This window comes from Xiphophorus couchianus, chromosome 3, assembly GCF_001444195.1.
Source record: "Xiphophorus couchianus chromosome 3, X_couchianus-1.0, whole genome shotgun sequence".
Lineage (NCBI taxonomy): Eukaryota > Metazoa > Chordata > Actinopteri > Cyprinodontiformes > Poeciliidae > Xiphophorus > Xiphophorus couchianus.
Window position 1 is genome coordinate 14,165,905 of NC_040230.1, and position 120,381 is coordinate 14,286,285.

The window sequence follows — 120,381 nt, forward strand, 5'->3', positions numbered from 1 at the left end:
AGAAGAGGCTCCCACTCTAGACATACACAAAAAAGATTCCCCTCTGGTAAATTCAATCCCCCCTCATCTGTTTTTCGTCTTTTCTGCACCAACTCCTTTGGTACAAAGATGACAGTTCAGATGGTCACAGTGGGATTTAAAGACGCACAACTTTGCATCTTGCCTTAACTTGGAAAAGTATTCACACCTCTTAAACTTTTTTTGTTGCATTTTATTGGAATATTTTATGACCAACACATGGCCCATGGCCACTCGTGACTAGGTGGAAGGGAAATAATACAAGGATTTCTTTTCTTCTTCTTTTTTTTACAAATAAAATAAATTTTAATCTGACCCCCTATACCTGCAAGTAAAATCAGGTGTAACCAATTGGATTGCATTGTCAGAGGTCACATATTTAGTAACAATGAACTATTTAAACTCATTATAAATCCAGCTGTTCTGTGAAGTTTGTTAGAGAACATTTAATGAACAAGCAGCATCATGGGCAACAAGCAACGCAGCAAACAGGTCAGGGAGAAAGATGTGGAAAAGTTTAAAGTAATTTCATAAGCTTTGAACAATCTTTGTAAACATAAGACAAGTTTTAAAAGTGCCTACAATATAAAACGTGTTACTTAAAGAACCTCTATTTTACTTCTTACTTTGTTTTATGAAAAACATCAAACTGCTACAAGGATTCAATATAGTACATTATCCCAAACAGAAATTAAACATTTCTGAAGCAAAAAATAACATACTTTAAAGCCAAATGACAAAACAACTTACCATATTTTATTTACCCAGTGTTAATTTATATAATTGCTGCATCTTATTTCAATTGAAAGTCCCTTGCTGATCCAGTTAGGGCAAGAAAATTGTGCTAGTTCCTCTCTACTGTCAACAATTAAAGTGGCTTTAGGTCAAAAACAAACATTTGTAGGCAAAATCTGAAGTTGTTCTGTTTGCAAATTGCAAACAGATTAAATAAAAGTGATTTGCTCGCTAGCAGACATTTGACCTTAAATAAATCTCAAACAATATGGACCTTTAAACATGAAGTCTGAGAAGCCAGACCAAAAAAGTTCAGATCTAAATCCAATTGCAAATCTGTGTCAAGACAAGAATTGCTACCAATGTTCTCCATGTGACTGAGCTTGATGTATTTTACAAAGAAAATTTGACAAAAATGTCAATCTCTAGATGTGCAAAGCTGGAAAATATATCCAACACACCACACTTTTCAGATTTTCACGCATCAATAAAATTGAAAACCATTTATTTTTCTTCAACTTCACAATTATTCACCATTGTGTTGGTCTATATGACATAAAATTCCAGTAAAGTACATTGGCATTGTTGTGTAATGCGACAAAATGAGGAAAGGAGGAAGAGGCAAGAATAATTTTTCACAGTCCTGTAAATCAGTTCCAGGAAAACCAGCCGGCCTCTCGTGTGAAACACACACCCACATTAAAGAAGAAACAGTTCGCAATTACCAGCCTAACAGCAAACAGTGAAAACCAGGTTCTTACACTGTTTCTTTGTCCAACGCCTCCGAGAGGCGCCCTCCTCCCGTCACGTCCCCTGATCTCACACCCCGGTGTCAGCCGCCGGGATCAGGCAGACCCCCCCAGAGGTCAGGGGTTACATTAACCAACACGCAAGTTACAGTTCACACTCCTGCTCCTACCACAGAATGCCTCTCTTACACAGTCTCCCTCTCAGCGTTTGCTTTGAGCTTTTTACTCTCGCAACGTACCTCCCGCAAGTTGTCACTCCTGTCAAAGCAGGCGTAAGAAAGCAAACCAAAGTTGCATGCATTATGAAATTTAAAGATGTAGCAAGTGGGGAAAACTTACCTTAATCCTGAAGCAAGTCCAACAACGAAATCCTTCCGTTTCTTTGCACTACAGGCTTTTATTTCACCTCGCCAAGTGTGATCCAAAAGCGATGAGAAGCGGGTCAGAAGTAGCAGGGTCTGCTGACCTCTGACCCCACATGAACCCCAGGGTTTCACTGCTAGACCAGGGATCTGAGACAAAAAAAACTGACCTGTAGTAACTATTTCCATTGAAATTTCACCAAAATGTATCAATGCCTGGATGACCAACTTAGAGGAGGAGCTTACGAAACACCAGAGAAGCGTCTTCGCTCTGCAAATCAAACTCTATGGGGAGAAAACAAAGGTGATGGAGGACACCCTCTGAAATGTACAGCACATTTCAACCCAGGCAAACATTTTGTGACAATAAGCATTTAAAATTTTTTTTAAGGATTCAAGAATTTTAATGTCTTTTTAAGGACTTTTAAAGACATAAATGGTCTTCGTATCAAATTTGCTTTTGTCCTATTAGCTATCTGTCTGTCTATAATATATATTTTTGACTGCATGTGTTTGACAGTGAAGACTGGCCAGTTGTCTGCACAAAAGCAGTAATTTAGGTAGATTTGTAACACAAGAAAAGAATTGGGACTAAATATTTAAAGAGCATCCAGATCAGTTTTCGCAAGCGATATAGAGTGCCATGCATAATATTTCTCAAAGTTTATTATTTTTGCAACTGGTGCAGTTCCTGCAGATTACTGCAAAACCAACCTACTTAATTTGTCATCACTGTTACTGTTTTTTATGTTGATGAGAATGAGCATCAGACCGAAAAAAATGTTCAACTGTTGTCATGTTTGTGCCTCTTTGTCATTTGTGGTGACTGTGGGAACTATCAAACACTGTTTCTACTCCTATAAGTAACACATTATTTGTCATCTCACAAAGTCTAAAATAACTTTGGATCAACGTGTTTACAAATACGGTTGACATGCAACTATGCAGTTACAAATCCCAAATAAATGATTGGCCTTCAAATGTCTGCACAGCATGTACAGTATGTTACTCAACAAGTTCTTCCACTCATTTGTCTGTGACTGAACTTGCAGCTCAGGTGGCCGAGTAACTGACCCAACCCGCTAACTGTTGTCCCAGACAGGAGGGACTCCTATAATCTCGATGGCTCATCGCTGCAGAAGACGCTCTGGTCATAAGCTATGAGGAGTTTACACACTGAATGAACTAGTTCAGTTCAGCTGGAACTAATTAAAATGCCTGTCAATAAAATGTTAATTTGCTGTTGCATGAAGTTATTTAAAAAATATTATAGTACTTTAAGCACAGAACTGAAAGGAAAATTAATATTCGGTGAGTTGTGGCGGTAAAGTGCAGCCATTATTTAGAGAAGAAGCCTTATTATTCTAAGGCATATAACAGATACCCAGAGTCACTCCCCCCTATACAGTGCTCTCACTTTCCAGGGTACCTTGGACCTTTCTCTGAGCTCCTGGGTGGCCAGTAATCGCACACCAGCCCGGGTGACTTTGCATAAACAAGTAACCTGTGCAATCTTAAAATGTGCAAGCATGATGCTGCTGCCTGTGACCCTGAACTGGCTGCATGTTGGTGACAGCCGTCAGGAAGTGACTGCCAGCAACTGCATCTTGAATTTGCAATTTAATTATGATTTTATTAAATAACTGCAAAGACAATGTTATAAAAATAGCTAAATTCTTAAAATGATGTAGCCAATTTCTGAGTACTCCTGTTTTACTTCACATCAAATGTAACAAGTTTCCATGCTTAATCAGATATAAGTGAAAATAATATTTAAAAATAATTTTTAGAATAAGGAAGCAGTTGATGATCACTTTTAAGTTCTGGCAAAAAGTTTAACTCTGTTCTTAAAAACCAAATTCAAATTAAAAACCCTTATAAGTCAACTATATGGTAAATATTTTAACAAACCCAATAAAAATACAAATCAAGTAGGAACAAGGCACTTAAAATGCAGTTAATTTTAAGTTTTAAGATTAAACTTCATTATAATTTAGGGGAAAAAAAGCAAACCAAAGTTGCATGCATTTTGAAAGACATTTAAAGATGTAGCAAGTGGGAAAACTTACCTTAATCCTGAAGCAAGTCCAACAACGAAATCCTTCCCTTTTTTGCACTACAGACTTTTATTTCACCTCGCCACGTGTGATCCAAAAGCGATGAGAAGCGGGTCAGAAGTAGCGGCGGCAGTCGCAGCCTACTCGAACGTCGAGGACTTTTTTGCTTGCGTTTGGCGCCATCTAGTGGAATTATTTGGGAACTGCGTTGATCTGGGACAACACCGGAGGCGGAAACTACGGGGGAAAGCAGCGGAGAGCAAGCAGCCACAGCCAGCTGAAGGAACCGTGCAGAACCCGAAGGAGGTTCCAAGCACACATTTTTGTTTGCGTTGTGAGACTAATTAGGGTTTGACGTGACATTAATGTCCTTTTGTGGAACCCAAAACAGCGGGTAGGTGTAAAAGCTAACTGTTTATGTGAATTCCTGTGGAATATTACATGAAATTTAAATGCCTTCAGTTAGCCGCGGCTAGCCTGCTAATGTTAGCCTTCTTATGTAATCATGTCGGTGTTCTGTCTGACTTCTTCTATTGTGATTCACGTTGAATAACAATAAAACTAACACCGTTGTGATTTATTTAAAGGTAATCTTAGACCAGCTTTGACATCAATACTAATATCGATTTACCGTTTTAGTTGTTAGCAGGAGCTAATGCTAGCATAGGAAAGTTACAGCTGTTCCTTCAAATGATTTCCCCCCCCTTTTCTGCTTTCTCAGGCGCCGCAGCAAGTGGGACCAGCCAGACGCTGGGACTGGAGGCTCCGGCGGGATGAGGGAGGCTGAGGCTGCGCCTTGCGGGGCTCTGGATGCTGCAGCGGCCGTGGCTGCCAAGATCAACGCTATGCTGGTGGCCAAAGGGAAACTCAAACCGTCTCAAATTAGCTCCCCGCTATCATCTGACAAGGTAAAGAAATACATGCATGTTGGAAATTAACGAGTAAATTGCTTAAAAAAACCAAACAAACAAACTTTGAAATGGTTTGTATTTCTGTTTACACTGAATTGCATTTATTTTAGATCGTAGTAAGCACTTGACAACATTTGAGATAAGATTTTGAAATGCTGATTTTATAATGTAAACATTATCTCATAGCCTTGTAACTTGACTTTGGTAATGCTGATTAATATTTACTACTAAGTGTTTTAAAGTATGTAGTCTATGCTATCTACACATAACTTATACATTATCTGTGTTAAGGTTGATGTTGATGATATGGGATTGTCAGAAAGTTAATAGAATCAGGGTTTCTATGCAAACCACAGAAGTATGGAATTAAAGCGTTGGAATATATATCTATGTATTTAGCTCTTTAGATATAAATATTTTATTTGGTGACTTTATGTGTTTGAGGGTGAAGCCTGACCTGTTGTTTGCACAAATGCAGTAATTTGTAGATTTGTAACACAGGAAAAGAATTGGAAAATAATCTGTTTGCCCATTTATTACAGTAATCTATCCGTCCGTTTATTTGTGCCCCCCTTTTAGTCCATTCATCCATAAGGTGTCTTAGTTTATCCACCAATTCGTTCATACTCCCTTCTGTTCATTGTCCATTCATTAGGCCTTCTATATGATTTTATTTTCTTCTACATGCAAAGAATGACCACTGTAGAAATATCATCAAATTCATGACAAACTTTTGTTCTAAAAATTCTGCCACTTTGGGTTTGTTAAATTATTATATGTGAATGAAGTTTCTAGATGCAGTTGTATGGTGCTGAGAAAATTGTCTGGACTTAATTTTGAGGAAGCATCTTTGATGCTTATGCAGTAGATTGAGATGTTGTAAAAGCAGCATATTCTAAAGAAGCTGGTGATCTTTGCCTGGATGCACAAATATGTGCATGACTCCAGATGTAAAGCTACACATGGATAATTCATAAGTGGGGGACTTTGACTCATTTATCTGGTCAGCTGTACAAACATGACAGACATAATCAGGGTTGTAAGCCTGGCGGGCCACCAGGGTTTACTTGTGCCCCCATCAGGCTTAGCACTTATTTATTTAAGTCTTTTTAAAATGTTTTGCATTTTTTAAGACTTTATAGTTGGTGTTCAGGTGTTGATCTTCCAATCTTTCAATAACCATAATTATCAAGTGATATTTTCAAATTTCCTGTCAAATTTATACATTTTTTAACTCAAAACCACGACAGGCCGCTGGATGAATGACTGCCCTAGTGCACAGCCACCAGAAACCTTGTATATTCATGAATATTTGACATGGAGGAACCAGTTTTATAATAGAAAATGCTTTAAGGCCAGAGATGCAGAGTTGGGTCTCTCCTGTAGTTTTTGCCTACTTTCAGGTATTAGCAACTACTTTATCTAAAAATAGGTAAATTAATATAAATATTTTAAATATTTCTTAGAAATACAGTTTTATATTTTGCATTGTTATCCTTCCTTTGTCAGATTGTTGGCGCTGGGAAGCCTCCGGCCCCAACAAAAGCCAAAGATGACCTGGTGGTCGCCGAAGTCGAGATCAACGATGTCCCTCTATCCTGTCGAAATCTCCTCACACGCGGACAGACACAGGAAGAGGTCAGCAGCAAATCTTGCATGTTGAATGTAGTTGACTGTTCTCTGACGTCTTTGGTACCAACCATGTGACTTGATTGCAGATCAGTAAAGTGAGCGGAGCTGCAGTTTCGACCAGAGGGCGGTACATGACAGCAGATGAAAAGAACAAAGCATTGTTAGGGTGAATAATTTAGTCATTTGTTTTCACCACTACTTAACACTTTCCATGCTTATTCATTCAGTGTGTTTCTGCACATTCCTCACAGGGACCGACCTTTATATCTGCATGTTCAAGGACAGACAAGAGAGCTAGTCGACAGTCAGTACTCTACAAATATATCGTGGCCTATTTTGTGAATGTATGCCAGATTCAGGTGATAATTCAGATTTTTTTTCCCCCTCTTTTTTCAGGAGCAGTTAATAGAATCAAGGAAATCATTACTAACGGTGTCGTAAAAGCTGCAACAGCTTCATCGGCCGCTCCATCTTTCTCCCCCAGTGGAGCCTCAGTCACCATCTACCAACAACACAACCCACCTGCACCCTCGCTGCCCCCGGCGACGAACCACAAACCTCACTTTCAGTCAGGGGTGAGTTGGTTTATCAGTAGACGGCTGTGTTTTAGTTCAGCTTTGCAGCTGCTGGTACGCCTGCTTGGTTATAAAATGTATGTATTTTCAAAATCAAACTCCTTTGTAGGTTTTTGGCAGAATAGGCAGGTGGGGAGTGAAGGGAGGTGGAGCTGGGCTGTTTTCATACGGGGACTTAAAATGGTTGAATTTCAATGAGGTGTTTTCAAGGTTTGGAAAGTGCTTGATTTCTGTGTAAAATCCTTGAAATGCTTGATATTCAAACTGCAGACCTTTGCAATAAAATGCAATCAAATGTTTGATTAAAAGCTTAAATTTAGAAAACATTTATCAGGTGTAAGTGCATACACCTAGTCAAGAGAGACATATACATTTTTTCTCATTGTCTGAAGATAAATCAAACTAAACGTTTCTTGTTTTAGGTCAGATAGCACCATCCAAATTTTTTTTATTTGCCAAATGCCAGAAAACTTAGCGAGAACATTTTTGTTTAAGCATCTAATTTGAGCTGGAAGGTTGTTTACCTTGACACAGTTTTAGATTTTGTTAATGTAATCAATGAGTTATTAATCATCTTATGTTATATATCTCAAACATTCCTGGGGTTGTGACGTCCTGTTACATTCGTCTTCCATTTTTAAAAGTTCTGCAATTCTGAAAGAAGCAACTTATTGTAAACATTTGTTCTTTTTTTTATTCCTTCTATGCCTTTCATTCTTTCTTGTTTTCAGATGCATTATGTTCAGGATAAGATCTTTGTGGGCCTGGAGCACGCCGTCCCTGGGTTTGTGGTCAAAGAGCGAGTGGAGGGCCCCGCCTGCTCCTATCTGCAGCACATTCAGGCCGAGACTGGGGCCAAAGTTTTCCTCCGGGGAAAAGGATCAGGCTGTTTAGAGCCCGCTTCTGGACGCGAGGCTTTTGAACCCATGTACATTTACATTAGGTGAGTCCCGCTGTCTGGATTGCAAAACGTTTAGTAAAATAACATTAAACTGTGAATTATCTCAGTCTAATGTAGGGACATGTCGGCTCTTGGTATCAAGCTATACCTAAGTTAAGAAAAAAAAGCTGAACTAATAACTGTTTGTCAATAAATCTGTCAAAATGTTAAATGATTAGTTAATGATTTTAATCCCCTTACTTTCAGCAGCATCACCTTCTGCTCTGAATTTATTAAGATGCCTGCATTATCACATAAACGCCCACATAATAAAATGACTCTACAGATGTAAATGTGACACGTCAGAAATGTAAAAGATTAGATCTCCTAACCCCCGTCATGAGAGAGTCTCATATGAATAATACTTTTTAATGAATAATAACTTTAGAAAGAAGAGAAAGATTAAATTAGTCTGAATTATTTATGTATTTATGTTAATCTTTGGCCTTTATGTTGTGAGTCGGGTGTCTGTGTCTTGGTTTAAGTCTCATCCTCTTTGTATTCCAGCTCTTCTTTCTGTCTGGATTTTTATCTTAGTGACACCCCAAGATCATCACTGGCCCCCATTTATCTGTCTTTTAGACTGCTCGGCAGTCTAAAGGAGGCATTTTTATTCTTATATAAACATGAATAATGCAGGACTAATAACGGTCCTAACGGACCTAACGGACTAATAACTTTGACTATAATGCACTAAATTGAAACCTCCTGAAGGGTTAAACACAGTGGCTCTGATGTACATAAATTAATTTAGTCATTAAGTCAAACTTCGTAGTTTCTGTTTCTTCCTGATTTGGCAGCAGCTGATTTTTGTTTGCGTTTGTTCTTCCTCTGAAAAATCTCTCTGAAGTCCATGAAGCTGCTCTGCCTCTGTCGTCATCAATACCGTTTTCTTTTTCCTGCAGCACAGAGCTCATTTGTATTTTATTATGTGTGCATCTGTAGTTGTTTGTTCTGCCTTGCAAAGTAAAAATAGAGCTTTGCTGTCTCCACAAACCACTCAGCCTGGATGTGCTTCAACCATAGTGTGTTTGACACAGCTGATAGAAATACAGAGACCTGGCAAGGAAAGCTGCATCATGGAAACAGATTTAAATCCTAAAGGATTTAGCCTGGTGTAATAAAAAATCTGCAGCTCTGGTCAGCTTTGCTCACAAATTGGCAACACACCTGTGACAATAGCATGATAATTCAGACTGTTTTAGATGATACTGTTGTAGCATAGATACCCTGCATGAATATATCATTTTTGAAGTTCAGCACACTTCAAAAGTGATTATCATAAAGGTTTGTAGAAAGTTCTGTCTCAGTTCATCTGCTGTAAAAAAAATATTCATCACTACTTCCGACAAAAAAAACTTAGTTTTGACAGTCCTGTGGAGCAATCTAAGAAATCTAAGAAGTTAAAAACAAGTGAAACAAGTTTAAAGAACAAATTATTCAGAATATTTGGAAATATCAACATTTCTGTTAGTTAATAAGGAACTAATGTGGCAGATCAGTCGACTACTCAGGTTGGTTTCTCCTGTAACCTGTAAAGTCAAAAACATTTTTTAAAAAGTCTTCATTGCTCAGCTAAATCTACATTTATTCCAACAACACTGTTTTTAATATTGCAGTTACCACAGAGAGTTTAAATGTTAATTTCATTTTAAAATGAAAATATTATCACAATAATCAATAAGAGTAATAATCTTTTCATTCCTAAGCATCATGCCAACATCAGGCTCTACGTCTAATGAACCATTTATTTATTATCATCTACTACTAAATTTAGAAGATGATTTGTGTGGATCTTTGTAACAAGACCTAATTATATCTAATAATGTGTACATGTATTTTATCTTTAAATAAAAGCAGTTAGTCAGTGTTATATGTTATATTTTTATTTTAAACTTAATGTTTATTTTGTATTTTATACGCAGGTTTATGATGCTTTGAGAACCTTCCTGTCCGTGCCTTCACTGTTGATTTATCCATCCGTTTAGCAGTAAAATTAAATGTCGACGTTTTCCTCCACAGTCATCCTAAACCAGAAGGACTGGCTGCAGCAAAAACCCTGTGTGAGAATCTCCTTCTGACGGTGAGTACAGTAATTACTGACACTGTCAAATGTTGTTTTGTACGTTACATTTACACCTTGCATTTCCCAAGTAATTATGATTCATTAAGTACTAAGTCCTTTGCTTTACCTTGTTTTTAGTGATAATAAAATCTTAATTAGAGGGTTGTTAGGGCCCTTTGATTGGGTGAATTCATTGAATTAATAGGAGCGTCCGGTTACATGAATGTACCAGAATGTTTTGAATGGATGGGTCTAGTTTTTCAAGTTTCACAGTCAAAAACTGGTAAAGGATTACAAATAAATCCTAAAATTACCTTAAAGTGAATTTTCACAAACTGATAAGGGAACAATTCCCTCAATTCTGACGTTTCTTACGATCATCGTGTGTAACGTCCCGTTCTAGTTTGTGACATCGAAAGGTCAAGTTTACACTTTTACGTAAAAATGGGGCTTAAAAATCATAGAGGTGTATTTCTTAAATTGAACATTTGTTCTTACCTCTGTGTAGGAGGCGTCGCCAAGCCAAATATGTGTGAAAGTTCTCCGAAGCGAAATTTCTAACATGACAATCATTACCCGGCAGACCTAGTTAAGAGATATAAGCAATAAAAAACACATTACTAAGCGTTACGTCTGTGGATTTATCAAATATCAACCTCAGTTTACCTCTGACTAGCCACACTGACATTTCAAACACTGTTTTAAACTATTATTTGTGGCTACTGTTGGAGGGTTTCTTACAAAGTTTAAAAAAAAAAAAAAAAAGGCCTTGTGGCTTCTGCAGATCTTCCACTGAGATAATAATTTGCACACATCATTTACAGAAGCATTTTCTTTCCTCTGCCTGAAACCACAGGTATTTTCTGCAAACACAGCCTTCTGCAAAACGCAACATGAATGTAGAGGTTTAGAGGAAGTGTGAGTTGCTGCTATGTTCTCTTAAATGCCAGTTGGTTGAATCTAAAAGCTATTTTTTCCTTGCAGGTTCATGCAGAGTATTCCCGCTACCTTAGTCAAATGAACACAATGATGCCAACGCAACAAGGTACTCTAGCTTTTCTGCGCACTGTAAAGTCCTAACTCAAATTTGGAGTATTTTACTTTCATTTGGTTAAAGTTATTCGTATTGGTCTGCTGTAAATGTCAGTTCAACTCAGTATTTATTTTGTGAAGCCAATTTACTGTTTGCTTATGAATCTAACACCTGTAGCATGCTCAGTGCATCATGTCAAAGCTGTTGACTCGGTGTGTTCCTCTCCTCTTCCTCCACTAGGGTTTTCACAGCCTCCCGTAGTGAACGGGATTCCCCCTCAGCCGCCTTACTATCCTCCAGCTGGATTCCAGCCGAGCTACAGCGTGCCTGGCCCACCGCCCCAGCCCCAACCTGTCCCACCTACCTACACGGTCCCACCCCCTGCACCTCCAATCATGCAATCATCCAGTCATGGTGTGGCTTCTCAGTACCCCATACGGCCAAGCTCCGCCCCTCTTCCTGCGCCAATTCCTGCTCCTATTGCTGTGTCCATCCCTGCTCCCACTCTGGCGCCTGTCCCTGCTCCAATTCTGGCTCCAATTCCCACTTCAGCTCCAGACTCGCTGCATCAGGTAGGAGCACATTTAAACTGCAGCTTGAAAAAGTCACAGCTCTCTTCGGTCTCTTTCAAACCAGCAGAGAGTCCATGTACTAGGGATGCAAACAATTAATGACTAATTGTCAATGAATGATTTATTACATTAAAATTTGTTCCAATCAATTAACCTCTTAGACCTTCTTTTAGTGTTGTAATTTGGCCTCCATCCATCTGAGGGCACTGCTGGCCATCCTGAAGCGAAGTCAGTTTATACCGAAACAAAGGTGGTGGAGGGATTCTATAAAGGAAAAGAGAAACGGTCCAAGCAGAGATGCAAAACGCACTTTATGCGTTTCTGTTTTGAAATTTAAACACTTTACAAACTCCTTAAGCTTCACCTTATTAATGATCATTCAGCTGAGCTGCATGACGGAGCAGCAGAAACATGAAGGCGAAGATGTGGCAACACAAAAACGGAGAGCAACACAGAAAAATTATAACATGTTAGAAAAAAATTTGATGCCAATAAAAACAATTGATTTTGAGTTCTGTCGGGAATTAGTGCTCTTTATGGAGCAAAGTTTTAACATTTCTTCAAGAGCAATCACAGACCACTGCTGTATGAACATCTCTCTGTTCATGGGGACTGAATTGTTTCACACATTTTATTCTTTTCATCTTTCATTTTACAGCAACTTAAGAGGTTTCTTTTTTGTTATTTTTGATAAATATGTCCATGTTTAATAACATGAGAAAACCATAATTTCCTGTTTAAGTGAAGCAAAACTGATTAATTTTTTTTATGTTAAGGGAAATTTAGTCCTTTATGTTATGGAAAGATGGTCGACCCTTTTGATACAAGAGAAAACTTAAGTTTTTAAGAAAATGGCTGCTTATCAATTAATTGTTAGTCAATCAATAGGATTAATCAACTTGTATCTCTACCATACACACTTTGCCGGTGTTTGGAGGTGTGTAGACTATTTCTGATCATTTAAATAAGAAATTATGTTCTTGATGAATCATTGATTTGATACAACTCATCATTGTTAGATGTCTTAATGCTACAGTGTTATGAGGGTTTCTTAAAAGGTCATAAAAGGTTGTAAACACCTCATCCAACATCTACAGCTTTATCACAATCATCAGTTCTAATCGTCTTAAATTGGACTTACTGAAACCAGATCAATTAACTGGTCTGAAGTGGAAAGACTGTAATTTGATTTAAGTAGGACTGGTTTGTTGTCGTTTTTGTCAGTGGGTTTGTTTTCCTCCTCTCTGCAGACTCTTCCTCCTCTGCATTTCGCTCCCCCTGCGGCGCCTCCCAAGCTACCACTCCAAGCCGCCCCGATCAACCCGCCTCAGAAGAGACGCTTCACAGAGGAAGTACCGGACGAGAGGGACAGCGGCCTGCTCGGGTATCAGGTAACGACGTCTCATCGTTTTTAACACTTCTCCCTTGCTCCGCTTTCCATCTGTAAAATCTCTCACTTTATTCTTTCTTCCTTTTGATGCTTTAATGTAGCTTTGATATAAATGGTACAGCATGCTGTTTACTTCATTTCCAGTGTTATTCATCAATTTCTACTGTATGGATTTTCAGACAAAGGTATCAGTTCAAATAAAACCAATAATCAGGCTCTGGGAAATCTCCTGATAGGTGAAGTAATGAAGTGTCAGGACAGGGCTTAGTGGATGTCTGCTAATCGTGACTGTGTGTTTTTCTGCTCATAGCATGGACCCATTCATATGACTAATTTAGGTGCAGGCTTCTCAGTGGGCAGCGCAGAGACTTCAGGACCCACACAGCAGAGTTCCTCTGGCCCGGCGAGTGAGAGGGACAGGTACTCCTTACTTATTATGTTTTAGTGTGTACACATTCAGAAGTCTGATTTTTCTAAAATAAACGATAAATAAATGAAAGAAGAAATAAATAATTCAATATCTAAGTAAAATTTGAAATAAATTAATATACAGCTCTGGAGCCAACTACTCTGAACCAGATCAGAGTCGCCTATGTCACCACCTTGAAAACCTGGTTATCCCACCAAACATTGATTTCTGAACTCTTCCTGAGTTAAAACATTAGGGTTGTTGCTTCTAAATGAATATTAATTTGTTTTCTTTGCATCATATGAGGTCTGAAAGCATTGCATCTTTTTTGTTATTTTGACCATTTCTCATTTTCTGTAAATAATTTTTTTTTTGCATAAAATAAAAGAACAATGTTCATTTTACTCAAACATATAAATATAAAAGGTAAAATCAAAGAAATTGATCATTTTACGTAATCTTAATTTTTTCCAGAGGTGTATATGGTGTAATCATTTTTTAAATGTATTTATTATCACACTTATTCAATAATTCATTTATTTTAACTTTTCTTTCCAACGAGTGCATTGTTAAGAGGCAGGCGTTTCTAGATTACTAATTGTTCCGTTCAACCAATCAGGTCCCAAGAAACCTCCTGGCTTCCTGGCATAAATAAATATGGAAATTAATAACATTATTTATTTACTTCCAAATATATTTATTTTCAAATGTGTTTAATCATATATCTATCTATTTTCTATTTTATTTCCCAATTAATAAATTTTTTAGTGTGAATTTTGGCAGGATCAGTCCTCCATATGCACAAGTCAAAGAGTGGAGATTATTAAGGCCATCTTGTTTTTTTTTTGTTGTTTTTTTTCCCTAGTCGGCACATGATGCCTCCACCAACATCCCTGCGTGTGAACGGAGTGAGACACCAGATGGAGGACAGGAGACTACACCAAGCCTTTGTGGGTAAGAATGTTATCCTGTGGATTGACAAGTCCCTGCCCAAATCCAGGACTCGGACTGTAATACTTTATAAGATCGGTCCCATTTTTTTCTCCTCCATTATGTAGAGGTAAAAAGGAGAATGATGTAACCTTTCCTAAAACTCTTGTGTCCAAATTTTTGTGGTTTTACTGGAGATTGATGAGCTGATGGGTCACAGAAACCAATCAAATCCATGTTGTTGCTAAATTGTTAAAGGTTTTAGCTCATTCAGCCTGAAACCAGCTGTTCCTTAAAGGATTTTGCTGATTTGACTCAAAATCTCCAGATATGTTGTTGCGGCTCAACATATCTTCTGAGTAGAGATGCACCAATCAGGACTTTGAAGCCTAAATCCAACCTATGTAGCTGCGGTTCTGACTTTAGCCTTTCTTTGATTTTTATTTAAGAATTATAATAAGAAGAAAATATCTAATCTATTTCCTTTTAGCCTTTCTCCGTGTATGAGAGAAGCTGCTGTAAACACAACAGTTTTCCTGTTATCTTAAAACTAAGATAAAATGATTGCAGTAGGGATAAATTGTCATTAAAACCCATTAGTGAGATAAGATGAGACTTCCAAGACAGTTTCAAACCTCAAAAGGTTCGAACTGAAAAGCTTTTAGCCTTCCTGTTACCTGCTGAAGTCTCTCGCTCTCCTGCCACCTGAATGATGTCACACATTATAGGAAATAATGGCTTCTTATTGTGCTTCGTCTGACAGCTGCACCAGCTAACTTTGAGTATTATTGATTCAGTAAAAGTGCCAGATTAGCCTCACAGCACTCAAGTGTGGTGCGTTCACTGACTACTAAAAAGATCAGCATTTTGGGTTCAAATGAATCCTTTAAAACCTGGTTTAAAAAAATATCAGTCGAACAAAATCCTTTAATTTTTTAGAAACGGAGTCGTTTATTAGATGGTTTTGAGAAAATATGCATCGATACGTGTTACATTAACACATTAATAAATAATTTATTGACAATTTGTAATAAATATTCATGTCAAATTAAGAATAAGATCTTTCAGTATATTAAAACCTAAATTAAGCTATGAATATATTGCAGTCTTTATTTTGTGCAAATTAAATCATAGGGTCCACTATAAAACATTATATGCATTGCTCTGTAAAATATAGACACATTTTTATGACAGTTATTATTTGCTGTTTTTTGTTAAAAGATAAGTTTATAAAATTAATCTGCTTTTTTACCTTTGACTTTCTGTAAGCGTTCAAGTAAAAGGAGTTTGTACTCCATAGAAACTAACAAAAACTGGACTTTTCAGTAAAACTGTCACTAGTGTACATGCAGAGGGGTTGAATATGGCGAAGGGTTTGATTTACCAACTTTATTTGAGGACTATAGAGGACTCAGAAACACAGCTCAGTAATGAGAAACGCTCTACTTTTAAGCATTTGTGAGTCATTTGTTTAAAACTGTAATGCAACCGTAATGTTGCATTCTGATGGCATCATCAGTCTGGACTGTTTGTAGTTTTTCTTCTGTCCTTGCTAATAAGAACCTCTCCTGTTTTTGTGTTCTTCTCTTTTTCTCTGTGTTTTTCTTCTCTTCCATGTGTCTCTGTGGCGATGCTGGACGCTGATTGGGGGTCCTCTGGTGCCGTCCCGCTACTCGAACGGACGGGGTGCCCCCATCCTCTGCTCTTCTGACATAAACATTAACTTGTCTATTGTTTCTCCAAAATGTGTTTGAAATGATTAACTCGCCACTTTTGAAATCTGTTGTTGTTTTCTCCTCTCTCCTCCACGTCGCGCTGCTTGTGTCTCTTGTTGTTGCTCTCCTCCTTCCTGCAGAGCCGCCAGTGAAAAGACTAAGATCCGGTTTAGTTGCGTACTCCGGCGACTCCTCTGATGAAGAGGAAGACCACCCTTCGTCCAAAGCTTCGTGGCTTGGTAACCATGGGGCAGGTAACCACCCACCCACCTCTACTGCTTCAAGCTGGGCTCAGGGCTACCGCGGCCCTCCGCCTCTGCCGACTCGTGCCAAAACGCAGCCACAGCAGCGGTCCATTCCTTTCTGGATGGCGCCATGAAGCTGAAATGTCTCTCAGTGCTTTCTTCAATCCTACAGGACCTCATTTTTTCTCACCACTTATCTCTCTGATGGAGGACAGCTTCTTGACAGCTGTGTCTCTATTTTGAACAATTAATTCAGCTCTTGGAAACAAGTGGACGTACTAATGTTTTGCATACATTATAGGTTGAAGATGAACATTTGCACGACTTCCTTTTCTTTTTGGATGTATAGAGGCTCAGATGAGCGGCGGTCTGCCTCACATTTTACTTTGAATTCAATCAGAACAGCAGCAGATTAAAAAAAAAAAAATGGTCTAAAGCTATAAAAAAAAATATCAGTTTGATGTTATACATCAATGACCATTTTATTTTAGAGTAGTTTTTCCTACTGTTTGGCCCTTTTTTGTGTCTCTCCCTGTTTGTTTGTTGGTTTTCTTTCCTAATTCCTCTTTTGTACAGGTCATACAGGAGTTACATGTGGTACACCTACAAAATTTCATCCTTTTATGAAATAAACCTAATTTATTGGGGTGATTGAGTCTGTGTTTATTGGATTTCAATTAAGCTCAATTGCAGACAGATAAGGAATTAAATGCCATATGTTTCAGAAAATGGCTGAATTAAATAATTTCCTAAAACTTTAGCTGCAAAAATTATTTAAAACTTGGATGTTTTATTATTGTGTTGGATAAAATGCAGGAAACTTCCCAGTTCAGATCATCTCGATCTTCTGCTTCCTTGGAGGATTTTTCTCTTTATGCTGAGCAATGCGGTTTTCCATGTCAGTCCGAAAGTGGCGTATTAGACCCTAAAGATGTGGGGATTCAATAAAAAAAAGGTTAATATGTCCCATGTTGAATTTATTTAATTGTAAGCACTCGATGCGTCACCTGAACAGGCCAAGCCGCTCCGTCTCCCAGGGCACAAATAGTGTGACCCTCGATCTGTTTGCTGAGCTCCCAGATCATGTCGATTTCTGACACGGCTGCGTCTCCTCGCACAAACCGCCACATCATTTTATCCATCCAGTCCACTCCTGAAGGAGGGCGGTGAAAGCAAATCACTGAGAGGTAACCCAATATTAGAAATTAAAGCTTTACACAAATCAAAATATAACATGATGTTTTGCATTGTTCTGTTCCTGCATAAGTTGTTCCTTGAAAGAGATTAACTACACACATTTGAGTTTCCCAAGCCTGGTTTTGAGTGGAAGTCACTGGATGTTTGTCTTATTAAGAATAAAATTAAACTGAAAGAAAAAGAGGAATATTTTGTGCTTTTCATTTTGAGAAAATTATAATCTTTAGCACTCCTGCGATGAGCTATGTATCATGACAATAAACGCAGCATCAAATTGCAGTTTCTTACCTTCCCTGCAGGGGGTGCACTGGCCACAGCTCTCGTGCTTGTAAAACTCAACCAAACGTGCAATGGCTCGAATCACATCTGTCTGCAAGGAGTGAAAAGAAACAAATCAGAGTCTCTGTTAGCACTAACAGTGTGGTCAGTGTGAGGTCATTTAGTCCGTTTACTGATTTGTCCATGACTATAACCGCTGCAGTTCCCAGAGCCGTCTGCGCGCGGACCAGGTCATCAAAATCCATCAGAACGTCGCTACAAACATGCTGAGGGATGATGGGAGTGGAGGAGCCTCCTGGGATCACTCCTAATAGATTGCCCCAGCCTCCCCTCACTCCCCCTGCATCAAGCACAAAATCATTTTGAAGCTCAGTAAAGCAGACATTGACAGATCTGAACTGAACACACACCTGCATGTCTCTCGATGAGCTCTCTCAAAGGAATCGACATCTCTTCCTCCACGGTGCATGGGAAGTTCACGTGACCCGAGATGTTGAACAGCTTCGTCCCAGAGTTCCTCTCCCTCCCAAAGCTGGCAAACCAAGCTCCGCCACGGCGACAGATCGCAGGCGCCACAGCAACGGTCTCCACGTTGGCCACTGTTGTTGGGCATCCAAAGACGCCTTAATGTGAAACACAGAGATGTAGCAGCTACAGTTTTATAATTTTACAAAGTTTGCTGTTTCTTCAGTCATTAATGGAAGTGATTAGAGGCTGTGGATCATTTACCTCACCTATATCTGCAGGGAAAGGTGGCTTTAGACGAGGTTTGCCTTGCTTGCCCTCAAGAGACTCAATGAGTGCCGTCTCCTCTCCGCAGATGTAAGCGCCGGCCCCGCGCATCACAAACACATCAAAGTTATACCCTGAACCACAGGCATTCTTCCCAATCAGCCTGGCCTTGTATGCCTCATTAATAGCCACCTTTTTAAAAGAAAAATAAAGGTAACACTGTAGCCTTTCTTGAAAATGTAAGGGCTGACTAAGAGGTCACAGGTTTTGAATTTTGCTCTAGTGGATCAATGCAAAGTTTAAGTAGAGGCTCACATTGCAAAAAAAAGAAACAGGAGCAAGAGACAGAGTAACCAAACCACCAGCGTGTTGGTGTTTAAATGCCACTTCCAAAAAATTGCCTCCTACATTCTTCTTTTCGCATTTGGTTATGATTCTGTAGTGAAAATAGGTACAGTTGTAATTTTTCCAAGCTTTTTAATCAAGTGTTTGTATTCCTACCTGCAGATTTGATGACTCATTGTAAAACTCTCCTCTGATATAGATGTACGCCGCCCGAGCCCCCATGGCTCTTCCAGCAATGAGGCATCCCTCAATGAGCTTATGGGGGTCGTGACGCAGGATCTCTCGGTCTTTACACGTCCCAGGTTCCCCCTCATCTGCATTCACTACCAGGTACTTGGGCCTGGACAGGGGAAAGAAGGAAATGCACTTGAATGTTGGGGTGGGCATTAAGGTTGTATGTGGTGAAAGATGTCCTTTATACCTGCCATCACTGGGTTTGTTCATGAAACTCCACTTCATCCCAGTGGGGAATCCTGCACCCCCTCTGCCTCTGAGGCCTGAGATCTTCACCTCGTTTAGGATCCATTCGGGTCCTTTCAGGACGATCTCTTTGGTCTTATACCAGTCTCCTCTTTTGAGCGCTCCTTTGAGTCTAAAACGAATAAAAACAAATTGAAATCAACATATTTTCTACTGTGTTTTGGTTCTTTATACGACTGAGGATGAGCTGAGCATGAATGTTTGCTAACCTCCAGTCATGCCGGCCATAAAGGTTAGTAAAGATCCGGTCCTGATCACTTAGAGGACCAAACTTTGCCTTTTTGGGTTTCATCTGTGAAAGAGATAGAAAGAGAGCTACCAATGTCTAAGCTACAAGAACTGTATGTACTCGTGTCATTTTATAAAATAAACTTTAACCTTCACCACTCCAAGCGACAATTGGAGCAGAATGGATGACTTAAAGGAAATTGTGCTTGAAGCCGCTTTTTTGGTAAAGGAAACACAAACTGGCATCAAAATATCTTTATAGCTAAGGATATTGTTGCTGGCAACACTGCACCAAAATTAATTTATTGAATCATCAAGAACTTCATGCAGAGGTTCAACTGCTATGAGAAACATTTAGTGTCCCAAAAAGTCCAGCAGGGTGACTTTTAAAAACAAGGTGAAGGGATCACATTGCCACCAGAGCTTGCTGAACGTGTTTCTGCTCTCTAGCCTCGAGAAATAAGCCTCTACTGTCCAAGAAAAACTTCAAAACCAGTCTGACACTCAGCAGGAAGGGCCAGCATTGGTCTGCAGAGAGCCGGTCATAAGATCCAAGTGTTAACTTTGTGGCTCAACAGAACATTTACATTTTGGGCCGGTTGTCAGGTTATCTTCTAGACCCCATGTCATCAAGGAGCTGGAATTAATCTTTAAAAAGCAAGTAAGACAAAAGCAAACAAAACTATAACAATCTTCAAGCACTGAGACAAGAATAACAGGTCACTACCAGTCATTATTTTTGCCTTGAATGTGCTCCAGTAAAAGCCAGAGCAAAAGAAAAAGAAAGCTTCTGCCATTACTGTGAGGTTTTCAGACTTTTTCTCCGACAAAGTACAGCTGGACTGATGCTTTGTGTTTTTTCCAAATGCCGGTCAATGGCTGCAGAAAGACGCTTACCCTGAGTGCGAGTCCGTTAGGTTTCTTCTTGCTTTCCATGATCAACAGGCAATGTTTGCAGCAGTCAACGCCTCAGTGTAAACGTATCGGGCTTTCTTAAAGATTATTTGACCTCCTGGCATCATGATCTTAATTAGACCATGTTGCATTAAATCTAGCATCTGGTTGAACTTTGTGACTATTGAAGTAATTTAGCTATGCATGGATTGAATTTGATTGTGGCACAATGGGAGATTGACTGAAATTAAAACTTTACTTATAAAAAAACATAGATAAACTGATTATTTTTTCGCTGTATGCTTTATATAGATTAACAGTGGAAATTGCTGCTGTTAGCCCATAAGCTGCAGTCTTTCACCTTATTTGAACCTTGTTTTAAAATATTCAGTTTGTGCAGTGGCACTTTACCAAGTTAACTGTTTAGCAGGCTTATACTTTTTTATGTAACATGTATAGATTTTTGTTCGCACCAGTTGCAAATAAACTGACCAAAGGTTTATAAAAACAAACAAAAAAAAAAAACACAAATATTTTCATTAACATGTTTAGTAATCGTTTTCTGAAATGTACAACAGCAACATTTTGCTTTATATGAACCTTTTCGATTTGGTGTTGATTTCGTATTGCTTTCTAAAAAAAAAACTAAACAGACTTTATAAATTCGCCTCATTCACAGTTTGTTTATGCACATAAATGCTTGCGCTTGTTCAAAATGTGCGATACAAAACCCCAGTAATAAAAACTTTGTTAATATTATGACTTTCTTATAAAGTGAAAACAATTATATTGAAGTTTGCAATAATACTTTTAACAATTGTGTCTTTGAATCATCAGCTGTGAAGAATAAAGGCCAAACTTTGTGGCTCCTCTGCGCAGTGCAGGAGAGCAGACCCTACCTGCGCATGCGCCGCTGAGCTGTACGTGAGCTTCTGAGCGACCTGTCGCGCCGCAGCGCTCCGTAACATCCGCGGAGGCAGCGGCAGCAGCGGCGGCAGCATCCTGCGGGGAGACGACCGCTTTCAGATCACTCCAACCGGTTGAAGCTCCGACTTCTGTTCCTCTTAGGCTTCCAGGTCTCTCCTCATGCGGTCAAATCCACTTTTAAACCTGCTGCGGCTGAAGAAGCGGAGCTCCGGGCCTCCTGGTCCAGATTAATTAAACTAAGAAGATTAGGAAACCATCTACGTCACATCCTGTTCTAAGTCAGCATTCGGGCAGCAGCAGACGTATAAGTTTGAATAAGGCACTTAAATTGTAGCCCATGCAACTAAAGGCTTATTAACGAGATTGTGCTTTTCAGGAACAATGCAATGTAAAAATATACGCGGCTCACTTAATCCTATTTACAAAAACAACTTATAAAATATCACTTTTACTTTTTAGAGAAGCACAGATGTTACTGATTTTCACTTTTCCAAAGGCTAGCATCATAAAAACCAATTTCCATATTCATACTCCTCAAAATGTTTTGCATTTTACTTTACAGTCACAAATGTCAATGTATTTCATTTTGGTTTTATGTGGCAAAACCGTAAAGTAGTTCATTATAGTGAAACTGGTGGGAAATGAGGACACATTTCACATTTTATACAGGCTTTTTGCAAAAATAGAGACAGACAGATGTTTAAGAGCATCTGTGAATATAAATGATCACAGATTCTCCACTACTTTTAGCTCTTAAAAGTAAAATTTTTAATGTTTATAGGTCACGTGTCAGCTGGACGGCAAATCTCCACCTTAGTCCCAAATCTTTTTCAGACTCTAATATGTTTTCTTTCAGGATTGGCCTGAATTTAGTTTCATCAAGCTCACATGGTTTTGTTTCTTTTCTCTTTTTTGCTGCTGAAGGAAAAGCATCCCCACATTCTGCTGCCGCCACCACCATGTTTCACTATGTGAGTGGTGCTTTCAAGGTGATAGTTTTTCAAAACATATTGTGTTTTACAGGTGAGCCAGAAAGTTTAACATTTGTCCCAACTAACCAGTGTAACCTTCTTCCACATGTTTGTTGTGTTCAGTATATGGAAAGTGGCAAACTGCAAACGCATTTTAATCATTCTGACATATTCTCAATTTATAGGGTAAAAATTGCCTTAAAGAAATGTTCTCTCTCATTATTCTGGCATTTAGCAAACAGGAAAACATTTGGTATTCCTGGCCGATTTAAAACAGAAAAAGTTTATTCTGATTTCACATCAGACAATGTGAACAAAATGATGTCTCTATTTTTATGTAGTGCATGTAAACCTCTGGTTTCAACTATAATATCGGCCCAACTTTGGAGATTTTGTGAAGTCACATCTTTACAGTGTGGGTTCCTTTTCACGTGCTCCCATTTTGAATAGAGACTGTATACTGGAATCAGTGATGTGTAGCGTTCAGCTGCATCTTAACTGGATACACTGTTTTTTCATGACATTATCTTATTTTATTTTTTCATGTTAATAAAAATAAAATAAGCTGTCTGGGAATACAGTTCCAGCAGTCGAGTTCCCTCAAACGATCAGATAATTAGTCAAATTAGTCAGACAGTAGGTGATGCCATTTTCACTTTCAAGCATCCAGCAACCGGAAGTGAGCTTAGCATAGTGAGATTCTGAAATGTTATTGGGAAATCACTGACATTTGAGTTCCTATTGCATCAGATCTGTAACAGTGGTGAGGTGAACATAGTATGTGTGAGCTGCTGCGCTTATGCAAATGAATTTTTATTAACACCCAGAAATATCTTTCATTTAGCAAGTGACATATGTGTGTATGCCACTGTGTGAAATCATAGAAAACTGAGCTGGAAAAAAGGTCAATGTGCTTTAAATATGATCTCATCTGAAAAAGATTAAGTTTGGTTTTAAAAAAAAAACAGTCTTGTGTTTTTTACAATAATCATTTTGTGGCGTGTTTTATGGTAATAAAAACATGTTAAACAGTTGCAAAGTTTGCTCACCAGGGGGTGCAAACCTGACTAATGCTATACTTTTGAGGAGTAAGATGAAAACTACAGACAAAAAGTCAAGCTTAGGTAACTTTATTTTCTTTACATCATCTGAAACAAATCATGGGGAAATGAATTTGCATCTCTGAGAAGGAGTCCTCTAAAAACTGAAAGAAAAAAAAAAGCATCCCTGATAGTGGGGTCTCTATTCAGACTGTACCCCTTAACGTCCCCTCACCGAAGCCAGGAAAAAAAAAAAAAACCCAAACAGCTCACATATAAACACACACTTCACAGCTGACATCAGTTTAACCGTCATTCATTCACAAAGCTTTTCATTGGGAGCACCAACACCCTTCATGCACAGGACCAACCGTCATACTGCCATTCCAGTAGGACAGGTTCCAGCAAGGCCAGGAGTTTACTTTCATTACCTTTATCTGTACATAAGATTTCCTTCATTACAAAATCTACAAGAAAAAAAAAAAAATTTCAAACTACTGGAATCCCACATGCATGAAGAGTATCAATCCTCCTACAGCACCGCTTGCTTCCCATTTGACATTTTGTATAATCACTTAGTGCATTGCTCAAGATTTCCTGAGAATAGTTGCAGCACGAAAAAACCCTAAGGCAACTTCATCCCAAAATATATCTATATGCATATATTTATATGTATATAACTCCCCTAATGTCATGAAGTATGTATGAGGGCTTTACAGAGGTACCGTCTACTTAATCAGAATTTTAAATAGTGACGAGAGAGTTAAAGGATAGGATTTTGAAAGTTGGTCAAAAAGCTTGAAGCTCTCCAATCTCATAGTGCAAATAAAATGGAAACAGGGAGTTCCAAAACAGCAAAGACAGGGTATAGTGCACCCAAGGCCAGAAGAGCACATATGCTACATGATGGATTTAATTGAGAATAACAACAGAAAAAAAAGCCATTAATGTTTGCACAACATGAGGCAAGAAAGCCATGGAAAGCATGAAGTTTTTGGTCAGAGATGAATAAACTCAAAAAGGTAATGGCCCCTTTTAGTCACAGCCAAACTACAAGAACTACAATGTGCATGATGCATATTGTCCACACTTAGTTAACGACAGGAAAATCAATCTGTGTTCAAGTTCCAGGCGTTTTTAACCCCGCCGCCCACCTTCAATGTCTTTGCTCTGGTCCGTTGTGTTGCCTTCTGAAGGGAGGAATGTGCCGGTTTTACTGCAGAACCTGGTAGGTTAAATGTGCAAAGAATGCATTTGAGGAAGAATGGCTTAAAAAAAGACAATCAGCCTTTTGAAAAAACAAGGCGTTTGAGGATATGGGGGTTGCTGAGCAAAAATCATCAGTGCGGGTTCTCATAGGTTTTTGACAAAGACTGGGCTCTGATCTGGGTTCAGGATGGATGTGGTCTTAAGACGGCCATAATAAATAGCAATAAATAAATAAATACACAGAAGGGGTGTATATTGTCTCAGTAATCCCAACATTTTGCCACACTTATTTGTTTTAAGAACATAAATGAGAGCAGAGGAAGACTGATAAAAGCTGCATGTTTTACCAGAATCAACCCACTGATCCAGACTTTGTCATTTTGTTTTTGGTCAGGCATTTAGCTCAGAGCACCTTGGCTCTGAAAAACTAAGTAGAGTCTTTCTCATGGCTTTTCAAAAGAGTTGGGAAGAATCTTCTCTTCAAACCCAACATTGGCTACAACTCATCCACTCTCTTTTTCTGCAAAACAAGAAAAAAACCCCAGCAGATCTTTGGTTTCAGCACCAAAATAAAGCACGGATCGAACCACTAACAAAAACAAAATTATTGCTTTTAACCCAAGGAATGAGCTTGATTAAATTACTCTGTATTTCCACCGATAGCCACCAGAGGACAGCGGACACACAAACCTTACTGTGATCTTTTAGGCGATATGAATTTCAAACTGCATCTGAATCAACAAAAATACACATCTTTAAATATTTCTCCACTCTGAAGCCCTGGATTTTAGTTTGCATAGTAAGAAGCGTCCTGGTGAGCAGATATTCAACAAACACCAGCAAGAAAAGAAGTATTAGAGACAAGTCAAACCTAAAATACTTGAACAGCAAACATAAACAAAATGCCAAAAACCAGAAGACCAACATTAAGAATATCTCAGAAAACCCGTTTTTCCTTTTTTTAAAATGTATTTTGATAAGTTTTAAGTGCTCTCTTTATGGAGCAGGTCATTAGTCCAGCCACCTGAGATAATTATATTAATTTTTTTTACTGTGGATGTTTACCACAAAGTTTTTTTTCTACTATTCCCCTTCTTCTACTTCTTCATCTTCCATGTCATCAGCCCATCTGTCATGCTGCAGCGCCGGAGAGCGAGTTCCTCCAGGATCTTCCCTCTCCGAATTTCTTCCGCCTTGCATGTCGAGACCTCGCAGAAAAAGCTCGGGGTAGCCGGCCAGCCTCTGCGGGGCAAGTTGAGCCAGAGCCTGGAGGGCCAGCGACCTTTCCCTGTCGATGCCGCCTGGGAATATCAGTGAAGGTCCGCCGATGGAGCCGCTCCCGCCTCCGCCTTCTAGAACCGAGCGAGGGTGAAACACAGAGGGGTGCGCCTGTAGAGACAGAGGGCTGCCTTCTTTCTCACCGCCGTCCTCTCCCAGCTCAGGGCCCCGCCTGGGCCGACGAGTGCGCAGCTCCAGGCAGCTGTGACCCTTGCGGTGGCGCTGAAGGTGGTCCTCTCGGGCGAAGGCCTTGTGGCAGAGTGGGCACTCGAAGGGCCGCGCCCCGCTGTGGAGCGACAGGTGGTTTTTGAGGTCATATGAGTGGAGAAACCGTGCAGGGCAGTGGGAACAGGTGTAAGGGCGCTCGCCGGTGTGTTTCCTCATGTGGATCTTCAACTTGTCATTGCTAAACAAGAGGAAATTAATGATCAGAAGGCATAAAGAGAAGAGGTGAAACAACACGACACATTTGTATGAACTTGTCATACCGTGTGAAGCGAACTCCACAGGCAGAGCACTGGAAGGGTTTCTCCCCGGTGTGCGTCCTCATGTGGCGTGGCAGCTTCCCGGCTCCATGAATAATCTTCTGACAGACTGGACACTGCTGGGGTGTTTGAGACTTCCTCTTCCTCCCGCCTCCTGCTACTGATGTGGCGGCACCTCGATCTGCTACAGAGCTGGGGAAGGAGCTGGATCTCATCATGTCGTCGCCCAAGCCCTCCATGTCGTCGTCCTCAGACAGCTTGTCGTTCTGGGTTGGGGGCTGGTGGGCTATGAGAGGTCGCTCTTGTACCCAGTGGAGGAGCCCTCCATTTAGTGTGGCCCCTCTCCCAGGTTCTCGGATGGCTCTTGGATCCCCGTTTTGCCCAAGTTTGGGGTGAAGCTCCTCTGGTTCGGGGCTGGGAGGCTGGGTGGGCGGCAGGGAGCGAAAGCTGTCGGATGCTGGTGAAGGGTGAGAAGCAGGAGAGGCGGGCAGCGGGTTCAAAGGTGAGAAGTTGTGAGGTAAGCCAACTTTTTTCACCTTCTTTTTGTCCGTTTTTCTTCTGGATATTTTCTCTACAACATTTGCTATCTCTACCGTCCTCTCACTAGTCGTCTGAGGAGGTCGCTGCTCCCCTGCGGTCTCCCCCTCGGCCTCCCCGGTCTCTCCGAGAATGTCTCTGCAGGCATCGGCTACGCACTGGATGCCCAGAAGTTGAGCGCCTCGCAGCACGTCTCTCATCCCGGAGCTGGGGATGGTAAGCGTGGCAGTGTAGGCGAACTCCAGCAGGGCGTCCAAGGCGTCAGGAGCCACGCAGTCCAGCTGGCAAACACTGAACCCCCCGCCGCCCTCGCCGCCGCCTTCCTCTGCTCCGAACAGCCGGCGGAAGTAGAGGCTGACGGCTGCCATGACGGAGCGATGTGTCGGGTAGCGAGCCCCGCGCGAGGTAAGGGTGAGGTCACATAGGAGTCCCGTCCTGCGCTGGTCATTGAGGTGGGACAAGAGCTCGTTGCTGTGCTCCGGGAAGGGGATCCCAATCAGGCCGTCCTCTCCTGGAGACATCGCCACCTACAGCACAGGAAGGGAAAATTAAGTAAGCAAAAGAACTGAGGGAGGGCAGTAAAAAATGGCATGCAGTTTTATGACAAGTGTAATGTTTAGGAAAGGTATTTCTACACCTTGAACTAAATATTTAATTATGGTGGGGCAACATGGACTAAAAATTTTATTGTGATATTTTGTGGTACAATGAAGATTTATAAAACATTCACATTTGAAACAGACTTATTCAGGTCGCCACTTACGTGTTATTTCTATTACTAAAATGCAAACAGTAGCTGCATTAAATTGTTTTTTCAAACTCACAGATATTTATTGACACTCCTGTGGAAAAGGAGTGAAAAAAATAGCAAAAATAACATTTCCAATGATACTGTCACTTCTGTTTTTTATTTACCTTTAATAACTGAAATTTATTTTGACGACAAATCAAGATTCTTAAATTGATTATAAATATCGCACGATAAATAATAAGCGCTATGATAAATACCCATCCCTAAATTTAACAGTGTTTTGTAAGGAATAACAATGTTAATCAGAGAAGCAGACTAAATCTGGAGGAGTTGCAGAGATCCAAAGGGACAGCTTTGTTTTGCATTTCACAAATCCGGCCTAAATGAACACTTGAGTAAAACAAGTAAAAAATGTGGAAGAATGTGCTCTGATTAGATAAGACAAAAACAATTAAAACATTTGGTCTATACAATAGTAAGAAAACAATAAATAAATTTGTGGAGAAGTAATACTGCACATCATCCTGAACACACCATCCCCGCTGTGAAACACGGTGTTGGCAGCATTATTGTGTGGGGATTATTTTCTTCAGCAGGACCAGAGAGGCTGCAAAACCAATGAGAAGATGGATGGAGAATGTGTGGACATTTATCACATCGCTTTTTATTTATCATGATAAATTTTGATTTACATTTATCCGGATGAATTCCAATGAATAATGTTTAATAATCTCCAAGACTGTCCGTATTGTCAGGATTGTCATTTTTACTATTTTCTCTACTATTTGTTCAAAGAAAGCATCAATAAATATCAATAATCATAATAAATATGATTAAAAGCAGTCACTGTTTGCAGTTTAATGATACAAGTCGCGTACTTACAAGCGGGTAGGCTCTGCTAAGAGCAGTATTTGTGGAACTTTGTGTGCTTTGACACACAGTCACAAACATTCAGTTACCTAAAACAGAAGTAATAAATACTTCTTATTGACACTTTTATTGTTATCACAATAGTACTACAACAGATTGTGATAAAATCTTAATTCCATGTTTACGATCCTGAAAGGAAACCTGTTAGAAAAACTCTTGAGATTGAAGTTGAATTTCACCTTCCAGTAGAGCAAAAACCATAAATAAAAGCTGTAATAAGAAGGTTTAGATCAACACATAATTGTGTTAGAATGGTCTAGTCAAAGTCAGATCTAAATCCAATTGAGAGCATGGATAAGACAGACTGAGCCTGAGCTATTTTGGAAAGATGAAACAATTTTGATCTCAAGATGATTTTTATTGACAATGTTTACTTATCAATTTTCTTTCCAATTATGCATCAATTTGTGTTTGACTGCAAATAGAAATATGATTAGAATATACTTAAATTTGAGGCTGTAACTACGGGTGGGCAATATGGACATCAAATTTTATCACAATATTTTGAAGTACTATTTCGATAACAATAAAAAAATATGATCGAAGCTATTTTTTTACTTATTTTTATGTAGGTAATTTTATGATATCGTTCTTGAAAAACATTCCCATTTGAAATACGTTTCTTCAGGATGTTTGTTGCTGAAAGAAGTGTGATTTATATCAGTAACCAAATATAATCATTTTTTAGAGTTTACTGATATTTATTGATACTCTTGTCGAACGAACAGAAGAGAAAATGCAAAAACATTTTTGTTTTGAATTTAACATCATTAATTGTAATTTATCAAGTTTATTAACGAGTTTTTGTAGAAATGTTTTTACCATAAATGATAATCAATACAACAAATGGCCATCCCTAGTTGTAACATGACAAAATGTGGAAATGTTCTAGGGACTGTGATGTTGAATATTACTTATTTCTTTGCAGTTTCTAAGAGGGAGAGCTTACCCAGACCTCTGCTTAACCCGTTCTAAAAGTAAATCTTTATTAGCGTGACTGACATGAGGAGTTCTCCTTCACGTGAGGGACAATTTAAACAGGGCTTAGCAGCCACTCTGCCCCCCATGATCATCCTGTATTTTCCATCCAGATTACCAAATCAGGAGGAAACGATTTCAGCCCATCAGGAGGGGGTTGGGTGAGCGGAAGAAGAACAGAGATGATGGAGCGAGGCGAAACATTAAAGCAAGAGAAAAAGAAAAAAAAGTAGAAGTAATTCTTGAGACAGAGGGTGATATAAAAACAGATGACTGGCGGTGATGTGGAAAGGATAGAGGGTTGTGCAATGCCCTGTGGGTGCTGTAGCCAAGGGGCAGTAGGTTAATTCGTGTGTGAAACCTTTATAGCATTAGCCAACTGATTAAAATACCTGGAGAAGAACTTGCAAAGGGCTACTGGAGGAGGAAGAGACGAAAAGCAAGCAGGGGAGAGGGAGGAAGTAGCAGAGTAGAGTGGGCGAGAGGGGGAGAACCAGTGAAAGAATGAGGAAGGAAAACAGCAAGAGGAGGCCTCATATAAATGTCCGCCACTCAGATATTCAAAAGCATGGTAGGTCTCTTAAGTGACTTTGTTTTGATCTAATGAAGACTTTTCAAAAGCCGGTTTTTCAACATGCATCATGAGTGATGGGCTGGTGATAAACTCCAGAAATGAAAGCCGAGCAGGGACAATAAGTTTATTTCCTCCTAAAGAGTCCTGGCAGAAATGAGGCCCAACTACTCCCTGCTTTGGCTCTCCAAGCACGCACTGCGCCCCGTCCGCATTGTACCTGGCTGATGCTACATCTCCCACACACCTGAGCAGACCAGATTTTCCACAAACAACTCATCCTCCACTCCCCTCCGCTCTCTGCCTCCCACCCATAGCAACCGGCAGGCCCCCCCCCGGCCATCCAATGACAGCGCTCACACCGTGCCCAGAGGGCTCCGCACAACAACAGCACACCCACCTGAATAACCTGCTCCAAAACACACCTTATTAAACACACACACGCATACACATGTACTGAAAACATGCACGCATACTCTTCCATGTAAGTCGGTGGCTCCCCCCACCCACCATTGTTCGTTGTAACTGGTGACGAACTTAACAACCGACTATTTATATAAAAAAAAACAGAAATAAAAAAAGCTGGCACCCCACCCTTACAATTAAAAGAACTTAACATTGGTTCTTAAAACACGCTTTTAGAAACCCCTCCCAACCCAGAGGACTTATCTAAAATACATTTTCCATATGAAGTCCAACTCAAAGGTTTGAAATGTCAGTCCTACCTTGCCCATCTTTATGGGCACAGTCCCTTGGAGACGAAGCAGCCTCTGTCTCGTGGTATCCATTTTTACGTCTTCACTCTTTGCTCGTTTTCTCGCTGCCTTTCAAAACCACCTGTTTCCTTACAGGGGTGCAGGTTGAAGGTTTGATCTGGTTGTCAGAGGTCGAGGACAAGTGCTCGTCCTTGGGGATGTCTACCGCTCTCGAGCATTCTGTCACTCGCTCTCCTTCCTGTTGTATCAAAAGAGGGTGCACGCTGACTGACGGAGAGATCTAGAGATACCCCTCCCCCCCAATGATCGTCGCCTACGCGCCCCCTCTCTCCAAAACCCAACGGCCCATTTTCCGAATACTTTCCGATAAACACTGTCTCCTTTCCTTCCTCGGAGCAGAGAGCACCCAACAGGTAGATGGATGGCGGCGCAGCAGAAGGTAAATCGGGGATCTCAGTTGAAGCAACCTTTGGGGTTAAGACCCAAACATGAGTTAACGGGTTTAGCAGGAAGGAAACCCGCAAACGCAACCAAAAGCACATTAAAAATAATTTCCAGGCAAATAATGTCAAAGCCGAAAAAAAAAACTAAGTAAGAACAGAAATCATATTGTCATTCTGAGTCATTTTGCACCCGAATCAAACATTCAGGTAGGTGCAATATGAGAATTAACCCATATTATACCACACCTCGGAGACGACCTGCTGCACGGAGCTCTTCCTTTGAAACCAAACGTCTGCTCCTCCGACAATAACACCAACTCAGGAAAGCAAATATTTACAGCCATTTTCTAACTGAAAGTGAGTTTTAAGGTTGTTTTCTCTTCAATGTGAGGAGCGAACAACAGACAGAAACGTGAGGAAGTCCATTTAATTTCTCGCACGCCGTTTCTCTAATTCTCAGCAGATTTGGTCTTGAGTAAATCGTCTGAGTTGGAGGATTTAGAAAACAAAACGTGAGGATTTCTTAGTTTTCCTGTGTTGTACTCGGCACGGTGTAATCTCTGGACTTTTGTGAAGACGTCAAACTGCCCTTGAAAAGTAAAACTTTATCACCATGGATATAAAATTTCAGTTAAAATAAAAATCATGTACCAAAATTGTTATTTGCTTCAGCCTTATATATTAGCCTAGTAAAAAAAACTGGAAGAAAAACAAGCAGAGGTAAATCCAAGAGGCAACTTGGTGCTTAAATCTCTGTAGGGCAGAGTGCAAATACTTGACCTGACCTTGCATGGGTACACTGTGTCCTGCATGATAATAGCCAACATTACGACAACTACAGTTTGCTAAATGCATCTATGGTATCAGGATGAATTCAAACAGGAGGTCCAAGTTTATAAAATTCATCTCAAAGCGTGAAACGAATCTTAGAAAATGAAGCTGTGCAGAGCAGCAAGAGACTAAAGGGGTTTTAGGAGGAGCACACAACAATGCACATTAAGTTTCCGGCTCTGGGGAAGAAAAAAAAAAAAACACACAACACACACACATCATGGGTAGTTGGTGGTTCCAGCTCGTTATTTTAGGCTATTCCTTAGAACTCCGACGTGTTCGGAAAATTACAAAACAAACTTTAAAAAAAAGATGCAATGATTCCCATCAGTTTTCTGTCTGGCTGTGAGTCACTCAATGCTGACAAAAGTGTACAGTGACAGTGTTCGTATCCCCCACTGACTCCTTCCTTCGTCACTTTGTTTCTGTTGCTTGCCAAGGACATGTCTGCATGAGATGCAGAATCTTGCAACACATGGTAAGTAAGTCAGAAAAGGCCCACAAGAAGATCAAATGACCACATTTTTCAAATTTGCTCTCGTTAACGAGGCTGGATATGTTTAAAATTTAATCTGTTTTTCTCTAAATTACTCAAAATGGTTTTTAAATAGCCTAAAATGATTCATTCTGCTGAATATTCATTTAAATGCTTCCGATGCCATCTTTCCAACAATTACCTCTGTCTTTGCGTTTTTGCACTCATCCTCCCACTCTTTTTGTCGACGGCAGAGGAATTAATCAGCCCTGCACCTTTACGCTGCCTTCACCCCATGCTTTTGTTATGCGAACCCTCTTCCTTTCTCTCTTAACACCCAAAATTGTGCACCTCTTCTGAGGATCTGACGCTGACAGAGATCGAAAACTGCATTTGGGTTGTGTGGATGCCAAATATAAGTGCAAGGCCAGAAAATCCCGACGTGTTTGGAAGATGTAGATGTGTAACTCGAGGGGAAATGGAAACTTAAAGAGAAAAAAGCACCGTTAATGACCCGAGAGAAAAAGGGGACAGGTTTGCATGAAAACAAACACAAAGCATATTGCTTAAAAACAAAGCTCAACCTCACACACAACTGGGGCTGTTGGTATAATTTTTATGGCTGCTATTTTCCATTTAAGGCTGTAAGTTTTCCCAGTCCACCTCAATTATATCGAGCTCCAGCTCTAAAGGGGGGAAAATATGACTTTATGCTTTTCACACAAAAAACCCAGTCTGAGTGGGAGATGGAGAAAAACTCTTATAAATTCTGATGTCAGATGTTTTCCAAAGAGGCCTTTTGTATGTGTGTGTGCAGCACACATGGTTGGTTGAAGGCTTCCTCATCCAAACCCCACTAACTAAATTAGATTCTTTTTTTTAATTTTAGTTCATACAAACTGTCTGAGATCTTTACAGCAGAAATACATTTTTGCAGAAGTTAAGAAGCCCTTTAGGGAACCATAAACACATTTACGCTGCTCTGTTACTCTTATAAAAAGTATTAATCAGAGAAGAACAGAAACAGTTCTCGTTTGCGTCCATTTGTCAATCGAAACACCCGGTGACTAACATCTTTCTCATAGTGATTCTCATCCGTTATTCCTAACCACAACATAACATATCAGGGCGATAAGTAGCATCCACTGCCCCCAAAAAACATCAAAAGCACGGAAAGTGAAAAATTCAAGCTCATACCGTTTCTCCTCCTCACTCTCGTCTTCCTCACACCACTTTCCTTCAGCTTAGTGCTTACGATAAAAAGAGAAAACTTTGCACTTCACACATGTAAGAGTAGAGAGTAAAGCAGCGGGACACTGTCAGTGAGGAAGAGTAGGGGAGGAGGAGGAAACTGGGGGATGAGAAGAGAGGATGAGAGCACATATGCCTGCCAAACCAAAACTAAAATTCACCTTAACATTTCTAAACGGAGCTGAAACACGCAGCTCGTTTCTGCAGGGAGATAAAACACAAAGTCCACCGGCTGTGCGTCCCAACAGCTCCCTCCAGACTGCACATTTGCATCCCACCAGCAGATATAAAAAACAGACCCAACCAGGCAGAATTTGAATCACCATTTGAATTTGTCAAAGACAAGACTTGAGACAGCATCATGATAATTACATTGGCTGTCCCCTGCAGTGACAGAACTCAAAAAAGAGAAGTCTGCTGAGCAGATGTTACTCAGCAAATGTCTTTTTTTTAGGTTATATTTCAAGAAAGCCCCTGCGAGAAGCAAGCCCTCCTCCTTTCTTACTGCAACTGGGGCATTATGGTGTCTCTTTCTGTGTGCGTGTGAGAAGTTTGATGCATGCGCGCGGTGTGGTCTTCGTTCCAGAAACACATTACATTATTCATTTGGCTGGCAGAGCAGAGGCCCTTATCCCCTCGCCCTCCCACACCACAGCACTCGGCTGCACGCTGCAACAGCAGCAGCCAGTTTGCATGCCAGACCTGGACACCATGCGAATCTGCAGGAGGATTATCAGCTTATCAGCACATGGGGCAAGACATTTGGGTGCACATATATATATGCTCTGTCCTTTAATAACACCAGACAACTTCTAACCTGAACTCAAGGTATAATGAAGTTTTTATAACCAGATGTTGTATAGAGTAGTGTATTTAAACAATGAGCACGTCTACAATTAGGGATAAATAATAATTTATGGTATGATGGGTATTTTAATCAATTTCAGATGTAGATCACCTGAAATTGATGCAAAAAGTATTCACATGCCTGACTGATTTAGATTTGGAGCAATCAAAACCTCCTCATGACGGCTGAAGAGCTTTTTGCATGTTCCTGCTGGTAATTTTTGATCAATGAGCTCCACGACTTTGAAGCCATCTTTCCCATCACCCTGATCTTTAGTTTAAATATTATTATTACTTCCTGGAATATATAATAAAGTAATGATAAGAGAGGTTGACTTGAGGTGCGGATTAACTTTAGGACCCAATCCAGTGGACTGTTGGCTGGGACTATATTTTCCAAATTGAACATAAATAATAATTAAAAATGTAATTTTAATTTTTTTTTATAGATTTTCCAAATAGTATTAGCAATAACATTGCTTTACAAGGATTCAGCAGCTACACCATTTTTTAATGACTTAATACTGACACTGCAAATATTTATTAGATTTTTAAATTGCCTCCATTTTATTCTTGCAAAACTCAAAAATCAAGCAGAATTTAAAGCAACACTGCCATCCCCCCTGGTTTACAGAAGGCTATTAAATGTTTTTCTCTCTTCCAGTGAAGAAAAATTTGGATATTTGCAAATATTTCATGTGGTGTAAAAACTGATATTTTGGAAACTGTAGCATTACCATCTATTACACTCATTATGACAACAGTGTTTTAAAACTGCAGCCAACAATCCAACTACTTAATCTGATAAATTAGCATCTTGTACTCTCAATTCCAGAGGTGTAAAACTTATCAGGTGTTCATTCTGTAACATATATAGATCAAAAACAATAAATAGGAAAGAAAATATACCTGCAATTCAATCATGAACGTTTTTGTCAATGTAAAAATCATTAAACTGAGGTATATTTTCTCACTTTGGACCATTAGTGTATTATAAAACAGCATCAGTGATTTGTATTTTAAGTTTTTATTTACCATCCAGTCAAAAACTTTTATTTACTTCAGCGACTGAAGTACTTTCTGGAGCTGACACATTTTTATGTCTAAAACTGCAATAAATATAACATTTTAGAAGAGATTTTTTAATAATTTTGTACAACTTTAGAATTATTAAAGATTATATTCAAGCTTAATTTTCAGTTTTTTACAAACACAAAACCCTATGCGAGTTTGAGAGACTTTTTTTCAAACTACGGTATTTTCAGATTTTTACTGTGTTTTATTTTGTTTTTCAGTATGTCTTTTCATGTCTCTAATGGTGGTAAATTTATTTTAGGCTTCACATAAAAAGTCTAAAATGTGACGAATGATTTATCTTATAGAATCTGGTGAGAAAACCCAACTTTGAAACTTATTTGCTGCAGCACCAAAAATCATGAAAACCTGTTTCAGCTCTCGCTGTGTTTCTTTTTAAAATCACTGTACACAAAAACATTTACGCTCAGCTTCTTACGGTGAAACACTGAGGGAAGCAGCAGCAGGAAAGGAAATCAATCTGAGGTTGGAAAGAGGAAAAATGGTCTGAGATTTGAGACGATACGACAGAGGTAACAAAGGAACACGAGGGAGGAACGTCTTCTAAAAACACACATATTCTTAGAAATCACAAAAATAAGGAGGTTATGGGGGAGGAGAAACACATGAGAGTAAGTGAGTGAGAGAATGGGGAGTGGGTGTAGAGATACTCCAAAAGATAAAGTGGAGAAGAGGGGAGGTTAAGACAGGAAAATCTAGTCCCGGCCTCGAACAATCTGTGTTGGCAACGAGACGTGAAACAAGAGTCGACAGAGTTGAGTTACAAGGGGAGAGGAATGGGGATAGAGTGAGAAAAAGAGATAGAGAGAAAAGAGAGAGAGAGAGAGACAGAAGGGAGAGAAGCCGTGACATGACGGCTGGAAGATAAACACCACGATCGAGCAAGAGGTGAACACATGCACGCAGCCACAGGAAGTAGCAAGAGTCCTCGCAGGTGTATGCTTGTGCGCGCGTGTGTGTGTAGGCAGATGTCAGAGGGAGCGATGTGGTAGCAGCCACCTCTATCATTAGCATCACCAAAAGGGAGTTTCACCATTAGATGGAGAACAAGCACAGATGTGAGAGAGAAAGCCTGCTGACGGCGTGGTTTCACACTTTGCTTCCCCCCTTTTCTTCTAGCTCCTTATCTGGTCAGCAGTTTCTACCCCTCAGCGCTTCACAGCTGTGTGAGAACGCCGGGGCATCAAGGTGTGTGTAGGCGAACCATTCACTGCATTGAACTCGATTCTTTTATAACGCCGCTAAGAGTATGTGCGAACGCCCGAAAAGAATCAACGAAAGTCGAGTTTTTATGCTTCGTTACGGTCAAACATGAGTAATTTATAAGCACAGTTGCAGTAATTGAGTGGGGGTGTTTTAGCAGGTCGGGCTGTGGTACAAACAGGGAACTGTGGGGGTGTAACTGTGGACCAAGAAACTCATAATACAAACTTGGTTCATTTTCACACTCCTTTGCAGAAAAACAAAGCTTGCAGAAGGAATGGTTATTTAGTAAAATCTGTAATTTTAGGAGCGTCTTGTTGCCTTTTTAGCTGATTAAACTGATGTTTTTTATTGCATCATTTCCAGTAGAGTTATCAGAAAGCATCCAAAGCTTTCCGAAGTGTTTTAGCACCCCAGTAAATGTGGGCAAAAGCATTCAAGTAAACTGTTATGGAAACTTTGTGACACCAACTCTCTGCAGCGGATCTACCTGCAGTGGTTTTTGGAGATTCTTATTGCCTCCTTTATCGCCTTCCTCACCATGTACAGTGGAAAGATAAACTTTGGTCCTGTGTGTCACAGCTCTACTTCCTCTAAACATCTGAATTATTTTTCCAGCTGCAGCAGGACTTCTGCAAGCTCCACTCAGTTAAATGTGTTCCTAAGATCATCGTCATTTACTTCACTTATATTTAACTTACTTCACAGCACGTTACGATATCCAGTAACTTTGTCAACTTAAATTAGTGTTTTTCAGCTCTTGCATGACTCACTGCCTTCTTGCACTACATTGTTAACCTCATAACAGTTATTGAAATCCGTGCTTCTCTGCAAACCTCTTCAAATGTACACTTTCCCACAGTGAAAGGACTGGTATGTGGATAATGCAACATGAACATTTTGATTGTCTAAACATAAGTTTTAAAGCCAGTTTAGGAGCAGAAATATTATGCAGATTTGCAGAGAAGGTAAATAATAACTTAAAGAATAATTTCCACTATTGGTTCCCTTATATAGTTTTGCACCGCACAAAACCAAAAGCTTCCAAAAATGAGGGAAGAAATGAATGAATGAATAAACAAATTTAAGACATAACTAATTGTAATTTAAGACCTAAAATAGAAAGACTTCATAGATCTATTAAGATAGAAAATCTTGTAAAACCATGTAAAATATCTAAATAATAAACTTAATTTTAAATGCGCCGTGATTTTCAAAACGGGGTCATAAATTATATTTAAGTTAATCTTAAATTTGTAATTTATTTCAGTGAGAATTGTGTAGTTCTGGCTGAAAAGGTGTGACAAACACTACAAGCTCTTTGATGCAATAAGCCTCGTTGAAAGGAGTTTAGATATTCAGCTTTCAGCCCCAAACCTGCAAAACAATCCAGCTCCTGGAAACGGCTCACTGAACGTTTATGCTATTTAAATCTGAAGGTTTTTGAACATGAGTTTAAAGAGGTTTGGATCATCAGTAACTTATGAAGCTTAATGTTTAAGACCTATTCATACTCTCCAAGGACAGGTACATTTGTTCCGTCTCCTTTGGAGTCCTTGCAGCATAATCTTGAAGCTCATTGTGGACAGAACTTATTTTTTCTTGCGTGCTGCAGTGTGAGAGACCTCTGAGGACTTGCTATGGGCTTTTCACATGAGTTCTTGTGAAGTACAAAATGTTCTTGCAGCCTTGGATAAAAGAACAAATTATCTGTTCCTGCATGGTATTTATTGGTCCATACTGTCTGTGTCAAAGGTAGGTGATCTGGGTCTACAAATGTCAGAAAACACAGATTTGAAGGCACAATTATTAAATTTGCTTAAATAAAACTTATTAAGTAATTGGTTCTTAGTTCTTAGTAACATTTTTAACATTCAACTTCCTCAAACTTGTACAAACTCTGATGGCGACATGGAAAAGTTTTGGTAAGTAGCTATATTTTCGTGGCCATTTCTTGAATAGAAGTGGTTCGTTTAGACTTTAAGATACTTTTGTTAATTTAGAAATCACTCAACGGGCCACTCAGGTCTCCTGGTTCTGGTTCTGCATCCCCAGAACCAGGAGAAGCAGCACAGCCGAAACACTGAGTGCCTTTAAACCAAACCAGTTTAGAGTTGCCTTTCATTAACAAAAACACTGATTTGAGGCATTTGATGATTATTATTCTTGTTTATGGCAGTTGACAGAATGTAATATTGTTTCATAACTGGTTATTGTGTTACATTTTTATTATTTAAAGCATTTTGAACCGCCTTGTTGATGAAATGTGCAGTACAGATATACTTAACTCATGAAAATAAATAAATAAGAGACAATAGAAAGTTCTCATCTCTTTGCTATTTTGAATCCTGACAAAAATTAACAGGCTGCTGTAATATTATATTTAGACGCAGAAGTCTAAATATAAAGTCACACATTTTTAATTAAAAGGTTCTTTGACACTCAGATGAACTTAAAATAAAAAATGTGACATTTATTCAACATGAATACTTCAGAGCCCGATACAGTGTGGGCTCTCAAGTGTAATTATGACATATACAAAACATGATTAATATATCATGTTAGGTGGAATTTATGTACCAAGTTTAGAGTTAGAGAATAAAATAAAGATGTTTGTTTAAAATACATCAACCCCAGTAAAATTTTACACTGTAATAATGTTTTTTGTCGTATACAAACAATAATTTGTTAGTTTAAAAGAGGAGACCAGACATGTGTTTCTGGTCAGATTTCTTGAATGTGATCCACTTTTCTCAAAGTGTTGTTTAGTACTGCTTTATTACACAGAGGTTTGGTTTGTGTGCCCCTAACTGAACAAAACAAAACTGTAAAGTCACATTAAAAGAGATTAGATGAATCACTTTCTCGTATTTTTTAAGATCCTTCCAGAAAACGTGTTGAATGTGACTGAATATTGTAGCTTTATTCATATTTGCTAGACTGTTCAAAATATTAGTGTAGCTTTTGGGATTTGGCTTTTAATGCTCTGCAGTCAGACTGCAGCACAACAAATTGTAACTGCAAAATAATTTCCAAGCTAAACTGAAAACCTTTTTGATGATATCTTCAGAAAGTTAGCAGAAAGAGTTATTTTGGTGCTTTTTTCTCAGTACTGAGAGTAAAGATGAGTGTCGATCCCTGTGTGTGTTATGAAGTTCAGGTAGAGTGGGTGTTGAAGAACATGTGGGGGTTTTTATGAAGGCAACATGAAAGGTGCATAAACAATTCACGATTTGAGCAATATATTTATTTAAAGCAATGATTTGTAAAATAAGACAAATCAAGTGATTTTTCTGTGCTTTGTTGCTCCTTTTATGTCGGTTTTCCTGGGTGGACAACATGTCTTCAACAAAGCTTTTACTGTTCAGGGCAGACGACAAGAACAAAAGCATAAAGTGCGAGTTTGTAAGAGTGCATCCTGTATTTAAAGTTGCCACAACAAAGGGAGGATCTGAACAGCAGCAGTGCTCCTGCACAAACACCCTCTCACTTTAAATAGGAAGATCTTGCAAAAGTACTGGACACACACAGAAACACAGCAGTGTCGCAAAACTAACTGATCCTGATCAGTTTCCTCTTCCTGTGCTCAGTGAAGATGGTCGACCACGAGAGCAGATGGAAAGATTAAAGCGAATGACACGCAGAAATGTCTCGGAGGAAAAGTTAAAGCAGAAGCACAACAATCCCTTCCCGACAGGTAGAAACAGAGAGAAAAAAGAGAGAAGAATGTAACCAGAGGAGATGAGGGAAAGATGTGTCAACTTCCTGACAAATCAGCTGCGCAGAATGAGAAGTGGAGGAGTGTGTCCGTTTCTATTTCACTTACAGGCAACTAAACGTATCAGAGCAAATCTAGGAAGAGGTTTTAGAGTCATGCGACTGGTAAAGCGCCAGCATTAATCTCAGTGGACAAATCAAAACTGTTTATTGTTCTGTTTTTCCTCCTTTAAAACAGCAGGAGCATGTAAAGTTGAAACCAGATGTTAAATACAAAGACAATCATTTTTAATTGCTGTCTGACCATAAATCAAACTAAAGGTTTCCTGTTTTAGTTCAGCTGAGTTTACCAAGATTATTTCAATTCGCTAAATACAAAAATAATTTAGTAACTTGAGATTTTGTTTTTACAACCTACAAATCTAAAAGGTTGCTTTCATTTCCTAAATATTTGGAAGGATTGCAGCTTATATTATATGACTTGAGTCAAATGTTGCTGGGATTTTGTCCCATTCCTCCTGACAGAACTGGTGTAACTGGGTCACATCTGCAGGCCGCCTTACTTTTTATCTCTAATCAGAAACTTCCTATCGGGTTGAGATATTAACTTTCTCATCCATATTAAATTTAGCTGCATGTTAAAGGTCGTTATCATAATCTGTAATTAGTAAAGTGTACTAGTCTCTCCGAATAATCATAACATGACGCTTTAATCCCATTGCTTCCCAGTTCAGATGGTGTTCTTTGACTTGTTTCACACTTTTTCCTCCAAATGTAGCGATGATCTTTATAAGCAAACACTTTAATAAGACAGCAGCTCGGTTCTTCAAAATGTAAGGCTTTTGGCCTGGAGTGAATTTGGAAACTAATATTTTTTATCTTGCTTTTTGAGTCATGACTTCTTCCAAAGAGTTCAAAGGCATAAACATATTTGTGTATGCAAACCAAAATATTTAAAAAATAATCTCTACACTTGTCTTATTATTTTGACAAATCTAAATAATTTTGTTAATTCTAGCTGACGGTGAGACTATGCAAAGCTTTTGGGTCTTTTTGCACAGTGTACATAGATGTCTGGCTTGAACCGTATTTTTCAAGAAGCAAACAAATAGGTTGCATGTTATTTCACATAAATAATTGATTTGTTTTTAAACATTAACAAAGATGATTCGATTTTTTTCCATGAAGGGATAACAAGCAGCCCCTCTGGAATACAAGCCTCCATTTGCTGCTGGAGTTCCCCTCTGAGCGACACACATGAAAGGGGTCACTTTCAGCAGCGCCGAGTCCCTTTTGCCTGCTCATGTTTGGGTGTTTATTCTCACTTTCCCTGAAGTGTTGTCTCACTGTACCTATTTATGATAACCGCCCGCTCAGTGTGTACAGAAACAATTGCAGTGTTACTAGAAAAGCTGAATCACTGCCACTCCTTCAGCCTGTGTAGCCGTTTTCTCGAGTCTCCATTTCTCGGACGCTTTGCAAGTAGAAGAAGAAGAAGAAGAAGAAGACGATGACAGAGAGTCGAGGCCACCTGCCTTGTTGGTTAACCCTTCGGTGGCGTGGGCTGTGAGGCTGGTGGTCGAGAGCATGGGAGGGCTGTCAAATGTTACAGAAACTCATGACTGAAAAGAGGAAATGGCAGATACAGAACTTCCTCTATTGACACAGAACGAGTGGGGGCAAGACTCGACGACAACAGCAGCAGCCTGGATTACGGACAGCGTGTAGTCATCCCTGAGTTATTACAGTTTCAGTGTGGAGAAACAACTGGCAAGGGCGGCGAAGTTGTTCAGAAATCCGGGCCTTGACTTATTAATAAGGTTTAAACGAAGGCGGGAAAGACATGAGAAGTTCCTGCAGTGGCTTAATAGGGAAGGTGCCATCACATCAAACCACCAATGAACCGCCGTGACCCTCATGCAAACGATGACGCATCAGTCTGAGCGCCTGGGTGTAATTTCTCATTATTTTCACATGAATACAGTTCGGAGTAATACTAGAAATATTCTCAGAACGACAGGAGCAACTACAACACAAGACAATGAGACACCTTTAAACATCATGGGGGGGAGAAACAAACAAAAAATAAAACTCCCATTCTCCTCCTCCTCCTCCTCCTCTCTCATCTCTCCCCACCTTCCTCCCACTCACTTGGTTCACGTGAAACTGAAAGACCCAGGTCTGAAAAGGGGGAATTTATAAGGCCTCACATGCCCTAATTAAAACAGTTCCTGGAACCGTGTGCATGTATGCATGTGTGCATGTGTGGACGCACATGCACAGCTGCGCGTGTGCTCCTTGCCTGACAGACCACTCAATATGTCACTTCCCTCTATCCACCGGTTCACGGACACATGGCTGTCACCAGTGCAGCAAGGCCACGGTCACATGATCCGTCACGCAAGTTTGCCCACAACAGACATAAATGAAAGAAAGCAAACCTGAAAGAAGATCTTAGGAAACGCTGGAACAAAACAGATCCTCCTTTCAAAACTCAGTGAATCTGGACTTGAATCCTTACAGATCAGGTCAACACAACTAAATCTGCTGAGTTAAAACGGGTTTATACCGAAATAAAGCCGCATCTATTAGAGATTTATACTGAGAGTCTCAAAACAAATTACTATATCAGAGTATCAAGGTGTTACACTCAAATGTTTATGATTAAAAATATGCAACAATATGATTAGTTGCTTTATATTCAAAACAAAATAACAAAAATTGCTGCTATATTATAGCTAAATACAACTACAATGATGTTATACATGTTTATTATTTTAATCTCAATAGAATGAAAGTATAAAATTAACTCCACTTAAATGTATTGATAGTTTCTAATTGCTTATTGTACAGAATATTTTTGCTTTTCTATTCTGTAAAGAGAAACCCAAAAACAAGCTGCCCCAGCTGAAAAGGCTTAAAAGATGATATTTTAAAAAGAAAACCATCTTTAACATTGTTTTCTTAATGCACATGCATAAACACACCAATTAGAAACAATTTAACAAACTACTAAATGTAAAAATTGCTATATATTATGCATAAAACTTCATACATTCCTAAATTTTAATTAAAAGTAAATTTTTCTCTTTGAAATTTAGCACAAAAATATTAAAATTCAGGCATTGACATAAAGATTTCTAGGAGGAATTTATATGATTATTAAATAATTAGCATGTTTGTTGTGAATCTTTTCTCTGATAATCAGGTGTTTTATTCCAGAAGAATAATCTCACACTGCTTTATTTCAATGCCATGTTTTCTTGTCTTTCCTATTTTGAGGAATGTTTAAGAGACGTGGTTCCCGCTGTCACAGAGGAACAAAAAGACTAATTAAAAATTATAAAATAACAGTATAATTCAAACACGCCTCAGTAAAATTTATTTTATAGGAACTGAGTTTTGTTTCCAGGGCTTAGAAAATATCATAATCAAAACATTTGCTTGTATAAATAAAATATAACATGTCAAAAATATTTAATTTATTAGCGGATCCATTAGATTACTTCCTTATGTATTTATATTACGATCTACAACTCAGGACATCAAAATCCCTAATAAGTACATTAACCAACAAGAAATGCAATTGTAAAAAATGTTTCTGTTCTTCTTCGTCTTCTTCTAAGGCCAGCTGGAGTTATAGAGCGACTGCAGCCAGCAAACCACAGAGGAGTTAACTTCCAGGTTGCCTATAAAATATTCAACTGCTTGACCACTTTATTCAGCTCATATTTTGTTCCAAGGATGGCGATGTCTCCAGGAAACTCCTCCCTCCCGGCGTTTATTAAAGTTTGACCACCACAAAGTGTTTGTGGTGTAAACGATGCCAGAGAAGCAAAGAATGTGCAACGACCTCGATAATAAAGTCAATATCAGGGAAGTTGGTGGAACTAAGTGTTCCCCCTGATAAACGAGCGCCAATGGATTTCAGATTATCTCCGTCTGTTTGCAACTGGAGGCATGAAAACCAGAATGGATGGAGAGGAAAAGAAGGCTAGGGCTGCTTACATTTTTTTAATTAAATGTTATCAGATTTATATTTATGTTGAAGGATCATTAAACTTGTTGGAATGGTGCTGCTATTTGACAATGTAAGACCAAGAAGTAGGAAAAACTACTAAACCTGCCAGGTGTCTGGGTAGGGTTTGCTGATTTTGTGCTTAAAGTTGAACATTTATTATCACTTCCTGATATGAACCAACATCAGGTACATGCAGAATGTAAATAATCAGTACTGAACAAGAAATATATTCTTATTCTTAGCACAAGAACGTCTCCAATCTCAATTATTTTATTATTATTATTCATGGCAGGATTTTTAATGACTGCAAATCTTAAAAAGGGAAAATGCAAAACTAAATGCACCAAATATCTGCAGTTTATTTAACATGTTCTTTGCTTTTCTGATAGTGAACAGGATCACAATAATCTAAAATATGTTTAATAAACTAAGAATATTGAAAAGTAGAATTATCTAATTGTCGTTCTTTTAAAAAGGCAAACATATTTTGGACTGTTTCCCAACAGATTTTTCTTCTAAATCTAGATGCTTTAACTTCAGTAAAATATTACGTGCTGATATTTTTGAGGAGCTCAATTTTTTCCGCATGATTAAAAAGTGACACGGTTCTAGTGCAACGTCATAATTAGACTCTATCTTTCCCTCAGAAAATCTTTTGGACAATAACTCTGAAAAATATGATCATATAATTGACAAAATAATAACTATTGTTGAAGGGTTGAGTGAAAACTCTTGATTCATTAGAAATATAAATTTATTTGTGTGTCACCTGTTAACTAAAAGATGACCTGGATGATGATCTTCATAAATATCTTCATAAATATACTTGTACCATCACTGCTTTCTTCTTAAATGTTAGAGGTAACATGTAAAACCTTAAAGTCCAATCTAAAGAGAGCTGAACAACAAATATACAATATAAAAAAAGATTTATATGGACTTACAGAATCTCTTATTGTCACATTTGATTTGGATCTTAGTCACCAAAAGAAGAAACCAAGATGCAAAAACTCCAAAAAAGTTTTGCGGAAACCAATGAAAGGAATCAAGAAGAGAATATGGACTGACTAATTTAATCAACATGTATTCTGATAATCAGATATATCAATAAAATGTTTTCCTAATCTGATGCTGCCTCACTCCCACATAAAACTCTATAAATGTCTAAAATCCATAATTTCTCATTTAGTTAAGTCTTCTAGCGTTCTTGTACTACAGTTTACTGTAATGACATGTTTGGATCCAACCAAAGCAAACAATAAACTGTGAGAAAGTTAACCAGGTGAAGTAAACAGAGTTTTATTTTTGTGTCCATCAGTTCCCAGTTAGAAACCAACCAGGCCCGGCGGTATAGGTGGGCATTGGGGGGCATTGCCCGCCCACAGATTCAGACGTGCCCCCCCAGGACTGGAAGCTGTTTGTTGTTTTTACCAACTCTCAGTTATTCCTATATTGATTTGATACAGTAGGGGCTTCTGCACTTCCCATATCTGTGTCACTTTTTTCACAGCAGTTAAAACTGTTTAATCAGTTGTTAACACAACGTAACCTTTTTTTCCGAGCCGCCTTTAAACGCAACATGGCGCTGGGTTTCCACCTGTGCGGCAGCGAAGGAGACCTGCTGCTGCTGTCCAGAGCTACTCAGGTGTGTGTTTGAATCCTGGCAGCAAACCAGCAAAACACAAAGAACTGGCAGCAAAGAACTGTGCACAGTTTTTCCCCCAAACTGACCAACTGAGTTGAGTAAAGCTGCTGGATGCAGGTAATGTTAGCTAAAAGATGACTAGCTAATAACAATACAGCACCTTAAGCTTGTTAACAAGTAGCCTGTAGGCTACTGATGTTGTTGTCTATGTTCAGCTACGTAGATTAATTTTGCGCCCCCCAAAATAAGTCGATGCCCCTTTTGAACTTGTCTGGAGCCGGAGCTGGTGGGATCTGATTGGAGTTGTTAATCGGTGTGGTCAAATAATGTATTTCTCTCCTTTTTATGCATCCAAACTCAACATGTTAACCATCAGACGGTGATTTAATAGGCTACAGTTCAATGTCAGTGCATTTATTTCTAAATTGGTACAAGGAGAAGCCATATTGGATTTCGATTTTAGGCTTGCCAAGCAACCTTTGATTTTTGAAGTTGGTCTTCTAGCCTTAGAAGATGATCCAGTTGATTTTTTTCTGAACTACAAATTGAATATTTTGACTTTTCAGTCAGTATAGATAGCACCATCAGAAGGATATCATCTAAAACAAGCATCTTACTATAGAGAAGTCAATTTTAGACTAGAAAAGCTTTAAAACTTAAGCTTCATGTAATGTTTAAATGTCAAAAATTAAATACCCCCAATTGAAAAATTCCTTTACATCCATCCATCTGGATGTGTTTTTGGTTTTTTGTCAGCTTGTTCATGCTGTTTATTCAGCTGTGATCATTTTCTCAGATGTATTCATCCTTGAAGGTCGACCGCAACCCTCAGCTTTCAATCAAAACTTTATGAATGCGCAGGCAGAACATAAGTGACGATAAATGTTTAATTAAAAGGTGACGCCAAAGAAACCACCCCAGTAAGACCGTCAGCAGCAGTCATACTGGAAACATGCTGGTTGATGAGACTCTGCATGAGAATACCGAGTTTTCTTTATATTCGGACTGTTTACAATTCAAAGTACATTTGACATAACCACAAAACTACAACATTAAACTTTGGACAAGTGAGTGGAGATCGAGCTCATAAAAGATCGTAATGGCTTTCCACAAGTGAACAAAAAAAAGCACTGAAAGCTCTATTTAGCCGCAAATTTAACAATTTATTCCTGCATTTCAACTCCAGTTATACTAAACTGTATGAGCATCAACTAGAAACTGATTCCAAGGAAAAGAAAAGAAGAAACGGGAAATGACGGGAGTTCCCTATTATTTAAAAAGTCCTGCCTCAGTGGAGGAGGCAGGTTTCTTGGAATTTGTCTTTTTGGATTTGAATCATTGGGCAATTTTTCTTCTCCCATTGAGACAAAAACAAAACATCCTCAATTATTGTATCCTTCATCTTTATTTTGAGAAAGCAGACGGCGATAAAGTGGAAACATGTTGTAATTAAGCTTTTTATGCTGGGAAAAATGAACTCCCATGACATATCACAAGTTCAATGCTTATTTCACTCCTGATGTGTCATGTGGCCACAAAACCACCATGCAGTCATGTCAAAAAGGTTATAAACATGAGTATGACATTTCATTCAAAGCCTGGGGGAGTAATATTTACCCCACTAAACGTCCCCAAACCTCACCAAAGATGAAGAGGTTTACAAAAACTGCCAAAAAGGCAGAATTTAAATCCTTGAAAATATTCTTACCTCCAGTCCATAAACCCAGGAGACGATGCTGCCTGCTGTCAGTCTCTCACACTGCTGTCCCTTCCTCCTTTGTCCTTTTCTGAGAGGCCAGAGATCATAAACCTAAAGGGAAGCAAAATAATAACAAATGTCGATTATCCAGAACTGGTGCAAATTGAGTGTCTTTCCTAACAGAGACATTATGTCACAAAAGCTAGAAATGAAACATGTTGAAGATGCAAATAGATTCACATGCACACCCACACACTATCATATGATATATCACATTAATCTGGAGTATGAAGGGTGGCTCTTAAAGAACAGAAAAAACTGATAGAAACCAGCTGCTTCCTCTTTTGACTTCTTTCTCTAAGAAGCCCTCCTGCAGCAGGTTGGGTCAGGAAAGCCCACACAGACGCACGTCTCACAGATGAACATGATTATTGCACACCACACCGAGCTGCTGGCCTGTGGTCAGCATTTGTATTTTCCTGATGTTTACAAATCTCGGAAAAAAAAACATTGAAATGAAAGACGAGCAAGATTATACAGATTAGGCACAGACCAGTTACTGGTATCAAGGCTTACAGGGTTCTGACCTAAAAAGATATGGTGTCACAACTGAAAAAAGGCAGAATAAGGGTTTTATTTGGCTATGCAGAGCATGGAGTACGGCAGTATTGCTCCTCCCTCACTTGTCATTAACTGCCTGAAGAGGGGCGCTGCACTCTTCTCTCACTCACAAAAAATGACAAATTCAGCTACTTGGAACAAGACAGAACGTCATTGTGTGGAAACTAAAGGAGCTCCACTCAAATTACAGTAATCTGTTTGTTTTTGTACAAAAAAAACAAAACTATAATTCAGAAAGCTTTTTTATTCCAAGAGTTTTTAGTTTCCACTAAAGAGGAGATTAGTTTTTACAGGCATAGCGAAGCATGATATCAGTAAAGTCAGAGTAAAATACATGTTGCACATAAAAACACATCTAAACAACCTTAATTAGAAAGGATCTACAAAGTGCTGCTGGGTCAAAGTGCAAATTAAGAGTTTTGTAAATTGACTGTAGTAACGATGTTGGAAAAAGGAGGTGAGATCTTTGAATATGAGTAGCCAACTGCAGGCTAGTTGCCTAAGCTAACACTTTGTCTATTTAATTTAACATCATCTTGTTAAACTTGTATTGCTAAAAAAAAAAAAGAATAATATTTTGCCTCAAACCTTTTTGCTTATTTCTGCTGAGTTCATTGGTTGTTTAGCCTATATTTCTGTTCAAGTCTATGTTGCGAAACTAAAATAACAATAATAAATGTCAAAGATAACATTCATATAACCGTAATTATTAATAATTTATTTTAGCAGCAACATGAATAATGCTGTTCTTATTTATACGCCTGTACAACCTAACGTCTGCTACAGGTGCAAATCAGCCTTTCCTCACAATCGTGCAATTGTCGTAAAATTAAATGTATTTTTATTTTACTGGCTGATGCAAGGATCGAGTTTATCCTGGCTGATGGCAACTTTTTCTTTTTACAGTCTGATCTGACAACTCAGATTTCCTCAGGGCTATAACATATAGAAAGAGGAAAAACTTTGCTGCAGCTTTTTTCTTAGAGGCAGTAGTTTAAAATCCAACAGAAAATGAAGAAATGTTGTTTATGCATTAAAACTTGATTTGCTTTTATCAAACTACATAATGTTTCATTCACTTTTGTTGGCGTTGTTAGTTTCAATGCATTTAGTGAACAGGAAAAAAAGTCAGATTTTTCAGTATTTGACATGTAGATCGACGATAAGAGACAATTCTGATCAGTGAATCTTTAATTTTTTCTCCAGGTTTTCATACCGTGAGAGTCTCATTCTGGCCAAAGCCTAATGCAGATGAAGTGTAAATAAATGTGTGAAGCAAGTAGGTCTGCAGACAGCAAATCGTGACGGAGTCATTTCAGGACACCGGAGGTGAGGGATGAAACACAACCGTCTAGTTGGGTTGCACATAAATGTTTGCTGGGTTAACAAAGCTAGTGTTAAGAATTTGTTGGAAAATCCGCAGCGTGTGTCGGTTCTGAAAAGTCCTGCCACATGATAATGAATGGTGATTTCTTTATTTTTTCCCCTTTCCAAATTTCAGTTTTACTCACAAGTGGAAGCGATAATTTCCCAGCGTGAAGACCTAAAGATTTAAACAACAGGCTGCGGCCAAGATGAGGAAACCAAACCCAAACGAGTTGAGCTAGTCAGGCCGGTCTGTCAGAGGGGCGAGTCAGCAACACATCTACCTCTATAATGAACACACGCCCGCCCGCACACACACACACACACACACACATACACAAGCCCACTGGTTTGACAGTCATCTCCCCACCCAGTGTGGCAGGCAGAAGCCTTAACCTAACATTACAGCCTGAGCATGTATCCTGCTGTAACACAGGATCGGGTCAGGATTAAAATAAAACACTGGGTGCGCCTTGGGGATGATGATGATAATGATGATGATGATGATGATGATTAACAGACCACTGTTGGGAGATCTTTTATTGGCACAGAATGCTAAATCCAGCACACCTATGGCAAGCCAACGTGGACAAATATTAGCCAACCTATCAGCTAAAAAAATTATGTAAAGGTCGTTATTAAATAAATGAATTCAAATAACACGGACAAAGATAGAGACACATCTATTCCACTAATTCTGGAAGAGTTAAAACAGCGCTTCACTAGGAGATACACAATTTTGATGACTTGTATATTGTCCAGCAGCAAAAAAGAAGTGAAAAAAGGAATAAACTAATTATTTGACAGAAAATCCCTGAGAGATAACTTTCTTACAAAACAGAAATCATAATCTTTTTCTTCAAATGCCAATGACCTGACTCACGGTTTTCTTTAAGGGCAATGTCTCTGGCACCACCCTTTCAATGGGAGTCTTGTTGTGGTGCTCACATTAAGCCCTGGTCTACTGCAAAGGGCAGGTGCAGCTGATAAAATTCAGCACAGACGGGTTTTCAGGTCAAGTGTCCTGATTGGGAAGCAGGAATCTGGATGCAAAGTTAGCAATCAAAGTTAGCAATTTACTTAGACTCCAGCGTTCGTAGTTATTTTTTCTATTCATAACTACTAACTTCTAACCTTTACTTCACCTTAAACACAAACTATACTAAGTTATATATTCTTCTTATAAACTGGAAGAGAATTGGAAAGGTTTGTGCATGAACCAACCAGAAAGAACATTATGTACAACCCGGAAAGAGTTAGGTTGGGTCTCCAGCTGCATGCACTATATGAAATAACATCAGGTTCGTGTTCACTGAACACGGTTCAGAAAAAAACAACAACTATTGCTCGGTGGAAAATCAAACCTCAGTGATCAAATAAAACATCAAGTTACTTTACCGGTCATAAACAGGTTTTAGAAAACAACGTTCACTGGCACAAAATACTGCATCCCAGAGTTTCCCCACCAACTTTTATGGTATCCCGACTCTTCCGATGAGATCTCTGATGACTTTTAAACCATCTAGACTTACTCAACGACTGGCTTATAAGCAGGAATTCAATGACCATATCAAACATGTCTTTTGCCAGTCATAACAGGTGTTCAAAACATCATTTGCTGGAAAAAAACCCCAGGGCATTCTGGAGGGTTTTCAGGTGGGAAATCCATCAACTATTACAGCATCTTGACTTATTAAAAGTTGTTCAAATTCATTATTGAATACCACTTTTTCGCAATTCAGAAACAGCAGGTAAAGTGGTCTAAACTCAGGTTTAAAAAGCCATTCAATGACAGGATTTTTTTAAAAAAGCATCAAAATGTTATAAAGAATCGGTTTTAAAATATATTTTTGCATCATTTGTTGGGAAAGTGCCAAAATTTGCCACTAATGGCTTGCCATACATATCTGGTGGACTGCGCACGTCCAGGTGGATGTGCGTGAGAGCAGGTTAGGTTTTGGATGTCAGCCGGTGTTCTCGGCTATAATTAGCAGCCCGGTGTTCAGAAATGTACCCGCCGACCCCGCTCCTCTCCTGTCTCACCTGAACGCGAAGCGCTCATCTCTCACAGCCTCACCAGCAGAAATATTTCATTTCCTTTAGTTTAGAAGGTGAAAATGAAAAAAATGATGTCGACAGAATTCATCAGTGAGAAGGACAGTTACTTTTGTAACCCTGCTAAAGAAGAAGTGGGAAGGAAGGTTTATTTTCGCTACGACTAAAGCGGACTGATAACTCATTTTTAATGATTATATCTTGTAGTTTTGTGTCATTTCGAGAGGAACCAGGAGAAGCGGTTACCTGAGCGCCGGTGTGTCACCTGTCCCCAACTCGTCGCCTCCCACCTGACCGACACTTCCTGGATTATTCCGTCCCACCCTGACGACTTCTTAGAGCTTTAAATTCCCCCTTTTTAAATCCTCCCAGCGCTTGTCTTCTTAAATGTAGACTCCGTCCTCACGTCAACGCACGGTAGGGGCTTAATTCCTCACCAAATGTCCTCTGTCTTGCCTCCTGTCCTGCTGTCTCTGCGGACCGCCGGCTCTCTGGCGCTCTGACCCCCCCCACGGTGCTCTGCCTCCGCTCGCCCACTTCGTCTCCCAGCTCCTCCTTTCTGAGAACCAGGAAGCGGCTTGTCCTACTTATTACACCCGGTCGCCGGATTGGCTCTGACAGGGCTGGGAGAAGAGACCGCCAGGGTGGGCAGGGCACACGGGGAGGGGTCCGGCCGAGGTCCGATAGGACCAAAGCAGTGCCTGTCGGAGAGAGGTGGGCTCCTCCTCCTCCTCCTCTGGGCATATCTGCGCAGAGGTGGGCAGTGAAAGCGGATTGAGGGATATCTGCCACCAGCTTACCTGTCAGATGCAAAAGCATTTTCAGTCGAAACAGAATTAATAAACTCATGACTCAGCTGTTTCCCGACCCAGAAACCATCTGGCGGTGACCATGGATAGAGAGTTAGAGCTCCAGAGCCATGCGCCTTGCAGATCAGTCAAGTAAAAAGGAAACTGTACCGTGATAAATGAAACTCGCACAGAGGATGTATCATTTCCAGTGTGGAGGCTCAAAGGGCAACAGTAGGGACTTTTTTAGAATGGCATTTTTTTTTTTTATGAATCACTTAAAAAAGGAAACAACAGAGTGCTGAGAGAGTCACATCTATTACAAGATGTTTTATTGTTCATTACATTTGCATAAAATTGAGACTTCTCATTTGCATATAGCAAGAGAAGTTAATATAAAACAGTAGTACACAAAGCGCAACACCTAAATATGGTATGCCTATATATATATATATATATATATATATATATATATATATATATATATATATGGAAAAAACGTAAGAGCCCCATCAATAACTTCCTGGTTATTCCACCAAATATTGATTTCTGAGTTCACAGTTTACATTCATTGTTGTTTCTAAATGAATGTAAACTTGCTTTCTTTGCATTATTTGAGGTCTGAAAGCACTGCGTCTTTTTTGTTATTTTGACCATTTCTCATTTTAAGCAAATAAATACTAAATCTTTGCTTGAAATTTCAGAGGCATGTTGTCAGTAGTTCATAGAATAAAAGAACAATGTTCATTTTACTCAGACATTCACCTATAAAGTGTAAAATCAGAGAAACTGATCATTTGAAATGTTCTTTTAATTTTTTCCAGAGCGCTATTTGCCTGAGTGTTTTCCAGGATTGTTCTTTATTTACCTCCATTCATCTCCAGTCAGCTTCACTGTCTTGAAAAGCATGGTGTGTTTAGGGTGTAGTGTTGTTTGTTTTGCACATCGGTTAATAAGTTCAGTTTTGCTGTGTCCCCTGCATAGCTTGTGGAAAATTACATATTTTCAGGAATTACCTTCTATTCCTAAAGTTGAGATCTGTGGAGAGCGTAACTCGTCCTGGTCTTGAGGACAGATTGTACCTGGGATGTTTCGTCACAGTGAACTATTGTTCTCTAACAAACACCGGTTGCTTTGACAGAGCAGGTGTGCACGGTTTCAACATTCTAATTAGGCTACTTTAGAAGATGATTGGTTGCACTGCATTTTATTTAAGGATATTTGAATAAAAGGGGTTGAGAACAAATGAACACTACAGTTTTCAGATTTTTATTTACATATAAAAAATGTGGATATCCATTTCTAAATAAATTTGGTGCAAAATGCACATTATTTCATAATTTCCTTGTCAAAAACATTACAGCAGAAGACTTCCTTGTTTAAGTAACCTTAATTATTCTGACTGAAGCAATAATTCAAGAGGATAACCTGCTGTAAATTGGTTAATTTCTTCAGAGAGTTCTGTTTTGATCCTCTGATTCAGTGTGTTTCACTGTCTACCTGAGGTATGCTCATTGAATTAGCTATAAAACATGATCAATATGCACTTACTGATGCTTCCCAATTATATAAAAATAGAAAAGTTTTGCAGGGTTCCATTGTGACTCCTTTCTGCATGCAGGTTGCCTGTTCTCCTTCTCAGAGGTGCCACAACGTCAGAGTAGAGTTACTTCAAAGTAATATTTCTATGGTACAAGATATGACGCAATAAAACTACTTCCAGAAGCACTTTTTTCAGAATTACTCAAGTAAATGTAACTAGTTTTACGTCTGCTTCATTTGCATGCGTGACTTCTCTCTTAATTGATCTCTGTAAATTGCCCTTAGGTGCGTATGTGTGTGTGTGTGTGTGTGTGTGTGTGTGTGTGTGTGTGTGTGCATATACTGGACAACATCCAGGGTGTTCACCGCCTCTCCACAAATCACCATGGAGACAGACTCAAGCCCCTTTGCGACCCTACAAGGATAAACCGCAAAGGTTTTGCCTGGATTTTTTAGACATTTTAAAAACTGTCTTTTAAAATGTTGTATCCTAAGTAGCAAACCGGCAGTAGCGCCGCCTTCCCACACTGTTTGGTCTTTAAATGTAACTAAAGAGCAGCCTCGTTCCCCTGCTGAAAAACTTTGAAGACTCGCTCGTTTTTGAAGTGGTTATGGGGATGGGAATCACCTTGCTTTCTCAAAGCCTGAATCTCATTCTCTTCTACTGTCATGTAGCTCCTGCAGTGTGTGTGTGTGTGTGAGTTGGTGGGTTTTGTATCGAGGGTGCAGGAAGTCTAAATATAATTTTGTGGTGAACTCAGACAGCCCACCTGTATTACCACCCCCCCAAACCCTAAATCTGTGCTTGCGGTTGTGCTACCAGAATAAAAAGTTACACGGCGCATGTGAACAACATGCGTCATCGATGTACATTTTTTCCAGTGAGGTGCGCAGCAGGGGTCAGGACTCTTAGAAGGACGGTAGCTCACTAATTACAGTGATTTAAAATAATAAAAACTGCATTCAAGTGCGTTTTTACTTTGTTTTATCACCATTCACATCCTGAATTATTCAAAAAGGGTTGATTTCTATTACAATATCACAGACTGTACATGTAAATGACATATACAATCTTCCACAGTGATAAAACTAATATGTTTTAACAATTTATTAAAGCAGTGATCTCAGTGTCTATTTATGCTGGTTTGCTGTACAACAGAAAAAATGTAACTATTTATCTCTATATTACCTTTAATGCAAAGGGCAATAAAAGTGACAAGTTTGTCTCTAAAATCTGTACAAATTACAAATCTTACAGATCCTGAAAAGCTATTGAAAATGCACATAGATAAATTATTTTGTAGTTTTAACCGAGAGTTAAAGACGTTATTTACCTGCTTCCCAACATTGATTTTATTGAGAGCAATGCACCAATTTACAAACCCACAGCTGAAATAGAAAGGTTTATTGTCCTCAATTCAACAAACTTGTGGAGCAATTAACCTCAAGAATCTTTATCTAAGCTTTATTTCTTAATTAACTTAATTTTCATTTAGAAATAAATGCAATCTGCAATGCAAAACATATGAATATGTTCCTTAATTAAATGTTTAGCTTTTAACCCTTATTGTGTGCTGTGACACCTGATCTATTGTGAAATTTGTGTTACCTCCTGTAAAGCCTCTCAGACGGAGGAGTTACCCTCAGTCTGTGGTTGAACTTGCAGCAGCAAATGCAACCTGTTTTAAAGCAGAGCAGGAAGGATCCCGCTGCTGTCTGTTTGTGGATTGACTGCTGCTTTTACTCTCTCTCTCTATAAATGTCTATATTACAACATTGTGGTATAGCAAAGGATGAAAACAGTCATTATTTGTCTTCTGTCTGGTGGTCTAGTTTGTTCCCAGAGGATAAAGACTTCCCTTTGAGTCTATTTCAGAGCCAAAATGACAGGCAGCAATTACAAGGCCTGTTTTTCTGCGCACCACCTCTATTCATGGCTGCAGATCCAGGCTACTTCTGGCATCATTAACCTCTGCAGTGCGCTACTGGGGCTTTACGGTAGCCTCTAATATTCAGTTCACAAAGTAGAATTTCTCTAAAAGTATTTGTTTTCTCTGCTATTACGATAAAGTTGGTTTAAAGCAATAAAACGGCACTTTTAACGCATCTTTCTCCTTCCTGTTGTGTGTAAATTATTTTTAAAGCACTTCCGCCATCTAGTGGTCACTGTGAAATCTACAACTCGGATTTTCCTGAAGGTAAAAAAACAACAACAAAACAAACAAAAAACATAAATATTAACATCTATACTCAAATTTGGAACAGTCATGGATGCTGTTAAACTTTTGCAAATTAACATCAATTACAATTTGGTTTTATTTAATTCAAGTGAATTATTGAAATAATGTATGGACAAAAACGATTGTGGCCTTAACGTAACATTTTGTAGGCAGTACCTTTTGAAGGAACAAGTGATTTCTATGCTTCAAGGGATTTTATTGTACCTGGAAAAGTGGGAAGAAATTTCATGTCAATATTTTCCAGATCCAAGAAGAAAATAAAAATATCCCATTAATTTTTGCCTGTAACTTTAGTAGATACAGAATAAACCTCTTACATTATGAAATTCAGATCTACTGTCTCACAATGCTGTACTTTCTATTTGCCCTGCATTGATTTTTATCAAGCTAAGCATACTTTTTCTCATACATCTGAAATTAAAGAGGTTATTACACTTCATACCAACAAATCTACCTGCACTATCTGCAATTTTATTGGTTTTCCATATATTAAAGCCATTCAAAACGAGATCAGATGAGGGTTTCTGAAGGAAAATTCTACATCACAGATTCGCCTGTGTCTGTAATTAAACTGCAGTGGTATTCATACAGCTATTTAGTCTACAGCTACTTTACTGTACATGAATTTGTAATCGGTAGTTTCAAACATGACGAGAAGCTGCTGCAGACTCCCTGACTACTAATGAGAGCAGAGAGAGAACAAATGTGAAACAGTGGCATTGCAAAGGAAGGAGAAGCAGGTGTGTCTCTATAAATCGAAGGTTGGGATTCAATTAGTTTTATTCAGCAGCAGCAACTTCAAGGTTGTCAAATTCAACCTTGAATCTGAATGAGTCTGGTCTTTGCTGGGAGGAGAAGGTTGTGAATCCAGGAGAAAGACATCATGACAATCTGCGGGTGGTTTTCGTTAATACACACTGGAAGTTGTTTTATTGCACATTGGTGAGGCTGAGTCACAGAGTCTCAGTTACTTAAAGATCATGTCGGAGACTGAGTCACCAGGGTCACATTCAAGTTTGAAGTGGTACTCCATGTGAATCCACCCTGATGACGCAAAGAAAATGTAGTGAAAATGTGTAATCGTCGGGTAATTTTAGGGAAATCAAAGGCCTTGGTGACGGGTAGTTTTCGCTCAAATGTGTATTTGAATTTAAATCTTCCTTCAATGAAATCCCTGAATTCTGTCTCTATATTTTAACCAATTTTTGAATTATTTTTGATTCATTTAAATGGATGTGGCAGAGGGCGGGTTGTATTTTATATTTTTATGTGTTGAAGCATACGGGAGATTCAATGAAATATTTAGAAACTCTTAACTGAACAGAATCTGAAATGTGGAGAATCTAAGAAGGTGCTTGTTTGGTTTCAGATCAGTTATCCTTGAGTTGTGCAGATATAAAGCAGTGTGTTTTTCACAGCGTCCTTGGAAATGCACAAATCAACAGTATTTATTTTTAAGCCCTTACCTTGCTCCTTTAGAAATATAACTCTATATTGTGTTTTACTGAAAAGACTGAGGATTGTTAATATGTCTGAGAGATAAATGTGATAACCTAGCCTTTATTTTATGGATGAGTAATATCAAATGACTTTTTCAGCTGCATATGAGTCACGGTTGAAGTAACCTTTACCATGCTGACAAATAATGTTAAAATTAAAGCCACATCCTCAGCAACACCCGTACTGAAAACTACTCACTGTATTGATCATGTGTCAAAACAGCTGCGTATGTATGGATGCTGATTTACAGGATTATCATTAAACACTGCCAGGCCATTCCATTTCACACATATACAAAGCAAAAACTAATTTAACACCTGGAAATGTCGCCTGTATCCTGTCAAGATTAATTAGAGTAATGGCGACGGCATGAGAGCAAATATTTTCTGATACTAAACCAGAAAACGGTTAGTATAAGTTGAATGGGGTAATGATGGTGCTTGCAACTATAAATTTTCTCAAAGTGGACTTTTAGAGCTTTTCAGAGTTTTGAGCTTCTCCTTCTCTAACTTCCTGCAGCAGACACCTGTGCTACAGTGGAAGTGATAGCTTGTAACTTTGCAGGAGGAACAGTGTTACAGTTGATACCTTGTTGTCACCTCTGCTTATGCTAATTTGTGTTCTTTGCTTTCACCCTTTAGCCTGAGTGAAGAACGCACTCTCCCAGTTTATTAGGTAGGTTGCTTTTTTTTAAAGGATTAATTTGTTCTGAAGTGAAACTGAAACTCTTTTAGCTATCTAAGCCTCATCAAAAACAACCATTTAAAAAATACTTAAATATCCAAGAATGACAAGATCAAACAACTAAACACTTTTCTGCAACAAATAGAGCAACTCTGACTGCAGTTTGCAATTTTAAACAATGTTGATCAATCAGAGAAATTGTTTTTATTAAGATTTAAAACAAAGAAAAAGACAAATAAACAAAAGAGTCAACTGCTTTCTGGAGGTTGTTGCATTTGGAATGGAGGCGTCAAGTGTAAAGACAATAAAAAAAAAAAAGTGGCTTATGCATAACAAGCTTAATGTTTTTGAGTGGAAACCTTGAGCCTTAAAAAAAAATTGTGGGCAGGATTAAAAAGAAAACCTCCAAATCTGACTAGTTTTCACTGGTTCTGTGAGGAGGAATGGGTCAAAATTGCAATAAATTATTGTGAAAAACTATAGAAAGGACATCGGAAATGTTCCACCCAACTTTTACAGCTAGTGGGCAATTCTGACAAATACACCATGTACCAAATTATTATGCAAATAATATTTTCTCATATTTTATTAAATGGTCACTGCAAATGATGGTCAGTATAATTTTCAAGTAATGAACTATTACAGTATAAATGAAATTTTACTGGACAAAGCTCTTCATGAGAACAGGTTCTTTTCCAAAAATAAAAAACTTAAAATGCACTGTTCCAAATTATTATGCACAGCAGATTTTCTAAACATTTTATGGATTATAAAGAACTGCAAACGGTGATTCTTTGAATGTGCAGCATTAAGTCACATGTACTAAAATCAAAACCTATTTCAATCAAAAACATGTTAACAGACCAAGTTACATGTTAACATAGGACTCCTTCTTTGATATCACAGCACAATTCTTGCATCCATTGAACTTGTGGATAGTTTCTGCTTGAATTTCTTTGCAGGATGTCAGAAAACCTTCCCAGAGCGGCTGGTTTGATATGGACTGCATTCCACCCTCAGCAGCTTCAAATAACTGTTTGCTGCTTTGTAAGGGCATTTAGTGTTAATCTGATGAATTTGTCTAACAGAAACCTTCCTCATTATGTCTTTATCTATACAAACCCATCTTTGTTCTGAATCAGCCACAAATCTCTTCACAGTACGATAACGCTTCAGTTTTTGTTGAATATCTAATGTTTTCATACTTTGTCATACAGTACTACACCATCTGATGATTTTCCTCAACAGAGAGATTCTCTTTCCCATATTGCTTGAAACCTGTGGCCTGCTTAATAATGTGGAACATCCTTCTTAAGTAGATTTCCTTTAATTGAGCTCACCAGACAAACTAATCAACCCAGCTCTCTGTAATTAATGATAGTGATTCAAAGAGCTCTGACACACAATACCATCTATAAATTTAATAGCACAACAAAAAATTTTTATCTTTATGACACTTAAACCCAATTTGCATAATAATTTGGAACACGGTGTACTGAAGAAATGTATTTAAAATTTCTCAAATTGAAACATCTCAGCTGAAACATTCCAATGCAAAAAACAGCTTTTAAAATACCTATCCTTTTCCAAACTCACGACAATATGCAATATGCGTTCATTGTTTTATGTTTTGTCCTTTCTTATTTGTTTGTGGTGAAAAAACTGAATGTTTAGTTTGAAAATCTAAATGGTTCTGAGCTTGTGAATGGGAATACAGCCGAACACAAGTTGATACTAAATCTGTTTTATTCTTACATCCAGATGTACACCAGCAGCAACTTCTCCTCATCATCACCACGCACATTACCACCATCCTTAGTGCCACACTCAACATGTTCATTTGGCAGCATCATTTGCTACTTTTTCTTTTCAAAAGCTAAAACTGCGATAAATAAAAATAAAACATTTGGTCCTTAAATATATATACATATATAGTCTAGGCAACATGGTATCAAGGGTCAAGATTGAAATGTCTTGTTGCTACCCACGGAAAACATCAAACATCACTGAAACAGTGTCACACGGCGACATAAGGAGGACGCCGCCAACTGAAGACGAGGCTGACGGCAGCGGCGAGCAAAGTGTTGGGCAAACCGAGAGAAAGAGGGAGAGGGAGTTTGCGAGCGTCAAAGGAACTGCTAGCAACCAGAGCTGTAAAATCAGATGAAAGGCAGCTAGACAGACAGAAGATGAAAGACAAAGGGGCCGACAGTGAGGAAGCGCACACTACAGGAAGCCGGGTGGAACAAAATCATGTGAGCCACGGTGCACAGCAGAGCAGCGTTGCATCGCACACATAGAAAAGCACAGTTTCACAGAAGCTGTCAGCGTGAACATGTAGGTTTTTAGGATTTCGTATTGTTCAAAAACTAAACATCACACACACCAGGGACAACAAAACTACCAGTGTACTGCTCCTAATTATTCAAATTCATATGAGCATCAAGTTTACAGTGAGTTTCAATATAATTATTTTTTATTCTAATGAGAAAATATTACATTTTGGTGAAGAATGGGAAGCAAGAGGGAGTTGGAGCTGGAAACCAGGAATGTCTGCTGCTCTATCACAGTGACCTTTCACCCCAACAGCAATAAAATGATCATTTTCTCACATTTACAGTCCCTGCAAAGGTGATTTCTTGTTATCAATGAGTGTAACTGTTAATAAATATTGCTGTAAATAACGTTGCTGTGTAGGCATGGGCTGGTTTGAGCTTTTAATGAAAAATTTTGTAAAAACAACACTTTTAAAAAAATTTAATATGGCCCCAATGATCCAATTGCTTTCATTTAAATAAATATAATAAAATAAAAATAATAATAATAACTAAACAATACAAGATATTGATTCATAACACAGCTTTTTATAACATTTACTTGGCAGTATATTTATTTTGAGACACTAAAGTAAAATTATATAATAAAAACAGTTTAATTTATTGTTAGTTGTTAAGTAAATGTCATTGTTCTTCATTTATTTATTTTTCTCTGTAGAGAAACATATAGTTTAGCCCAAGTTCATTCTCCACTTTTTACTATTTAGGTTTACGGTTATTTTCCTTCAAACAAGAAGTTAATTTTTGATAGGGAACATGACAAAAGATTAAAAGGATATAATTATTGAAAAAGACAATATTTCTGTTTTTATTTTCATTTTATCAAAAAAGACATATTGAAAGTTATTCAAACCTTTGTCAATAACGAATGGAAAAACCTGTATAGGTATTGCAGCCATCAAATATTTCTTGTAACTGCTGACCAACTTTCTACACATTTCCACTGGTATTTTCCCATGAAGAACTGATTTTCTAAGTCAACCACATCCTAGAGTAAATTCAACATGTATGAACTGTTCATGTGAGATCATGGGCTACCTGGTGGCAAGTTTGACTCAAGTCTGCACATCCATGGCTCTGGTATTTAGCACTGGTTGAAGCACAAAAAGTCAAAGAAATATTCTTTCTCCTCTTACATGTTAGCAGGCAGTTGGTGCCTTAGTTCCTCCGAGTCTGTTCTGGTGCCTGCCAGCTGAGGGTCTTTCTTCCCCCCTTTTGGCGAGGTGGAGTTGGCAGAGGAGGGTGTGTGTGCTGTCTGGTTGGCTGCAGTGGTGGAAGCTTGTTGATGAGAGGCTGTGGTGGTGGAGGAACTGGGAGAAATGGAGGAAGGGTTTGAGGAACTTTGGCTGGGACATGAAGTTGCAGAGGATGATGTTGTTGAAGGGCTTTGTTTGGTAGAAAGGCTGGAGCCAGAAGTAGGACTATGAGAAAGGACAGGGGAGGTTTGTTTCACAGGATGAACTGAGAAAGTGACTTTTGTTGGAGAGTTTGTGCTAAGAGGTGTTGAGGTTGGGGCTGACAACTGAATGGGGTTAAGAGGGGAAGTCTGCTTTGGGGTCTTGCTTGAGGCAGAAACCCTGGGTGAGCCAGAGACGGAGGGCTGGAGGCAAGATGTGGGGCTCTGGGATTTACTAAAGGAGGGCCCAGAAGGAGACGGGGATGATGTAGGAGTAAGTGTCTGAGTAGGAGTAGAAGGTCGGGTGCGGGTTGTCTGAGTTGGAGTGGGAATTGGTGACACAGTCGGGGTCAAGGTAGGGCTGTGGCCAGACAGCGGAGAGGCAGAAGGAGGTGTGTTGGATGCTTTGGCTCTGGGGCTCTGGGGATGTGGTGGAGAAGAGGAGAGCACAGAGGATGGGGGAGATGAAGATGTAAGTGATGATCTGGGTCCGTAAGGTTGAGCCAGAGGAACTGGGGTAGAAACAGCTGAGGGAGGAGGTGTGGAGGATGGAGAGGGAGAGGAAGAGCGGGGAGAAGGTGTAGGAACTGGTTTGGGACGGGGTGTGGACAACGGACTTGCTGAGGGTGGGGAGGAGCAGCAGGACAGTGTCGAAGGAATCGGCTTTGGTCGAGGTGTTTGGGTAAGAATAGTTGTCGGGGAAGAAGGAGTAGGTGACGGGGTGACAGAGGAGAGGGAGGTCTGCTTTGGAGGGGAAGAAGATGGCAAGAAAGGTGTAGAGGGGATGTGTGCAGCTGTGGGCACAGAGGCTGTGTTTGCAGGGATTGGCATAGCCAGCTGAATAGGACCTGTGGCCTGTACTTGTGCATTCAATGGTATGTTTGTCACCAGCTGTAGTGTAGGGTTATTGGTCAACATGCCTGCACTGCCACCTCTTGCCAACTGTCCTGCCAGGAAAGGAGCCGCCAACAAATTCCCACCAGAGGCCTTCCGATGGAGAGGAGGATGAGGCTGCACAGCGGCCCAGGAGCGGTGAGGAAGAGTGGGCTGCGAGGCTGACAGGAGCCTGGCCTCTTGGGTTAGCCTCCCCAGTGCTGGCAGACCCTGACAACTGTTCACCCCATGACGTAGAAGAGCCTCTTTGGCACCCTGCTGACAGCTGATTCCATCTGATGAGCCACTGGAGGATGCGGGTGGGTTGGTGGGTGGTACCTTGTGTAGTGGTGAGCCTGGCCCTCCTGCTGGTGGTGTTACAAGTGCTCCAGCTGTCATTGAGGGGTGATCAGCCTGAAAACGGGGACCATAGATAACAGTCCGCCCTTGCTGGACAGAAGTTGGTCCAGAAGAAGCTGAAGTGGGTGGTGTTTTAGCAATTGGAGGTGATGTTACCCCACCTGGAGGGCCCATAGTGGAGGGTGACAGTGGAAATCCTCTTGGGGACAAACCACTCATTCCTCCCATTGCCATCATCCCAATAAGAGAGCTCACTGAAGGGCGAAGGGGCTGCAGCACAGGAGCGCGGGGAGGAGAAAGAGGAAAAGTGGATGAGGGTGAAGGAGAAATCATAGGAGACGGCAAGAAGAAACCGGCTCCGAGAGCGTGCTGCTGCAGCTGCTGGAGCTGCTGCTGTTGCTGCTGGTGCATAAGAGTGATGGCTACATTACTCGTCGCAGCAGCCGTCTGCAGGGGAGCATGGACAAGTGGTGCCCAGATGACAGGGCGGGGACGAGGGGACACCGTGCCACTTCCTCCAATTATCCCGCTCCTTCCTGCGGCAGCGGCTGCGATGGTGTCCTGCATCGCTGGCATGCTGTCATGCTTGACAATCTGCTGCACCAGCATGCTGTCGCAGGAGCCCAGACCACTCGCTGCAAGGCCAGCACCAGGACCGCCTCCGCCGCGGCCTCCACCACGACCCATACTCCCACCGAGAGAACCACCCTGGGATGACTTTCGCAGGAGAATAGAGTTCTTCCTACCTGTAGAGGAGTAAAAGCACAAAAAATGACTTTAACCCATTAATGACAGGGACACAAACTTTTTCCAGCATTTCTTTTGCCTCTGGAGGCTCTGAAGGCTTTTGTGCTCTATATAATTGCTATTCCTCACAGGTGAAAAAGGTGCTATTGAAATTAACCAGGGTATGGACTACTCTAATAGAGAGAGCCAAGGTGAACAAGCTAAATTGCTTTTGTCTTTAGTGATCCTTCCTTTTAAGCCATATGATGTCAATCATGAAAGAGCCTGGTAAATTCAGGAACACAGATTGATAATTGCATTATGCAGAAGAGTTGTGTCTAACTGAGAAATAGCAGCTGCAGAATACAGAGTTAGAAAAATCCAGAAATTACCAATGCGGTCCAAACGGTCAACAGCAACCGTTTCAAAGGCTCGCCGCATCATTGGGTGCTCCTCCAGAACCTCGTTAAAGCTGTCCACACTGAGAGAGTACAAACGGCAGTATGTGTCTGCGCGCACGCTGGCTGTTCTTCGTCCACGAGTTAGCAAGCAGATCTCTGAAGAAGAAAGGAATGTAAGTGAATTCAGTTAAAACAAGTATTTTATTTTGAACAAAAACTAAGTCCTCACCCCCAAAGTAGGACCCATCACTCAGTTTGGTCTCCTTGTTGCCTCTGGTCAGTACGCCGACCCGTCCATGCTGAATGAAGTACATCTTACGACCAACGGTTCCTTCACGAATGATGAAGTCAGCTGGCTGAAACACCTCAAATCGGAGCTTGGTCAACACTGCGGTCACAAAGTTGGGATCAGCGTTGGCAAACAGCGGCATGTTTGCCACCAGGCTCCTGCAGTTAAAGCTGACAATCTCCTAAATGAAAATAAGAAGAGATTGAAAGTCAACACGATGCGCTGGAGGCAGGGACAAACAAAGTGGGCGTTCATGAATTCATCACCTCCTTCAGTGGCTCACTGAGCTCTCCCAGAATGTTCTCCTCATCGAACATTTTACCCTGGAAGCGATGCTCGTAATACTCGTGGATCTTTTGCCGCAGATCGGCAGGAAGCTTGTGGAAGGACATGTACTGCTCCACCTGCTTGTACTGCAGTTACAAAAGAAACACATTCACTTTGAGAGGTATTTTTCACTTTGTTTTTCTTTCACAGGAAGCAACTGCTTATTATAGAGTGAAATTAGCTGCTTTATTGAGCTCCACAAAACTAAACAACTAATCATAAAATCACTGACAAACCACCACACCTTGAGATTGTGAGTTCACTGGTTTAGTTGGAGTTCAGAGGGGAAACCATAATGATGTAGATTAATCTGTAGGGTCTAATAAGTGGAGGCTAAAAAGAATAAATTCACAGTAAGTCTTTGTTTCTGTAAGCGGATGAGGCCAAACTGGGACTCTCAAACCAAAGCAGGAGGCTATACAGGAAAGGGTAAATGTACTGAACTTATTTGCAGTTGTTCAACCAAACTGGAAAGCAATTGAGATGAAACTGACTAAATTTGGAAATAACAAACCAAATCACATTTGATAAATTTTTGCATCAGTTTCTATGAGCAAAGTACAAACAAACTGTAACTGCATTGAGTTGAATAAATCCAAAAAAGGTTATTATAAAGATGGAGAAAAAATGAGTTGAGAGGAGTTAGGCTACTGGATAATATTCCTTATCTTGTATTTTGGCCTGTTAAAAATTACTTTTAGGTGCGTTCGGTTATAGAGAAATTATATCAACGATTTGAGACCAAAGCACCAAACTGAAGACTTTATTATCTAGTTTTTGGTGGAAAGAGAGAAAAAAAGAGATAAACAATAAATCATCCCAGTGGAAATTATTGAGATTGTTTTAATTTATCATGCGATTAACTGATTTATTGATTATTATGACAGGCCTATTTGACATTTAAACTTGAGCCTTTTGCTAAAACTTTCATTAACTAAGTGGAGGAATTAATTTGTAAGCCAATAGCAACAATTTTAAACATTAGTGCTGCTGCACATGAGATGAAAAGATGCAAAAAGCAAGCATAGAAAAAGTCAAATGCTTTGACTTTTTCTGTTAAGCAACATACGATTTGCCAGATTCAAAAAGCATATCTGAATTTACGATGCAATAATAAAGCTTCACTTACATTTCAATCAAGCAAATGAAAGCCACCACTGTTACCTCTCTGTTATGAGATGCTGATCAGTGTAAATCTGTGACGTTTGGCCATATATCTTCCCAAATAATACATAACCAACTGTGGAAATTAGATGTAAGTAAGTAAATTCTGAATTTACTTAGTTTCCATTCACAATTTTTAGAATAATAAACATAAAAAACTATAAATTCTCATAAATTATGGGCTTCAAATATTCCCAGAGGCATAATAAACTACATAAACATTCAGCATTTTAAAAAATTGTTAATGATTAAAGAGAAGTGCTAAAAATGAATTGTATAATAAGATTTTACACTCAATCTTTTGTCAGTGAGCATTTTTCTTACAGACAGGAAACAGCGCAGCAGCCACTAAAATAAGGTTTAAACAATGTAAATTCTGAAAAAAGTAGACTTATATTCAAATTTAAATATTTCAATTGCTTCCTGAAATAAAAATGAGCAAAATACAACATTCTCTTTGTCATAATTAGAGTTAAGCAAATTATGCCACACATGATGGCCTAAAAATGTAATTCAGGGTCAGTTGTAGAGAAGCAGATAGAGCAGATCGTGCCAAATACATTTCATAAATATTTAAACGGGTGTGTAGCAGCAGATGGATGACAGTCATGTTTCACCTTCTCCTGATACTGTCGCCGAGACGAGTCCAGCGACTGTATGAGGGCGGTGGCGTGGCCGATAAACATGGCGTAGCAGGTGGCGCCGACGATCATACTGAGCATGGTGAGCCACACATCAGTCATCCCCTCGGGAGCCTGGGCGCCATACCCGATACACAACATGTGGCTCATGGCTTTGAACAGAGCGTAGGAGTACTGCACACCCCATGTGTCGTTCTGAGAGAAAGGACGGGACACAAACGCAATAAGTTTATTAGTTTAAGGCCGGGGTGTCAAACTCATTTTCGTTTTGGGCCAAATCCAGATCCTGAATGCTCTTAAAGGGCAGATTTTGCCAGAATGTATTGATAAAACCTGTTCACAAACTGTTAAAATATCAATGAATCCTTAAAATTTAATATTATTGAACATCTTTTCAGTCCCTCCAGGATTTTGTGATTCTTTTGCAATAAAAATCAAAGTGTTTGTGGTACTAATTTGGAAATATCTGCGATATTTGTTACGGTACATGAAACTTTTTATTACTCGTATAGATCATGGACTATAATCTGACACCAGTTAAGGCTGAGGCAGCTGTTTAGTACAAGTAAGAAAGTCTTTGACAATTTTTGAAAAAATCTACAATAAACTCACAATTCTTAGCGCAAGTTGTTGATTTTGTGTGAATTTTCACAATAATTCTCAAGAAATTGTAGGGACTGATTGATATAATTTGGCAGTAAACAGATAAAATTTAGTCTAGAATCTAGAGGGCCACAAAAAAAGCCATTCGGCTAGGCTGACAGGTTTGGCAAAGAGATGATAATCAGAGCAGCAGCCAAGAGACTCATAGCAGCTCTGGAGAAGCTCCAGAGATTCACAACCCTGATAGGATAATCTGTTGACTGGATAATTATTAGTGCATTCCACAAATCTGGGCTCGTGGGCCGGATTTGGCCCACGAGCCTCGAGTTTGACACCTGTGTTTTAAGGAATTGGTGCCAAGAAACATTCTCAATTTTGTCAAACTACAGATGGATCTTTTCTCTTTTCACCTCAGAAAGCCTGGATGAGATCATAACATCAAAAGGCAAACAAAGTACCAATCCCTTCTCAGATTACTAAAGATTGGAAATGAACAAGAAAAGGAAAGGAGGGAAGAGTTGTTTCTACGTGTATGTGTGCACCTCCTGTTTGAGTCCAATTATAAAGTGACATTAATGGTTCAGAGGAAATGGGAACTTTCTCTGGAGAGAATCCAAACATCAGCCTGCTTAGCAACCTTTACTCATGGCAACCGCTGAGACGTGAGTCAGCTGTTCATACAATTACAAATCGACTGCAGCAAGCCTGTGGGTTTCTGTTGTTTGCATGCACCGTCACATCTACATGATGTCTGCTGAGATTTTTAATTAAACAGATCTTCGTTTTTTTGTTTTTTTTCTACCTAATGATTATAGTCAATCTTATTCCAGCAGGATGCGCTGCTGCGTGTTCCAATTAACGAAGATAAAGAGAAAACTGTATCATATCTGATAAACAGCTTCACTGTGCACACATCAGCTCCTCTGCCTTTATCTGAAACAAATTTTGTTCACAAACATGCTCAGACAAAGTGCAAATGGAAATGCATTCAAACTGAACTTTTAAACAATTTGCCACATTACAGCTGGAAAAACTTAATTTCTTTTATTGGGATTATATCTGCTAGAGCAACACAAAGTAGAGCGAAAAAGTGAAGTGGAAATTAAGGGACACGTGGCTCTCCACATTTTGACAAATAAAAATCTGAAAGTGCGACATCTGATGTCTCCGAATAAATCTACTGCAACTCCTTGTCTGAGAGTTAGAATAAATATTTAAACTTAGTATATATTTAGCAAAGAGTTTTGTTAGAGAACATTAGTGAACCAACAGCGTCATGGAGAACAACACAAGTCAGAGAGAAAAATGTAATAATATTTATGCCAGGTTGAAGTAATTAAACAGTGTCCTCGTGTTTTTTAACATCTCACAGACTTCAGTTCAGGGCACAGCTGCAAACTTTCCGAGACATGGTCATTCGGCTAGGCTGACAGGTTTGGCAAAGAGATGATAATCAGAGCAGCAGCCAAGAGACTCATAGCAGCTCTGGAGAAGCTCCAGAGATTCACAACCCTGATAGGATAATCTGTTGACTGGATAATTATTAGTGCATTCCACAAATCTGGATTATAGGGAAGAGTGGCAAGAAATAAACCATTATTTAAAAAAAAAGAAAACATAATGTGTCATGTTTGTAGCTTGGGATTCAGCCACAAACGGAAAGAGGAGAAATAAGGCAAGATGGCAAAAGAAGTTTACCATTTGTTCCAGACCTAAAACTATATACACCGTAAAAAAATATCTATTACTGGAACTTGAAATTAAATAAATCTTCATTTTTTAAAATAAAACGTCAGAGAAAAGAAGAAAACAAAAAAGCCCATAATTATAATAGACATAAAAACAAAACTTTCAAATCCAGTTTAAAAATAGTAGGACGAAACCAAAGCTTAGTAAATCCAAATATTTCTGACGTTATAAATATTTACACATCTTTTTCTCCATGTCACAAGTTCCAGTCTTTCAAAATGATAGCTTTATAATAAATGTATTATTATGCAATCTATGCCATGTTTATATCCATACAGCTCCAATTCTTCTTTAGCAGAACAACCCTGAACATGCCAAACCCTCCATGTATCATTTTTCTTTTAATTCACAAGCATCCATTGTGTCGTGTTATTCTGTCACCTAAAATACCACAAAAAGAAATCGTAGCTTCACTTCAGTGTTTTATTAAGTTCAACTTGGGCTTTCTATGCTGTTTATCATGAAATTAACGAGTTAAATCTAAAATAAATTGGACCTGGGTGGAGACTCACCACCATCAGGTTCTTGGAAACCCAGCAGTCAGAAGGGAAATCCTGCAGCATGGGGACCAGAAACTGGAGACAGCCGTCCCAGTGGCACAAAAGCAGCATCATACCAATCAGGTTTACAATCCTCACCATAGCACTAGCAAGGTCATAGGTCATGTGGAAGATCTGAGGGAAAAGTTAAGAAGAGGGTGAATTAACAGTTTGGACTTAATTTTGCACCTTTTTTTATGAAATTATTTCCAGGATTTAACCTGAGTTCACAAAAACACGCCGTAATTGTCAAAGAAAGCGTCCTCTTCGTCCATGGCGTCCGCCACTCACCTCCTCCCACTGGTGGATGTAGCGGATGAGCCTGGACAGACGCAGCAGACGGAGCAGGCTGAGGATTTTGGTGAAGCGGACTATCCGCAGCGCCCGGGCCGTCCTGTAGACCTCCGAGTCCAGACTGTCCACCATCAGGAAGATGTAGTCCACAGGGATGGACGACACGAAGTCCACGAGGAACCAGGTCTTCAGGTACTTCTGGCGGATTGCCCTGAGGTGGAGAAAGATGGAGAAGAGGCAGGCCTCATCTGGCTGGGCGGGTTTGTGGAAGTGAGTCCGGTGTTTGCTGGACTCAGTATTCATCAGGAGTACACTGGAACTTGAACAAAGTCCGGCTGAACCACCTTTCCCCTCATGCATACAAATGTGTCTGAACCGTTACCTCATCCTGGTAGCCAAGGAAACAGGCTGGATCTACTAATATTATACTTTATGAAAAAATAAAGAAAAAATATACTCCCATATGCTCAAACTGACCTTGGGTCAAGGAGGATCTCGGTGCTGTCTTCCTTCATGATGCCGGTCCTGAAGTTCAGAACCAGGTCAACCATGAAGAGAGTGTCAGAAACCACGTTGAAGATTATCCATGAAGGGGTGTTCTCGTCCCGAAAGAACGTGATGCCCACCGGCAGGATGATCAGGTTCCCCATCATCAGCAGTAACATCAGCAGGTCCCAATAAAATCTGAAAGCAGAAAACCACAAACCTCCATTTTTTCGAAAGCTCAAAGATGTATCATCAACACAGACGTAAAGATGAAGAAGACGAAAGCATTTTTCTGAAGGAGGTATGATTACTGATTGTTATCAACCAACAATTTGCAAGATGGTGAAAACGTCTTTAGTCATAACTGGTGTATTTATAAGTGGGAATTTTTATAATATTTGACACTTGCTGATCTGGGAATGATCTTTTTCTAGTTGAAGGTTAAAAATTTTAATAATTGTTAAGTGTTGTCGTTGTAACTACAGCAGAAACCAGATAAAAAGACAAAAAACCTTCTTTTCCTCACTGTCTGATATTAAATCAGGCTAACGTTTTTCCATTCGGTCTGGTTTACTGTAATGGGTTCTTCCTCTCTGAGTGGCCATTCAGCCCAGATTTCTCCTGATGGCTGTTCAATTTAGCTTCAGTTTAAATGTCATTAGACTGCAGGATAAATAAAAAATATTGCATTATTTTTGTATTTGAAAGATTACAGAAAGCCTGAAAAACTACCTATCATTGATAGTTTGAATTTATTATATATATTATGCTGTACTTCAGCATTTTTTGTACATTATAGTATTCTTTTTTGTTTATATATATACAGTATATATAGTAATACTTTTATCTTTGGCTGAATCTACATGCTTTGATTTGCTGTCAATTTGCTGCTGTTACATCTGAACTGGGACAATAAAAGGTATTTTAATCTATTATATCTATTAAATTCTCTGTTATTCCAACTTTAAAATGTTATTTTTTTTAAATGGTCAAAGTAAAACATACAGAAGGAAGGTGTCGATCAAACCTTCCCATATCTTGCATTAAATTACAGTCAAGATTAGGCATTTTTATATTCTAGAAACTAGAATATCAATTTCTAGTTTCTAGAATAGTTAGAATATTTGTTTTCAGAAGTAAAAAAAATTATATAAATAAAATAATTTAAAACAGATGTGTTGATAAAATTGGAGTGACATTGCACCCTGTCACACAAATCCCTGTGTGCGAAATCCAAACACAATAGTTCTACTCCATTAAATCTGTTTAACATGCACAACATATTTTCCAGCTGTGTCAAGTCACTCTGTTTCCACTGCTGCTTTTTGTAAGGATAATGTGCTCTGACAGCACAGTCAAACAGCAGTAAGATTTTGTCCGAACGGTGTCCACACTGAGTATTTCAGTCAATAGATTATTATAAGAATACAAAGCGACATTTGTATAGATTTGCTCTTTTGTAACCAACAGGAACACAGATATTTTTAGTAATACCTCTGCTTTTCCTACAACCACATGCCAAAAGGACTGATATAATAGACTGATATAATATTGTCCAGTATGAAAAAATACACAATACACAATCTTAAAAGATTCTAACACCTTTATCTACAGCTGTAATAATGATATCACAGCTGTATTGTACAATATTATAATGCCCTGATCTCATAAATTACATAAGCAATACATCAAAATTTCTCTTTATTAATAAAATAATCCACTTTTTATTTTACTTACATATACAGCTCTGGAAAAAATTAGGAGAACACTTAAACTTATCAGTTTCTCTGATTTTACTCTTTATAGGTATAAGCTTGAATGAAATGAACATTGTTCTTTTATTCTATGAACTACTGACAACATGTCTCCAAAATTACAAGCAATAATTTAGTATTTATTTGCTTAAAATGAGAAATGGTCAAAATAACAAAAATGATGCATTGCTTTCGGACCTCAAATAATGCAAAGAAAACCAGTTGATATTAATTTAGGAACAACAAAACTAATGTTTTAACTCAGGAAGAGCTCAGAAATCAATATTTGGTGGAATAACCAGGAGGTTTTCAATGGGGTTCAGTGCAGTGGACTCTTCATTTCTTCCAGAGCTGTATATGTTCTGAGATTTAATAAATTTAAAGTTGTTGGTAATATTCAACTGGGGCATTCAAAGAGAGAGATCTTTGATCATTTTTGTCTGGATTATCCAGAATCCTGCAGTAGATTTTTTCTTTCTTCAGCTCAGGCTGCAGTTTTTCTACAGGATTTTGGTTTGTGGACTGACACCAATTCTTTGTCCAACATGTAAACAGCATAAACAGGAAAACAGATGTGGTGATCATGAGCACCATCATTCCTTTCAGCATTTTTATTTGCACCACATCAAGAGCTATGAATCTAGAAGTGCAATCAAATATGGTGATTCCTTAAAAAGAGGCGGCATAAACAAAACAGAGACAAGAATACTAAGAACAGACTTGAAATAAAGAGGAGAAATATTCTCCTAACTGGCAAAACTCCTTTTAGTGAGACAGGATCTGAACCAAGACAACACACTCTAGTCATGATTTATTATGTAATATAGAATGGTGACAAGTTAGAGGTTAAAAAAGGTCATTAAAAACTCTCAAAATATCTATTTTTGTGCTGTGGTCTTGGATAACTAATCAAAAGTCCCTGGTACTACAGATGGATTTCTTCGAAACAACTGTTTCCTAAAGGGGTAGTCTTTCCCTGCTGAATAAATTTGTTCAATATAAAGCTTTAATTTTCTAAAAGAGACAGAGCTATTGCTCCTGTAATAAAAGGGGAGTCAATGAATGTAGAGTTTTATAGTGAGGAATAAGGAGGAGTCCCTGCACACACATTATAAATCGATCTTTTTATCTTTATGAACAAAAGAGATCCTTAACTGAATCGGGAAAAGGGGACAAAGAGAGAGGAATGAAATGAAAGAAAAATAACCTTGGGAGGTTTCATCAGTCTGCATTTCATGCTTGAGAACATTTCTGTGACGTATTTAAGCTCTCTGATATAAATTCAGCAAATAAATCACGTCATTTGGATGTCAAAAGTGATTAAAGTATGAAAGAAGAGTCGATCCAATCATCTGGAGACAGTCCTTGTCATTTCCCCGTCTCCCTTTCTTCTAATCCCTTCATCCATCACTTTTGACTTGCTTCTTCTCAAACACTGACTCGTTTCTCCCTGAAAAAAATGCACTGGAGCTCTGCACTCGATTGATATTGAGCCTTAATTCAGTCAAATAATGACCTCATGGCGCGAGGCTACCACCAATACTGGTGAAGATTATGTTTGCGTGAGTCATTTTTCTGCTTCCGCTCACACTCCCCATTCGAAGTTTGTCATTTATACTGACAGATGCATCGCTTCATATAATCACTGCCGATAAACACAGGGATTATTCACAGCATCGCAAACAAGGCTTCTGCAGCAAAGATGGAGCGCTATTCCTGACCTCAAGCTCACACCTCGTTAACTTTGATTAGAGCTCAATAAATCTGTGAATCACGTACTGGTTGTTCATGTCGGTGCTATTTATAGACAAATAACATCCTGCATGTTTCCAGGAATATAGCTTGGTCAAAATATGTCCTTTTACATTTTAAGCCAAACGATAGGTTAGATAAAAAACACTGATGGACATTTTATGTTGCAGCTTTGCAGCAAATATTAAAGAGATTCAGCTGCACTACTTTAGTGATCAAGTTTTTTGTGTGTTTTTTTTACAAAATAAACAGTAAACATTACTGTTTTTATTTATTGCTTTTTTTGGAAATAAACAACAACAAAAAACCCAGAAACATTTTGATCAAAAATAGTGCATGCATGCTACATTATGTCTTGTGGTTTGTGTAAAGAAATGTAAAAAAATGACTGGGTGAATAATTGATGGACGTATGGATGGACAGCAAACTGAATAAATTAAATGTACATGCTTGGCTTATGTCTCCTTTCATTGTTGTTTTTCCAATAGAGAATCCAGAGGCGTTATTTATTAGCTCACATATAAAGAACAGCTTAATTTTAAATATTTTTAATACCTATGAATTAAGCATCTTGCAGCGTTTAACAGCTGCAAATCTAACACTTTTCTTTTCATTGGGGAAAATTCAATAACCCAGGATTTTATTACAAATCTCTGTTCAGTCAGAGTCTGGAAAAAGGATGTTTACTTTGCTTTCTGTAAAATCCCTGTTTCTTGTGTTGTATTGTTGCTTGGGAGCTGCCAGTCCTACTTTCATTAATTGGATTTATGTTTATTTTAAAACAACTTCTGAAGAATTGTTGCATTTAAATAAAGGTATGATCATACTATTCCTAGATAATCAATTAAAGATCCTTTGTACATATATATTTAGTAGCTTGGGTAATTTCTTCTGGTCTGCTTCAACTGTTTGCATCCTGTAAAAAAACATTTTCCAACTTAATTGAAATATAAACATGATAGGCAAATTATTTATACCTACCAATCTTTCACTGTAATTATTGATAAAAAAATGTTTTTAAAAGTTTTGGGGGTATCTGTTGAGTTCCCCTTAATACCAATGTTTTATTATTTCTCTCTTGTACTAAAACTAAAAACAAAAACCTTATAGATGATATTTCTGATCTCCACTGACCTCATTTTATGGATTGTGTCCTTGACTCAAGCAAACATACCTGCATGTCTCTGTACTCGTCGTGTTCGATTGAACTCCACAAAAATAGGAATTGCAAATGCAATCAAAGATGGTGTCTGCTGCCTCATCAGCATTCCCTCTCTGAATATGAACAGGTGCTGGACGACCACTGACCTGGATCTACCTGCCCAGCTCTTGTCAAACTGAACACTAATTTTTACTGTAATTGAGGCCAAGTGTCTCCTGAGGAACCTGTGATTGTCTCCATGCTTGCATCTGTCCACCATAATCCATCATCTGTATAAAAGCTGTGCACAAACGTAGATTAATTCTCATTCACTTGATATATTCTTATAAGTGAAGCAGGAGTAGCTTGTCTCTTAATGTGGTAAGAGGGGAGCAGCAGACTCAGTAATGATACCCCTACAAGCACACACATTCCTACACATATCCTGACAGACACGTTTGCACAAGGATGATTCAAATGAGGTTGTTTTAGCTGTAATTTACTTCCTCTTTTCTGCCACTTGGCCATGCATAATTCTTCAGGTGTCGCTCCAGACTACACGTACTTGCAAAGTTATATGAGTGAATTATGCATAATGCATGCCCAGTCTGCATAACTCACAGTAAGTATAAGTCAGAAATCCTACATTTTCCTCTTGCGACAACACTATCAGCCTCTCTACACCTCTCTGTCATTCTTCTGCTTGCTTCCTCATGAGCCTCGTAGATCATTTCACCTGCGACCACTCCCATCCCTCTCACAGCTCTAAGGGCGATCATCGCATCGACAGACAATACACAAAGAATTACACAGTCTGTGTGTGCCTAATGACTCAAAGTGGGCCAGGAGCCTTGGGGATCAAGTCATCCATTGTTGCTGCAGTGTGTCTGGAGATTAAGAAAGCTGTCGGTCCCTCCACCGTCCACCTGCACAGTTCTAGAGATTATAGTGAGAAATGCTCCTAAACGAGCCTGGATTAACTCCTCCAGTGAATATCTACCTTGTTGCCCACATGATAGAATAAAAAACAGATATGGGACACAAGTTGTTGCCTGATTTAGGAAAATGCATGCTAACAGAACCAATAAAACGAAGTCTCACTTGCATAAGACCAGGAATATGTCATGTAGCAACTGGTTGCTAAGCATCTCAGGAGCAGCAGTTATTCCATGATGCGTCTCCCCAAACACAACCAAAACCACGATCCTCACCAAAGGGGGCGCTCTCCCAGTAGTACTTACTACTGGGAATTCCCAAGTACAAATAGAAAGTACCATAAGCAGCACTGAGTTTCAAGAAAATGTATTTTTGGAAGTTGTCTATGTATTTAAACAGAATTAGGACTATTTTTGCACCGCTGAATCCAAAAATGACATCCATTTTTCTCAATCAGGTCAGGTTTTTATTCTAATTTGATTTAGAGAAAATTACATTTTGTGACATTATTGGTTCATTTCTGTTTATATTTCTCACCCAAAAAAGATTTTAGAAGATTTTTTTTTTTCTAACAGAGTGTACTAATTAAATATCACAAGCTACGATTTCTGTAAATCGAATACTAAACACTGATAGGGGTAAGTACATGTGAACTGAACATTATCTCTTTTCTGCCCCGATAGACTCTCTCCTCCTGCTCGTCACTCATTGATCCCAGATTGTCAGGAATCTGATCCAGATGAGAGAACAAGTCATGCATTTTGATGCTCATGTTGCTCAATAGTTCAGAAAGTTGACCTGATTGAGCAAAACCAATTTGATATTTGCATTCAGCACATCAAAATGACCATAAAACAGTTGAAAAACCCCAGACAGTTTTTAGCGGCTGCTGACCAGCAGTTAAAAATTGTAATAGACATTTAAGAATACCAGCATAAAGGAACAAATGAACGAACAAACAAAAACTAACTAAATTAAGAAGACTGTCTGACTTGGGTTCAGAGGACAGACATTTTCCCCTGGTTCCTCTTTTGTCAAGTTAAACCCATTCTCGTCAAAATCACCTTAACTTGTCGCTACGCTACAAATCAGACACAAGCTTAAGCATCGTTAACCATTTGTAACGTGCAGAAAGAGGCCATGTGGAGGGGGAGATGGGTAATCATGGGTGCCTATTTTCATAAACCTGTTGTAAAATAACTGTTTTATTTTTTTAATTCATTTCTGCTTTTTATTTTCATATTTATATATTTTTTTTAAAAAATAGCTTTTGGTGACACTAGGTCAGTGCCATCTCACCATTTTCACTTCGTAATGAAGGATTTCATATAAGTTCAAAAAAATTATGGACAACCCTGACCATCCTCTTCAAGAGACTGCCTTAGGCCAACAGTGTCTTTAGTCAGAGGCTTCTTCAAATTCCCTGTGATACAGACTGCTACAAGAGATCTTTACTGCTCACAGCCATCACTATCTACAACAACTCTTAAGAAATTGAATTATTCTGAGTTAAAACAACATTTAATTTCCCTCAAGGATCAATAAGTGTTTCTGAATTTAACTGAATAGAAAACCTATTTTACATCTAAGTAAAATTTGTTTTAACCCATTGTCTTCACCTTGTTTTTCAACCGTTTTGTCATTTTACTCCTCAAAGCTGCAAGAATCACTATTATTGACTAATTTGCTGATTTTATTATTCTTTAATACTCCACATCATCTCTCTATCCCTTTAGTCCTGCCCTCTTCCCTCATCATTTTCCTTCTTTTAAGCTCCAAAGTATTTCTGTGCTGTGTTTCTTCTTGAGTGTCTTTCATTGTCTTTCAAGTGTGCTTTTTAAAATGAATCACAATTCCACTTGTTTGAGCTGATTCTCCCTAAAAGAATCAGTCTTTGATGTGCTGCAGGTGCCATTTGCTACCAGTTGCTTGCTGATTGTTTTCTGTGTGGCTTAGTACCTGAAGTCACTGTAGGGGTGGATGATCCAGGCTCCTGCTGATTTTAGTCTCTCTTGCTCCATGGCAACAGCTTTGTGGGACCCGAACATACGAAGACTGAACTTGTTGACTCCAGGCTGAAGCATGGCACCAAACTGTCTTTGGATGAAGGTGCTCTGGTTGGAGTTGCTGTAGTCCTCTCCGTCCAGACCCATACCGAACCCTCCCAGCCCAGACTGGCATGCCATGTCGGGTGTCCCCGCCGCGGTGGTGTTGCAGGCTGTGGTGGTCGTCTCTGCACCAGTGGCCACCACCATGACCCCGGTTCCGGTGGAGGAGGTGGAGGCCAGGGCGGCACGGGATGCTGCGAAGCCCACAGAGCGTGGAGCAGGAGGAGGATGGGTAGAGCCAGAGGAGGAGGATGCTGCTGGAGGTGGCAGTGCAATGGGTAGGGTCCCCGGGGTGGTTGGGGTGCCTGCCGCCCGAAAGGGGAGGCTGTCCCTGGGGGAGGAGCTCATGATGGAGGGGCGGCGGCCTCGTCCACCCATGGAGGAGCTGTCTGCACTGAAGGAGCCCTTCTCTCCCTCCAGAGAGGCCTGGGACAGACGGTAGCCTGGGGAGGGCAGGCTGCCTTTACTGCGCCGCTTTGCTTCTCCATCAGTCCGCCTGGGCAGGGTGTCACCCCCAGAGCTGCCAGCGCTGCCAGGAGTGCCCACACCTCCCGCCACTCCATCCATCCCCACTCAGGGAGAATGGTGCTATAACCTGTAGGCTGTGATCACCTGTTCAGATTATCCTACATAGGTAAAGATGTCTCTGTCGCTTTTATTAAAACAAAAGATGATGGGGGGGAAAGTAACCTGAGTCTGTGTTCATTCTCCTGGAGCTGCTTCCTCGCACCCCCGCCCTCTCTCCGGTAATGTGGCCATCCTTACCTCCGTGCCCTTGGAAATGGCCCCACGCAAATGATTAAATTCTTTACTCTTCCCACTGTCGCGCCAGCAGCCTCATTTTCACCCTCACTTCAAGAGTCTCGTTTGTCCTCACAGATGTTTCTCCATCATTCCTCCTTCCTCGTCCTTGAAAGGTTGCTCTCCGCCCGCGGCCCTCCCTCTCCTCTCCAGAGCCGCCCTCAGTGCTCCAGCGCCGGTCATATTGGCACCGGCTTTCCGGTCTGCTGTAGATAAGAGCCCTGGTCGCTCATTGACCGTCGGCGTCGCCTATTTCTCCACACCACTCATCCAGTAATGCCTCTTTTCACCTCCAACACACATGTCATTACGTAAGGGATGTTTGGGTCGGAGCATCCATCCGAGGATGAATGACAAGGACACTCGCTCCTTCGGTCACAGCAGAGGAAGTGTTATTGCACATAAAGTATCGACCAAAACAGACGCTCACACTCCGACGCGCACCGATCCATCCTGACACGGCGTCCACAAACACGCACACACCCCAAAAATGAGGCACGGAGGGCGCACACAAGTCAAATCAACCCCCTAAAAATCTCAGCCCATGCTTTCTCGGAAAACACGACACGCAGTCATTGTCAGTACCTAGGAGAAATGATGACGGAAGGAACACCGGAAAAAAGAAAAAGAAAGAAAGTCCACCCGTGACTGAAGCGCTCACAGAAAGAGGAAGCAGAGACTGTTAACTTGGTTCGCGTTATTTCAGGCTTTCAGAAGCAGCTTCAGTTTCCATCCACACTTCACACGACTTTCAATGACATTCTGTCCAGAAAACAGGCGGCGTCCTCCTCCGAGAACAGATACGTGCCTCCAGCACGCAGAAAAGGGAAGCGGCTTTGTCCTCACAACTCCGCAGAATCAAGAGTATCCAGCACAATTATTTACAAAAAGAAGAAAAACAACAACAAAAAAACACTTGTTGAGCGTTTTAAGGTCTTTCGCGGAATTCACTCCTCTCGCTCCGACAGCCTGCACATCCACACAGGCGCGCTGAAATGAGAATTAAATAAATAAATCTGCATATAAAGGTCCGGATCTAATCGTCCTGTTACCATGGCACCCGCATCCCCATCATCCGCTAACCCCCCCGAAGGCCGAGTGCGCGGCTGGCGCAAGACGCACGCATGTCTCGCAGGTACTAGTCGCGCGTCATCAATTCTAGACAATGCAACGTGGGAGCGGCTGATGCAGAGAGCGATGATGAAACTTTAGAGTCGGAAAAAAGGAGCGTCTCCTTGAAGGTGAGGAGAGGTTAAAGCTCCTACAGGTGGAACCACACATCCACTGTCTGTCAGACATTAAATCACATTATACCCGTATTCTAAAATTATTTATAATTGCTAAATGCCAAAATAATGATAGCTTTTTTCTTTCTTTTTTTTCCCCTATCAGTAAGAACTTTTTTTCTTTGGCATATTTTCTGGTATGAGTCATTAAAGCTTTTACTTTTGCCAAGTTACTATTATCAATTTTTATTCTTGCATTTTTTTTTCTCATTTTGAAGTGCTTGAGTTTTGTTTTTACTCTTTTGTTTTGAGTTATTTTAATACTAATTTCGTACAGACTCGTTTTCCTGATTCCTGAGTTTCTCTCCTTGTTTTTGTGTTATGGTTGTGTTTTGAGTCTTGTATATGTTTTTGTAATTTCTTTATTCTTTTAAGTCTTGTTTTACGTATATGCTTGCAGATTGTATTTTTAGAAGAGGTAAATGCAAAAAGCCTTAAGATTAACATTTGCAAGAAAGAATATGGTTCACAGAGGAAGGAGAGAGGTTGTGTGTTTGCAGATGTAGGATGGAATAAACTGCAGAGGAGGATTCGTGGAATGTTAGATATGCAAATATCTAATAAAGGAGAAGGAGGAGCAAAGGGAGGAGGAGATCTCTAGAAGAATAGAAACAATGACACAAACTAGATAATTAGTGGAGAGGAAGATCATCTCTGTGGACACAAAGGAAATTCCCAAAATGTTTTCAATATATCACACATAGATGCTTATATTTGCTAAAAAAAAAAATGTTTGAAGACAAATATGCACAGAAATGTGAGTAAAAGCCTTATCTTTAAACTTTATTAATAAGGTTGAAGATAACCTTCAACCTTATTAAACACGTCCATGCAACGTGTTACATGGACAGACACACAGATAAAATCTGATTTTAATGCATAAAGAAGCTAAAGTTAGCTTCAGTTAGCTTCCTGACAATAATGAGAGGACAGCCGCAGTTCAAGCTTCAAGTTTTATTTGAAGGAGTCATTCATCATACATGAGACCAGCTTCACCAGTGCATGTTTCCTCATAATACCACCAACTGCGACAGTGCTGCAGTGAAAACCACATTCACCAATTACATTCACCATAAAGCCATCCCAGCGCAGACGGGGGGTCAGATTTAGGATCTGGTAAGAAGGCGTAGATGCTAGGCGCTCACTGCCCTCATGATGTTGGTGTGACCGGATCCTGGGATCCAGCCCGTCACCACAATCACCATGTCTCCTGACTTGAAGAATCCTCTTGCTTTCCCTGCAGAGAAATGTGAGTGAAAATTATTAAAATTCAAGAGGAAGACGATGGGAGCAAACATCAGACACACACACACACTGACCTATTTCCATGCCAAAGTTGACCCTGTTGTCAACATCATCGGCCCAGACGGGAGCAGGAAGAGGGTGGAAAAGAGCAGGAAATACGCCTCTCAGCAGCTGGGACTGACGCGCCACCTGAGGAAGATGCAGTCAGCCATTTTTGTTCTACTTTAAAATCTTTGCCCTTCCTGTGTTTGGATTTGTTCACACTCATATAGCCTTTCCAGAACAAAACAAAGAGCTTTTTTATTACACCGTTATACAGTGTACCCTGTTCGAAACTCAACACTGAGTTCAGAATTACTTTAAAACCATTTAGCACTTGAAGGTGTCAGCTTAAACACAACACAGTAAAGCAAATTGATGAAATTAGAGAATAGAAATAAGCCAGAGTTTGGTGCATACAATCATGAATTATATATTTTTGCTCATGTGAAGAGCTTCATCTCCGTGATTTTAACTCCTCACAGTATTCTTGTTTTTGTTGGCAGTTTCATTTTCTGTTTAGCTCGTAATTATAAATTAAATGTTCTTTAATAGGGGCTGCACAGTGGCGCAGTTGGTAGCACTGTTGCCTTGCAGCAAGAAGGTCCTGGGTTCGATTCCCGGCCGGGGTCTTTCTGCATGGAGTTTGCATGTTCTCCCTGTGCATGCGTGGGTTCTCTCCGGGTACTCCGGCTTCCTCCCACAGTCCAAAAACATGACTGTTAGGTTAATTGGTCTATCTAAATTCTCCCTAGGTGTGTGTTTGTGTGTGAATGGTTGTTTGTCCTGTATGTCTTTGTGTTGCCCTGCGACAGACTGGCGACCTGTCCAGGGTGTACCCCGCCTCCCGCCTGGAACGTAGCTGGAGATAGGCACCAGCAACCCTCCCGACCCCATTAGGGACAAGGGTGCACAGAAAATGGATGGATGGATGTTCTTTAATAGGATTCCAGGTTTAATCTGCAGATAACTTCTTTAATTTTCACTCTGATGTGTCCACACTGTCAATATTTACAACATCAGACAGTGAGAGTAAATAATGACTGCATCGCACATTGCTCAGTTTTTTGTTGTTTTTTTTGAAAAGATGAATGACTCAGCAACAATTAAGCTGTAATTTAAACCAAGACAAATACACAACTGTTTGTCTCTGAGTTTATCAAAGTTTACCTGAGGGCTTCTGGTGACGGCGATGATTGGACAGCGAGGCCGGTATCTGGACAGGAGGTGGGCTGACCTGGAGAAAAAGGTGGAGAGAAGGACAGAACATTTAATTAAATATATTAAAGGTTGGTTTTAGCGTCGTTAAGCACAGATCACTCATTTAGCTTCACTGTGTCTCTTCTAAATCTTATGGTTTCCACATGTCTAATATAAGAGCGGAACAACAGTCTGCTCTCAATTATCAGATGAGTTTATCATCGGATAATTTCAGGTGATTTGTGTCTCAAGCATTAATGCTGGAAGCAAAGGTTCTCTAGTTTTCTTCTCATAAAACTCCCATCTGTTATCTGCTGTTAAGGCAGATGATGAATGTATATCTGAATTTCCTCATTGTTAGCCAGACTGTACCTTTTTTCCTCGGTGCTTAATGATCCGCCCAGGCTTTAGCAGTCTGCCTCCTTACAGATTACTTCTGCTTGTGCATTTTGTTGCGTCTTACTGATTTAGGACATTTGAACATCACAAAAATAACCCAAATAAATAAATACAAAATGCAGTGTTCAAATGATGATTTCATTTATTAAGGGACTAAAAACCTAATCAAAGCAACGTGAGGGAATAAACATTTCGGTGTCGGCTACTATGATTTCAGCCCGACTGGAAGGTTTTCTAGCATTAACTTTGTGTTTTAGGAAATGCTGCAGCATCTCCATCAGCAGTGGAGGGAAACCGTCTTCCACTGCTCCATATTGCCTCCATTTATGAACAATGACTCACTTTTGCTGGCATTATAACCATTTAGATCAGGCATGTCAAACTCTTTTTCGTTTTGGGCCAAATTAAGATCATGAATGCTCTTAAAGGGCCGGTTGTGCCAGAATGTATTGATAAAACCTGTTCACAAACTGCTAAAATATTAATGAATTCTTAAAATTAAATAATATTACTGAACTATCTTTTCAGTCCTTCCAGGATTTTACGATTGCTTTGTGATTTTCTGCAATAAAAATCAAAGCGTTTGTGGCACTAATTTGGAAATATTTGCAATATTTGTGCTTATTTATGTCGGTAAATGCAACTTTTGGCTTACCTGCCGCTGGTGGTGAGGACTATAATTGCCCCTGCACAGCATTTGAAGGACGACTCCACAGCTCCAATTGCAGTGACTTCTGTGGGGTCAGAGGACAGAGGGGTAAGCCGACGCAGCTCCTCGAACAGCTGGTGGTGGTAGATGGCAGCCTCTGCTTCCCTGCAGATCTAACATCGAGCAAATGTGAACAGCAAACAGAAGAAATGAGTGTTTCTAATGAAAATGCAGCAAAACAGACCATACTTGCACACTGTGAGACTCACTGAGTGCATCATTGCTACTGCCTCTAAAGGAAAGTGTCCCTTGGCGGTCTCCCCAGATAACATCACACAGTCGGCTCCATCGAGCACGGCGTTGGCCACGTCACTGCTCTCCGCTCGGGTCGGCCGTGTGTGAGAAACCATGCTTTCCAACATCTAAAAACACATTAAGCACATCATTTCTCACCTTTGAAGAGTCTTAATCACAGAATAAAAGACTGATGAAACAGATGATGTGGTAAAATATCCAAGAGAGGAAGTAGGGGGCTTTGTAAATAGATTGCACAACAACGAAAGGGAAATAAGAGATAATTCACGCAGAGGCAATATATGTATGAATTTCCAAGATCATTAGTAGTGAATTGGGCACGAAACAACACGAGTCAATAAGAGGGTCAGGCGGTTGGAAAATGAGATAGCTTGCAGCGTCGCCTAACAGAGACCATCTTTCCTGCAGCAGTTAGGGAGCTGCAGATAACGCTGATTAGTGTGTAGGTGTGTGGGTACTGTTTGTGAGCTTAGGTCTCGAGTAGCAAACCTGCTATAACGCTGTCACTGCGAGTCAAGAGCGGGAGCATAAACAAGATGCAGCACTGTGACTCAACATGGCTGCAGGAGCGTGGAAGCATGCGTGTCTCTGGCTGGGTTTGTGTGAGAAAGATGAGACGGATACGAGAGAGAAATTGCTTATTGGTGCATTGTGCTGGAGGAGAAGGTTGATCAGCATCTTTACTGTAGGTTTCCACTGACTTGTTTGATGTTGGACAAGCTAAAGCTGCCGTTATGAGTCGACATTTTATCACTTCTGCATCCTTTCATGTGGCTACAATTGCGCTCTGACCTGTGTGGCACAAATGACGGGCTTTCCAGCAGAGTTGCAGCGCCCAATCATCATCTTCTGGGCGATGAAGACTTTCTCAGCAGGAATCTCAATTCCCAAGTCACCCCTGGCAACCATCACACCATCACTCTCCGCCAGGATCTCCTCAAAGCTGACACGGAAATAAAAAGTGTCAGGAGGTGAAATGCTTCAACTGGAAGAAATAAAGTATATTTTAACGCATCTGAATTACATAAAATTTGTTTATGAACTCAAATATTTGAAAATAAAACTAAATAATACCTATCAATTACATGAAAAAACACACAATATTAATAATGAACTACATTTAAACAAGATGTAATAAAATTCAAAATCAAGCAAAGAGAAATAATTTAATCTCTAATCAAATTTGACTTATTTTAGTTTTTAAAAAATACAAGAAAATTATAATTTATATTTCATTAAAAAATAACTTAAATGTATGAATTCTAACAATAAACAACCGTAAATCTATTTTAAAAAAACGTTTGATAAATAAAGTTCTTTCCTGACATCACACAATCGAGAAAAAACAACAAAAATATGAACAACTTAAAATGTGAATAAAATGAAAAATAAATATAATATAATAAATGAAGATATACTTAAAAGTATGGATAACACAGGTTGCAATAAAATAAAATAAAAGATTTTCTAAACAGCGTGTATTAAATTAAAATAAATTATGTGTGAGCTTTAGATGCAAGAAAAAGCTGTAGGAAATAGTTTATAGAATTACAAATATTCTTTATTGTCCCGCAATGTGGACTTTTCTGTGGAACAGCAGCAAAGCGACAGGCAATACCAGCAAACAGGCTCAGACAGAAAATATAAAAATATATTGAAAAACATTATAAAAAATAAAAATATTGTACAGCAAGGGCATATTTAAACATAAACACTCTGTAGTTATAAAAATACTCCAGTCCAGAGGAATGTGCAACAGTTGGTTAATTATAAAATGTACAAAATGTGCGTGTCTCTTTGAGCAGTAAAAGAGAGTGAATGCAAGTTAAGACAGGTGTTAACATCGTCGAAGGTGCAGCTGAGCATCAGATAAGTAACGCAGGCAGCCGAGGTGTGACATAAACTGTGTCTGATATTTTTAATGGCAGCAATAATTTACACAGACAACCACACCGCTCACTTATCAAACACGTCAAATCCACAGCTGACAAATGATCCTCACTTCCAGCCTGATGGAGGGGGCAGACCACCATCAGTTACAGATTTATGAGTCCTGTCACAGTCTAATTATTAGACAAGCTGCCTGCAGATTCTGTTGCCCAAATGGTTTTACTTTAGAAACACATTCCTACCAACTTACTTCTTAACTCCCTGTCTGCTTTCCACCTTGCTGATCACTTTGATGTGTCGACCGTGAGGCCCCAGAGCCCGACGCACTTCCTTCACATCCTGGGCTGAACGGATGAAGCTGGCGAACACAATGTCAACGCCATGAGACACCCCGAACTTCAGGTCGGCCTCGTCCTGCGCGCTGACCGCCTGCATGCCGATCAGATCGCAGCCGGGCAGGTTGACGCCTTTACGGCTGCAGAGGACGCCGTCGGCCTCCACCACCGTATCCACCCAGTCCGAACCTGCAGGAACAAGACCGGCATGATTATATAGAAGATAATAATAACACTCCTGCTAACCTTCAAGAATTAAATCTCTGGGAGGAGGAATGGGTCAAAATCACAGCTGAACAATGCATGCAGCTAGTTTCTCCATAAATCTTAAAGCTGTCATTACCAACAAAGTCATTACTGAAATAAACATCAGTAAAAATGTTCAATACTTTTTCCCTGTGTCATTTCACATTATTACACGTAAGTTAATTTCCGAACGTATTTGTTTTGATTTCTTCCTATGTATAGATTATTTAGGTTGTTACCAACACCTGATGAAAATTTCATGTCAATACAACTTTAGAAATATGTTTACTATGAATGATGTGTTCAATAATTATGTCACCTGCTGGATACAGAATGACCATATTTGTACACGTGTGTATTTACAGAAAAAGCTAAATATCAAAATTTCTGATGATTAGTGCATTATTTTAGTTTTTTTTTTTTTCTTATTCTATTGGTCCCAGTTCCATTAGGAGTCAAAACTAAACATTTGGAAAGCTTTGAAATACTTTGGAAATTTAAAATACCTTCATGCTGTTGATGATGGGCTTATCAGAACCAGCTGGAAGCCATGTTGAATTGTTGGTTGTTGAGACTGTTAACCATGCACTTTTGGTTGAGACCAATTTTCACTTTGTTAAATAAGAACAACCAAACTTGCAATATATATATATATATATATATATATATATCTAAAAGCCCAGTCTTATAATAATAATAGCAGATATTTGTGAACACTTCTACAGTTTGCTGTTTTTGATTTTTTGCTTGTGTTTAGATTGTTTAACCAATGAAAAGTGGGGATGTTAAAATGCATGTTACCTGTTTCTAATACTTTCAGTGCAAGCAAGCCGTCATCAATGTAAATCTTTTTTCCCTTTTCCAGGACTTTAGGCAAGTTGGGATAGTCCACCCAGATTATCTTCCCGTCTGTCTTGTCTTTGTCACTCTCTGCGGTCACGACTCTGACATGGCTGCCTTTCACCAGCTCCACCTCTTCTTCCACTTTCTGCACAAAAACACAGACATAAAAACAAATACACACACACACACACACACCAAACCTGACAGGGACTGACAGACTGGAAAAACATTTTTAGAAACTAGTAGCACATTTGTCATTTTTCTGGCAAAACTTGTAGATGGGAGGTGTTGACATGAAATGGCTTCAAAATCTCCATAAAATAAATCACAAATAGACACATTCCAGAGGGAAGCTCCAGTTTTCTTCAAGATAAATATTTATTTTAGTGTCCACATGGTGTCACTTGGATTATTTGTCTCACATCCAGCGTCTTTTCCCTGCATTTAAAGGAGCTGACGCCTGTTTTTATCAAGTCCACACCCTGTCAGCATCACAACCTGAGAATGATGGACTTCAAAGCTGCAGGGCTTCGACAAAACTTGTTTCACAACATAATGCAAGTAGATGGAGAGGCTCATTAGAAGGTTTAAGAAGAACATCGACATGCTGAAGAGGTTGTTACTACCACCAGGGAGAGAAATAAAACGTGCAGGATGCCGGTCCTCCAGGACCCACTTTGGGCACCAGAGGTCTAGGGTCATGTCTCTTACCAGCACAGATTTCCCAGTTCTTCTTTGCAAAAATAACTCCAACTCACTCAAATGGAGAACATTTGTGAACTTACACTTTCAAGTCTTGCCACAGATTCTCTTCAGGATCTGCATCAGGACTTTGACTGTACCATTCTAATGTGAATTTAATTTGATTCAAAACAATCCATCATAGCTCTGCCTGTATGTGCCATAAATATGCTTCATGGTTGGTGTGTGTTTAGGGTGATTTGTGCACAACGTTGCATTTTGCATGCAGGCCAGATGGTTTCATTTTGTTATAGTTTCTTCTGATCAGAGAACCTTCTCCTATGTGTTTGCTGAGTCCCCTACATGACTGCAAATCAAAGCTTTTTACAGCTTTCTTTCTGAAGAATGGCTTTCTTACTGCCTCTACCCCCCAAAAAGTCCAGACTTGTGGCGTTAAATGGATAATATTCTCCAATTCTCCTACCTGAGCAATGCAGAGCTAATATCTTGTTTTTTTCTCTTATTATAATGCAGGATGTTCCCCAGTGTATTATAAGCCTGGTGGGCTTTATGTACTTGTGCCCCCACCAGGCTTAGCATTGTTAATTTATTTAAGTTTTTTTAAATGTTTGCATTTTTAAGTCTTTATAGTTGGTGTTCAGGTATTAAACTTCCAATAACACATAATTATCAAGTGATATTTTCAAATTTTCTGTCAACTTTAAAACATATTTTAACTCAAAAACACGGTTGGCCGCTGGATGAATGACTGGCAAACACCCCAACCACCAGGCTTAGCAAGTTTTCTAGGGGAAACCTTGCTAATGCTCTTTTTGCTCTTAACAAAATTTCATCTACCAAACAAAGGAAATGCACACTGTTCACATTTTAATCTGCATAAATATCTTTTCCTTCACAATTTTCTGTTACTTTGTGTTGGTCTAATACATAAAATCCCAATAAAATACACTAAAGTTTGATGTACAGACAGGATAAGTAGCAGAATAGCTTATCAAGCCCTGTAGATATGGCGTAAACACGAAGCACAAAGAAGATAAAAAGACAAAAAGCAGAAGAGCAGGAGGTTTAGAAGCAATTTAATCTTCCAGACAAACTGTTAAACTGATTTATGAGACACATGAAGCGGGGATCACTTTTCACACAGTGCATTTTGTCAGCTAATCAACGCATGAGGAGTCTGCCAACACCTTGGAGGTATGTGTTCTGCACAGTAGGCTGAAGGCAGCAGAATCACAAACAACACAATACAATGATGATGAAAATGCTAAGCAACTCACGCCCACAACTGTTGTTTTTCCAACAGAAATAACAACCTGTAACAAACTGGCATCAGGGAGAAGAGATTATCGGCTCTTCTTTATGTGTGTTTGATAGACGGGCGCAACACACTCACCCCTTTCACCAGACCAGAGCGGATCTCTGGGCCCTTCGTGTCCAGAGCAATGGCCACCGCTCGATAATACAAAGGGTCAGATGTCATGGTCTCCACTGCCTCTCTGATGTTTTTAATGGTCGCGCTGTGATACTAAAAGGCAGAGAACGAGAGTAATTCATGACAAATCCAACAGCATGACCATAGTGTGCAAATTGTTGGATTGTGAAATGAGGAGCAGAGCATTAATCACTGCGATTCACGCACTTCATGAGATCCATGAGAGAAATTTAGACGAGCGATGTTCATCCCCGCCTTGACCATCTCCTGGAGCTTCGGGACGGATCGAGATGCTGGGCCTGAGAAATGACACAGGTCATAATTAAAGCAAGAAACTGACCACCAATCAAATGAATCAGTTCTTCATCATATATTTTCAATAAATGAAGTTTATTTTATATCAAGTTTTCCAGATAAGTTCTGCTAAAGACCAGGGGCCTCATGCATTAAAGAGTGAGCAGTTTTCACACTTGGTTTTAAAACTTGGCGTACGTAAAAATTTAGAAAAGTGCGGCGCATAAAAAAAATCGGATGCATAAAGCCGTGCGCACACACGTGGCCGCGCACCTTTCCTTTATAAAAACTAATTTGCGGGAAATCGAGTGCAGCTGCTGGTCCGCCCTGTCACCTCCCACAAATACGTATGTAAAGTACGTATTTACTAAATAACACCAAATGTAGTCAGATTTCAGTGTATTTAGGTGAGTTTTGACGCTTTGTAGTTTGATATTGTCCACAGAGAAAGTTTGTGTGGCTGCCGCACATTTTCACGCCAGCAAAAAAATGTGCGTATATTTACGCAAAAACAAATTTTTATACATGCCGACTTGTGCGTAAAATATGGCGCCGCACATTTTTTGTGCGCACGCACGCTTTATGCATGAGGCCCCTGATTATTAGACTCAGGTGTGATGAAGCAGAGTCTCATCTAAAACCTGCAGGACACCTGGCATCAAGGTCTCAAGGATCCCTGTGTTACATTTTTTCTAAATAAGAATACACACAAAAGTTTTTTTGTGTCATTTGCTCATTTTAAACAATTTCAGGAAAATTTTGCAGCATCAGGAATTGACTGCTGGTTTTCTTTATTTTTTGACTATTTGTTGATGTAGTTCCTGTTTTAGTTTGGTGTTCTCGTTGCTTCCACTAGTTACTTTCTCACTTTTGGTTTTGTATTTGGCCATGCTGTGTCTAATTAGTTTCCCCTGTTTCCTAATTTGTCATTTCCTTTCACCATCCTTCCTCAGCTGGTCTTAGAAACCTGCTCCTTTGCAGCTGTTCTGCATTGGTCAAGTACTTCACCTGTTTCCACTCATCTCTGAATTTGTAATCTTAGTTTTCATCCTCTCCTTTCCTGATTATTCTACTGACCAAGTGGTTTGTTCTTGTCTGCCCCTTTAGCATATTTACACTTTCGGAAAGGCAAAAACCACCTGAAGCAAGCGCAAAAACCTTTTTGCAAAATTGAGGAAGTTATTTTGAATTTTACCAGTTCCATCAGTCTTTTCTAAACCATCACTTCAAAATGAAAAACATTCATTAAAACATGGCTATTGTAACATTTAAAAAGTTTATGTACTTCTTTATTAGAGTGTTGTGTTTCTTCTTTATGTTACAACATTTTTAAAGAAACCAAGTTGATTTACTTTTTTATTGGATTTTATCCTTCATTTTCCAGTGGCTATATGTTAGCAAGGTTTGATTCTAACATCGATTTTTGTGTGGAGTTTGCTGTTTTTGCTAAGTGCTTTCATTGTTTCTCTCTGGCTGCTCAGTTATCCTCCCACAGGCCAAACATAACCCGATCACAGTAAACGAGAACACTAAATTAGCTGTGGGTGTGAAGAACTGTCTGAGTTGTTTCTTCAGCTGCAGTAAGTCTGTTCATGCTTAAAGTAAAACTTCAAACTGTTAGAGTCTCTTAACGAGGCTGGGATCCAGAAAGGTTCAAGAGGCCAAGATTCTTATGACTGGACACTTTCTCCTGCGATTTAATCCCTCATTTATCCATTCCTCAATTTTCAAAACACAATTAAACGAGAAGAGTTTCAGTATGAAACTTCAATCTATCTCAATTCAGTTGGAATGACAGATATTACGCTTTGAGGTTAAATCACCTGAAAATCTTAATAGCATAAAATATCAATAAAACTCAACTGGTCTTTCCATTTTCTTTTGAAGCAGATAGAAGAATCTTTAAAACCAGACTCCTCTAAACAGAAACTAGCATTAGCAATGCTGACTGTTTTAAACAGAAAACTAATTATTTTCTTCACATTAAAGACCTTGGCAACAGGAAAATGTTGAATTAATGAGTAGTTAAACACTGGAAACAATTTTTTTTTACAGTATTAAGAAAATTACAACCACCTCCATGAACAATGTCCGCCATGTTTGTGTTTTTCATCGTTTATGTTGCACCCTTAAAAAGAACTTAAAAACGCATAAAGATTTTCGCTTTTGTGCAACTTTATTAACCAAATTCACAATTTAAGTTCTCTCTTTACCGTACACAATCACAGGTCATGAACTTTATACTCCCATCATGCATTGCGTCGCTTTTAAAGAAACATTATTACGACAGAAATCTACAAAATAAAAAAATTATTAAATAGTTTTAGTACATATTTAGCCACAAACTAAATGAATGGTTTAACCAAATGCTAAACAAAATAAATGCTTGACCAATAAGATCAATGTGACTATTAATTAAACATTATCATGTTACTAACATATTTTCAGGTTTATACATTTACGTCTGACCTCTGAATCTGTCATTCTTTGGATGAAATGTCACGCCACCGTTGATACTTGGGTCGCTTTGAAAAATATAAACATAGAAAAGAGTTTTCTGTCTAATATGAATAAAGAATAAAATTAGATGTACATCATATATGAGCATAAAATATTTAGGCCACTTTATTTTACAGTTTTTTCCTGAATTCCATCCAAAAACAGTAAAGTCTGTACAAGTTAGTGAATATCTCCTCTGTTGGTACAATTATAAATAGCTTTTTAATTTTCTTTTTTATCCTCGATGTCGGAGCCAAATGAACAACAGTTGCCGATTCCAACATTTCCCATCCAGAACATGCGTAGGATTTGTTTTAAGAGAGGTTTTTATAGCATTACTTCAGACAGATCTTGGAGTTTGAGTGGTGTGGTGGTTTTCCCTGAGAAAATGTTGGTAGGTATTATCAGTGAGACTTTCAGCTGCTTCCATTCACTGTTGCTTAAACAACCTCTGGATTTCTTACTAATATAAAGTGTAGTGAGACAAGGGGTTGGTGCGAGCCCATTGTAGTACACCAGTTTCTCACATAACTATAAAAAACAAGCCCAAGTTTGATTCAGTTACACAATGCCCAAATCAATCAAATTGATTTAATTACAGTCCAGTTTCATTCAGCACTAAATCAGTGCTGTCCAATATTCCTCCCTATTATTCTCATCATTCATTCCTCCCCTTCATTCAATTTTTCTCTCCAATTCTTCACTGTTTAGCAGAATCAAGTTATTTGCCTATAAGACTCTCCAAACTGATTAAAGCTGCAAACTTCATGGTTCTTTTTGTAAAGTAGATCTCTTTTCTGGGCAGATTTATTGGAAACATTTGTTGTTCCACTGCCTGTCTTTATAATTCAATACTAATGCTCCTTTCACAGACGTGCATTCACCCATATGTCATCTCCACCACTGAACCCGACTGGGTTTATGTGCTTTTTGTTCTGTCTGCAGCATATCTGCTTTTCTACATAAAGAAAGTGCTGTCCATAACTATCCCAAATCATTTTAGGGGCTGATTCAACAGACCAGAGGAAAAATCTCCACTCTCAGTTGCTAAATTATTTTTAATACCATATTTATGAATTAGATTTGCAGAGATTTTAGACTGTTAGAGCCTAATCTTCCCATAAATTATTGGACGGAGTTAATCACGTTTAGTGGTTCTGAGCACATGCAGGGATTTCTGTCCCAGAATAATTTTTAATGAATGTCACAGAGACATTCATTAAAATGTCTCTGTCTCTGGGGATGTTTAAACTGATATGATGTTAAAGATAACCATTGTTTTCTTCCAACATACAGCTTCAATAAGCAAAATTATACATACAGGTCCAAATGTGTGAGCACCATTAGTATTCTTGGAAAATGTTCTTTATAAATAAACCTTGTCAGGACATTGTAGCCTTCAATAAGACCCTGACATATATCTGGTTGGATTTACAACAATAAACAATAAAATGTATTGATTTCTTATCACAGATCCAGCACTTTGACAACAAGAGAGCATCTGGTTTGTCCAGGTGAGAAGATTCAAATTGCAGTCAAGCTGCTGAAGCTGTTTATTTTGGAGTTTGTTTCTTGTAAATCGAAACCGGTTTTGGACTGAATAAAAAAGGCCAACATTAAGTTTCTGGTATGACCTCCACCAAATGAGACCAAAAAACTGGTGGTCAACACCTAGAAGTCAGAAATGTTTCAGTAAATGACCAATTTGAATTACCTTTACTAATTCTGCAGGAGAATGCTCTCTATGTTTAACTTTGTACACAGAGGGTGGATCATATACAAGTCCACAATTAAAATTTAAACTTGTGTTCTTAATTCCCGGTTTTCTAGATTTAATGAAAGTGTGTGTTGCAAACTCTTTCCTCCCTGAAAAATCTAATAAATCATAGCAAGCTCAATATTAAGACTTTCATTCCCATGGATAAAAACATCTGACACTAGCTAGACTTGAGGTTGCTAATGGTAAAAATGATGTATTGTGCCTTGCAAAAAGTTTTAACAGGACAGAAAGACTTTATAAGTGAATGGTATTTCCTAATTTGTCAAGCGAATACTCAGAAAAAAAAATCATCTGTAGAAGTGAGTGGCAGTGGACATTGTGTCTGTTTTTAAGACACACGTTTCAATTTACCAAAAATCTTCAGCCAAGCCTGGAAGTTTCCCATAAAGAGCATAAATCTGTGCAACACCCAGTTTTGACTGTTTAAAAATAATAAAAATGTTTTGTTGGATCAAACTCAAAATGTTGAAATACAAAGCAAAAATATTATTTTTAAATTAAACATAGAGCAAGTTTGTTGTTTCACACTACTTTGGCTTTTTCTCTGTAAAATAAGAAAATGAAGGTAGATAATAATCAGTTCCATGTATGTATTCTTCTTGATGAGAAGGAATTAAAAAAACTAACAGGAAAAAGAATAACTTTTCCTTCAAACTATTCTTCTCATGCAACTCCTGACCAACAAACTCTGCCAGCGCGCTGACAGCTGGACATGTCTGTTGTGACAGGAAGCCGGCTGTGACAGCTGCCAGAAAACGAACCTAAGAGCCCAAACCCGCCGTCTGGGCCAGTTGTGACACCCACCAATGGTGCAGATTATGCTGGTGTTGCGGGCTGTGATCGGCTCTTGGTCGATGTCCAGCAGGCAGAGATGCTCCAGGAAGGTGTCAGCCATGCTGGCGTCCAGCTGCTGGCGCTGAATGAAAGAGTCCGGCATTGTCATCACATCCGAGTAGCGCCTGATGAGAGCTGAGGGGACAAGGAGAGCGTCGTCAGAGGGGAGAAGCTAATCGCGGAAACGCGGCTGCGAACTCCAGCTGTGAAAATGAATGAAGGGTGCAAAGTGATATCTGGATCAGTGATAGCAAAGAATGATCGATTTCGAATTTTCACTGAGACGCTGACCTGACATTAACAACCACCTGCAGGAGTCACACAAAATTACATGTTGACATTCATCTGTGTTTAGCAGCTAATAATATGAGCAACAAGCCACTACTCTGCAGATATTCTTTGATGAGCACTTAAAGGGCGTCTGAAAACTGAGAGTACAAAGGTAATAAATGAGGTGAGTCGTTCAAAGCAAAAGGTTTTTCAGGCAACTAAAAGGTGCACAAGACATTTGTTGTAAAATAATGTTTCCCTCTTCAGTGGAGCAGAAAGTCAGAAAATGATAGATGATGCTTAGAGAAGATATGGTGGAACAATGTGGTTGAATCTCTGTTGTTTATATTGTTGTCAGAGTGATGTTCTGAATGTTTAAGAGGAAAATAAATCTTTTATCTGTTAGAAATAAAGTGATAAAATGGAGAAAAAGCGTCACTCAGTTACAAAGCTTCACATACAGCGGACTGTAAAAGTATTTGCACCCCATAAACTATCACATTTTGCTTTGTTACAAACGCATCACAAAATACTAGAAATGTTTTTTCCACATTCATTTGCTGATCAAAACTGAAATGTGTGTCTGGTACTTGTATTTGCCCCCCTCTACTCTGCTACTCATAAAAAAGATCAAGTGTAGACGGTTTACCTGAACAAAGTAATTTAATCCCAGTATAAATTCAGCAGTCAGAGCTACAATGGAATGGCTTACAGCAAGGCATATTGATGTGTTAGAATGGTCTACTTAAAGTCCAGACATTCATCCAGCTCAGGCTCAAAGATTTGATAATTGATGTTTAGATGCTCTTTGTCTCATCTTAAAAAAAGCTAAAACAAATTCCTAATGACTCATAGCTCTAATCAAAGCAAATTATGTTTCTAAAGTATTGAACTGAGCAGGAGGATGTGAGCCACACTTTTCAGATTTTTTATTGCAGAGACAACAGAGGGGAATATGCAACCTTTTCCTTCCACTTTGCGATTATACACTAATTTGTGTTACTCTATCACACAAAATCCGAATAAAACACATCAAACTTTGCAAAACACTTTGTTCACATCACTGCTAAGGCTCATGGTAATCCAACAGCTCTCACATATGTCTACTTAATGCACCTAATGCTTAAAGAAGTGAACTAATAAATGCAAATCTGGTACTTTTGGTTTGAACTGCTTCAACATAAGAGACCCACTTCATTTGGGGCACATCTTATGTTGTAATGCGCGCTTTGGAACAAGCTTAAAAGCACCTACGTGTGTTTTAAGGAGACTGAAAGGGCAGAAGCTGCTTCTGTATGTGACTAATAAAAGCTCCTGGTTCTTTATCACAGCGACGGTTTTATTATTGCAGCTGCAGCAGATGCACAATAAGATCTGCATTCGTGTTCACGTCTGTTTGTGTCCCCCCAACAAAGACAAGTCTGATACTCATTTTTCTTCCAGTTGGACCTCTGGTTTCTGTCAGAGAGAAAAATTGCTACCAGCCTTGCAGCCTGGCGTTCAACATGTGACATCTGTTTCTAAGAAAACAGGCTATGATTCTAGAAAGTATCGATTTGAAGTTTGAGGTTGACCTGGCAATGGCTGGTCTTCTGTTTTTCATTCGTCAATGCAAACAATTTGATTCCAAGAATTCTTTTAGAGATCCCGTCTTGTTATTTTTAGACTGAAAACGGAAGCAGTTAGCAGTTAGTGGTACTCGACATGCTGTCCTCCATTGTTGGTGAAGAGTTGAGAGATTAAACCAGAAAAATTAGCTCCAGTTTTTCAGAAGCCTTCTGGAGCTTGATGAAGGGATTGATCTCAAATAATTGAATCCATTTTGAAGGATGTCACAGTCAGCTCGACTGAAACAGGCTTCAGTCGAGCCTGTTTTTTTTTCTAGAGTAGTAAAGGCTGAATATGGACCATGAAGATGAGTGGGCAGAACTGACAGACAAGGTCAGTGCAAACAGCACAACAGGGTGTGAGGAAAAAGGGCGACAGGCCTTTCTGTCCTCCTGTGTTTATAAAAACAAGGAGGAAACAGATCATTTGCATTATTTCTGACACTGCATCAGAGTCCTCTATGCTTAATGGACAGGTAGCCTGGAAAACTCCTGATGGCGTCTGCTGTCTAGGAGCTTTGCAGCATAATATGAACCCCCAAAGCTCCTCCATCCTGCAGATTGAGAATCTGTCAGTTTTTCCTGTTTTGCTTCCTCTCTGCACCTCCCTGTGACCCAGTTCTGCCGCTCTGCTGCACACATTATCACAGGTCCCACTGAGATCCTCCTCCCTCAGACCCTTTCTCTCTCACACGGAAATGTGTGCATGCACCTGACAACACACACATCGATTCCTGTTCTTGGAAGGCTGGTTATAAATAAAGCACAGCTCGGGTCAAAGACACCGGAGTTACAAAACACGAGTCTGGCCTGAAACACCATGTGCAACTTGGTTTTGATCAGATTTTTCCACCAACTCTGCAGCTCCTCCAGAGTTACCAGAATTATTTCTCCGATTACTGTTTTAGTTGAACCACATTGACATGGCAGTTTTGCATTTGTACCAAACACTCTCCAGTTTCAGATGAAAATCTGATAAATCAGTGATCTATGAGATGTTTAAAGCTCAGGATATCAAATCATTTATAACCCAACTTTAAGATTCTCTGCTTATTTTCCCTTTAAGTATCTGCTGTGTTTTTGGTGATGCTGTTTTGTTCCCCAATGCTCCCTAACAAACCTCTAAACCCTTCAAACAACAGTTTAATGACTCTGATTAAATTAAGACAATTGGCAGGACTGAAGTTCATTTAGGGGTAGCAGCGTAGAAGAAGCTTTTCAGATTTTTTATTAATAAAAGTTTTGAAAACCATGTGTCATTTTAGTCTGTCCTATAAAATCTGAATAAAACACAAAGTTTGCAGCTAGTTTGTGAAAATGACTGAGTTCTGGGTTATGAGTAATTCTGCGAGGCGCTGTATGTAATCAGATGGAAAAACTGTTTTCTGCTCCAACACTGACCATCAAACTGGCTAAAAACCAGCAACATTGTTTTAAAGCATTTCAAACTTTAAAACATGTTATTGTTGATTGAATTTGGTCAAATCTCTTATTCACCTGCAAATAAGGAAACACACATGCAAATTATGTACATTATAAAAAGTCATCCTACTAAGTTGCAGTTCCCATAGATGGTGAGTATAATATCTCTATTGTAATAGCTGCACAAAGTCTTTACGTTATAATCTTGTACAGTATATTATTAATACTGTTACTATTGTTAAGCTTGTTTTTTAAATATTTTTTTATCACTTGAGGAACTTTTTGTATGAATCCACATATCTGATGCTGAATTTCTCCTCTGTGGGACAAAAAAAGCGACTGATCAACTTACCCATTTTCATAAAACCATCCGTCCAGCAGCTCCAATCCTCGTTTTAATTTGTTGCTTTTATTTGTGTAATTCTTCTCAGTTCCAAAGCTGTGCGCTCGTCTCTCACCGAGTCCCATCTCACCAGAACGAGCCTCTTCATTCAGTTTTACCCTCTGACCCCCGTCTCCTCTCCCTCCCCTCTCTCCTCCCACTCACACTATTTGCATTAGTCCTGAGTGGGTCAATATGATGCTAAAACCGTCAACATACCCACGATGGTACCAAGACAGCAAGATGCTCTACAGCACATGTGCCAAACTCGAGACCTGTGGGCCAAATCCAGCCCGCCATAGCTTTTTATGTGGCCCTCCAGGTTCTAGACTAAATGTGCTTAAATATTATGTTATCAATCAAATCATTGCAGTTTTTATCTGTTTACTGCCAAATAAGATCAATCAATCCCCCCAGTTTCTTGAGAATTATTGTGGAAATCCATGGAAAAGCAACAAATCCCCACACTTTTTTTGCACTTACAATTGGGAGTTTTTGTCCAAAAAAATGGTCAAAAATCTTTCTTACTTGAACAGCTGCCTCAGCCTCAACTGATGTCAGATTATAGTCCATAATCAAAACAGCAAGGAATAAAAAGTTGCATTTTCTGTCATAAAAAAGCGCAAATATTGCAACATTTCCAAATTAGTACCACAAACACAAAATCCTAGAGGGGCTGAAAAGATGTTCAATAATGTTATTTAATTTGAAGAATTCATTGATATTGTAACAGTTTGTGAACAGGTTTTATGCCCTTTAAGAGCATTCATGATCTTAATTTGGCCCAAAACAAAAATGAGTGTGACACCTCTTCCCTACAGCATAAAACTAGAAAACTGCTGCATAAATTTAACCTGGCTAAAGTTATATTTTAACTTGTCTTAATTGTTTTGTTCATCACATTATGTTGATTTATCTGTTGACAGCACAAAGAATGTTGTGAAATACTAAAGAGTTTCTTACTTAACAGCAGCAGCTGGTTTGAAGAGTCACTTGGACAAAACAAAATGTCCTAAGAAACTACAGATGTTTTTCAGAAAGTCAGTTTAGCCATAGAAAACGTTTGACTTTTAATAATAGAGAAAAGTCATTCCAATCAGTCTGAGTTGTATGTGACAGCAGAAGATGACAAAAGTAATGAGAACTGCTCAAAAGGAGCTGCTTTGAGTGTTGTAACGTGTTCACCAAAACTACAGAAGCTGAGAGCGCCTGTAAATGCTTGAGATTTCCACAGCGCATTAGTTAAGTGTTCCTTTTTTATTATTATTTCAAGAGAAAACACACACGCACACACCAAAAGCAATTTAGGGAGATTAATTAATCTCAGGGTACCCAGAAAGAACCAGGCATGCACAGGGCGAACAAGCAAACATGTAGAAAGATTTGAACCCATGGCTTTAAATGCTGAACGGCAACAGTACAACCATGCACCTTGCTGTCAACTTAATTAAATTACAAAAAATTCACTACATTCACACAACAATCAAATCCTTATTGTTTTGTATTATTCCACAAACACAATCTTCTGCTATAAAGTAATTGGACACATTATAATTATAATGCAATTATACAACATTTTGACCCAATCCATATATTTTTCTCTCTAGGTTCATTTTTATCACTAGATTGTTAAAAGGTGTTTCAACTGGTAAGCCTTTTTAACAAGCGTCTTTTGCATAAAAATAAAACTTGTAATTATTATTTTTTTTACACTTCAGTAATTTTCCGGCAAGTTTTGTTTACACTCGGAGCAGCAAATTGCCATTTAAGTATAAAAACCCAAACCCCCGCTGTGTAAGAAATTAGGCGAGACGTGTGTGTAATAAATGGCAGCTGAATGAGGTTTTCCATTCATGAGCACAGTTTACTCTGCTGAGTGGTATCCACGCACGGTCACGCACCGAGCCACGCTGATGCAACGTGTAAATCTTTAACTTAAATAGACCTTTGCTCCAAAACTGGAAGCCTAACCTGCAACCTGAGCCTGCACAATGTCACAAAGGAGCTAAAAGGCCGCGGTTAAAATCAAAGTCGGTTTGAATTTAATATGAAAATGTGACGCTGAAAGAAGGAGATATAGTAGGAAATCTTTCCGTGTTTGACTTTAACCCACTTTAAAAGGAAAAAGACGGCCAAAAAAAGGGGGAAGGTATCTCGCCAAGCAGCAGATCTACCTTTTAAATAAAGTAAATATTCCAGGAATGTTTCCTACATTACACACTGACCATCACAACAGATTCATTCACAGTTTGAATCCTGAGAGCGGAAAAAAATGACCAACCTGTTGGACGCCGCAAGAGGCAGGGAAAGAATGAAACATGAATAGGAAGTAGGGGGGAAAAATATTAACGGGGTGTGTCAGCTGTGAGTCTTAGCGCCATCTCATGGACAGAAATGACAACAGTTCAGTCACAGAACACAAGGGAGGAAAATCATCCTTTATTTGACTCCATTGTAGATGAATACAAAGCATGAGAAAGGATATGGAGCTCCCAGTTCAGCTACAACCAGGAGAGAGGAGTTAAACTGAGCTAAACTTGTTGAGTAAAACGTGTTGGATGATAAAAGGTTTCCCTTCCTGTGTGTCAGAGCTTGGTGAACGTGATCCTCGGAGGAGTCTCTGGCTGCAGGATGAGGGTGAGGTTGGTTTTGATGTCCTCTGAGGACGGCACGCTGAGATGGAAGTTGAGCAGGATCTGAACAGAGAGAGGAGGATGAAGGCAGGACCAGGGAGAGGAAAGACGAGAGGCAGAGCAGACTTTAGAGGGATTAAGCTTAGTGCTTCAGATTTTTTTCTTAATTCATTTCATTTTATACTGCTTCATTTTTTTCATTTACTTTAAATTATAAATGATTTTAGCAGGTAAAACAGCAAGTCTGCCACAAGAAAAACTGCACTGTGTTTAGTCTTGAATATCTCTAGCTAAAAATCTTTCTATCACACCTGTTGCTATAGGTGAAGCTTTAGTTTGACTATTCCTAATGCAGAGATGACTGAACAAACCCTAAAGACAAAAACAACAACAAAGAACAGGTTTGTATTTCACTTTTTTTCTAAGCTATCTGTGAATAACCAAGGTTTAAAGGTGGACATTTTAATAAAATATTGCAGAGGACTTTAGGGTAGGTGCCACAGGCAAATGTTTTTCAATAGGTGAAGTTCACCTATTGAATATGCAATTCAATAGGTGAGAGTCCAATGAAACTTTCTCCTGCCACATATCAATCTGTTCCTAGTCAAAGTACTTAACTCCAAGTTCCCCACTGATTAGTGTATGCCACAAATTAAAGGTGAAATATTATGCTTCCTTGAACAGGTCAAGATAGATCCATGAATTATACAAAACATGTTTATTTAATTTCTTTAACAAAATTATTCTTAGATAACGAGATTTCTGTCTGATCAGTTTTGTCTATTTTGAGCTCCTTTCACAATGAAAGGATGTTTTAGATGTTTTCAATGTTTTAGGGCCTCTTGTCACTTTAAATCCATGTAAGCTGCTGCTGGCCACGCCCCCCCACTCAACGTTTACACTCGCACATGAAAATGGCTGCAAACAGATTCGTAATTATGTACCAATCAGACATCTTTGAACACCAGAAGTAGAGCACCCTGCACAAACAACAAGAAATCAGCAAGTAGTTTCTAAGTCAACAGCAAAACACGGTAACACTTTATTTGAAGGGGTGAGCGTAAGACTGACATGACTGTCAGAAACATGACATAACAGTCATGAACAGGAAGGAATCTTTATGAATGTTTACAACTGTTGTCATGAAGTGTCATTCAGTAAATAGACACTATTGGTGCAAAGTTGCACTAAAAGTCCATTAAAAGTGTAAACTTTGCACTACTCGTCTTTTCCAGCAGCCATTGTGCAGCACATACAGCTGTAAAACCAGCTGACTAAAGGTGCTGGAGCTTGGGTTGCTAGGTAACGGGGCTGGGTTCTGCTGCGGTAGCTAGGTAACTGCACAGAGTGACTTAGCAGTTGGGAGGTTTTTGAAACAGGTAATTTTCCAGACATCAAAAAACATTAAGTTGCTGCCAACAAAACAGCTGGGTGTTTTTTTTATATGCTTGGGCTATTGAGAAATACCTGAGACTCAACTTTACATTCAGGATTTTTGTCAGCATATTCCTTGATTTTTCTGTGTCTCTGGTAGTTTTACTTAACATTACTCAGCATACAATGGTTAAGATAGTACTATCTTCTGTCTCCCCTGCCCCCTCTTTGCTTTTCACTCCCTTCCTCATCCTTGTTCTCTGTCTACTGTGACTCACATGCATGAGCAAGAGTTGCATCTCGTTCTCAGCAATCCTCCTCCCGACGCACTGCCTCGCCCCAAACCCAAAGGCCAGAGAGCGAAACCCCTGTCCCTCTCCTCTCCGCCCGTCCTCCTTGCTGCTGCGGCCCCAGCGGCCTGGATCAAACCGCAGCGGATCCTCGAACACCTGGGAGCTCCTTCCCATCGGATATAGGCAGGCCTGGACCATCGTCTGCAGATGGGATATCAAACTCGTAACCATCACGCTTTAGGGCATGTTGGGTAAGCATGGAAAGTGGGCAACACTTACCCCTGCAGGTATGTGGTAGTTCTGGAGAACAATATCTCTGACAGGATATCTCTGCACTGTGATCCCCACCGGGTACAACCTGACACAAACCAATAAGCACTGATATTTCCAGCAATTTAAATCTTTTTTCATCCATCCATACATCCATTTTCTGTTCACCCTTGTCCCTAATGGGGTCGGGAGGGTTGCTGGTGCCCATCTCCAGCTACGTTCCGGGCGAGAGGCGGGGTACACCCTGGACAGGTCGCCAGTCTGTCGCAGGGCAACACAGAGACATACAGGACAAACAACCATGCACACACACACTCACACACACAACCTCAGGTGTCCCTTTAATGAAAGCACATACTCCAGGAAGCTGTTCCCAATCTCTGATTGCTTTTCCTGCTCTATTGGTCCAAAGGAACAAATTATCCATTACTGGAGGTTATTCCTGTTTCAAAGTCACAGCTGCTGCTGGTGTTTTTGTTTTAGATTTAAAGATAATTACTGAAAGTCGCTGCTTCGAATCAAAATATTTCAAATGAAATCATTTTAAAAAACGACATAGTTTAGTTGCGTAATGTATAAGACAAAAATAGATTTTTTTGGTTGTATTGTGTTGCAGATGAAGTTTACCACTTTATTAAAAACAAAATTAAACACTATATAATTTCTTTGTTTTAATGTTCACTATCCTAAAGTTTCTCCTCCAAATAGTCTTACAAAAAACGCATCTGAGAGCAAAACCTGAATTAAATCCTTTCCTATTAAAGGTGGAAAGGTGATACCAAAAAAAAATTAGGAACCATAAATCTCTAACAAAACACATCAATAAGATTTACTTCATCATAAAAAAAATCCTCTGAAAAATATTCATAAGGCAACAAAAAAATCCCAAAGTTGAAACAGCTGCTTGACATGACAACTGAAAGGCAACTAAACAACTTTTATTCACCAAACTATCTGGTTTTATTCAAGTATTTTCTTGCTTTAAAATACTTTTCTTTGCATCAGGAGAGAAAAAAAACTAGATTGGAAAATAGAGTTGGATGTCAACAAACCAAACAACATGATGGGTGGATTTTAACTTAATGGTTTTAATGTGTAGCAAAAAAAATAGTAATATGATGGATATTAAACAAATTAACTAAAATAAATTTGAAATTTCTGATTTCATTTTGCTTCATATGACTTTTAAGATTGCGTAATATCCTTTTTGTTTCACTAATTAATGTAAAATCAGATTCTTTATTAATCCACTTGATAGAGGACTCCACAGGTTAATTTAGTATCCCTCCATATACACCGTAAATCTTTGATAATTCAGATTTCTTTGTTCTTTTTGTGCATAGTTTTGATGTGCTTTTCTTTCCACTGTCTTAACTCTGGTAACTGCTGAGTCATTTGCATGGTGAGACTTTTTGCCTGGTTTCAGAAATGGAAATTGTAAAACGATTCCATATCTTTTTGCTCTATTGATCTGAAAATGATTATCCATTCATCCCAATGTCTGTTGTTGAAGTAGAATCCAACAAAAGCACCAGAACAGATTTAAGTGCTGGATCAGAGTACCTGAGAACCTCTTTGATTGTGGCTTTCAGCAGTGGCGCCCCCTGCAGGGCTTTCTGAGGATCACCGCCGGCCTGTGAATACGACGTCCTCACCTGCTGCCTGACCCTCTCCTGCACCTCAGGGTTGCGTCCCAGCTCAAACAGAGCGAACTGCAGAGGAACGGCCGTCTGCAGAGAGGATCAAATGAGACGTGACATGGACTCTGGCCATGAACGATTATCACATGGACAAGAAAACACACACACACACATACGCCCACACACCGTGTCCACTCCTCCAGCCATCAGCTCAGTGATGTTGGCTTTGATGAGGTCTAAAGATAGCTGCCCTTTCTCCATGAGTTGCCCCAGAACGCCAGTGTACTGGCCCCCAGTTGCCCCAGTCGCAGAGCGGCGAGCCTGGGAGGATGAGAGCCGCTGATAAGCCCTCTGGATCCTGGCCTGAGCTTGAAGAAGCAGAATAACTGAGTTAGGGGAAAAGCTGCAGCCGACTAAAGATGTTATTCTAAACCACGCGTGTCTAAAGTGCAGCCTGGGTGCCATTTGCGGCCCTCTGAGGGGTTCTGGGTGGCCCTTGGTTGCAATTTAACAATGACTTAAATTTGGTTTCCCAGGCAGTTGATGCAGATACTCATTTCAAAACAATCTTAGGGTGAAATTATCACTGATGCCAGACATTTCAAGGAAGATATAGACAATTTAATATGTTACAATGAAAATGCTTTTCTTTTGAATTTAATTAATTTTAATACTAACAGGGACTGCCATTTAATAAACTTGGTAAAATAAATCAAGAGTGAGCCACATCCTGTTTTTGTCGCTGAAAAATCTAGAAAAAGCAAATCAATCTGAAAAATTTAGAATATAGTTTATAGTTTTTTTTTTTTTTCTTCTTTTCAGGTCAACAATGTAGACACATCTTATGTTTTTAATCTAAAATTAGTTACAGATCAGCTGTCTACAAATATCTGACTTATTTGCCTATTTCACTAAGACACTGAGTTTAGAGACTTCTGTGGCCCTCATTCAAATTGACATTTTTGGCCCCCACGCCAAAACATTTGGACACCACTACCCTAAGCTAATCAGAGCTATGCTGCTTCCCACCATGACTGAAGATGTGGTCCCAGGCTGTGGCGTGTTGGGTCCACAGGGGAGCGCCGATGCGGAGCAGCAGGCGAGGGGGCAGGTACAGGAGTGGAGGGGTAGTTGTCAGCATTCGCTCTACTGCCCAGATGAACTTCTGAGACTCCAGAGAAGGAGAAGAGGAGAAGAGGCCGATGCGTTCCCCGTAGATCACATGGCAGCTGGCTGCAGAGGCGAGGAAAGAAGAGAAGGTGGGAGGATTAGACGGGCCATCAGTGCTTTTAATTCAGTGTTAAAACCTTCAGCAAATTATTTTCAGCTTGTGAACTTAAGATTCACAGCAACATGTAAAAGTCTTCAAATGTATTTATTGTAAAATAAATTCTAAAAAGTGTGGCAAGCATTTGTATTCTGTCCCTTTTACTCTGATACCCATAGATTAAATCCAGAGTGACATCCTATCTTCTGATGTCACATAATTTCTAAATTTAATTCAGTCGGGGAGAAATCTGTAGAGAAGTTAAAAGCAATAATAAAGCTTTGAACATCCCACAGATTAGTGTTCAATTCATCATCCAAATATAGAAAGAGTGAGACAGAAGAAGGTGCTCTGGTTAGATAAGACAAAACATTAATGTGTGTAGGAAAACTAAACAGGAAATCACCTGAACACACGATTTCTATGCTGAAATACAGTGGTGGCAGCATCATGCTGTAGGGATGGTTGTTTTCAGGAAGCGTGTCAAAGTTGATGGAGGAAAATACAAGTTAATCCGGAAAAAAATGACCAAAATCAGACAGATCAACGTAGATTCATCTGTTACAGTGGCCTAGTCAAAGTCCAAAGCTAAATCCAGCAGATAATTATTAGCTAGACATGAAAACTGCACTGAATACCAGAGATGGGCGGATCGATTCAAAATATCAGTAATATCGCTACCAAGTCAGTATCAATACTGAATCAATACTAGCATGCTAAGATCAATAGTTTCAGATCCCATGTTGATTATTATTGTTATTATTATTATTATTATTATTATTATTATTTTATTTATTATTTATTTCTCAACAAAAAGTTTTTTGTTTTGATTTCTTTCAAATGATAATTTTTTTGTACTTATTTATTTATTTAGGAAAAATGCACACAAATCATGTTAAAATATTATTTAATTTAGTAGATTTCTATGAACTTGTCTTAGATTTGACCAAAATAATTAAAAGGAAAAAGTCAGATATTTGACAATATATATCATACCTAAATATACAGGATCGTATCGATATTGGTATCGACAATACGGGCCTTGTATTTACTTGGTATTGGATCTATCACACACCTCTACTGAATACAAATGCATGTCCCACTTTTCAGATTTCTATTTGTGTAAATGTGATGTAACCTTCTCCAGTCCACTTCCCAGTTATGCTTCGCAAGAATCTCCAACAAACACCCTGAAGGTTGATGTTATGTGACAAAATGTGAAAAGGTTTTGCACAATGGTGATTATTTCGCCCTGTGTGTGTTAAATCCATCTGCATGTTTCTCTACTGTTTCATTTGTAAATCCGTCTCTGCAAAGCGAAGCAGAGTTGTTGTCTTGGAGAAGCTGCGGCTCGTTTCCTCACACATCCATCGACTGTCAGACGTGCTCGCGTTTCGTTATCCTCACATAAACCTCCTGGGCTGAGTTTCGCCGGAGCCGATTCCTCGTCTGGCTTTACACCTTCCTTGCACTGCGGTCCGTTTAGATCAGAGCCACATGACTATGTTATCATCTTCACACTGAGTCACACAGGAGGGGATTCACACTTGCAAATGTGGCAGCGGAGCAGACAGACGCAAGAAAGACTGCAGCTTTGATCATTTCTAATGTTTAAGGAACATGTTCTCCTTGACCTCCTGCTTCATCAATACGATACGCCTCGGGTCAGACTGAAGTTTGGCTCAAGTACAGTCTGTAAATACTTTCCCTTTAAAGCATGGAGCTAATATGATTGGTTCAGTGGAATTGTATTAAACATCTCCAAAGAGTGATATTTTTGTAAGTTGTGTAATTCCTCTGACGTCAGAAGTTGCTGCAGCATCCGCGTCAGCATTTGTGACTGGAATTGCTGATTTTTGCATTACAAAAAGACAAAATCTTACTAAATATTTTTAGTTTCTCTAGCAAATATCTCAGTACACTTGGAATAAAATAAAACTCACTAGCACGGAACTATTCAGCATGAAACATATGGATGAAAAAAGTAGCAGTGGAACAAGACATTTTCCCCATATTATAAGTTAAAATGTCTTATTCCACCAGCAGATTATTTCTCCTTTTTCATCAGTATTAAGGAATTATTTACTTAAAACAAACTATATCTTGCTGAAAAGGTACTTTTAAGTTAGTTTTGTCTTATTTTAAGAGTGCTAACATATTTGCACAAGAAACTAGAGTAAGTTTCTTGTGCAAAGTATTTGTGTCTTTTTTGCAGTGTGGGCTTTAATATACCGCCCTCCTTTACTTTTCAAACTATTATGACCTTTATGGGTGCTTCAGCTAATGAAAAAGCGTGGTGAAGACGCTCCCTGACCTTCCAGCGCAAAACGGAAAAGGTCAGGACTGGGATCGATGGTGAGGCTTCGCTTGCCCTCCTCTCCTCGCCCTTCCTTCTCCACCCTGGCCTGCAGCATGCCACAGAAGTCCTTCGACACCTCATCGAGGAGGGGGAGGAATCGTCTCACAGATGCGCTCAGCATCACCTCCTTGTTCAGCTGAAGGCGGTCGGACCTCCACTCCTCGCCATTCCTGGACAGAGAAGAGCAGCAGGGAAGCAGAGAAGTAAAGGACGTTTCCAGTGATAAAAGAAAGTAAAATCTTACTTTTATTTGTCTTCTGTAACCATAATAACCTCTTTTTTAAAACCCAGATCAACAGTAACAACACCATGTAGACTAGATACAATAAATCATTATAAGTTTAGTTCCACTTGATTTTGCTTGAGTGGAATTTGTAGCTGAAGATACAAAGTATTTGTACTTCTCAAACTTTTACTACATTTCAAAAGATTCAGTGTGTTTTATTGGGATTTAATGTGATAGATCAGATGTTGATGATATGGACTTAAAGTTTTATCATGTTATTTTTGGTGCTATTGTGATAAAAGTACCTTTGAGAACTATTTATTACTTCTTTTTTAAATAACTGTATAGCTGTTACTGCAATCGTAGAGCCACAAACACAAACACTGCTCTTGAAACATAACCAGTTGTTACAATGCTACTTTATAACACCAGTCACATAAAGAAGTGTGATTTGTATCACTAAACTGCTCACAATAATCGCATTTAATCATATTTCCATATTTATTGGTATTTATTGAGAAAAATCAATAAATGTTTTTTCATTGGTTCTTATTGAACTGCTTGTTCAATACTAAAACTAACAATCCTGACAATACAGACAATTTTGTTGTATTTTTAACATAATTAATTGAAATTTATTGTGACAACAATAAAAATCTAAATTCTTATTATGACACGATAAATAATAAACGATACGATAAATTCTTACCGCAGTAATGGACCAACACAAAGTAGTAACTTTTGACAAATAATTATCTGAAAAGTCTGACCAGCTTTTCTCTCTCTGCTAAAAAAAAAAAGCCTCCCATCATCATGATGCTGCCACCACCTTGTTGTTGATGACATTTCAAACTATAAATATTACATCTTATGGCTACTTTCCGTCAGTGGTTTTCTTCTAGTCACTCTTCAATACCAATACTGATACTTTTTATTAATTTTAGATGTATCATCAATCTTCTGGCCTTTAGGTGTTTTTGTGGTTTTTAATATGAATTATTTTGTTCAAACCTGGTGCAGAATTTAGATAAGTTTATAGGTATCTACGAAATGCATTAGTGATGATATATTGACATTATTTGTTTTCCAAAACAAAGTGCATAACAATGATCATGTGAGTAAAACAAAACAAAATGTTTTGAAACGTACAGCTGACAAACTATAATACAAAAATAAAATAAGAATTTTAATAGGGAATCTGAAACTAAAGTATTGAGCTTATCACACTAGTATTGATCTGATACTGACACTGACTTGATATTGATATTATCAATATTTTCGATCAGTCTGCTCACCTTTTAACCAGTTTAGATTGACCATTATGTGCTGGTGTGGCTGGATCTGTCTGCTGCGTTCTTTGTTAAGGCTAAATATAAATATAGGAGCACTTTTCATCTTTTTATTTAAAAAAATGAAAAGGATGCATCATTTTCATCCACTTCACTATTCTCAACCATTGTTTGTTGATCTATTGTGGAAAATCCCAACAAAATACTTTGAAGCATGTTTTCGTAAAGTTAGAAGATGTGAAAATGTTAAAAGAGGCATGATAATAACCTGAATCTCACTAAATAAAGCATGTGAATAAAGATTGGCTGCCATTAGAAGGATTATGTGCGTAATCATGGAAGTGGTTCAAATCACAACACTAATGTTTTTCTCCAGCATTTCCAGATGCAAGAAAAACAATAAACTTTGTAAACTGTGGCCTCTCTCTCAGATTGAAGAGAAGAAGTTGCCTGGTCAGGCGTTCGGAGATGAGATGATGCACCTTTACCAGGTTTTCCGCTTGAATTAATTACATAGTTTTCAGTCCTATAAGAAATTCATATTAGTCTGGCATTCAAGGGCTTTTGTGTTGAGAAAACACAATGAAAACATTTTTTTTTTTTTTTTTATCTTTTCATTAAGGTTTTCTCTCAGACTATCTTCTTTCTAAGAAAGAAAGAAGATTTTATATCCAGCTGGAGATCTAAATTACATATTTTCTGAGAAGTTTCTATCGTAACATTTTAATGTATTGATGACATAACTTTTATTTTCAGCAATAGAAAACAAAGTAGATTTTTTTTACTTTTTTTGCTGGCTTGACTGTGAGAACTGTTTTTATTTTTTATTGTTATAAATAAGAACCTCTTGTAAAGCCCTTTGATTCTAAGATGTCCATAAAATAAATAAAGTCTGGTAGTTTTATGTTGTGTAACTATCAAATATTTTGACTATAACCGTAAATACGAAACATTGCATGGTCTGAACTCAAATACGAAATGCAAAGCTTTCAGGGATAAAAACATATTTGAAGTTGACACGTTTTATGTTTTGATTTTGCACTTCTTTTTTTCACTCAATTTTCACACATCCTGGCATTTCGAGCATGTTACCATCCAAACGCTCTCTGAGTGGGAAAAAGGACCGGAAGGTAAAGCATACTGCGCATCAATTCATCCAACTTGGCTCACATTTTATGCAAACATAAACTGCCATGAGTTAAAATTTATCACCAGATTGCACTGCAATGAGTCTAAAAAGTCTCTGCAGACAGAAAGGAAGTGAGTATTTTCTCAACAGGAGTCATTAAAGCGCAGATGGGGTACTGACTTGAGGAAGACTCCCTTGTTGTGGTTACGTATCTCTCGGTGTGTGGCCCACGGCTGCAGGGTCATGCGTCGAGGGTGCAGCCCCTCTGACTGAAACAGCTCGCTTATGTCAGACGGTAACAAGATGTTCACGCTGCTAAGAGTGCCCACCTTCTCCCTTTCAAAAGACAGAAGAGCTGGTGTAAGAACAAAGGCACAACGTTGTGGGCGGTTCTAGACCAGAGCTATCAGGGGGTCAGGGCCCCAGTAGAAGTGATGAATGATGAAATCTGCTGGCACAGAAACTGTAACCAATTGGTCATTTAGAGAAACTTCATTTCATATTTTCACAGTTTTACAGTTTTAGGTGTTTGATGTTTAGAATATTCATTATCAGGGCTTTAAACCCAATTACTCCATAATTAATAACACACATCATAGAAAAGAAATCATTAAGATATGTGACAGATTTAATATACATATCAATAAAATAATTAGCTATAGCTATAACTAACTTTTCTCAGCTTTTTTCTCTGTCAAATTCTTTCATTGCTCTGTTCCACTTTTAGCTTCAGCCATTTTGAGACAATGATTTTCTTCTGCTAGATCAGGAGTCTGCAACCTGCAGCTCCAGAACTACAACTGGCTCTTTGGCTCACTTCATATGTTCAGCGATGTTTTGTTTTGTTCAATCTTTTGGAGATTGAACTGGCCGCTTGTTGGTCCCCCTGGTGAATTTGGTCTAGAACCGCCACTGAACCACATACAGCACAAACAAAACATCTCTCTGTACCTGTAAATGGGTCCGAGGACATTGAAGGTCCGCTCCATGTGCTTGTGAAGCTGCTGGAAACGATTTTCTCTCCAGAACTTCAGCAGGTTGATCCAACCATTCCTCCCAGTATGAGGGATCTCCTCAAAGCCTCTCACCCGTCCATCCACGCCGCCTCTTCTGACCGCTTTCAGAGCTCCTTTGCCTCCTTCCAGGTTAGCATGCACCACAGTCCCTGCTGCAGTCATACAAAAACCCTTTTGAGGTAGAACACCTAAAAACCTGGACCCAGATGTTCCCTGTACTCTCCTCATGGTCCAACCACGATGTGTCGGTCACTCTCATCTAAAGTTGTCAGGAGTGGTTACGTTCCTGCTCTACTTCCAGCCTCACAAGGCCTTGGATGTGTATTTTTATTGCTCTAACGAACCGATAGGAGGTGGTGATTTATTAATATGAGCATCAGAGTTCAAGAGAAAGACAACAGAGCCAGAATGTTCACACAAAACAGAGAAACACCAGCTGGACAACAAAAATGTCTTCAATAAAATTTTCCACGACAGTAAATTCTTGTTACAAGGTTATTTTATTCGCTTTCTGTTTGGTATAAAAACCTTCAACAAGCCTAGTTGCTTACTAAAATTAGCTTAACAGCAAAAAAAAAAAAAAAGATAAGAGCTTAAACTTTGGCTCATAAACAGTACACACATACAGAGTCCTGATAAAGTATTCAGCCACATATAAACTTTTTTCCCTTTTCTGTCACACTTACATGTTTCAGATCAAACTAATTGTAATATCAAAGATAACCAGAGTAAATCCAAAAATCTTTTCTTTTAAAGGTTTTATTGGCTCTAGTGGCCTTTATTTGATAGTTAAATGACAAGAAAGTGGGTAATGAGAGACGGGGGAAGACATGCGGCAAAGGTCACCAGGCCGGGAATCGAACCTGCGACAGCAGCGTCAAGTACTAAGGCCTCCTTATGTGGGTTGTGCTTAACCTCTGCACCACCACAGCACATCCCCCAAAAATCTTTTAATGACTGATGACTACAGGACCTAAAGAAAATAAAAAATTATCAGGCCCCAATCTAAAGAAATTCTCAGCCTGGAAAGGGTTAAAAAGTTATCTGCAAATAAAGAAAACATGGAACAGCGCTAAACCTTCCCAGGAATGACCAGCTGACCAAAATTACTCCAAGAAACCATCAACAAATGACCAAGAACACAATCTAAAGCACTGCAGAGCTTACTGACTGATTTCATGTTATTATTCCTCATTTACCAAGAAAATGGCATCCAAAAATTAACTCATATTTTCCAAAAACATCTTGAAGATCAAGATCTACAGAAAAAGTGAACCGAGAAAAAAAACAAGTGTAGAAGTTTCCAAAAGACGTGCGTCTCTTTAAATCTGGTAAAACTAACAAAGCAGGAGAAAATGCTTGAAGGAGAACATCCAGCCACCAGCTCATGACCTTTGACTAGGACCATGACCCAAAGCACACCAGTAGGTTCACCTCTGAATGTCTCAACAAATACAGTTTTGGCTTGGCAGATAAAGAGTCTGTGTGACCAGAAATTGCGACAGAATAAAACAATTTTCCAAAGAAAAGTGGGTCAAAATGTCTCCGTCGTGATGGAAAAGACTTGTCAAGAGTGGTTGTTTCACAAACGGTCAGGTCAGTGTGGACTTTAAAAATGTGCTTTATAAATACTCTGGTTTTCTTTTTCCTAATATTTAAATTTTTTCTGATGATTTCAAACATTTAAGCTTGACAAAATGGCAAAAAAAAAATCTGACAGGTGTAAGTACGTTTTACAGCACTTTACATATTTACAGTAAGTCAATGAAAAAAAAAAGATGAAACAACATAAAGTTGAAAAAACATTTTACATTTTATACAATTATATCCCTGAGGTTCCTTACTTGTGTATAGATCACCAATTGGATCTATAATGTTTACTGAGCAGCATCATTAGCCAGGCTGCTGCCTACCTTTCCTACTGAGTAATTAGACTAATAAAACAATAACAACATATTGTTTATAATAATAAAATAACATCTGTTATCAAATAGCTGCTTGTTTCTGTTTATGTGCTAGCTAGCACCAGTAGTAGAGCGCAGCTAACCCTTACAGGAAGCTAGAAAAGTTGCAGTGGTTAAAACATCCCAAAGCCACAGGTCAAGGTAATCGCGATGAACTTGTTATTCATGATGCATCAAACAAGATTCCACTATATTGAGTACAAAACATTATGTGGTGGTCATGTGAAATATACATTGTATAAAATACATAAGCAATATATACAGATTTTGAATCAGCATTATTTGTTTCGTACTGTAGCAGAGTTTAAAGTTTAAACAGAAAAGAAAGATTTATCCATGCGCACCATTCATAACGCTCCAACTAGGAGAATATTCAAGGCCACAAAGTTTCCATCCATTTTAAAAGCAGCAGCTAAAAGGATTCATGCAAAATCCACTGACAATGAAAAGACTTTTAAACGGGTCTTTTAGCTCTGACATGTTAATGTTTACTGAGCATTAACTCAGTAAACATGTTACATGTTAATGTCAGAGCTAAAAGACCCTTAGCGATTCAAGTAAAACTGTCCCATCTTCCAAATAGTACATACATTAGAAATTGAAGCCTTATACTGTAACTTTTCTGTTGTAGTGTTTTATTTCTATTTATTAATAATAATAATATTAGTAATTATTATCAATGTTATAGTATATAAAATAATTATTATTATATGTTATGTTAAATTATGATAGATAGATAGAGAGATAGAGAGATAGATAGAAGCAATCCCTAAAGTAAATGTTTCCATTATTTCCATTTATTTGCAGTTTTGGTATTAAAGTTATTCTGCTACTGAATATTCTTTTATTGAATTGTGTTTAATATGTATATTTTCTAACCAACACAGTCACATTCGGTCATTTTGTCAGCAGCTGAGATTAAATTACGCCTCTAATTTCATTAAAAAAAATCATAATTTACACCATCACACACTCCACCTTTTTCTGTTAATCTACACAACGCTGATTACATGACCCTACAAGAGTCTCCGTGAGTTGGCGTTGACGTCCTGCTGGGTTTCCCTCCAGTAAACACCGCCCCGCTGATGCCGAGGCCTTGGAAGGCGCTAAGCAGGTTGAAGCTGTCGTCCTTGGTTCTGGTTTCAGGATGAATCATCTTCGACAGCTCAGGGGGGAGCGATACTTTGCCGCCAACAGACCTCAGGTGGTTTGTGTCCTCAGGGCTCTGAATCGTGTTGGCAAAACAAAACAGGAAAAAGGGCTGAAGGCCACAAAAAGGTGACAGAAACAAGAACTGAACTCTCAGTGTAATTTATGTAAATGCAGACAAATCATTTAATAAATAATATGTATTTTCAGTCTTAAATTGAGTCTGAGAGCGCATATTTTTTAAAACATTTAACTGAAGTGATCAAAGGTGGCTAAAAGCTTAATTAAGTACTAAATAGATGAAGATTCTCTTGGTTCTTCTAACACCAGTAGCTAAGAAAGCAGTTAATTCTGTGACGGTAATCAGTCGATGGAGTCTTCAGGCTGATTCTCAGTTTCCACTCTTCCGTTCAAAGTCTATGTCATAAATATTAACACCAACGTCTCTTCGCATACTGTCAAAAAAACCACAAGAATCCTTCCTGTTTTTAGTGGAGCTGATTCCATATCCATCTGTATCTAGTCTAAAGTTAAAACGAATACCAGACGCTGAGGGATGCATCAGCTCTTTACTTTGATATTTGTTATTTTTTGTCAGATTTAACTAAAGGGATTGAGAAAAAATGTGGCTTTCTGAAAGCATTCTGTTACCAAATTTATTAAGCATCCAACAGAACATGTTCCATAACACCGCACATTGGTTTTAATCTACACAAAAGGGCCACCTCTAACCTAAGACAGAGTTTGCAGCTGAATTACGATGAGTTATGTGTCTTGTTTTCCTCACACACACCTGTGAGAGTCGATATTTTCTCCTGAAGTGAGCTCTCATAGCTGCCCTCTGTGCGTTCTTCTGAGTGTTCATGGCCTCCCGCAGCTTCCTGTACAAACAGGAAACACAGCTGAAATATTTCAGACACAGTTCAGCTAAGGCATCACTTCAGTCGCTGCATAGGGGACATGAGTTAAAATGACATGATGTAAACAGAGCTAGTCGAACAATACATGTCTGAATATTTAATCAATGTTATTGTTGGGTTTTTCTATCTTTTCTACGTTTTTCTTTTTACTATTTGTAAACCAAAGTTTCTGAATCTGTCTAAAAAAGTTAATAGTTTAATTTGATTGCTGCATGGATATGCTCACTGTCGTTTACAGCAGAGTATAGCAAAAAAAAAAAAAAGTTTAAATTTTCTGGATTTCTGCTTAGGTTGCTAGGTAACGGTGCAGTGCCCGTTGATTGTGACTTAATAATCAGGAGGTTTTTGAAACTGTTTATTTTCCAGACACCACAAACATGAACTCGTTTTCAAAAAACTGCTGGGTGTTTTTTTTTTTTTTGAGAGTTCGGACTATTTTTAGAAGAACTTTAGACCCAAATGGAAGTGTAAAAATGTGAAAGATATGAATGTCTTTGTCATTTGGTCTTCATGTTGCTTTTTGTTCTCTAAGAAACCTCCGAGATCTTCACAGCTGGATTTAAACTGAGATTAAATTACACACAGATGGATTAAATTTACTAATTGAGCGACTTTTGAATGGATCGAGATGTAAATAAAATGACAATTTTCTTATTTTTTTAGTTAAAAAAATCTTTACACTTATGTATAACCCCAATTTCAGTGAATTGGTCCCAACTTTTTAGAATGTGTTGCTGGCAACAAAATCCAAATAAGTTAAGATTTGCAAAAAACAAAGATTTCCGTTTGAACATTAAACATCTTTTCTTAGGTTGAAAAGGATTTGCAAATCATTGTATTCTGTTTTCATTTATCTTTTACACAACGTCCCAACTTCATTGGAACTGGGATTGTAACATTTGTCTTCCACTTTATCAGAATGAACCACTCCAAGTAAAACAACCTCATCAAGTTTGTTGCTGTCACAAGTTATTCAGAAAATGTGAATAATATCAAAGGTATCAATATTTTTCAAAGAAAGTGTAAGTACTTCCTTCTTTGTTTCCAACTGTGTCGACTTGCCTTTGTTTCTCCAGGTCGGCCTGGTACGACCGAATCATTGAAGGGTCTTTGAGTTTGGAGGCCTTTAATGGAGGGGTCTTCCCCAGTATGTTGCACCGTCTCTTGTCCCTGCCCTTCTTCCCTCTGGGTCTCGCACACAACCTTTTTTCCTTCGGCCCCGCCACACAGCTGGTCAGCCTCCTCATGGGCGACCTCAGCGACTTCTTCAGTCTCGCCACGGACTCCATGATGCGGTTTGGCTGGCGGAGAGGGATCGACCACACCCCTATTTCCTTGACAGCTGACGTGTGGAAGTGTAACGGCTTTCTCCTTCGCTCATGTTGTATTAGTCTGGCAGTCTGATGTGTCTCAGCAATAACTCAGGCTGAGACCTACCAAGGACAAGGAGTCAGACAAGGCTCAGATGCTCAGGTGTAGGCCTCCCACGCCCCGCTTACACACACATATGAAGCGTTTATCATCAGCAAGACATCTGGGAAGTTGCTAAATCAGAAAGCCAAACCACACACAAGGACAAAAAGTGACAAATGTCACTCCATTTACTCCACAGGATATTGATGAGGTTGTTTATCCAGACATCTTAAAACACTACGTAGAGATTTCTTACCCTTGCAGATGGAGAGATGCTTCTCCTGGAGAACCTCAACCTGAGGCCAGCCCTGTTTAAAGAAAACCGATCTGGACAGAGAGCTCCTGGGGAGACGTGGGTCTGGGTCCTCAAGGGAGAAAACAAATTCCTTCCCTGCTTCCCTCATTACCTGATAGAGACTCACTCCGCACCTCGCCGCCTCCAGCTCTTCAGTGTAGATTAGAGGACTTAACGAGGGGAATCTCGTTAGCCGTGGCAGAGAATGAACCCAATGACTCACGTGTCTGTGAGGAAGATTTACAGGCGATGTCATATTGAGTGACCCACATGTACATTATTGGCCTGACTTCAGACCTATTTCCATATTCCGCTCAGGATTAGGTCTAGATATCAGGATGCTGACAGGTGACAGAGCAGGAAATCCACCAGATAAACCACAGCATCTTAAATCTCCCCAAATCCTCATAAAACAACAGACTACTTGTTTATGTAGACAGAAGGAGAAGACAAAGCTGGGAAAAGTGTGACCAAATACAGCTGAGTCTGAAAGAGAAACTACTTCATGAAAGAAACAATGTAAATTAATCAAAGTTGAGTTAGAATCCATTAAAAAGACATTATATGTTTCCTTTTTTGCTTATGACATTGTAAGTTGAGTGATTTACAAAAGGGAAAGAAAGGAAACAAAAATGTACCTGAAAGTTGAAGAATGACGACATTTTGAATTCACAACCAGATTTATCCATCAATTAGACAGTGACAGTAAAGATTTCAGCTTGTTAAAGAGTTTGAAGCTGAAGATTACAGCAGGTGTTTGTCCAATCACAGGAATAAACTCACAGAAATGTTCCTGAAAGAATCAGATTTAAAAGTGCTCTGTGCTGAGCCCAGTCTGAAACTTTCACTACAGCAAATACAATTCAGAAGTTGTGATAAAACATTTTTTAAAGAAATTGATTATGTTTGGCAACACAATATTGGCCAATATCATTGCTAAACATTTAGCATTTAATGTTATTTTTTTATTCAGTTGCTTTAGTGTCTTTGTGTTAAAATTAAAGTAAGATCTTGGCTTTTCTTACAGCAACCAAGGTAAGAGAGTAAGACTTTATTTCAAATGCCAATTTAACCACAAGAACAAACGATCAAAGGCACGAATAAAGTTATTTAGAAACAATATATTTCAATGAAAATAGATGGGACACTAAAATCATACTCTCTATCAACAACTCCATCACGATTTTGTGTTTATACTACACTACTATATTTAGGACTGTTACAACCCCCCACAAGACCAGTAAGGGTCAAGTCTGGCACTGGGTGCAACACAAAAAGAAGGCAACCTAAACAGCTGGTGTCAGTACCAAAAATATAGTTTAATTTACAGTTCAAGTAAAATGTCACTCACAGTAGACAACAAGCACAGGGAAGCTTTAAACTTCAAGGTCCCCAAGGCCAAAACAACAAACGTAACATCCCACTCTTAATTGTAAAATAGAAACACTTTCTAGAAGAGAACTAAAAAAGTACAATACCTGAACTCCCTGAATAACCAAAAAACAGGAGAAAACAGTTAAACAAAATGGCAGAGAACCCCTACCAGCTTCCACTGTGAATCAAAACAAAACTTTAGTTAAACACTTGATGCTTCACAAGAATGCTCACAGCAAAACCATCCAAAGTCTCCACAAACAATCAACTCACTGACAAGATCACATCAGATCAAGGCCCACGGAAAAAGGGATCTGACATCTCCGGTTGAAGCTCTTTATGGGGTGGTTGACGAGCTCCAACACATTGCACCTGTGGCAGCCAGGTAAATCTGAAACACAAAGAAAGAGCTCTCTCATGAAAAGAGCCCCTAGAGGTCAGTGACCGTAACAAGGACTGTTTGAATGTTTTGGACCAAAACCAGGGAAGAAGAAGTATTCACGACTTAAGCACATTAA

At 39.1% G+C, this 120,381-nt stretch overlaps 6 protein-coding genes and 1 long non-coding RNA gene across 14 annotated transcripts; 1 reads left to right on the forward strand and 6 right to left on the reverse strand.

Annotated features, from left to right (window-relative positions):
- The first annotated feature begins 4,153 nt into the window (after positions 1-4,153).
- On the forward strand, positions 4,154-16,986 carry khdc4 (KH domain containing 4, pre-mRNA splicing factor). Of its 3 annotated transcripts, none has more exons than XR_003594611.1 (14): positions 4,154-4,315; positions 4,643-4,829; positions 6,342-6,470; positions 6,551-6,630; positions 6,716-6,768; positions 6,861-7,039; positions 7,771-7,982; positions 10,002-10,062; positions 11,029-11,089; positions 11,318-11,649; positions 12,900-13,040; positions 13,378-13,459; positions 14,314-14,402; positions 16,234-16,328. XR_003594611.1 is itself a non-coding variant. In XM_028010685.1 (14 exons), the coding sequence occupies exons 1-14, from the start codon at positions 4,287-4,289 to the stop codon at positions 16,470-16,472; spliced, it is 1,902 nt and encodes a 633-aa protein (XP_027866486.1). In that variant the 5' UTR covers positions 4,154-4,286; the 3' UTR covers positions 16,473-16,986. The 3 variants fall into 3 exon arrangements, 2 of the variants coding, with proteins under 2 accessions (XP_027866486.1, XP_027866494.1); XM_028010685.1 differs by having other exon boundaries at positions 13,350-13,459; positions 16,234-16,986; XM_028010693.1 differs by lacking the exon at positions 16,234-16,328 and having other exon boundaries at positions 14,314-14,466.
- LOC114140629 (NADH dehydrogenase [ubiquinone] flavoprotein 1, mitochondrial-like) lies at positions 16,576-21,618 on the reverse strand. Of its 2 annotated transcripts, XM_028010756.1 has the most exons (10): positions 21,393-21,618; positions 19,581-19,663; positions 19,313-19,483; positions 19,048-19,231; positions 18,549-18,738; positions 18,225-18,437; positions 17,988-18,154; positions 17,824-17,905; positions 17,346-17,491; positions 16,576-17,263 (listed from the first exon to the last, which is right to left on the reverse strand). In XM_028010756.1, exons 1-10 carry the CDS (start codon positions 21,492-21,494, stop codon positions 17,168-17,170), a joined length of 1,434 nt encoding a protein of 477 aa, XP_027866557.1. In that variant the 5' UTR covers positions 21,495-21,618; the 3' UTR covers positions 16,576-17,167. The 2 variants fall into 2 exon arrangements, with proteins under 2 accessions (XP_027866557.1, XP_027866548.1); XM_028010747.1 differs by having other exon boundaries at positions 19,048-19,483; positions 21,393-21,615.
- A 1,887-nt stretch (positions 21,619-23,505) lies between these two features.
- On the reverse strand, positions 23,506-52,832 carry zbtb7b (zinc finger and BTB domain containing 7B). 4 transcript variants are annotated; one of them, XM_028010720.1, is made up of 5 exons: positions 52,591-52,832; positions 48,122-48,223; positions 30,896-31,353; positions 26,407-27,467; positions 23,506-26,324 (listed from the first exon to the last, which is right to left on the reverse strand). In XM_028010720.1, exons 3-5 carry the CDS (start codon positions 30,956-30,958, stop codon positions 25,724-25,726), a joined length of 1,725 nt encoding a protein of 574 aa, XP_027866521.1. In that variant the 5' UTR covers positions 30,959-31,353; positions 48,122-48,223; positions 52,591-52,832; the 3' UTR covers positions 23,506-25,723. The 4 variants fall into 4 exon arrangements, with proteins under 4 accessions (XP_027866521.1, XP_027866511.1, XP_027866536.1 ...); XM_028010710.1 differs by having other exon boundaries at positions 52,400-52,832; XM_028010735.1 differs by lacking the exon at positions 30,896-31,353 and having other exon boundaries at positions 52,591-52,829.
- A 7,803-nt stretch (positions 52,833-60,635) lies between these two features.
- LOC114142277 (potassium/sodium hyperpolarization-activated cyclic nucleotide-gated channel 2) lies at positions 60,636-80,628 on the reverse strand. The gene is made up of 9 exons (XM_028013477.1): positions 78,634-80,628; positions 71,083-71,289; positions 70,603-70,816; positions 70,285-70,446; positions 67,397-67,615; positions 65,555-65,701; positions 65,229-65,469; positions 64,991-65,155; positions 60,636-64,618 (listed from the first exon to the last, which is right to left on the reverse strand). The coding sequence occupies exons 1-9, from the start codon at positions 79,347-79,349 to the stop codon at positions 62,376-62,378; spliced, it is 4,314 nt and encodes a 1,437-aa protein (XP_027869278.1). The 5' UTR covers positions 79,350-80,628; the 3' UTR covers positions 60,636-62,375.
- Positions 80,629-81,808: 1,180 nt separating this feature from the next.
- pklr (pyruvate kinase L/R) lies at positions 81,809-101,580 on the reverse strand. Of its 2 annotated transcripts, none has more exons than XM_028013663.1 (12): positions 101,534-101,580; positions 95,542-95,706; positions 90,372-90,463; positions 90,126-90,257; positions 87,989-88,175; positions 86,857-87,130; positions 85,509-85,659; positions 84,671-84,823; positions 84,408-84,574; positions 83,324-83,390; positions 82,189-82,303; positions 81,809-82,106 (listed from the first exon to the last, which is right to left on the reverse strand). In XM_028013663.1, the coding sequence occupies exons 2-12, from the start codon at positions 95,678-95,680 to the stop codon at positions 82,003-82,005; spliced, it is 1,581 nt and encodes a 526-aa protein (XP_027869464.1). In that variant the 5' UTR covers positions 95,681-95,706; positions 101,534-101,580; the 3' UTR covers positions 81,809-82,002. The 2 variants fall into 2 exon arrangements, with proteins under 2 accessions (XP_027869464.1, XP_027869463.1); XM_028013662.1 differs by lacking the exon at positions 101,534-101,580 and adding an exon at positions 99,223-99,370.
- An 89-nt stretch (positions 101,581-101,669) lies between these two features.
- On the reverse strand, positions 101,670-113,056 carry cyp11c1 (cytochrome P450, family 11, subfamily C, polypeptide 1). Its single transcript, XM_028009160.1, has 9 exons — positions 112,684-113,056; positions 111,913-112,068; positions 109,044-109,258; positions 106,492-106,695; positions 105,649-105,830; positions 105,386-105,552; positions 103,832-103,910; positions 103,538-103,753; positions 101,670-101,948 (listed from the first exon to the last, which is right to left on the reverse strand). Exons 1-9 carry the CDS (start codon positions 112,974-112,976, stop codon positions 101,838-101,840), a joined length of 1,623 nt encoding a protein of 540 aa, XP_027864961.1. The 5' UTR covers positions 112,977-113,056; the 3' UTR covers positions 101,670-101,837.
- A 2,437-nt stretch (positions 113,057-115,493) lies between these two features.
- On the reverse strand, positions 115,494-117,041 carry LOC114139308 (uncharacterized). Its single transcript, XR_003594421.1, has 3 exons — positions 116,932-117,041; positions 116,655-116,742; positions 115,494-115,937 (listed from the first exon to the last, which is right to left on the reverse strand). It is a non-coding gene; the product is annotated as an uncharacterized LOC114139308 (long non-coding RNA).
- Between the last annotated feature and the right edge of the window lie 3,340 nt (positions 117,042-120,381).

Coding starts and splice junctions, on each gene's coding strand:
- khdc4 (XM_028010685.1), top strand. CDS start 4,287: ATGTCCTTTTGTGGAACCCAAAACAGCGG. Junction 4,316..4,642: donor TGTGGAACCCAAAACAGCGG/GTAGGTGTAAAA, acceptor CTGCTTTCTCAG/GCGCCGCAGCAAGTGGGACC. Junction 14,403..16,233: donor ACTACACCAAGCCTTTGTGG/GTAAGAATGTTA, acceptor TCCTTCCTGCAG/AGCCGCCAGTGAAAAGACTA.
- LOC114140629 (XM_028010747.1), bottom strand. CDS start 21,494: ATGCTGCCGCCGCTGCTGCCGCTGCCTCCGCGGATGTTACGGAGCGCT. Junction 19,664..21,392: donor GCTCAGCGGCGCATGCGCAG/GTAGGGTCTGCT, acceptor TCTCTTTCACAG/ATGAAACCCAAAAAGGCAAA. Junction 19,484..19,580: donor TATGGCCGGCATGACTGGAG/GTTAGCAAACAT, acceptor TATTCGTTTTAG/ACTCAAAGGAGCGCTCAAAA.
- zbtb7b (XM_028010720.1), bottom strand. CDS start 30,958: ATGGATACCACGAGACAGAGGCTGCTTCGTCTCCAAGGGACTGTGCCC. Junction 27,468..30,895: donor TGCCCATAAAGATGGGCAAG/GTAGGACTGACA, acceptor CCTGTGCTGTAG/GTGGCGATGTCTCCAGGAGA. Junction 26,325..26,406: donor TGTGGAGTTCGCTTCACACG/GTATGACAAGTT, acceptor CCTCTTGTTTAG/CAATGACAAGTTGAAGATCC.
- LOC114142277 (XM_028013477.1), bottom strand. CDS start 79,349: ATGGATGGAGTGGCGGGAGGTGTGGGCACTCCTGGCAGCGCTGGCAGC. Junction 65,470..65,554: donor TCAGTGAGCCACTGAAGGAG/GTGATGAATTCA, acceptor ATTTTCATTTAG/GAGATTGTCAGCTTTAACTG. Junction 65,156..65,228: donor TGATGGGTCCTACTTTGGGG/GTGAGGACTTAG, acceptor TTTCTTCTTCAG/AGATCTGCTTGCTAACTCGT.
- pklr (XM_028013662.1), bottom strand. Junction 90,258..90,371: donor TCTCTCATGGATCTCATGAA/GTGCGTGAATCG, acceptor TCTGCCTTTTAG/TATCACAGCGCGACCATTAA. Junction 85,660..86,856: donor AGCAGACAGGGAGTTAAGAA/GTAAGTTGGTAG, acceptor TTTCCGTGTCAG/CTTTGAGGAGATCCTGGCGG.
- cyp11c1 (XM_028009160.1), bottom strand. CDS start 112,976: ATGAGGAGAGTACAGGGAACATCTGGGTCCAGGTTTTTAGGTGTTCTA. Junction 106,696..109,043: donor TTTCCGTTTTGCGCTGGAAG/GTCAGGGAGCGT, acceptor TCGCCTCTGCAG/CCAGCTGCCATGTGATCTAC. Junction 105,553..105,648: donor TGGCTGGAGGAGTGGACACG/GTGTGTGGGCGT, acceptor TCCTCTCTGCAG/ACGGCCGTTCCTCTGCAGTT.